We start from the raw sequence: 121,896 nt of genomic DNA, 5'->3' as shown, positions 1-121,896 counted from the left end.
CAGCTTGCACAGGGCACCCAAATGTGAGAAGAATTGCTTCAGGTTTGAATATGATGTAGCAAAGAGCACAGGTAACACTGATATTGAGAAAGTCAAGAGAATTTTATAGCTGGAACCTGAAAAAAAAATTATAGCTGGAATCTGAGCCTATGCATTGTTACCTGGGAAGGACCAAATTTTTCACGTTGAGTTTGGTTTTGGCTACTGTGCTTCATGTGTGGGTAGGTAGAAATAGTCTTGCATTGCTGCTGCTTTTGTCATCTTTTGTCCTTCTGCAAGGAAAACAAGCAGCCACTTTTTGTCATGTTTATTATGCTTCTAGTGTTTCTTTTTCTTCCATCTGTGTACTATCATACAGAAAAAGCTGGGAGGCATCAGATAAAGTAGTCTGCAGAGATTATCTCAACTCACTGCAAACATACAGGGCCTGATTCCAACACCCTCTTTATGCAGCCCCTCCACCGACACTCTACAATACATAAACCACACAAAATGATGAAGAATGAAAATGCGTGTCTCATCATGTCTCAGCTTGATTAGCCAGTTAAAATAGTGAACAGGCAGATTACAGGGGGAAAATTTTGTGATGTGTTTTGTTAGAATGATTAAGAGGGAAACAAGTGCAAGTAAAGGTGCTTTGATCTTCCCTACCAAAAATGTGTGCACATACCCATGCTTTGCTAACCTGAGTGGATTAACTGATGACTTGTAAAATGTAGGCACAAAACCAAGGCTTTAAAAATTTGCACATAGATACTTTTGAGAACAGTAAAAGACTGGTTAGGAATTTGGCATGAGCTATTGATTTCCAGAGTGCTTTTTGTCTTAATATAGAGCTCTTATCTGAGATCAGTGAGTATATGACAATCAGAATTGCTCAAAGGCCATTCAATTATTTTGCTGCATTTTGTTATAATAGCATTGGTTATTAAAAGTCTATTATGCACTTAATGGGAATCATGACATGGTCAAGGGGTAATCATTACTAAGACCATGGGTTCAGACCCCCAGCTTTGAATGTCATGTTTGGCAGTTTTTGAGTTACAAGCTGTCACTCTGCAGACTTGTTTCTACCAGTGTGATACGGATCAAATAGCCACATCCTGAATCTCATTCCATTCACAAATGGAGATAAACTATGGATGTCACTGGTTCCTAATCTGTGAGTCATGGAGGAGGTAATAAAGAGGGAGCAGTGACTAACAAATAAGTTTAATTACAGGAAGTTTTCAGCTGGGTTAGTTTACAGATTGCAGCTGAGACCAGTTAAATTTTAAGGCTGAAAAAGCTGGGGGAGATCTATTAATCCTTGCTTGATCGCCCAGGGCTCCTCTCTGCCTTTACAGACCTGTGAAGGCTAAGAAAGCATTGATAAAGCTCAGATTTCAAGGTGCATAAATTGGTTTTATTATATGGACCTTGGCTGAACTACAGAGACTCAGACCAACTGCTGAAGCTATCTGAATCCTTAGCTGACACAATTTGTCGTTTATAGGTGAGTATGATGAAGAGGCACTCAGCCTGATTCCAGGCTTTTGGATGTACTTGTGAACACGAGCATGGGATGAATTTGAGTTGCTGTGTGTTTTCTGTTGATTCACAAAACCAGCAAACTGAGCCTTATTGAGATAACTTATTACTGTGTTGTATTACTGTAGTCATGTTCTCAGTAGCAGCATGCAAGGTCTGATGTGCAGTCTGACTTAGTTAAGCTTACTTTTCAGAGCTAATTCATCTATTGGTGGCAAATAGAATTTTTCCTGCTTTGACGTGCTTCAAAATACATTTTTCATACACTCTCCCTTAGCTGAAGTAAAGCAGAAAAAGAGAATTGAGATGGAAAGCATTTACCTTCCTTCTCTTTGTCACTAGGATCCTGCAGCAGCTGCCTCATCATTGGAACATTTGTTTCCCATTGAGATTTCTACTGACCTCCACCAAAGCCTTGTTATGGGGAGAGCAGTGAGCTCTTAGTGCTTTATTTGGTTCCACCATAGGGGACAGGTTCTGCAAACAAAGTAGACTGCTTAGGTCTCAGACCTGAGCAGGAAAGGCATTAATGCCAGCACACTGCCAAAAGCTGAAAGCAATGGGATTGTTTGTACTTTGGAAAGATCTCATTTGGTGAATTTACTGCATGGGCTCCCTGTTTATTTTGTTTTCCTTTCTTGTGGTGTTGTAGCATTTTATTTCTCTGTCCAGCTTTCCTTCTCACAGTCCAATTCCTTTGTGAGGATCAGACAACTGCTGTCAGATTTCTCACTTTCTGATTTTTTATTCATTTAGGAACAGGTTTTGAGCAAGGCTGCGTGGTCCAATGGTAGAAAACAGGCAAAGATTGCTCCAAAGTTGTAAGCCTTTGTGATAGGGTTGAGAAGGGTTAGATTGTGACTGAATTGGTTTCACAAAGTACCATTGCTTGTGTTTGCTTTGCAGCAGTTAAAAATTTTATTGTCTTGCCGCAATGTCAGTGAGGTTTACAGGTAAAATATTTTAAATCCAGGCTCTGGATCTAGAGCCTCTGGCTAAAATCAGCTTCAGAGGCAGTGAGAAGTTCTTATTTACACTCCTGGCTGATCAATCAAGCCTGTGGTTCCAACTCTTGAAGCAAATCTGCCCTTCCTCCTCCTCATCCCACCCCACTCTCTCTCCAGGGTGCCACAAAGAGGGCATTGACAGGGTAAGGGAAAGCTGCAGTTGTCAATGGTGGGATGGAAAGGCTCCAGGCTGGAAAACCACAAAGGCTTTGGTAACAGGAACAAATCAGGAGATTCACAGTGTGGTCCCCAGTTCAACATTTTCCCCAGAGACCAGTGAGTGATGCTGGAGTTTTCACTCCACACGCGCATGTCCCCATGTGGAAACCCAGGGCACTGGGAATATTTCTCTGTCTGCTCTGGGGTGTCCTGACTCCCAGGGGAGCACTGACTTTGACCCTCATTCATGGAGAAAGTTTCCTAGGCTTCAAGATGGACTAGAATCTACAAAAGTGTGAAATAAATTATAGAGAGTAGTGTAGGTGTCTCACTTAGGTGAGAAATTTAGGTTTTGGGATTTTTAGTATGTTGTGGATGGAAGCAAGATGGAGGGCACAGGGTGTCGTCCTGAGTTTCTTCTGCATGCTGCTGCTTCTTCAAGGGTTTGGGTGGCATTTTGTAATTGGACAGAAAAGTCCACATTGTGGGATTCCAGGGATCAGTTATTGAGTTATAAGGGAAAATAATCTAGGTGTCCTTTCTTAATTGGATAGTTTAGCCTTAAAAGAGCTTGTAACAAGAGATAGTTAGCCATTTTGTGCCTTGCTAATGAAAAGCTGCCAAACTCATGGTTGTGAGACTGTTTTACTGATAAGAAATAATAAACACCAGAGTCCCAACAGGAACTACTGTCTCCAGTGCCTTCAGTCCAGACCCAGAGAAAGCGATATCCCCTCACACAGTTAATGCCACCCGCACCGTGCCATGTGACACAGGTAGATTCCAGAGGGAAAGCAAGAGTGCTTTACACTTCCTACACTCCATGGAGACAACTGAGCAGGGTAATTTGTGGCTTTAATTGCCGAGGACCTCCAGGGACTGCGAGGAGGCGTCAAAACTGCGCTGCCCGCAGCGCTCCCAGGGGACCAGGGAGCTTGGGAGTGGTTGGAGTGGGAGGATGCTGCGCTAAATGTGTCAACAAACTGTCACAAAGGATAAAATTAGTAGGCGACAAGTGAATGTGATGCGTTGGAAAAGTGCCACGGTGGCTTTTTTCATGGGGACGTAATGCCTCAGAAATGTCCTGACTTTCTCTGGAGCAAAAAAAGCAAACTAGCTGGTGAATCAGGGGATGAGCAGGATAAAATTGAGCGCACTAGGAGCTATTAAAGTAATTAAATTTTCACATGGGAAACCTTCTCATGAATTAACAACTTGTTAGGAAGGAAGGTTTGTTGTACTGCTTCTGACTTCTGTTTTTCTGCTGGTCATCTTTCTCCAGCAATGGTTAGAGGTGGATAATGGGGTGAATGACCAGATTTTGGGTCTAATGTAACTTAGCCATTCTTACGATTTTGGTAGCTGCATCATTTAAAAATTTCCCATATGAAATATTGTCTTATTTTCACTGAAGTGTGATACTTCTATTTTCTGGAAATATTTTTGCCTCAATTGAAGTATTTGGTATAGAGAAAAAGCTGATTTATTGTCTTAAATTGAGTGTGATAAATATCAAAAGCTTAACTTTTATTAAGGAATGCTCTTCCTTAATAATGCTCTTTTGCTGAGAGACTAATTAAGAAATGAAACTTTTGACTGTAGAAACTGAGAATACACGGTAGCAATAATAATTAATAACATGTCAGTAGGAACACCACATTGAAGCAGAAATAATTTAAGACATTTCAGGCATGGTTAATGATTTTCATTCACTGGAATTTTTTTTCTAAGCATCATTGTAACTTTTTGAGGGTAGTTTAAAATAATCTAATGATCTAAATGGTTTACAATCCTGAGGTTTAGCATACATTACCACTGCTGCTTGAAGAGCTTTTCAGAGACATTGTCAGCTCTGTTTCAATGTTATTTCAGTACAAGAGAAATTTCTAATCCCTATTGTTAAGAAATTACTGTTGCGTTTTTTAAATGCCTTGTTAAAGATTTCAGAAGAGGTTAGGAAGTCATCTAAGCTTTCTTGTTTGCCTCTAGAGAGGTTGTAGAAACGTCTAACCCAACTGAAGGGGCTAATGAATTAAAACTGTAAGAGCTGAATGTACCGTGTGGGTGGATGCCTGGTACTCGTGCTGGTGGTAATCCCTGCAGGAACTAATTTATCCTGAAAGTGGCAGGTAGCTAAGGAAGCTGACTTTGACTAGAATTTGTTTCAAGAACTCACTTTTGCTTCCCTTTAATGCATCCTGCCAAATGCTAAAATGGAGTTTGAGAAGCATCAACAGGACCCCACTAACACGAGAGCTCTGTCTGAGCGCGCAGCGGGGTTGTCGATGAAGTGCCACGGTGTTTGCAATGAGAAATATAAGGCAGCCTTAAAGCTGACTGTACTGAGCTTACTGCTGAGTATTTACTGAGCAAATGCAGTGCTGCTGCTGCAGGATGGGCTGGCGTATCTGGTCTCAATTGATCCGAGCGGCGGATCAACTATTTTTCTTAATTATCCAGGCAATTTTGTTTCCAAGGGTAAAGTTCCTGCAGTCAAACATATTAAAAAGTCCCAGTCTGTCTAAAAGTGCTATTTTTTATTATGTTTTTTTTTCCCATGCAGGCTGTTGGAGGGCTCTGAAATAGGTTTTTGAAGACTTAAGAAAGACTTTGAGCTTAAAATTCAGCCTGCAATGTGGAAAAAAAAAGTTTTAATTGGCCCCACTGTAATGGTCAGTGAATGAGGCACCATTTCTCTGTTAAGAGGGAAAGTTCTAAGCTTCATTTTGTAGGTGGTTTCATTTCAGTAGAGCTTCAGCTTCCAGAAGAGTTGACTTTTTCATCCGTGTCTGAATCGAAACCTGTGTGATGGGCCATTGTTAATAACTAGAGGGGAGGCAATCTCATGTGGATAGGTCAGGGAAGCATTTTTTAGCTCTGGATGGCTTTTAAAATTTTTTGCTGCTTTTCAGAGTTGGATTGACTTGCTGTGGATTGACTTCTCTATGGCTGTGGTGGCACCAAATATCTGAAGAGTTTGGTTTGACTCTCTGGAAAGCTGTAATGCCTTTGCTGGCCTGACTCTTTCTTGAGGTGTAGCATTTCACATTGGAGGGTTTTGTTGTGGCAGTCTCTGTCCCTTTGAAGTGATTCTAGAAATTATCTACAAGTGAGGGAGAACTGCAGAAAAACAGGGTTTGACCTCAAGATGAAATCTGGGCTAGCAATGCACTTTGTAATGAACACTCCAAATATCTCTGGTCCAGTGGCCTGAGACTTATCTGGAATACCTGGCTTTGAGAAGGAGATTGCTTATGCAATTTTAATCAAGCTAAATGCTTAGAATTTGCTTTGCCTTGTAGCCGGTATAAAGCAATGACACTGAAGAGTACCAGTTCTGCTGCCATATTTATTTTCCCTGTTGCATCTGCAGGCACTGCACGGCCTGTTTCTGTGGTACTGTTTAGTTCAACTAAATAGAGCTTTCTCAATAGAGCTTGTGGTTAAAGGGATTCAAGATTGCCTTGGATTTTAAAAGCAGCTGGGACCATGCTGGACCCAAAAGCGATGACAATCCTTTTCTCTCGTTCTGTCTTTCTTCCTTCTGACTTCTTATCAAAATATATAGTGAGCCAGACTAAATAATTCCAGTCAATGCCTTTGTGAGGGCCTTGTGTCTGCATAACTACAAGTTGGCTAAGTTTAAGTTTGTCTTAGCAAAGTTTGTGAAGTGCCTTGCTTTATCTGGATGGGTTCAAGTTTGCTTTACTTTGCCTGGGTGCTATTTTAAAATTTGCCAAGCATCACAGTCTACCTTAATGTTCTAAAGTTTGTAAGTAAAAGTTTGTTATTCAGCCCCCTGAGAATTTGGGTGTTTATCCTGTGCATGGCCCAGTGACTCGAATTACCTTCCCCTTGAAGTCACTGAGTGAGCTGGGGCTTAGTGCCCTGGAGGCTGTCTTTAGATCAGTGCAGAAAAGGTTCAGTGGTGGCACTGGAAGTTAGAAAACTGGGGAGGTGCACAGCTGCCATGCCCAGTTCCAGACAGACGGGAATAATGGGGATGAGAAGCCTTCCCACAGCAAGCATTGATCCATAGTCTAACCAGGCATGAAAGACAGATCCATGAGCAACGCATGTCAAGCATCATGTGGGTATTGTTTTAATCAGTTTCTTTTGGTGAATACACAAAAACATCTCCAAATGGCTTGGAGATGGAAAGAACTTTCAAAAACAATTTATTGGGTAATTCACAAATAGTTTAAAGTGCAAAAAGCACTGAAAAACCCTCAGCAGTGGCCATTAAGCAAATTTCTGCAGCTTGGTGTATGGAATAGTAAACGATGTCATCCAGTGTTCCCTGTGCTGGGACTTTTCATTTGTTTGGATGCAGTTCACTTGTTTGCAGTTGTGTTGGAGTAAAGACTAGAAGGGTTTATATTGATATCAGCCTTCTGATTCCTTTAGTCCTGACCATTATATGAGACCCTGTTTTTTTCAGAACAAATGTGAAGTGACACATGGCTATACTGGCACTGCATAATCTATCTTGCAACTACATCTTTACCAGTTTATGAGCAGGAAACTGAAGCCTCAGGTTGTGAGCATGTGCACACCACTAGAGATTTCAGTTTGAATTGTGCTGGCACTTTTAGTAGATCTGGTTTGAAGAGAAAAAAAAAAAAATCAGTGGGTTTTCTTCCCCATATCACATATGATCTCTGTTGCTCCCAGACCACCATTCAGTTCACAGGATTATTTCTAGGTGCAGGAAAACTTCAAAATTTGCATAATGGAAATGCTCCATGGCAGTGATGTCAATGATTCCATGATTCTGTTTCTGAAAGGAATGTTATTTGAAAAAAATCAGAACAAGTGGATTTAGTGCTTGAAAGTATCTGGAGAGAGATGGAAGTGAAAATAGTGAATGAAGTTTGTAATTTACTGAAGAAGAGCAAAGAAAGACAAGTGAGAGGAAGACAATTACATGGGGGGTAGTTTCAGTATGGACATGTAGTAAGTATTTTGAGTGCTTTGTAAGATGGAGATAGCTTTAATCAAAGGGCAGGGAAAAATACCACAGGATGGTAAAAATTGTAGGAAGATCTTATTGCTGCTTGTCAAGCTTTCTGACTTGAAACCCTGCAGTTCCAAAAGAGCCATGAAGGGAGCAGCCATGCAGCTGGAAATGAGGTGTCTGGGTTTAGCCTAATGAGGATAATTAGTGTTTGACAACCGTGTATGGTCATGAATAGAAACTAGAGCAGCCTTGAAGTAAATATTTGGAGGAAAGAAATTGTAACTCTGTGGAAGTTTGGGTGTGAAATTGGAGCCCAGGTTGGTATCTGTGCTTCTGGTGATCTGGATAAAAGCACCAGCAGCAGCCTAATTTAGCAGAATTAAAAGTGAGAAGTGTGATCAAAGTGGGTTTCATTGAGCAGGTGTGTACTGCTTCTCTTCTGGCATGTAATTATGTTCTGATTTTCACAATTCTTTTAGTTTAAAACCTGTCCATGATTTAGGACTTTGAGCACTTCCAGTTTTGTTCTTCAGGGGAGGAAGTCTAACAAACAGTACAGAAGAAAGGTATTAAAAATCAATGTTTTATGCACTTACATATAAGATAACATAGAAATTATGATGAAGTACTTCTCCAAGATATCTGATTTTGAATTCATTCCAAGGCCTTTGGGGGAAGAAAAAAATCCACAGGAAACAAACTGCAAACAGATCTGAAAGCAGCAAAGTACAGAATTTATTAAATGATTATTCTGTCTCCTCCAGGGGGAGGGGAATATGTTTAGAGAAAGGAGATATTAGGTGAACAAGAAGCATTTAAAATACTTTGGCTGATGCAGCAAAGTCATGGTGGAGACAATAACTGCAGGTACTCAGTGGTGCTTTCCATGATGCTCTGGAGTGAGTACAGAAAGAAATCAGGAAATTTGTTTATGGATAAGGCTTGCAAGAAAGGCTTTGAGCTGCTTGGAGATTTTGATTTAATGAGGATGGTGTAAAATTTTAGCAGGGCTGCTTTTTTTAGGCATGGAGGTGTCTTTTATATGCAATATGTTGGAGTGACATGATCTATTTTTGCCCTACCCTCAGTAAATGAGCCCACTATGACAGACAGTGCTGAAGCTGGGGCTGTCTGGGGTTTTCAGCTTCAGATGTCATTATATTCAACAGTGTCATGCAAGCACAGTTTTGAGGAGCAACACAAGAGTGCATTTTACCTTCAAGAGAGCTGACTTTGAGTAAAAGTGAAATGCCCTAGGGATTTTCATTGGAATTCAGTAATGTGTTGGAAGTAAACAAAGAGATAAAGCTAGTTTCAAAAATAGAGTGATAGGTGGGTCTGGAGGAACATTAATAGACTTATTTCAGCACAGGAAGCCAAGCAATATCTAATTGGTGAAAAGCTGAAATGGGCTATACGTAGGTAAAGATTTGATGATTTGCAGCCTTTAGTGTGTTTTTAACCTCCCCTCCCAACAAATAAACTCCAAATAACAACAGACAAAATAAGACACTAAAAAAAACCTCAGTCTGGTAAGTAAGCTGGTGTACTAAAATGCAAAGGAAGTGGGCAGTGCACAAATCAATGAAGATGTCTGTGCTGGATGTTGCTGTCAGCTTTAGCTAATACCATCCTTTCCCACACCTGAAGAATCTGCAACATTGTTCATGGGAATTACTTCAACCTTTAGGAAGGTTGAAGTAATGCATGATTTACTATAATGGGAATTTGAAAATAAGCATTTTAGAAAAGATAGGTTTCTTCAAGCAGTCTTTGCTTTCTGCCTTTCTATGAAGCACAGCAGGAACTCCCTGTTTTGAATACCCAGGGAGAAGTGAAAGTGGTTGATTATAGAAAGGCTTCATGTCCCAAATCAGCTTTCAGAGGTAAAGAAATGTGGATCCTTGCTTAAAACACTTAGTGAAAATTAAGTACTGCTCTGAATTGGCCAACTCCAGGAATGCTGATGTAGCAAATCAGAGAGCTGCGTTGTCAAAATGTGCACAAACCTGCTTTTTTTTCCTTAAGAGTTTGTGAGACTGAGCAATTTAGAGACTGGTTGGCTTCAACCATAATGGCTGTCCCTCTTTTGCTTTTTCTCTTTTTGTCTTCTTTCTCTCTCTCTCTCCTTTTTTTTTTTTCTTTGGTAATTGAAAACCAATTAGTTTTTCAGAAAGCCGATAGTGTGTAGCGTTTTCTAGGAGCTATAGAGAGCTGAAAATTGCTCTGTCAAACTGTTGTAGAATAGTTGGCAATATATTTGTCTTCCTTTGGTCCCCTTTTGAGCATTGCAGGGAAATAGGCTTGGAAGGAAGAGAGGAATCAGCTGGTAGGGGACATTTAAAAGCAGTTCCGGATCCAACATATTGGTTAGCTGATTTTAAAGAGTTTCTGTTAAGGAGCATTTGGGATGATCAGTTAGGGAACTGTTTTTGAACAAGGATTGATCCAGTAGACTGGGAGTGTTGCTTGGACAAGAGAGAACTGAGGCAGAAGTCCCTGAAGTTTATAAAAATCAGGGTTGCCAAGGACAAGACGAAGTGTTGCTGCTTGTGCCTCTTCCAGTCTGAGAACTAGAAGACATTAGGTAGTCAGAGATTTAAAGCTACAAAAGATTCTCCTTCATGAGAAGGTACTGGAGAGGGGGAGCTCCAGACACAGGATGCTGTAGTGTCACTGCTATGTCCCTTTTTTAGAATTTGCTCTTCTTTAGCAAATTCTGCTTTTGTGGGAAACAATATTTTTAGTATCTAAAGGACATCTTCTCAAATTATGTCAATATTACCATGTATAGCTCTCATATTTTTCCATTATATTAAGGAATTTTCCAAATATATTAAGGAATTTGCTTATGTGATCAACTACAAAGAATAATTCTGGTTAGTGGATGGATGGATTGGCATACAAAATGTTGGGAATGTCCAAAATACCTGGAATATGTAAAAAAGAAGGAAGGGGAAAAAAAAATTCACTCACGAATTCATGGGTCTATCCAAGCAAAGGTTTTCCAGACTGGTTGTTGCATTCCTGTAGTGGATTTTGGGTTTAGGTAGTTTTTACTTAAGTGAGAATATCTTCTCAAAGTTCCCCTAAGTAGCTCTGAGAAGATACCTTAGGATGAACATGATTATTGAGCAACTTTGGTCAGAAAAGGTCTAGTTTAGGACATTTTAAATTGTTTTGATTTAGAAGAGCTTTGTCCGTTCCTTATCTATGGTAACACATTTATTGTGCAAAAAGTATGTAAAAATTACTATAGCACTGTAAACCCACTGGTTACATTTTAATGTGAATCCCATGATGGGAACACCGTGCATAATCCACAACTGTTAGTTTTGCCAACTAGATTTCTGCTTGTTGTTGGAGGGGGTTGTTCCTTCCATGCAGATTTTTCCTTGCTTTATCTAAATCAAGAGCAGTGGTGTTCAACTATGCCAAAATAACTGCTAGCAGTAAATATCAAGAAATATGCTTTTCTTTGGATGTTTGGGATGACCTAATTCTTTAAGCAAATGGAAAGTAAAATTGAAGAGCAGCAAACAGGAAATACTAAATGGGGCCACATTTGGCCCCAAAGATTGTTTTTGTGTATCAATGAGTGCCCAAGTTGGATAAATCTTTGTTGGTATAAACTAGAAGGGACGTAATCTCAGCTCTGTGAGCACTGCGTCATAACTGAGGCTTCAACATTGTTTCTTCTGTCTTGTTACAGGAAAATTTGAAGCCAAATTCACAAAGTTTTTAACCATTAAAGATCAGCTTTGATATGTCAGTAAAGTATAAAAAGCTCCTTTGTTAACTAGTCATTGAAAAAAGAGCTATCTAATGCAACTAGAATAAATGATGGAATCCTTGCAACAGATTAATAAATTTATTAGTTATACTAAATTTATGAGAACTTTTTGTTGCCCTGCATTTATGCATTGTGCATTTATTGATGGCATTGAAGACTATTTAGTAGATCACCAACACAAGAACTGTGCTACAACAACTCTGGTGGTTTGTGTCCTGTGGGAGGATGAGTGGGTGATTTGAAGTTGGGCTTCTGAGAGATAAAGCAGGGTGCAGGAGAAGAGACAGAAGAGCTGGTTCTGCTTCCACAGACTGGAGAATGATTTTGGGATGAGCTTTCAAACTGAGCTTTGCATTCCCCCGTGTTTGTCCATTTCAAACACTACTTCAAATCATCTTCTGCTGGGTCAGTGGGTGCAGAGGATGCAATAAGTGTCTAATTCTGTTGTGTGACTCATGTGCAATTTCCCGATTGCTACAACTTTTAGGCATTGCTTGTGATTCCAGGGATGCACTTGGTGACTCAAATGGGGGCAGGTCTCACAGGTTTGCAAGTCCTGACTTATTTATACAAGCATAGGTTTAAAAGCCTCTTTCTCAGTCTCTTGATTGCTTCTGGCAAAGTCAGTGTTTCATAATCAAGGTCTTGTTTTCATGATAGGCTTGGTAGAAAATTGGTAAAGGAACTGGTTCTGTGTATATTAATCTTCATCTGTACAGTTTTCTACCTGGAAGTCCACCTGTCCACCAATCTTCTCCTTTATGTTTCTACAGTTGTATTTAAAGCAGTTTCATCTTGTATCTTTATTAAAATACCAAGCAATGAAAGAGGCTTTGTTCATAAATCTTTTAAAAGTGAAAGGTATTTAACTACTGACACTTTAGATTAAGGATAATGTTCAACTAAAGTTAGAAATTAAGATCCGATTGAAAATCTCAGACTCTACAAAACCAGGTTAAAGTGAAGTTGAAGAGGTTCTGATCTTACATTATTTTATATTGGCTTAGATTAGTTTTCTCAACTCAACAGTTTTAATTACATAGGAGGAAATATGCAGCTATACCCAAGAAGGTAATTGCTAATATATCAAGCAAATCACCTGCAAGCTTTTGGAACAATGAACTGTTAAATAAAGCATGTGATAAAAGTGGGCTGTTACAGAGTTGGGCTTTCACTCCTGGATTAATCCAGTGGCACATAAAAGATTTCTCTGAAAGAAAAATGAAATGTTTCCCAGATGTTCAGCTAAAATGCTATACTATTATAGAAGAGATTCCACCTGCATTTTAGACCCCAGGTTTGACATGACTTCTGTACTGACAATGTTTCTGTCCTTCTGTGTACATTCATGATTTGTAGGAGAGGAGAAAGGGAATGAAGAAGTCAGAACAGAATGGAAGAACAAGTGAGAAATATTTAATATGTGCATACTTAATGGACATAAAAGTGGTAGATACTTACACATTTCCTTACCCCTCTCAGTCACAGTGTGTAGCTTCTTGCCTGTCTCTTTCAGCCACTTGCTGCCTGCCAGAAGGAATTTGAATGTGGCCCGTAGTTAATGACCATTGTCCTTTGTCACAGTCAGTGGTTACTGCCTTGAGAAGTGCAGAATTCCTTTGGGTGTTTACTTACTCTTCCTCTTGAAGCTCCCTGGTCCCTTTCCCATCAGGCTGAGCAGGACTTTTTTTCATTGTGTAATGATGATTTACTGGAGCAATCCCTTGAACATCTGGATTTCAGGCCTGCTGCCCACCTCTGCTTTCACTTTTCCATCCATGTGTGGCAACAAAGCAGGAAGGCTTCTAAGGAACACAAAAATTAATGCAAGTGGGAATGCAGGAAACCTATGGCAAGGTTTCTGATCACATTGCCTGTGCATGGTAATGCAGTGTGAGAGCACAAACTGTTGAAACCAGACTTTTTCCTGGACTCTTAAGACAGAAATCAATTAATTGCAATTGTACAGGTCTCTAACATATATATTTTTCCTTGCTATAAAAAGAGCTTTGTAATAAAGATCAGCACTGTTTTTGGCAAGTTGGAGAAAGTTTGTTAATGCTTGGGAAGTTTGAGTGCCAGGTAAATACTAGTTCCTTTTTCTAAGCATTTGACTGGCTTTACACATTATTTATAAATTTTATTTAATTTCAGCCTGAGTGATGTTTAAAAAAGCCCAAAAAACTCTGCCACTACTAGGGTACTAGCGTGCTCAGGATTTTTATTGGAAAAATGTCTGGTGTACACTGTGATATGATATGCCAATTCCTGGAAATTTGGCATTATCTTAATAATAAATGAGTAAAGAGAATAGTGGTTTGTTCACTTTTTTTTTATTTATTAGAGCAACTGCCATCTAAACTGTGCAGTTGTTTTGATTCTGATTAAGAGTTTAGGGAAAGCAGAAACCAAGAAAAATTGTTACTTCAGAATATGAGGTCCAAGAAGATAATTCTTCTCATTTCCCCATAACATCACACATTTTTACAATCTCTACTTCAGACAGCCTGCTGGTTTGTTTGAAATGAAAAATACTGTTTTTCTCTGCTTCCAAAATATTGTTTGACTTCTTTGCTTATTTTGTTGGGAGATCTTAGGAGAACACAGTTTATGGAAAGACAGGAGGATCTGTAATGAGGCAAAGTGGTTAACGTGCGTCCTTGATTCCCTGTGCTCTGGGAATGTGAACCTGAGGGTGTGCTTGGCTTCTTCTCTTGAGACAGAACTCATTCAGTTAAGATGGGGGTGGTTTGAACTGATTTCTCCCACTTTTTCCTAAGCTCACTTAGACCTTGATTAACATTCTTAAAAAGTAGCGTCTCCTTGCATAATGCAGCAGCTGTCCCTTGTAGCCCTGATCCTTGTGCTGTGTGTTGAGACAGCTGGTCTCATAGCCTATAAACCCAGTGCCAAGCCCTGAACAGTTGTGCAGACTAAAGCAGCCCTAACAACCATCTCCTCGAGGAGCCTCTCCTCTGCTTAGATTGATGGTGGTTGTTGGAGCAGTTCATCGGTGGAGAATGTGAATGAGAGGAAGTTAAAAAAAACAACCAAAAAAATTTCTGCAGAGGACAGAGGTTGCAAAGAATGTGGCAGGAAGAAAGAAAGAGAAGATGAACATTAGGGCAAGTGACTGAAAGACCAGGAACCAATTCAGTCACCTGCTCCTGTCTCCTCATGGTGGGGTGACATATCTGTAAGCAGATCTACGTACACATCCAGTGCACCAAAGCTGGAATTAATTTCATGCAGGAAATTCCACCAAATGACAGCTCTCAGTACGTTGAGAAAGCAAATATGAAGTAGGTAGAGCCTTTTCTATTTAGAAAAATATCTTATTTTCTTGTTCTAGGCATGTTTTTAAAAGTGACACATTTTAAGCAGTGCTTGAGAGGATTTTGAATTCACTACAGTGTCACATATTTAACAACCATCAGCAGGGCTGTATTTACAGGGCCAGTGGTTCATAGAGTTGTTTGTTTAGCTGCCCATGAAGGCACCTCTTCAAAGGCTCTTTACTCATTAAGTAAAGGTGTGAAAACCCAATCTGCCACCAGTTCTGCATGTAATGAAGAGAATGCTATTCCTTCTCCTTGAGGAATATATTCTCCTCTTCTCTAGAAATGAAAGGTTTTACAGAAAATAAAATGTATAGTAAACATCTTGTCGGCAGATGTCTTCTACAGGTAAATAATGAATGTATGTGAACCTGTATATGCATAATATGTATTTGAGAAAGGATGATGGTGGAAGCTAATTCTGCTCATGTGCAATAACTCTGGGCAAATTGCACTTGGAATTCTGCTCTGATCGCCCATATCAAGAAGGAAGAAAAATATTATACCTTGAGATTGTTTTTCTTTTCTTGGTTTATTATTAAATCATGGCAGAATCTTACATAATTTCATCAGCTGTCTGAAATTTGACCATTTTCATTTGGAGCCCCCCCCCCAAATGCTGTGTTTTCCTTGCAAATAAGTACTTATTGATAGCTCTGTCCTTGGGGCTGCTGCCTCCTGGCTAAGTCTGGATGAAATCTGGTTCTCTAAAGTCCTCCAATTACTATTTGCTCCCATAATCCCTTTTGAGGATGTTTTTGTATTTCTGTTGGTGGCACTTTTTGAATCTGTCACCCAGCCACCACTTCTCAGGGTTTTGTTGCTGAATCATGCTTTTGAGAGAGGATAAGCTTTGTGGAAATTTTGTTTGAAGAGCTGAGAAGGAGCTGCTAGGCATCTGTTGTTATTAAGTGTGTTTTGAATCCAAGTGCTTTGTATTCTTGCCTCCGAAATAGGTATGCTTCAAACTATGAAGGGTTTTCTCCCAAAGGTCAGGTGCTGTGTGAGCCAGACTCCAAAACTCTTGGGAAACAGATCCTTTGTATCCAGGGCTGCTGAATTTTTGCACTCCTTAGACATGATCTGAAACTGCACTTTCAGAGGGTTCATACACAAGTATATACCTGCAGCCATAGTATTCACTTTATGTAGTATTTTTTCAAGGATTTTTCAAGATAAATAACTTACCATAACTGACACGAATCAAACGTGCAAAAGCCGCAGTTCAGTCTTCACTCCAGCACTTCAGTTTGAGAGTTTATATTCACTTGAGAAGAAAGTAGTTAGGCATTTGAAAATCTGTCTCACAGCCAAAGTCATGATCTGAAAGTATTTAGTGCCTGAAAAATGATGTCTGCAATCTCTGCAACCACTTTGTATTTAGTTCTTTTGGTTGGACCAGTCCACAATGCAAAAAAAGGATGACAATGACCATATTTCTACTCTGAAGTTGTGTAAGGATATTAAAAATTATACTGTGGAGGAGGAAGCAAGTCAATTGTAATTTTAGGAACAAATGTACTTAGTTAGTAAGGCCTTTGAGGCATCCTGGACAAAAAGTTTTGTTTTGGTGGTGGGATGTGCTTGGTTGGCTGCCAGACACACACTGCTGCTCTGTCCTTGTATCTCCTCAAAAGGAGAGGGACAGAATACAGAATGAAAAAATTGTGGGTCAAGCTAAGAACTGTGAGATCCCTTACCCATTACTACCACAGGAAAAACCTTGTCTTGGGCAAGATTAATTTAACTTGTTGCCAATTAAAAATAGAGTAGGATGATGAAAAATAAAGGGAAAAACCCTCCGTGCACCCCAACACACCTGCCCTACTTCTTAGGCTCAGCTTCAGTTCTCCTTTTCCAGTGTCTCCCTGCCTCAGAATTGTGCAGAGGGATGGAGAAGGATTTTCATTCAGTTCTTAACAGCTCCTCTCCTCATTCCTTCCTCCTCGGGCTTTTTCTCCTGTGGTGTCTTTTAAGATGGTCTGTGTGGTATCAGAGTGGTATCAAACAGCTCCTTGTGCAGCTGCAGAGGTGAGTGGGACAGAACCTCTTCACATGTACAATCATGCCAGACATCTCTGTGCTCCAGATGGAGAAAGTGTTTCTGAAAAACCCATGGTGTCTTCTTTCATATCATTCCTGTTTTCCTGAGGGTCAGTCATACCTGGTAATATTTTAATTTCTTTCTTTAAGAAGAGAGTGCAAAAACCTCATGCATTTCAAGTACTGTTCTTTAGGAATGTTTTCCTGGCACAACATGTGGTCACCTATATGTGGCATAAATTCAGGCTGATTGCGGTTTGAAGGTGGTAAATTCGTGTCACCTGCTTCAGAAGTTTTTTTGCATACTCCGACCAGTTGGTAAGGTTTTTACCAAAAGTACAGGGGTTACTGCAAATTGTGGATTTAGTTTAGCTGAGATCAACGAAGCATTTCTAACCATGAAGATGTTGCTATTAGTGTTTGTAACAATGTACTGATATTGTACTACTGGTGTGCAAATATTTACTGCTTTTGTGGATTTCTTTGAAAGGAAGTTTGTTTGGAGTGAAAGACTGCTTGGTTTGATGCCCCTTTCCTTTTCATAAGATTTGTGCAATACTGCTAAATATGCTTTTGGCTGTGGGAGCCATGTACCCCTCTAGAGAGCTTTGATGCCTTTATCTTTCACCACTCACTCATGAAGTGCCAGGACCAGGACATTTCTTTATTTTTTATCTTTGCATTTGATTGGGTACTGAGTGAGGGGTAAGGAGAAGATTGCTGAGATGTGTAGGAGCCTACTAGAAGCCAATAACTTTAGACACATTAGTGTGGAATGTGGTGTACTGGGGCTGGCTGACTCCAAAAGTCAGCTTCAAAAACTTTGAAGCTGACTTCATTCTAATAAAGTAGACAAATGTATTTAAGGTGGAAGATAAACAGTCTTGGATGATCAGTGTTGAGAAACAGAGCAGTCGTATTTTGTAAGCTCTATTCTGAACATTTGATACCCATATATCCTGTCTCTTGGATGAAGGAGCAGATATTGAACAGAAATTAAAAAATAAAAATTTATTGTCTCCCCTTATGTGGACTTACTATACTACCTCTGGAAGCCCCTGTTCACTGCAGCAGGTGGAAGTGGCTTTACAGCCTGAAGAATTAAGATCAAGAGACAATCCTGCAGCTTCAAATCCCAAACATACTGCAGCAACTTGTCCAAGAGTGAAAAAACTTTAGTTTACAGTGTTTTGTTATAAATAGCAACAATGACAGAAACAAGAACCATAAGCAAAGCGTAGTGCTAAAAAAAAGGGAAGGAAAAGTGTTGGGGTGAGAAGGTCTAGAAATGGAAACACTTCGTAATTTTTGGAACATGCATTTGATTAGAGAATCTTCAACTACCTTAATTATTTATGTGGTGAGTGTCTTGGTACGGGGTTACGGTTCCAGTTCAGGGAAGCTCATGCCCTGATAATCCTGTTTTTTTGAAGATAGATTGCACTTTAACATGCTGTCGGTATGCTTGGAGGAACACATCATGAAATCTCTATAGAATTCATGACTGAATTATCCAGTCACATCCCTGACCTTTGCTCAAAATATTTGATAACCATTGACTCCGTGGCCAGGACTGCCAAATCGTGCAGCCAGAACCAGACCCCAAACTCAGATCTCTCATTTTCCCCGCCTGGGACTGCAGTGTGATGTGGCATCATCCCAGAGCAGCAATGCAGGGTCTGGTGTCATTCAGAGGGACAATTATACATGAGCTGATGACCACAGTAACCCCCAAAGATGTCTACAAACAGCAAGGCGAGTGGAATTCAGTATTCAAAGCCTGTGAACCTCTGTGTTTGTATTTTCTGAGTGTGATATTTTCAGATCTTTTGACTTCCCACCAGTTAATTGCCCAGTCCCCAGACAGTTTTCTCTCTGTGTGAGAGACAGCCTTTGCACATACTTATTCATGTGAGGACAGTTTTATACAATACCTGACTGTGGGCAGGAACACCAGCTGCTGGGCTCCACTGAGGTGTGCAGCACTCATCTGGACTTACTTTGATTACTTTTATTTTACTTTAGACTTGTTAACTCTTCAGAAGCCCTCCCTGATTGTCTCACTGATGCTCAAGTCACCTTGTTCCTTTTCTAGTTTTCAGTCTTTGCTCTTCACTTTGTGGCCAAAGATTTTTCTTCTTCAGCCTGCCCATATTCAAGGACACCATAAAATTAAGGCACTGAGCCTAATTTTTGATAAGAAAATGCCTTTTACTTTCAACTGTTATTTCAGTAGCTATTTGCATCTTTTTCATAACTGTGAAACTTACTGCAAATGAGTTAATGCTGCTCTAAAGCCACAGTATATTCCTGCACCTTGCTGTATGTTTCATGTTATAAGTCACATTGGTATCATAATTTTGGCTAAGAAAGTATGGCCTCATTAAATAATAGGATCTTGCCATGTTTTCCTACCATACTGCTTAGTCCCAATACTTTGGATGTCTCAAGACTTAACTATGTTGCAAAACAAAGGACTGCATTTGATGATCCCTGGGTTGGAGCTAGGTGATGTTTAAATTCCTTTCCAGCCCAAACCATTTTATGATATCTGAATTTTCTTTGCTTCAGTGATTATTGTGTCATAGCTTACGTGTTCAGTATGTGCATGACATTTACTTACTAAATGTATTTGGGAAAGAAGTCTCATTGTACAGCACAGAAACACCTGTAAATATCAAACTATGCTTTGACCTGTTCTCTTAGGGATATGAAACTGGAGGGAGTGGAGAGAGGGCACCTGTGGGTCTCTCTGGGGGAAAATCTCTGTACCAAGTGCAGATAGTAACTTGAAGGGTTTTGACCAACAGACCTGAATTTTATGATGGAGGAGGCCATTGGGAAAGATGGGAAGCTCTGTCTGGGATATTGGATTCTTCTTTTAATAGGTTTGGGTAAATGAAACTAAGTTTAGGAACACAGAAAATCTCCTGGGAGCTTATTTGCTTTGATTGCTAAACCTTTTGAAGTGTGCTTATTGCTGTAAGGAAGGAAATCTGGAAAAGGTCAAGTATGAACTAGGTGAGAAATACAAAAAGGAACTGCTTGAGATGGTCATTAAATAAGACAAAAATGAAATTCAGGAGTAAATAGAACAGTATCACTGTAAAGGTGAAATGTCTCAGCATAAATCAGTGAAAGACAGTGAGACTTCAACAAGTCTATCCAACATGCATTGATTTTGTAGAAGTCCCATCCTCATCTGGTGAAATCAATATTCTGCAGCACTCACCTATCCCAGGCTACTGGTGTTTGTGGAGACCTTGTAAAGATTAAAGGTCAGTCTGTCTGTCTCTGCCCGCTGTGCCCACGTATTTTTAATACAACTGCTGCCACCACAGCTAGGCAGTAGGAGAAATTTTCAATATTATTATCCCTGGTGCAGGGGATAAAGCCCTGCTGCGTTAGGCTCTGTTCAGATTAACTGATACAAAGACAGACCTTGGCAGATCATGGTCTGGTGTTTTGGTCAAGGAGACAGCAATGGGTGAACTATCAGAGAAGCAGGAAACAAAAATATGGAAGTGGCACCTCCTTGCAGCTGGAATAGTTTTAAATGTAGCCACAGGTGGCTGGGAAATGGGTCTCCAAAGTATCCAGAGGTTCCTCTGAAAAGGGTCCTCTTCCTCCTTCATGTCATGGCACTGGGGAGTCTTGAAGAAGCATTTTGGGACCTTTCTGGTGCTCCCTTGCTTTGCTGCCTGCTTTGAATGTGGGAAGACTGAGTTCTGCTGGTCATATGAAGTTATTCACACTCTAAATTAATCCAAACATTAAATGCTGGTGTAATTCTTGGGCTTTCTTATTTGCCCCAATTTTTAAATAAAGTAAAAGGCCACTAATGTGAAGCAGATAATTGCTGTGAAGGGGGCTCTGGGAGTGATCACAGAGATTAAACCAGGGGGGATCAATTAAAAAAAAACCCTGCTCAGCATATTACTTAGGTCCTTGCAATATTTGTCTTTTAAAATGTAGTTTTTGTGGGAGTAATGTTAGTATCAATATTAATATCTGCTGAGATGAACAAAAAGAACAATGTAATGGAAAAAATAAATGTTGGCCTGCACAACAAAGTTTTCAGAAGAGAGTGTGAAAAAGCCAACAAAAATGTGCAAGGACTGATTGAATCTCTGAATTTTAGGCTGGTGTCATTGTTCTACTCAGTCTGTCAGTGCTGCTTGCTTGAACTCCTTTTTAAAGTCTGTTTCTACCCAGTGGCAGCTGAATGTCCTGCAGAGAAAAAACATCTCTAGTTTGTGTCTGCATGAGCATGCATAGCTGGTTGCAGTTCTTAAGGGCTATTATCTTTAACATGTTGCCTGTATTTTTAATAGAAGATACAAGAACTGTGTGTAAAATGTGACTTCTTCCTGCAGGTTTTCTATAATTGCTAATAAAATCTGTTGCTTATTTATTTATTTACTTATGGAATTTTACACTTTCTTGATTGATATTTGAGAACACTTTAAAGTGAAAGCAGCCTTAAGAGTTATTTACAGAAGAAGACAGGAATCATCCTTTTTCTATTTTTCTTTAAAAATATATTTTCTTAAGTTTATTTTTACAGAGGAGATTTATGTTTATGCACACCCTGCAGCTGGGTGAGGGGAGAAAATTCTGTATAGCTCAGTAGTCCATGATGCCATTCTGGGAGCTTTAAACCAGAGACTGGATAACTTTGCAATGTTTGCAGAGAGCTTTGTGAAACAAATGGCTCAGGGGATGTTCTCTCCAGTGACAAATACTCAAGATCTCAGTTAGGAGCATTTTATTCTGTGAAACACAGGGCCAGAAGCAGCAGCTGGTGTAAATCAGCATCGCCTTTCTGAAGGCATTTAGGAGATACCTCTTTGCCTCATCAGCTGCATCTTGACCTGGGTTTTCAAATTAGGATATCATGGATAAACACTGTGAGTTGCTCTCCTCAGTGGTGTGGGAAGCACACATTTTGATCCTACTGACCTGCAATCTGTTAGCAGTTTTCAGCAATTACACACTTCATATAAATGATAAATTACTAATATTACAGAATGCATTCAATTTACACTCTATCACCCCCCTGTAGTTATTTTATTGCAGTAAAACTATCTAGTGATTTTGGGCAAATGAATAAAAACTTTAAAGAAAAGTGAACAAAGACCACAGGGATGGTATGATGCAGCTGTCACCCTCTGTGCACTGCACTCATCCCCTGCAATAGCCTCATAAACGCACCAGGGTGACTCTGTCTTCCATTAATTATCCCAGTCTGAAAGGAGAGGATCTACCTAATCCAGACATCTTGTGAGGGTAATGAATTCTTTTCCGTGAATTCTCCTAACCTGATTTGTGGTTTGTATGGAAGTAAATCCCCCTGCCCTTTCCATTCTTCACACTCTCTGTTGTCCTTTGTGTTCAGTCAGCTGGGGTTTTGTCTTGTCTTAAATGTTGATCTCAGCAGCATGGCCAAATCCTGCCTGGCTCTGGGGCTTTTCACACAGCTTGGCTTAGGAAGAGCACTCCCTATCTGGCCTTCCCACCTCCCTGACTTTGGTGGGCCATTTCTGCTCATGAGCCATCGACTCTGGTAACTGCTCCTCGCTGGGAAAATAGCTCAGGCTTCCCTTTCCTGAAAAAGCACAGTGACTAAGAGTCTTGTCTGGGGGCCAAATCTGGCCGTGGGGCTTCCTGAGACGGCTGCCAGCACAGGTCTTCCCTGATTGCTTCTCTGTAGCAGCATCACGAGAGGAGGCAGCAGGTTCATTGCAGCGTGCTCCAAATGCTGTTATGTTGTTTGCAGTGCTGTAGTTTGCTTCTTTACTGCCATTTTCATCGCCTCCTATAAAGCTTAATTTAATTGTTCCTTAATTACCTCTTTGGCTTGGTGCATATATCTCAGATGGAAGCTGTAAGCAGCACACATAAGGCTATGGATGTCACAAAACATTGCTGCTCTCTATTTTCATGGCCCTGTCTGGGATACAGTGGGCCAAACCTTTCCTGCTGCTCTAAAAGTGTTCAGGAGTGAGAAGAAAGCCTTGTACTCATAAAATTTCATTTTTAGACAACTTTCTGGAGGGAACAGCAAATGTTTACTCCAATTTCTCCAACCAGTTTCTACTAGAACATGTATTATTTCATATTACTTTGGTGTTTTCTCAAATTACATGAAGAGCAGAAATCTCTGATCTACTTAACATATGTGGTATTACCTGAATGCTGCTGGGACCATGGAGGATTTTATTCACAGCCAACTCTCTAAATAAACCACACAGCCTGCTTTGGGAGTGAACCAGAGTAGAAACACTTTTTACATGGGTACTTAAGCTAGCTTTTGTTAAGAGCAGTTGCACTGAGCTCCACCTCTTTGCCCACCTTCCCAGCTCCTGAGAAGTCCTGGGCCTTAGGGAGATTATAACACGCTTTAGTAGCTTGCAAGGTGTTTTTCTCACCTCCCCCTAAGCCAAATGGGTGTGGGAAGGTCTCACATTCATTTTAGACTTTCAACATGAATCTTTAATGTCTTAGTGTATGTTAATTTAAGTGTTTTGCCTTTCAAAGATGATGCAGCTCTACTTTTCGGATAGATTTCTATCTGGAAAGTGTACATTATATATGGAATTAAACACAGAGGAGTATTGATTATAGGTGAAGCTGGCTTCAGCAGATACTATATAGATCATTGCTTACAACTGGATTATTTTCTTCTCTGTGTCTGTCTTTTTATACTTTTATGTGGTTTTGTCTTTTTTTTCCTGCTTACTTTCCTGTCCACATTGTACTCTGTGTGTGCCTTACTTTTCTCCATTTACCTGCAGCTTCCTTCCTCCTACCACTCATAGGGAAAGTAGAAAGCCATTAGTATTAACCTGTTGACTGAAGCTTTTAAAGCCACAATGTTCATAGGAATTCAGAAATGAGCAATATGAACTTCCCAGCTGAATTTCCATTTATAAAAAAACAAATATACTTAACCTTTTGTAGGAGATTTCTGTATTATTTGTGTTGAATGCCTCTGAAAATCCTGTGTATTTGAAGACTGTAAAAGAACCTTATACAGAGATCATGAAATTGTGTTTTTTTTGGTCTTTTTTTTTGATTTTGTTTTTTTATTGCATACAAGACTTGCTTGGTTGGTGACTGGCATGAGCTCTCCATTGGTGCTCTCTCTCTGGCTCATGCAACTGTACATTTAATTTTGCTGTGGTCTGAAGGCCAGACTTCCTGGGACAAGTGAGAAGATTTCAGTAATGAAACATACCTTGAAGTTTTATGTGAGGTTTGAAATGTATATTACAATATCTCAACTTATATTCTTTCTTCTTAAATTACTTACAGTAGAAATTTTGAAATATGATTTATCCTTTCTACTTGTAATCTGGCTTGTGCTTGACATCCATCTACATTTAGCAACCATTTTGTTTCCACTTTCTGACAGGTTCTGGGCAAGTTTCAGTGTCACTTTTTGACATACCAGCAAGGTGCTGGAGTAGCAAACCCAGGGCAGTCTTTTACTTAGTTTAAAATGTGCTTTCCCTTGAAATGACTTCTTCAAACTGTAAGCATCTCGTACTGGCTCAGACACTGCTCTTTTACCTTGCCATAAAACATTTAACTGGGGCTATGTTTCACTTGGTGGTGTCTCTTTAGACACCACACTTTGCCTAAGAAAAGATGGGAAGACAGATGTTGTACTAACCTCTGCTGATTGCTTTTTGATTGCCAGTTTAGTTGTCTGTCTTCAGCCATTTCAGATGGCCATATGGGAAATCAACAGTGATGATCCTTAATACAGTACCAGAAGCGAGGTGCTTCACTTACACTTATTTTCAGGGGAGGGATCTGAACCCAATTAGAAAATTTATGAAACTGCCAGAGCACGCTACTCATTTAAAATTGCTGAGGGCTGCAAAGTGAACTGAAAGCTTGACAGAATATTCACACTTGTTGCAGGTCCTGTATGTCAATTAACCTCAGAAATGGAGAGGGCCACAAACTTCCTACAGTTTGTTTTCTTTTCATGTAAAAATCTGGGCAGTTGCATGTTATTGTGAAATGACAGATGAATTAGTGAGAAAGGCCTTGGAAAGTTCAGTTATAAAAAAGTTATTGGAATTTACTCCCACTGAGTGACAGGATAAGTCAGGATCTGATTTGGTATTTCTGATCCTGCCTGTTATGTTAGGAATTAGATGTTTCTGCTTAACATTTACTTTTCTAACAGTGGGAGCCATGATGATTTAAAACTCCTCAAATGGTACCCAAGTGCTTTGCAGCAGGTGTGGGAAACAAGACAAATTCACTCATTGAGGAGATGATGGTCCTTGGGCTTTTGGCTGGCTCACTGTGGCGTGTTCTTAAGTTAAATGTACAGGCTTCACTTGCAGAAACAGCAGCTTCAGTGGGCTAGAAAGTGAAGTTCTTTATTTATCTGCCCAGTCAGTGCAGCACAGGCTGCCTCTCTGTCTCAGTGCTCTTGAAATCATCTTTACTGTCTCTGTGCCCTCCTGCTGCAGCTGTGGTCTTGTTTGCTACATTTATTTTGGCATTCCTTATTTGTTTCCGCAAAGAGATTTAATAGAATTTGTTACTGGCCCAGATTCTACTTTTTGTGAAGAGAAGGCGCATCTTTCTCTCCCAAGCCACGTTTTACGATTTGTCAGTGGTTTGGTGGAGTTGTACATCATCCCTTGATTAAAAGCAAGTCTTCCACACCACCAACTCCATTTTAGGTCTCCAAATTTGTACCATTTAGATAGGTAGGGTAGTAATTAACCTCTGCAGCTTAATGTGAAATCCAGGTTTTATTCTGCTTTCTGATACTGTTTTTAACAATGCCTGTGCTATGTGGAGCTTCCTGCATGAACATAGTCACCATCTCGGAGGGGCAAAATGTCATTTAGTTGTCAACTTAAGTGTCTTATGTGGTTCCCTGTGGTCAACAGCTGGATGACAAGACATCAAAAGTACATTAGGTAGCTTTCTAATTAAATATTTTCTCTGCATCTAAAACACATGGTAGCACTTCCTTGCTAATAAAAAGAGAGCACACTGCAGTCAGTTTGATTCCAACACTGCAATGCCTCCCTGTGCGAGGCCTCTTGCAGTCTCTTGTAAGAAGAAGATACAACATAATGCATTGTACAGAATAATGCTTAGCTGTGATTTTGCGAAGCATTATCCTGTTTAATTTAAGTGTCATGTAATTATCAATTCATTTACTACCTATTGTAATACCATGAATCATAATGAATGTATTTGCATAATAGGTAGTATCACATGAGCTCAACTATAATTCAGTATTAGCTAAATGTACCATGCAAACAAAATGTTTCCTGTAAAGGTAGGCTGGGTTGATATATAGCCTGTCTTATACCTGGTGTATCACAAATGCTGTTATGGGAAATTTGTGGGCTGGGTCTCAGAGGGAGCTGTTTTGTAGCACAGCCCTGTCATTCACTCATTGTTTGGTCCTGTCTCCAGCCCCTTAGTTTAAATGCTCTTCAGCTCTGTCAACTTTGAAGGTGAGAAACTTCGGAAACCTGTTTTTTTGCTGTTTAGGTGATGTGTGCTCTGCTTGCTGAGGCCATGAGACAATGTCTGCCTAAAGACTGAGCTTGTTTCTCCTGTGATACTCTTCAGACCTGCATACACTGTGCAGGGCGATTAAACCAAGGAGCAGCCACACTGGGGACTTGCCTAGACAGGATTGGCCCTGGGTAGGTTTCTTTAAAAATCTTTGTCTTTTTGGTTGTTACTTCTTTTTAAATAAAAAGACCTCAAAAATTCCCTGTGGTACTTCTTGAAACAGGAGTTGGTTCTGTGTTGCTGGGCTGGGGAAAGGAAAGCTGCCAGCTCCTCAGGAGCATGGTTTGCTGTAGGTATGCTCCATGTCTATGTCGGTGTCTCTGCTCCTCAGTCCTCATCAGCACAGTCAGCAGCACATCAGAGGCCAGGACTACTCCCCAAACCTACCCCTTTGCCATGCCAGAGCTGCTTCTCCTACCCCAAATCCTCTGCAGTGTCCTGTTTCTGCCTTTATTACATGAAAATGTATGCAGGCAGAAATGAACCGCGTAGCACATGTTGCACACAGAATAAGTGGTCCATGCCAGATATGGTTTAATGTGTTTTGAAGACATGATCTTGCCATGGTGGAGTTCCTAGAATAACCCAAATGTGAGCAATATCTAGCTTCTGAGGAAAATCTTAATGACTTGTACCTCTCTTTTGGTTCACTTACAAGTTCAACACATTTTCTGTTGCAGAAGATAGACTTGCTCAGGCAGTAGCTGGAAAATGATCCTTGTGTGAACTGTTGTGTCTGTAACAGATGTGCATAATCCCACTTTCCACTTTTTAAATGAATCCCATTTCCATACAGAATGTAAAATGCTTACTTTCTGGCTAGCACAGTTGATTTTTACTTGTTGCCTGCAAGTTAGATTAAGGACACTGAACTTGCAGAGGATAAAAAGGGAGTTATTTCCAAAAATACAGTGTAGTTACTGGTACCTCAAGGATTATGTAGGCTGATCTACATTCAGGAAACAACATTGCAGTGGCAAAAGGCTAACACAGTTGACAACACTTAATTTGTTTGGACTTATGTCACTGTTGGCTTTCTGATGTGACAGGAGAAATACATCTCAGGAATTGATGAAGTACTGCCACATTTACACAATTCTGCAACTCTCTACAGGCATTTAGACAATTATCCAGAATTTCATGTGCACCCTCACTGGTGTGCAATTAAAGCTGTTATAATTCAGTTTGGCCAGCTAGGAAGCAGGTGGGCAGTGGAAAGGGAGCAATGCCCTTGCTGGAATGGGTAAAATTAGAGTGTATTATAAATATATATTAAAAGGGTTCCATGCCGTATTTGTACAACAGACATTCTTGCCAAAGATGGAATTGATAATCCCCTGGACTGAGACAAGCACGGGGCATGGTAGGATGGAGCTGTCCATGCAAACACACAGAGGATGATACAGCCTGCAGTGGAGTTACTCTCTAGTGGGAGGAGATATTCCTGAGTCTGTGTCTTCACCAGGCCAGCTTGTCAGGGAACAGCATCCACAAAGGTAGTGGCTGTTAGGAATTTGAAAGAAAAAGCTTGTTATTTCATGGAAATATCAACTTATGTTTCCATAATTCTCTTGGACTTGCTGCTAACAAGTGGTAACTTCTGGGCCTTGTGTCTTAATAGGAACTTTGCCAGTAAGGATTAGGAGAAAATGAAAAGCTTAAGTACCCATGAATTTTACAGGGAAACATTCCATGGTGTTTCAATTCACTATATTATCTCAGTTTTCAACATGTATCTTTGAAATGTGCCTTAAATGTGTTTTTTGTTTTGCTCTTGTTTTGCTCCTAATGGCTTTTCATAAGACAGGTGCTTATTCAGGTGGATCACAATTCAGAGGAGCCTGCTGTGTGGGAATCAAATTCCCATGGTGATTGCACTTGCACAGGAGATGTAGTATTAACATGGTCAGAGGCAGGACAAAAAGCACTATAAAATCTGTTTGTGTGACATTTTCTGCAATGTGACCAAACTTACTGCAGTGTTTGTACCAGTTACTGATGATTTTGTGCACTGATTCATCTGCAGTCGTGTGCAGGGACCATCAGCCCTTCCTGGACAAGTTATTAGCTGTCTGTGAGGGATGAGGTTCTTGCTGTCCAGGGTGATAAGAGCTCTCTCTTACCAGCTATCACCTTTCACTGGATTTCCAACAAACCACAAAGTTCAGATTTGTTTATATATATTTGTGTTATTATTATTATTATCATTATTGATATTATTATAATTTTCTTTCCCTTCTTCTTTCCCTTCTTTCTTCCTTCAACAACAGCACTATAGCCTCCAGGAAGGGTAGAGCCTGTAGCATGTTTGAATCCTACCTTCTATGTGTCACGTAAGATTCCTTTCTGATCTAAATTCTGATACAAATCGTCTAGTCCCTAAATAAGAGAAAAAAGAGCAGAACTGCCCTAGGAATGAGACCCAGGGAATTAAAACCTACTTCCTATGTCATGTGATGCTTGGTGTGATTTTTACCACTCCATGAAAGTGAAACTGCAAAAAATGCTTTTTGACCACTGTAATTATTTGTTCCTCACCACCCCCCTGCCTGAATAATCTTTTTAGAATTCTGTAGGGCTGTTAAATGCTTTGACTGAAAGAGAAAATGGTATTTCTTTGCTCTGTACAGATTTTCCACTTGCTTCCAGATAGCATATTTTTACTAAGATCAACCTTCCTTAATTTTCCCTACTGTGATGCAACATTCATAATAGTTCTGAAGTAAAGACTGAAATGGGATATCTCTCTGAAATAATTTGTATCATTGGCCCACTAACACTTTTATATGAAATTTTAAACCTTAGAGAACCTATTAGTGTCTACTCTAATCAAAGCTAGAGAATATCTTATCTCCTCTTCCAGCTTTTATCTTTGCAACATACACTTTCTCAAGCTCACAGCAGAAGTGCATCTGGAAATTTTGGATTAAATAACTTTTTTGTTCCCCAGAGCTGCTTAACCCTGTTTGCATGCTCTGACAGCTAGAGAGCTAAAGGCTGTAGTGTGGTGAGACATTATTGCCAGCTAAGGAGAGGGAGGGCTGCATGAGATTAATTTTTAGTTTCCTGTGCCATTTGTAAGTGGCAGCAAGAATCAAAATGTGGAGAGGGAGCTCTTCTTGCCTTTCTGATGTGGGTTCTTATTCTTGCTCCTGTGGTGATTACAGACATCTATTGTGTTATGTTGGTTTTAAGTCTATGGGTGGCAGTCACTTTCTAAATTTCCTGTGCAATGTTTGCAGGCTCTCCTGCACCAGGCTTCTCAAATTTGCTGTTAGTAACACACATCAACAGGCAATCGATAAAATCAGAGCTAATTACATAATGTGGGCTTTTTAAAAATCTGTCTGCAGCACAAGCAGATGTTAAATGAAAGCTAATAAAGTGTGGCATCGTTTAAACAGGGGTATGCCCCAGGATTTGATACTGGACAAACCCTGCAACACAAAAGGCAATTTCCAGAGCTCTTGCATGCAAGAAAAGAATGAAATAATCATGCAAGCAGTGCATATTTGAGCTAAACCTGAGCAGTCACAACAGATCTCTGCAAAATCTCCTGAGCTTCTTAGAAAATGAGCTACCAGGCAAAGGCAACGAGCAGCACTGCAAGCAGGCTGCTTAATAGAGAAGGTTCACTAGCAAAAGATCTGGCTGTTCCCATAGGTTTGCATATGTGGCCCATGGAAATCCATTGTCTGGCTAAGCAGTGGCTCTTTAGGCATAGAAATAATGGTTGTTTACTTGGCTTTCCTTCAAAAAGGGAGAATTTATACCATGGGCTATTCTGAAAGAACAGCACAGAAGGCATATAAAGTAAAATATTGTTTTAATTTTTTTTTATTTTCTCCATTAATAAACCTCTGTACTGCTACAAGCTATTTTTAGACTTTTGTTTTCTTTCTCTGTATTTTTCAGCAATGCTAGTGGCAGGCAGATCCCAGTGATTTGGAGCTGCATCTCTTTTTGAGATAATAAGTAAGTGGGCACTAAATCTCAAAGCTGGCTGTCAGTGAGAAGAGCCAGGGAGAAATAAAAAGGGAAGAAAATCCTAAATTCCTCCTAAATCTACAGAAAAGGCAGATCTGGTCCTGCCCCACAAATACCAGTAAATGTCATATTGTGAGTTAGGTATTGTGCAGTGCTGTGCATTTGCTGTCTCAAAACTTGATTCCTCTGGACATGGGGCTCTTTCTGCTTGTCACTTGATACAACTGCCACCACTAAATATTTATCTGGTAGACCCTCGGTATCACACAGGGAAGTCACTTGGCTGAAACACTTTTCATTACAATTTGTTTCTGGATTCTTAACAGTTGATATTTTTTTAGCCACTTTCCCTTGAGTCCATACAGACTTAATTTTTAAAAATTTTTTTTTTTTTTTTAAAGAAAAAGCTGTGTATTTCAGGTAGTTATGTTCTGGGCATTTTTAATGAAGTCTCACTTACCAAAGACTCAAAGTAAGCTCTCAGGATATGTTACCATAGGACACTGGAGATTCAAATCAGAAATTGAATCCAGGTCACATTACATTGACTGATAGTCATTTCAGTTGCTTTAAAAATTATTGAGGAATTTAATAGCTAAATTAGGTTGAATGTGAAAACAGATTAATTAGGAGTGCTACAGGGAAGCTTAACAGAGCAAAACCATAAACAGCTGGAATGAAATATTTATCGTGGACTTTCTTTGGTGTGGTGTCTCTAGTTTTGGGACCATTTACCAAGTGATTTCTTCAAAATGAGGTTTTATTTCTGTGTTCCTAACATGCTATTTTTGAGACAAATGAAGGAATGGCCTCTGACTTTGGTGCCAGGAGCATCATAGGAATGAGTCACCTGAAAAATCTCACCCCAAGCCTCTCTACTGCACTTTTTTATTGCTATGGGCTATTAAATGGCCTCAACTCTGTTTGCTGATCCAGTGATAAAAATGATTAAAAAAAGAAAAAGATAAATAGCTGAGGGGAAATAACATGAAAAAAATTTAAAGTTTTGAATAGTCACCACGACTCTTGTGAACAAGGACCAGTGAATATTATCATCACATTAAAAAGAGAAAAATCTTATCTAACTCTTGAACTTCAACGCGCTTTGTAAATTTTTTTTTCATTATTCAGCTGGCTTTATTTTTCCCTCCAGGAGTGGAAATTGGTCCTTCATCCTTATCATCCTATTTTTTTGTGCCATTTGATAACCATTTAAAATGTTATTGGAATGGTTTATCATTCCTGTGTGCTGGGATGATTGTCTTCCCCAATACTGAATCCCCAGTAAACTCTGGAACTATAACTCCTGCAGTGCAGAAGCCTCCAAACATTGCTGTACACTTTGAAAATTTGAAAGTGTGACTTTCAGTTATGGTATCTCAGAACTTTTCTGGGCTAGAAAAGACAAATAGAAAAAAGACCTTCCAGTAAGTCATTATTAATTACCTTTTGTCTGCTGTGAATAGAGCCCCCCTTAAAAAGCTCTGCTGAGTAGGAGTACCCTGGGATGGAAATGTAACCGAAAGGACTTTCAGACAGCTTAGTCAAAACTTCCCTGGTATTTACAGCATGCTTGAGTTCATCATCCATCTTGTCTGGAGGGATTGTGCCCCTTTTCTGACATTCATCACTTATCACCTGAGCTTTTCAATCTTGTTGTCATCAGGCCATGGCTCAGCACAGAGTGGCCTTTTTTGCTTCTGTAACTGGATTACAGAAAGTAAATACATGATATCTACAGTTACCACAAGTGACTTTTTGCAAGGGGACAGAAAACATCAGTGGTATCACAGCACCTTCCTTTGCCTCCCTGCAGCACAGCCAACAGACTGAGTCCTCAGTGTCAGGTGCACTGAAGAAGCCAATACAAAATAAAATAAATATATTTTTGGATACATTTTTTAATCATAGCGTTTTATACTATGGAGTGCTACTACCAGAGATCCTAAAAGGCACTGTTGTGTTAACCTTTCTTTGCTGTTTCCCAGTTGGTTGCCTTTCATCACAATCAAGGCCATCACACATAATAACTAATCAGATTCTGTGAGCAGACAGGATGTGAGGATGCATTTTAATCAGAAATAGTGAAGAATTTCTACATATCTCTCTGTGCTACAGGGTGACATTTTTAAATGCTCAAAGGGCACACAGGTCTCCAGCTCCTGGTGAAACTTCGTGAGAATGTGATGTGCAGCTCTGATTTGTGTTCAGAGCATAAAAAAGCTCTGACTCTCATTTATTTATTTCAGATATGGATTTTAAACTTTCTAGTAAGAAAAAATGCCAGTCATTGCCTCTAAAAAAAATCCCTTCAAGGATCTTCATCAGCATAGCTGAGGGCAAACACCTTCCAATAGTTATGTTGTATTTAAGCAGAGTATACAGACATCTTTTAAGATCCCATTATGATGTGTGGCTAAATAATTGCAGCCACTTCAATTAAATCCCATTTAATTTGGTAATTATATGGGTTTCAGAAATTGCTTCTACCTCTTCTGTATATTCTTTTCATGCATGTTGGAATTATTTAATGCTGCAAATACAAATGTCTGTTGAGAGAACAAGAGAGTATTGAGAAAGCTCAAAAACTCTGAAAAGCCAGCTTGATATTTTCAAGATTATTTTGTGTAAAAGATGTTTTCTGCTTAGTCATTTGAGCATGAGTGTTGGAGAAGGCTGACAGCCAGTCTCTCAAGCTCCTGAAGAAATGTGTGAGTCTGAAAATGATGTGATATACTGGCTCAGGTGAAATAAAACTAGTTATTTTTGTAAAGATTACACTTGATAAATAAGGTTCTGCACACTGAACTTGACTCAGTGTTTAGAAAACCAGGATATGGAGCAGAGGATGTTTCTGATGTGTTCAGACAAGTCAACTTGCTGAGGAGATGACAGCAGTGGTTTGTGCTTTGTAGTCTTAAGATTATATTGTTTTAGACTCTGAGCAAAGGCAAACTTCTTTCCTCACAAATGGGACAAGATGAGTCAAGTAGTTGGGTAAAATCCTGTGTAACTCAATAGGTTTGGAAGTGAGGAGCTACCAAGGCATGTAAGCACTTCTGAAAATGTCACTGTGGATGCTCGCTGTGTATGGCTACTGGATCTTGACTCTCAATTTTTCCCCCTTCACTTCCAGTCTCTTCCAGATGGACCTCACCATTCCTAGAGCTTTCTAATCTACAACAGAAGTGTATATTTGAAGTCTGAGCAATCTAGTTTGCATTGCATGTGGATATAATCCCAAAATTCTCTGTCTAGAACCATACTATTTTTCTCTCCTTCTGCATCCTCTGATCAAAATTGATCAGAAAAGCCAGTATTCTGCTCAAATCAGCTGTGTGCTGGGGAGAGATTTCAGTGTCTTTGATTATCAGATCTCTGAAATAAACCAAAATAAGTGAAAATTGTTGAATCCTGAGGGGCTTTTCCCCTTTCTAAGTTTCTGTTACACTTACTGCAAGTTGGAATAAGTATTTTTGTCTCTCACATTTCGTACTGTTATACTGTGCAAGTAAAATGGTCTAGTTTCTTTAAGCCTGTGAACTCAAATGCAGGAATAATTCTTAAAACAGGAGCTCAAAGACTGAAATATTTTAGGATTGTAACATCACATGCCGTTCATGAAAACACAGATAATATGTCTCCTAGTTAGAAACAAGTGAACAGAAGTGGAGGGAGATGATGGCTCGTTGTCTAGTGACAGGAGCAGTAGGTGAATCTTCACCCTCCACCCACGTGGAACCTATGGCAGGCTGGAGACTGGCTACAAGGGATGCCTCAGAGGGATTTCTTTCAGAACACAGCTGTTACCTGACACTGCTTGACAATCCAAGGCAAAACACTTGTTTATGGAGTGCTTTCCCTTCTTGTACTGCAGAAGGATTTGTCTGTTGTCCTGGTTTCAGCCAGGGAAGAGTTAATTTTTGCAGTGGCTGTGGGTGTGTTTTAGAGGTTATTCCATATCATCTTGTATCATTGCCAGAGGTGGTGGGCAAGGGGTTCTCTGTCTCTGAGTAAAATGGCAAGATGGATGGCATCAGATTCCAGAGGACTTGGTCAACACCACCAGCCAGCAAGAAGGAAACACAGCTTTCCTGGCTGCTGTGGTTTTTTGGAGGATGTATATCCCAGAAGACAGCCAGACTGTAAGCCCTCCCTATCTTGTGGCACAGAAGAAGAATGATTCTAGGTGGTGCCCAGAACAACACAAAGATTTGAACAAATTGAAGACTGCCCATGCAGGAGCTCTTGGGCCAGGCAGGACAGGACAGTATGTAAAAACCGTGCTCTGCTGCTGGGAGGATGGTCCTTCCTGGGGTTGCCAACAAAAGGTCCCTGGAGAGACTCAAGGACAACCCCTGGAGTTCTGGAGTTGGGGACACAAAGACCTCAGTAACTGCTCATTTTTTGCAGAGGTCAACAGTATGGTGCCCCAAGTGAGCCGGTTTCCACATTGAGAAGGTGAAACAAGAAAATATGGACAGCAGGTTTTGGCAAAGTGCGTTAACAAAACAAAAAGGAAAACCAGCTTTCCCAGGAGTCAGCAGTGGTTGTGAGGGGCTGCTGTTATTTTGTGTTCTCTAGTGATGGTGTGATGGACTTAACTGTGATGTATATCTGAGGAGTTGGATATTTCCATGCTGCTTTGCCAGATGATAAATTCAGATTCATTTTCTTAAAAATGTTCTGGACATTCATTTTATTTATTTGTTGGGGTACATATTTCCTGAGCAGCTGGGCTTGTCTGTTCTGCAGTCCTGCACAACTCTTACCTGGTACTGTCAAGCTCCACTGAGGTGCTATTTTTTGAGGACATCAAGTGAGGGGAATTCATGTTTCTGTCTAGTTCTCCCTGTCTCTGGGCTGTGTTGTGTTGCCAGTGCCACTTTTCCACTGGGGCAAATGGACAATGTCTCAGACACGCAATATGATTGTGTGTGCACTTGGCTCAAAAGGCAATAGCAAACAGTAGCCCAAAAGGTGAGCAAAAAACTCTGGTATAGCTCAGGATTTTTGTTTACTTTTAATAACCTTCTTTATTTTATAAGCAAATTTTTTAAGTTCCAGGAGCTGTGTATGTGCTTGGCTGCTTTTTCCTTAGTTTTCATTCCTTCAAGGAGCCCTTTCAAATGAGGTACTGCTTGCAGATGAATTTCTTAATTAATTGTGAATGTGTAGTGTGGTGACAGATGCAGAGGATGTTGCCTTTATCCTGATCACATTAAAATGAGTTGTGTTGAATATTCTGTGATGCTTGGGGAAATTGCTTAATCCTATTACTTCTTGGAGAAGATTGAGTACCTCCTAATGTGAAATACGAAACCTCAGAGCCACACAGTGCAACTGCTGCAGCACAAAATGTATAGGATTTCTTCTAATGTGAGTCAACAATGATTTCTAGGCTTGTTTATCACATAAATGTTATCTGGGAAATTATTGGACAGTTGCTATGGAAACAAAGACCTAGTAGTAGAAGGATTTGTTACCATAAGTAGTTAAGACAATGCTCAGACCTGAATCCCTGCTGCAAACAGTCAACTCCTAAAGATGGAAGTGGCAGATAACAAAACACCTATTTTTAGTGATAACAGAACAATTTAGAAATATTTATCAGCTGGCCTTTACTTTTCCAGCAAATACATAGATATATGAAATAAAGTGCAAAGGTGTGAAAACGCTAGGAGAAAAATATTATTTTATCTTGTTTTATATGGTTCAAAAGGAAAATACAGATGTTGGTATCTGTAGAACATGATGAGTAAGACTCCCTGAACAGGCTTCTCCTGCCATTCTGTACTGTTTCCTGAAAGAAAAGGACAATATATTCCAGCTGCAGGGAATATTAAATGCTGATTGTTGAACTGACTAAAAAGAAAGTTGAGGCATTTGGAAGGGGTGTCTTCCTTCTGATGGAAGGTGTAGCAGGAATTTTTAAAAGGAGAAATACATCCTCTTCATGATGGCTGAAAAGATGAGCCGTGGTTGGATTGTCCCAGATTATCTTCCTTGTGGATCAGCAAAAGGAGCATCTCCACTTTCTGTATTTATCTAGTGAAGAATGGCAGGGTATTGTATTGCAAAGTCTCCAATTTGCACATAGGGTTCAGTGTCCTCAATGCTTATAATCTTCTAAGGGTTTTCATAATATTTTGTTTATTATTGAATTGGACAGTTACCTGAATCTCCCAACTGTCTTGTTGGAAGTTCTAGCCCTTGAATTTTCAGAGAAAAGCCTAGAAGAAAGATGTGAATGCTAAAAGCAAAACCAATTAGCAATTACAGACATGGATGAGGGAGAAGAGTCCTCTGGTGGCAGCCCAGCTGAAATGGGGAGCCAGGTTCCAACAAATGGGCTCTGCTGTGGCTGACACCAGCTGAAGGGATTTCCCAGTGACCTGAGCATATGGGGAAATGAGCAAGAAACACATCTGGGCAGGGAGTTTGTCATCACCTTTATGATGTACGCAAAAAGAACAAAAAGGTGACATTCATAGTGTGATCTTTCCCCCCTCCCTCAGCAGCTATGTGTAGCAACAGAACAGAAGATGAATAGATTATTGATCTAAAAGCAAACAGGGGTGGCTGTTTATTTTAAGTTAGATGCTATGCATGGTCGAATAAATTGCCACAAACTAGTGTTCTAGCACTAAAAGAAAAGGCAGAGGCCCTGGAGGATTAAAAGACTAAAGCAAATTTATAGAGCTGAATTTCTATGTACTGAGCACATATGTTGAATATGTGGGAGAGATAAAATGACTCAACTTGTACTAAGACCAGAAAAAAAAAAAAGACAATAATATCTAACATTGGGTTAAAATTACACCTAATGTTTAACAAGAGAACAAGTTCTTTGGCAGAGAACTAAGCAAATGTGGAGGTATGCTCCAGTGAGTGGAGAGCCCTCAGCAGAATCCTGAATTGAGCTGAAAAAGTTCAACTTTACCACAGAATTAATGCCCTGGGATATATCTTCCTGTCCGAAAAGGAAAGGAATTGCACAGACCCTATTGCTTTGGAAACTGCTGAGCAAATAGAAGAAGCAACAGAATGTGTATATTAATTTATTTTTGGTCTGTGGAAAAACGGAGGACTAAAAAAAATTGCATTCTACCACCTACAAAGGAAGACATTTTTGGAACAGTGAGTGAGTGATGCCAGATATAGCTATAGAAAATCTCTAATATATGTATGTATAGATATATATATATTTTGGAATGAGTGGAGCAGTAGGGTTCTGGCAGCTTTTTTTCTTTTTGTGTGTGTGTGTGTTCAGCTCCTCCTTTGGAGAAACTATTTCCTCCTGCTGCTGTTAGGCTCATGTTTAATGCCTGAGATGTAACATATTTCTGATGGTATAGAGGGCTTTAGGTTTACATAGCCAAAGATTTTATCCAGGGAAAACCAATAGGAGAATGCCCAAAGGCAACCAGACTTTTTGGCAAGGATGAGAATAGTGGCTCCAGCCGAGTAGATATGTGCATTTTGGATAACAGAGGTAAACTACAGGAGAGAAATTAATTGAGCAACATGTGTAGGTAGATCATCACTTACACACCTGATTTGTAGTCAATGAAAAATATGCAGAGATTCCTACTTTTGAATGATGTGGAGGGAATTTGAGCCATGTCTTACAGGCTTTGAGATGTTAGCTCAGAGGGTGAAATTCATGACTTCTGGCATGCTGAGACAGAAGTTTTGAAATTAACTGATGGAAATGCCAGAGAGAGCTTCATTTCTGAAAGAGAGTTCTGTTGTTTTTCTGGGACTAAGAGATGTGTTTGCTGCCTTCAGTTATGTGTAATGTAAAACAGGGATGTTGCAGCCACCACAGGCTTCTGAGAGAAATGACTGGTTTGTTCTTTTAGTTGGATGTGAAGTCAGTGGTGGCTGTGAGACAGTGAGAGCAGCAGGGGACAGAGTAGGGAGCAGGGGTTAAAATCACCTATATATTGCCTGCTATGGGGAAATTGTCTTCACCACCCCATTATGTTTCTCTGGAGATCATCCATCAACATTCCTGTTGAATTTGGACATCAGATTGACAAATACCCAACAAGGAAATTCCAGGGGGATAAAGGAATCAGAAGCACATCTAGGATTAAGGCATGCAGGTTGAGTAGGAGAGACCTGGGGCCTTTGAGTCTCAGCTTCTGAGGGTATTTATGTGATGGTCACTGGGTGAGCAATGCAAAGCAGCTTTCTCTGGTCACATCTGTGAGTGATAGAGGCTGGAATTTCTGTGGGTTTGGTTGAATTCAGTGATTCAGTGTGCTCCAAGTATGTTTTCTGCCTGATGTATCTGGGGTGTGGCTTGGCTCAGGTTACCTGCTTTGCAAATTCTGGACTGCATTGGGCTAAGACCAGCACCTGGAGACAAGGTCTATTATGCAAAGATGAGGATGTCTCTGGGTGGGTTCAAGAGCAGATCTTTGACTGTGTAGGGTTTTGCATAGCAGTGTAAAAACCCACAGCTCTTGTGTAACCTTGTGTATGTGATGGAGATTTGAGATTTAGGTACACAACTCCCTGTCCGTTTGGCATCTGAAATGTTTCAATATTACTTTTGATCTTTCCCTTTGTGCAGCATACAAGTGCTTAAACAATTAAAGCTCTGTGGAAAGATTAATATTTGGGGTGGAGGGAATGTCTTGGTGGAGTTTTGAGAAAATTCTTTGGCAAATGGAGCAGAGTTTATTTATCTATTCAGTACTGTACCAAACTATTGAGCAATTAGGTAAGGATGCAGTAAAGAAGGAAAGAATCACTTTACCTCTATATTCTAATATATGAAGGTGTTTTTAGTAATGTAGGCTGTACTGATTTTAATGCACAAATTAAGGTATAGCACTAATGAATCACTACTGATTTAGGAGAAAATTGCAAAAACAGAGCCAATATAGTGGCAGCAGTAGTATAATATTTGAAATGAGTTACTTATATTTCCTTTTCTTGATTGAATTCTACAAATGTTTCATTCTCCTTGAGATTGTTTTATTTATACTTTATTTTGATTGTAGTGAATTCCTTCCTTCCTGTTTTTGAATAAACAGCAGACTAGATCCAGAGAGAGATCTTTTAATAAAAAAACATGTATTCTGTATGTCATGCAAATTATGTTAAATCTACTACAAGAGTAGCAAAACTGTGATTTTGCATGTTGTCCTAGGAGTGAGTGTCTGTGTGGTATTTAGTTGCCCTGTGTGGTTGAACCACGACACATCCACACATACTTGCATTTGTATTTGCCTACTAGAGGTAAATATAACCAAAAGTATCATCCAGAGAAACGTAGTTTGAAGAACACCTTCTTTTGGACTGTAATGCCACTAACATGCCTCCAATACATAACTCACTTTTGGAAGCAATTTTCTCCTCGTTATTGTAGCATTTTTCTCTTGGTCAAATTCTTCTTAAGCAGTTGAAAACCTGCATCTCCATCATTTTCTTTCTAAAACTGGGGGTTCACATCTCCTTATGCAATAGCTAATGGCATTATAAATTACCTTGAGCAAGGCAGAGAAGTATGAAAAAAGAAAAGAAAGTGCTGTCATTTTCTGCCTAGAGGCCAACAGCTTCACTGAGCCTGATATGGGGGAAGTGGAGCTCAGAATGCAGAGTTTCAGGGAAGAAAATGGATTTTAAACCTTTCCTTGTGTGGAGTCGATTTTAATGTGCAGATAACCACCAGTGACTGTATTGTGTTCATGACTTCAGTCTTAAAATTCTTTTTGCCCATAAGAGATGGAGTTTATCTGTAAAACACATAATCCTTTGAACCAAGCATGTCAGTAAGTGTGCTGCTGTAGATATATGCCTAGGGAAAAACTTTTCTGTGATTTAAGCCTTCGTTTATTTTGCTTAGTGTTTGTATATTCGGGCAAAAGAAAACAATAAAAAAGCTAGCAACACTCTTATTTCTCCCCTTAAGGGTCTTTCTCATTCATTAATTTCCTGTCCTCCACCTCAATCCTAACACTAGGTTGAAATGCATTCACTTTTGTGTTTTATACTAGGGTTTTTTGCAGTTAGGCTCTGAATCTTATAGAGTGGAAAGATGGTGGTAATGCTGGCAAGTAGTATTCTATTTTCTTTTATTCTGTCAGGCAGATGCTCAAAAATTAGGAAATGAAGATCAGCCAGTAATCTTGTCAGACTTGTTAAAATGAGGTTTCCAAGCTGTGGAGTTTAAAATTCAGGAACTCCTTTGGTTTTATTACAAATCAAATCAATCAATTGATAAGGGTGGAGGTCATTAAACATGAGAGTGTCTCTTTCTGATGACCTTTGGCATTCAGCTGAAAGGTGGAGGGAAGGAGAAAGCAGAGACCCTCATGTGGAAATCTCAGAGACAGTGCATTTCTAGAAGTTTTATAAGAATGACCAGCTGGAAAGAGGAGAGCCTACTACTGCCCTCACTAAAAGAAGGTTCCTTCCTGTGAGAATTCAGTCCTTATTAAACCTCAGAAAATCCCCACAAGGGAAAGCCGCAGGAGACACAAATTAGTAAGAGTTCGGTCTTCATTACTTTTATTGGTCATGAAACTACTTCTCTGTGTTTGGCAGGTTCTTGAGCAGACTTCTTTCTAAATAACACTATCTGCTCCTTCAGCTTGAAGGATAAAAATAACAAACCCTGAAAGAAATAGAGGGCAAGAAAATGCATTTCATATGTCAGTAGCAGTGCGTACCTTATTTTTTTTTGGTCAGCTCTTGTGTGATGATTAGATTTTTTAAAATGTGATGGTTTGCCAATAAAGTAAAACATCTGTTTTTAGAAGTTGAGAGGCTGAGACTGTTTTCCAGCCTTCTTTAATTTACTGATTTACCCAAAAACATAATTATTGTGATCATAGATTTGCACACTTAACCACTTCAAGATAATGTTAAAACAGCTTAGATGACTGTGCCAGACTTATGTACTTATTCAGCTGAGTTCCAGTCAGCTCAATTCTGCATATTACATTTTAGAGATAAATTCGATCTTGGCAAGCATGAAGGTCTGGGCCTTTGTGCAAACCACAATTAAAGGTCAATACCACCAAAACATAGCAAACAGAAATCTTGGGATATAAATTGGCTCTGTCAGATGTGCTTCAACTTGATCTAGACTGTAGCCTCCCTAAGTGCAAAATGGAAGGAAAACTGTATGGATTGGTTTAAGTAAAACATTGCAAGTCCTCTGCAAATGAGTGAGAACTGATCACTGGTATTTTGCTCCAGGCTTCTTTCTCTTTTAACTAGCAGGTAGTTCTACATTCTTTGTATGACGGAGAGATGAAGATGTTTAATCTAATATGAATGAGGACTTTTGTGCCGTTACCTTTCTGTAACACAGCAGCAAGGAATTTGCAGCTAAGGTTTGGGTTAAATTCAATTCACGCAGTTTCCCACTGTGTGTGTATCAGGGTAAATATTTCCCTTAAATTGGTGTTAGAAAGAGCAGTGTGTTGGAAGAGATTAATCTCAGCCTTTCTGGTCTGGGTTTCTGGAGTCAGGGCAGGGGTGATAAGCCCCTGATGAGGAAGGCTTGGTCCCTGAAGGGTGTGACCTGTACTTAATGCATCCTCTGACACAGCACAGGAGAGCTCAAGTTGCCACCACATGCCCTGGCACAGAGCTATGCCAGGGCATGGATACTTGGGCAGCTCTCCAGGAGACTGGCAATGGTACTGGGCATTTCCCTGCTTTGTGCATTTTTCAGTGCAGCCTGTGAAGGCAGGAGAGGAAAAAAGTGATTTACACAATTTTTCTTAGCTCATCTGAAAAATCTGTGATCTCTGTGGGTGTGATAATTGCTTGTGGTGCTACTTTCTCTAAAGATGATCGTGTCTGCAAGGCAAGTGTTCATTAAAAACCACTGATTTGTTTAAATCTCTTCAGGTTCTTTTTTCTAGGTTGCCCTTAGAATTTTTACATTTGGAATAAAGCACTAGACCATGAGTTTAATGCCAGACTCCTGTTCTCCTGCAGTACAGCAAAGCTGCCCTTGTAGACAGCAGGTGGGGATAAGCTGGATGCTAAATGCTTGACCAATCACCTGAGGAATTCACAGATAGCTGGGGAAACCAGTGTGATAATAAAGAAACTTTTCTTGAAGAAATTGCATTGGGAAGGAATGCTTAATATATTTGACTTGAGTTGGAAGGAAGTAGGAGTACCCAATTTAATGGTAGCCTCTGTGATGCATTGAAATTTTTATTTTCTGAAATTAAGAAATTCTCTAATTTAGGAAATTAACATCTATTTCAGAGAGAGTTCCTCTTTTAATCATCTCCACTGACATGGTGGTGTGTGTCTGTACACACAAAGATCATGTATTATTGATTACCTGCAAATTAAATAATGAGAGACTTGAAAAGATCCCATGGAACACAGCTGGTGACCCAGCCAGTACAGGAAGGTTAGATTTGTGCTCAGGAGTTCCCCACCATAAACAGAGCAGAGTATTAGACCTTCAACAGGAAAGTGATGTTTCAACACAGGAGTTTGGTTAATTTTCCTGGCTGGATTTTCAACAGAAAATTTTCAGAAAAAAATAATTTATCTGGCAAACCATGATGTGCATGTGTATTCCCACATTGCTGGATTTAGATGGTTATTTTTGTTCACCTTAGAGAAAATTCCGTTGCTGATGCTGTGAGGGTTGTGTGAGGTAGCAGAGCTCTCAGAGGTACCAGCAGAGCCATTCTGCTGCTGGCCTGTTTGCTTGTTAACAAATATTTTAGTCCTGTTTTTTTGAGCTTGCAGCTGGGAGTCTTTGTCTTATCTGCAAAAGGAGAGCACAGGCAGTAGCAGCACCAAATGCTCTGTCCTGCAGCTCTGTTCTCCAGTGGTCATTTCTGGGAGCATCAGAGTCATCCCCATCTTCATTTCTCTGCTGAGACAAAATTGCTCACAAGAAGGCAGCATTTCGTGTCTCCCCAGAACTAGACTTGGGGAGATTAATTTTAGATCATCCTGTGAATGGTTCTCAAGTGGAATTCAAGCATGTTGTCTGTACAGCCAGTTGCCAGTATTTTCTCTGGACATAGAAGTGATGGGAATAGGTTGTTGTTTTCTGTGCTGGGGTTTGCTGAGCTCTAGATGTACCCAGTTTGGTTGGGTGTGGGAGAACTTCCAGTCTCATTACAGTCAAAATAAGCAATTCAAGCAGTCACAGCTGCTCCTGACAGAAATGGGCCCCAGTGGGATCTTCTGGGTAGTCCAGTTACTCTGGGGGGGCTGGAGACTCCCACTCCTCTTCCCCTGCAACTCAGGGAAGAGGAACAAACAGGAGGAGTGAGGGCATCCTGGGCAGCCATTCCCAGGAGAGGGGTCAGGTCTCAGATGTGACATGTTCAGGATTTTGTTGGGTCTTTTCATATACTTCAACACTCTTTTTTGTTCTTTAAGCCATTGAGAAAGCGTTTTGAATGCTGCTGTTTTACATCATGTCTTATGTTACAGAGAGACCTTGATCCATCAGCAGACAGCCTACATCTGTGCGTAAAGATAGTGTAAGAGTTTAATATGTCCACAATATTTTGTAACTGACTATTTTATAGACATCTCTCAATTAACTGGTGTGGTATGAAGAATAAAGAATTGTGCCATTTATTTCCAGTAGATGGGGAGAAGGTTGCTCTGTTGTTTCCTACTGCTTTTTATTTGCACGTTTGAGATTAGCACTGTTCTCAGGAGAACAGCTTCAGGCAGTGGTTTGCACCATGAGCTCCTCTTAATGGCTGCTCTTCCCCTACAGTTCTGGTAATCTGATTTTAGAAAACCTTACTGAATTTCAAAGTCTGCCATGTGAAACACACAGCATGGCATTGAAAATAAACAGAATGGCTGGAGCCAGAAAGAAAAGCACGCTTCTGACATTCCTGGCTTTCCTAGCTGTTGTAGGTGAATATACATGTTTATGTATCTCTCTATATTGTTAGGGAATTAGAGATTATTTAGAAGACTGACAAATTTTCAACTTAAACCCCCCTGTCTACTGAATTTATACCATCACAATGTGGTTCTGCATGTAACTGTTTGTCTCTGTCCCTTTGATGGTCAAGCTGCATATATGCTGTACAAGTTTGGGCCAACACTTGCAAAATTCTTATGTATTGCTGTTGGTTATGCTGTTTTAGTATGCTTATATTTGGATTCTGTACAAGGTAATATTCATTATATCCTGATAGGCACACTTAAAATTTCTAGTTAATTTAGACATCTTGGGCTGCATCAGGAGTGAGGGCGGCAGGGAGGGAGGGATTCTGCCCTGCTCTGCTGAGCCCCCCTGCAGGGCTGCATCCAGCTCTGGGCTCCCAGCATGGGAAGGACATGGATCTGTTGGAGCAGGTCCAGAGGAGGGACACCAAGGTGATCAGAGGAATGGAGCACCTCTCTAATGAGGAAAGGCTGAGAGAATTTGGCTTGTTCAACCTGGAGAAGAGAAGGCTTTGGGGTCACCCAAGCGTGGCCTTCCAGTACCTGCAGGGAGCCTACAGGGAATGGAGAGAGAATATTTACAAGGACATGTAGTGACAGGAAAAGGGGAAATGGCTTCAAACTGAAAGGCATCATATTTAGATTAGTTGTTAGGAAGAAATTATTTCTTGTCAGAGTTTTGAGGTGCTGGAACAGGTTGCCCAGAGAAGCTGAGGATGCCCCATCTCTAGAAGTGTTCAAGGCATGTTGGATGGAGCTCTGAGCGACCTGGTCTAGTGGAAGGTGTCCCTGCCCATGTCAGGAAAGTTAACACTACCTCATCTTTAATATCTCTTCCAACTCAGACTATTCTATGATTCTTCTTTGGCTTAAAATAATTTCTGTCTTCAACCCTGTTTTCAGAACATAACTCACTACTTGTGCCACTACTGACTGGGAGTCCATTTTCTTGAGCTGCCTCTTTTTTTTTCTCCTTCTTTTGCCTTATCTCTTACCTGGCTGAACATTTTGTGCCAGCTGTATGGATGCAGAAGAAGAAATATGATGGCATTACGTGGAGTGGGAAAAATATAATACAGCATTTAGCAATCTGTGCCTTGCCCAAGAGCACAAGTATCATCTTGAAATGTCTAAGTGTAAAAGAAAGTGCCCCTGGCTTTCACATAAGTGATCAGTGTTTGTGTGTTGGTGTCTTAGTGGAAAACACTCAGAATGTTTTCCATTTTTGTCATCAGTATTTCACACCAGCCTTGACTGAGTCGTGATTTTTGGCAAGGGTCAAAGTGAAGGAGAAAAATGAACCTAAGTTCAGATGAAGCTGATTCTGAGGTAAACACCTGGCCAAAACTGATGGCTCTGAATACTTGTGTATGTGTGTGCATGTGGGGAACAAATGTATCTTCCACTCCTCAAAATTTTCATCTTATTGTACTCTTAAAATTTTAGTGTATGTATATATTTTTTTATTACAGTATCATACACTTTAGTTGAACAAAATAGTTATGTTTTCTGTACAGAAAAGGGTCTTGTGGGAGTTGCTGTTTTTTAGTTCCTAAAATAATTTAATAATTTTATGGCTTTTAAAAGATCATAAAAAACCAAAAAGTCACTTTTGGTCCACACTGGTTTATCTGTATTCCAAAACACAAATCCAAACGTTAACATAGTAGTGTGTTATCCCTAGACATTTCACTCTGCTTCAAAGGAAGAAAACAAATAGAGAAGCTTGTTGTATTTTCATAAAGTCATTTGTTGAAGTAGGTCTTAAGGGGGTAGTAGTAAAGAAAAAAATTATAATTTGCAAAATTATTATTTCTATTATTTTAATAGTAGGGGAAAATGAAAATGAAGGCAATTGTTTTTAGGAAGAATGGTATTACCCTTGATTGTGCAACAGCATACAGGGGCTGTTGAAGTGGAAAAGATAAAAGATTATTCTATATGGGACAAATACAGTTAGGGCAACATGATTACAGCTTTATTGAATAATGGGCTGGAGTATGAATACAATAATTTCTAAAGTGATTCTTTAAGCAAAGATTCCTTTAGCCAAAAGGAGCAGTACTGCTTAGGAACTGCTGGAGATGAAGCTTGTGAAAATCAGGATATGTAATACTCACAGGGAGAGAATAACTTAGAGTTGTAAAAGAGTTGAAAAGGAGATAATTTTTTATTCTCCTTTAGGTTTCTCTCTCTCTAATAATGGAAGACTTGTTTTCCCTACACCCTGTGTCTGTATGTGTGGGCCTGTGCACACATGTGATGAGCATGCTGAGAGGTGAACTAATTGATTTAATTGTAATGGTTTGGCCCATTAAGCACCTAGTCATTATCCCAGTCCTTCTTTTGGACATTAATGTTTCTGCAGAAGGAATGACAGAACACAATATAAATTGCTGCCTCAGCTTCTCTTCTTCACAGCCCAGATTATTGATATGTATGCATACTGAAAGCAATGAAATAAAGATAATGGAGGAATTACAGGCAAAATTTTTCTTTTATAAATCAAAAACCCAGAAATTAGACAGAAAATGCTCTTAGAAGAGATTCTTTCCTTCTGACTCTTTAGAGTGATATATATATTCTTCAGTAAATTTTTAAAAAAGCAAAATGATTTTAAAATTTTATTGCAATAAAGCAAATTTATTATTTTGGATCAAAATTCAATTATTTTTTGTATTTTCGGTCCTCCAGGCAGGATCTCTAACAGTGGCACACAGATATATGTGACTGACTTTATGTATCACATCTTTTCCATTTACTTTAATTCACAGCTCTCCTGCCCTAGAGAGAAACAAATTTATATGACTTTCTGGGCTTAGAGCTGAGCCCTAATGTGTAAAATTTACTTGTGTGCTGGTTTTGGCTGGGATAAAGTTAATTTTCTTCAGAGTAGCCGGAATGGGGCTGTGTTTCAGATTTGTGCTGGCAACAGTGTTGGTTATTCAGGGGAGTTTTGGTTATTTCTGAGCAGGGCTAACATGCAATTGAGGCCTTTTCTGCTTCTCACCCCACCCCACCAGCCAGCAGTGGGGTGCACAAGGAGCTGGGAGGGGACACAGCTGGGACAGCTAAATGTCCAAAAAGACATTCCATACCCTATGGCATCACACTCAGCATATTAAGCTGGGGAAGGAACCAAGAGAGTGACGTTCAGAGGGTTATAAATTGTCTTTCCAAATCCCTGTTGCATGTGATGGAGCCCTGCTGTCCTGGGGATGTCTGAACACTTGCCTGCTTTTGGGAAACAGTGAAAGAATGCTCTGTTTTGCTTTGCTTCTGTGGTGACTTTTGCTTTCCCTGGTAAAGTGCTTTGATGTGAGATTGTCAGAGCTTTTCAAATATTTGGTGATAGTCGTAGGCTGGTGTTTATCGTTTTGGAAAATATTTTGAGAGCTCGTTTCACAGTTTATCCATCTGGGCTTAAGAATTGTGACTTAAATGAAGAAAAAAATATCATATTTTTGTAGCTGAAACTGTTTATTATTAATTACTGTTACTATTGTTTGGGCAATGATTCAGACTTAGGAAAGAATTAATAGCAAAATAAATGTTTTAAGCACAGGCTTTTAGACACAGCTATCCAAGCAAAGGGGAGTTGTTCTGCTCCTCTTGCTGCCACTGGCAGACCAAGGTTTTATCTGGTAAAAACGTGGTCTTTCCTGAACCAGACCCTAAATGAGCCCCTGGCTCCCTCTTAACCCATGTCAGAAGTGAACCCTGTCACCCCCTCCTAGGGTAGTGCAAAGCTGTACCCTAAACTGGCTGCAAATGAGTCCCAATATTGGTCCTCACCTTGCCAGTGTCTGTGCTGAAGTAAAATTGACTATTTCAAAATCAGTCTCATGAAAAATAAACCTGAGGAAGCTCTTAAAAAAAAAAAGAATCGTTTCCTGCCCTAGTTGTTGGGTTTTAGAGTGGCTGGTAAGTCTCAAGATGCGTGAAAAAATGCTGCTGATAATGTGTACAGCTCCTTTCTAACAGCACAGACAACACTTGCCCATTTCTTCCTTCCCCCATTCATGCAGTTTTTTCTGGAAAAAGCATGAAAACAGAGTACAGCTTCCTTCACTCACCCCTGGTTCATTGGGAGAATCTGTTTTGACCTTCAAAGGGTGTGTAGTCATGCCCTCTGACAGAGGACAGGGAATGCACAGTTTTAATGTTTCTGTGGAGGATTCACCTGATCCTCCAGCAGGGTTTTGCAGAGCCCAGTTTCACTGGCATTGCAGCAAGGCAGGGCCTTTTTGGGGGATTTGGTTTAACACTGAACACTGGGAATATACATTTTATTGTTCCCTCAAATCCTGTAAATTCTTTTGCAGAAATGATGGTTAAACTGCTTAAGTGAATAGAAATGTGTGTGCAAATGAATCTTGCTGAACACTGCTGCTTGTGTTCCAGACCCTCTGTATTTTTAGTTGTCACAGGAGCAATATATGAGAAATGACAGTATAATATTAATTTAAGCTCCTTTTAGGACCTACATTTTTGATTAAAGATTGATCCTTTGTTGCTGTCAAGCAATAAATCTGGATAGTGCCATGAGAGGAAAGCATTTGCTCACAAGACCAAATCTGTAGCAGCTGTACAGTGCTTTTTAGAAGCTGTGCTTACTTACACTAGGTGAGTATTTGCCCTGTCATATTTATTGCAGCATGAGTATTCTGATCTGAATAAAAGCAGACCCCTGTTCATCTTCAGGAGAGTGAAATAGGCCCTGGGTTGCTATAAACATCTGCAGCACCTCTGGCCTTGACAGCTGTCTCCTGAAATTATGAACATGCCCTCACCTGCCGTTTTTAATGGTGGTGGACAGTACATTTCCATCTGTTATTTCCTTTGTACCTTTTTTATGCTCTTTTTATACTCTTGTGTCGACATACATCCAGATTTATGCTTATTGCCCAGCTGTTATTCCAGGAAAATGCATTTTCTGTGGCTAGAAATGCTTTTGAAGGGCTCCTGTAGTGGTGTCAGGGTCTCTGGCCAGATGCCACCATTGTCAGGGCACCTGGAGCATCCTTTGCCCACCACAAAATTAGTAGGGCTTGTCTAATTTATTTTTTACCCTATTTTTGACAACCCCACTGTCTACTTTTCTCTTTTTGAAGTAGAGAAAGCACATCTGCTAAACATTGGCCTCAGTCCTACAGGATTGGGGAGTGGGTGTAAAATGAAGAGCAGGATGAAGACCAAATAGTTTCTTCCACCCAAGTGAATCCAGAGACAGCAATGAGATGTCTCATTATGTGATTTGTTGTTTAAGGTAGTTATATCTAGGGATGAAATCCTACCTCTGAAATAGGATCTGAAGTAGTTCCATTCATACTGAAAAAGGATGAATTGGATACAGATGCTTTTGTTATATCATCTTATCAATGATTTGGGGCAAACATTAAAAGCCCAAGGTTTATATGCATTTTTTTATCTGAAAAGGAAATCCAAATAAGGGCTAAGAATTATTAGAGCTGATGATTTTTTTAAAAATTATTATTGTCGAGGGTTTGATTAGTTAAGTTTAAATTTAAAATTATTCTACTTATAGAACCAGATCCAGATGTAGTTGTTACCATGGGAGAAGGGAAAGTGCAGCTGCTGATTTCAAGAAAATCCAAGTCAGGGGATAAGATGCATTTTTATTTGGTTTCTTAGTCTTAAAATAACCCACCCTGAAATGAAACAAAATCACTAAAAAAGCACCCCAGCAAAACATCCCCAGCCCTTCTTCCCTGATATAATGTGAAGAATCAATCTTTCTTATGTGGGTTATGTTTCCACTGGGGAAGATAAACCATCCTAAGTCTTTGAGGACTGAATTTGGAATTTTATTGTAAAGACTCACTTTTAGCTTAATCACTTGTTGAAGAGCTTTATAGTCATGTGAAGAATGAAAGAAAAGTGCTGAAATATAAAAAGTCTCTTCCATAAATAGGATCATATTTCCGTAAGAGTATTTTGTAATTTTTTCTATATTATGTGTTTAATACTCATTCTCCCCCTTCTTTGCAGTGCCTGGTATTGTAGGCATGAAAAAGGGGAGGAGGCATCTTGTGTAGTTTGACCTAAGTTTTGTTGGCAAGTTATGGTAAATACCCATTTATTACCATAACATAAAGGCAGAAAACTGATGACCAATTAGTGCTGCCACAGTAAAGGAAATAACTCTCCTTTGTATATGTTACAGATATTTACATGAGCAATAATATTTACCATTACCACTTTCGCATCTTGTAAAATTGTCCTTAGATAATACACAAAACCAAAACCAATAAAAAGGCAGCTCTTACACAAAGAAAATAATTAGCCTCTATCTCTAGTCCTCTATCTGCTAAAATGATTGAAAGCCACAATATCTATATCTGCTCATAGCTGTTAAATCATACCAAAATAAAACCCATAATTGGCTGATGCAAGTTGCAGGATCTGTTCTAGATGATCACACAGACAAAGCATTCTTTGATCCCTTTCCATTTATGTATTCTTAATCCATCTTGTTGTTTTAACCTTTAATCTGCATCATAGTTCCACTGCGTGCTTTATCTCTCTATCCTGTGATGCAAATCAAGTAATCCAGAAATTATTGCAGTAAGTAACCAAATGTTAAGTAACAGGGACTATTTGGGGCTCCCTTTGCTGATGTGGTGGCTGGAGCAGCGTGCCCGTACCTTCCTGTTGGCTTTAGATTTTCCATCATTTTAGATTGCTCTCACTGTAAAGGTACCTTCCCAGAGACGCTCAGGTCTGCAGAACTTTGTTGGTCAGGCTGGAGATAGGGCAGAAGGGCACAGATCTGAGATCAAAGGCCCTCCTCCTTTTAATGTTTGAAAAGTTCAGATCAGTGTTTCAAACTGTGCCTGGTTGGTCTGTGTTGTGTAGCTGAGATTGGATTTGTCCAGGGGGAAATACCTGACAACTCTGAAGCTTATCCAGGTTGCCTCAGTGTACAAAGCTGAGCTAAGAATTCCATGAGCACAGGTTTGCCTGTGAAATTCATGGCCTCTCACCATTTGGGATGTAGAACTGGAAGACAGTTTATCTGAACTTTTTCAGACATTAATTTTTTTTAAATTTTATTTTGGTCTTTAAGTGATGAGAGGTTGAGCAGTGAAGTAATCTGTTTTCATCGTTTTATTCACTTCATTTCCCTCCCACCTCAAAACAGAGGCATAAACCCTGACAAGAAAAGCTGTAGATTTACTGGGAGCAGAATGAGTGGATGTTAATGTGCAAAATCTTGTAATAAATGTATGGATTAATTCAACAACTGCATTATAGAGGAACGTTTTTCATCACAGGGAACAAACAGGCAAGGACAGGTGGCACTTTTAATGTAAGCTGATGATTAATGTGATATAGTATGAGCTGAGACGTGTGCTGATAGCCTGCTAAACCTCCTCCACATGAGTTCTCATGGGAGTCTTTAGAAATGCATTATCTGTCACACAAAATAAACTGGCAAAAGTTTTAGTCGAGATTACTTCTTCTTTCCTGCCTCACTGTTTCTGATTAGACAGGAGTGGCACGCCTGGCTCCAATTCTACTTCAGAGCAAAGTTGTCAGCTGGAAGAAATTGGGACAACTCACTGTACCTGGGAGAGCCAGTGAGATCATCAATTCCATGGAAAGCCAAAAGGTACACAATTTCCAGTCAAGGTGAAAGGCAGGCATTGTGTTTAGTTTAGTTCATTCTTGTTAGTTGTCCTGTTTTAGTGGGACCACAAGTCTCATTTTACAATCTTTCATAACTGCAGTTGTATATCCTCTGTACCCAGATCTAGAAAAGGGAACTTTGAATATGATTTTGTGGGTTTGTTTTGTTTACTTTTTGTTTATTTTTGTTGTTGTTGTTTGATTGTTTGTTTGTTTTGTTGGTTTTTGTTGGTTTATTTGTTCACTTGTTAAAAAAAAGCAAAAGGGAAGGCAAATATTCCAACTATAATGTAAATCCACCCTAGTCCCCCAGATTTTGCTAAAAAGCACAGACTACATTTTCCTAACTCATCTTTCTAAGATATTATCTTTCCCAATTCCAACTGGCTGGGTGCACATGTACTCCCATGAATGGTGATTAATGAAACAACAAATGCAGTGGACACTTCAGTGACTTTCTCATTTCCTACCTGGAACCACTCAGCAGGAGCTGTTGTTATGGATGCTGTATCCATGCTGTCTTTCAGGTGTAAAGAACATTTCCCTCTGTCTAGGTAAATCCTGGTTGGGTGTTTTGTCGCCTGTGTGTCACACTCTCGTGGGCCTAGAGGGTCTCTTGCTTTATGAACATGTTGATTATTTCAACTGTCTTAATTCAAACCAGGTGTTTGCAGCTGTTCCTTAAAGGACTATTAATTTTTAAAACACGGAAAATTTCCGTATTCACTGTTATTTTAGCAAAAAGGAATGAAATGTGCATATTCCATGTAGGCTATTCATTAATTCCCCAGGCAAATGTACCCTTTAGCATTTCACTCAAATTTGCCTGCTTTGTGCAAAGAAAATACATTGAGCTATGATCCTGACAACTGCAGTTATGAAAACATATTTAATGTTGATATTAAAATTAGTCTTAAAATATTACTTTGCAGCTAGTTGGTCAGAATATGCAGAGAAACATATTTTGTTTTGATACACATAGCTGCACAAATAAATTACCTATGCACTTGTAATTCTATCTTTGGCATTTTTCTTGAGGGACATGGGTGAACACTCTTAGTAGTCTAAATCATATTCTTTTCTGCAAAATATTACTGAAAATTAGGTTGTTGATTCTTTAAATAACAATAGCAGAAGGAGCAAATAGAACCAATTAATCTTTATGAGTAGATCGATTTATCATTGTTATCTCTAGATAGATTCATCATGGTTATCTGCTCATACTGCATTCACATCAACCCCTGGAAGTAAATTTAGGGGAGAACCACTGCTCAGCTGACTTCCAGTTTGTTTGATATATCTTGGCAGGTGTTGCCATCTTCATGCCTTACACGATACTGAAACAAAAGAGGAGTGGGGAAGGGTTTATATCATGGTTGCTCAAGCTGGAGACACATGTAAGACTTGGCTTCACAAGAATCTCTCTCCCAAGAGGCTGAGGAACAGCTGCAGCAGGACAGGAACTGAGTATCCTGCAGATTAGGGCTGTTCTTCTAATGAAGGGAGACTTCATTAGCTCATGACTTGTGGAAACTGCTCTGGCTTGGACCTGGTTTAGGTGAGTTCTTGAGGGGGTTGATTTTGGAGCAGCTGGGCTTGCACAATGGCACGTGTTTGTCAGGTACCCCAAGCATGAGATCATTCACTTGGGTCTTCTGATTTCACTGTGCAGCATCCCATGAAAATCAGACTTTATTTAAGAACTCCTTTCTGTGTTCTGGTAAACTGGCTGAGCCAATTGAAACAGGAGCATGGTTTGAAGTTGGCAGAATCTGTATTTAGCTGTGAGCCAAGGCCACTATAATACTGAAGTTTTTTAAACATATACTGGAAGTCAGGCTAAGATGTTTGGAAGCAATTGAGGAGAAAATACACATGAACCCCTTTTTTAAACTATTTTTAAAGTGCACCTTTTGGAGTAGAGTTCAGGAGCACTTGTGAGTGGTACCAAAGGCTGAAGATCTAGGAATTGATGTTGCTCATCCTGGCCCTAAATCAAAATTACAAGTGCTTCAAGTCTTAGCTGAGATATGCTGCTCTTTACAACAAAAACCTCCTGTAACCAGAGCCTTATGTATCTTAGAAGGTGGCAGAAAGAGCCTGTAAAATTAATTTTGTAGAAAATATTTTATTTGATGAGTAGTAATATTTATAGAAAATATCATAACATGTTTATTTTGAAAAGGTTAACTGAAATTCTGAACTCCTAAATGCAAAGGATTTAATTGTCCACTGGCTCCTAAAGCCTTTTCCCTCAGATTTCTGAAAATCTCATTCTAACTCATTACTTTCACAGTAATATAGATTTTTTTGCACATTCATGGTTTAAAATGGATTGAGTTTAACAGGATACTGAGTAGAAGTTTTTTCTTTGTACATTCTAGCAGTGAAAAGTAGCTAAAAAAAGTAGTTCCTTTTATGAAAGCTCTTCAGACATGCTTCACAGTCAATAAATATTTTCTAGAAAGAAAAGAGCTCAAATGCTCTGAACAAATTTACCTACACAAGGTGAATAAAAAAGTACTGATTTTTTAATTAATAAGTTAGGCAATATATAGAAATTACATAAAATAATGTAATAAAAATTTCAGTAGATTTTTTTCTTGGCAATTATGCAATAGGTTGCCTGTGCATGCAACCTTTGCACCAGCAGGGCACACATTCATATTTCCTTGGGATAAAAATGTGGAGTGAGCAACCACTACCAAATGAAGTGTGAATTTACCCCCAGTTTCTGCAATTGTTTTTCCTGGGAACTTCACCAGAAACCTGTTTTGTTTAAATTTACCAGGTACAGTTATATCTTCCCCACATTCAGCGTTGCATAACACTGACTTTTCAAACACTCAGAAATAGTACTCTTGACCTCTAAAAGGGAGGAGAAGATGGGGCTGGTAAAATTTTGAGCCATATGCCATTGGCATAAACCCAGAGAAGGGTCGTGTATGGCTGTGCACTGATGAAGTCTGAAGACTGGTGCAAAGGAACACCATGGACTATTTTGGCTGTATATATTGCTTGGTTTTATCACAACCAATAAAAAATAGTCTTAAAAATGTTGGGCCAATGTGTATCTCTATGTGTTGGTAATACTGCTGAAGTCATACAAGATACACTGAGAAAAGGGAGACATGCAGGGAATTCTTGAATTTCTCCTAAAGTAATAGTGGTGATCCCCTTGAAATCTGAAGTCTGACATATCAAGTTTTGTGCTATTCCCTTATTTTTAAACATAATGGATATATGACATGACATTTCACTTGCTTTTTACTATAATCGTGTCATCTGTGTTGGCATGGACATCATTATTTTGACACAAGTTCCAGATGATTTGCTGTAAGAATTCTGCTGGTTTTAGTTGTAATAGGGAAAATAGATGCCATACAAATCATAGGAGGCTGATTTTATAATTCTCCCTCACCCCAGATCTGTTCATTTAATTAATGGCCGAAAGTGATGACTTTCACTTGTTGTATGTGGAAGGTGAGTTTTAAATACATAGGGATTGCTGGGTGTGAATCTCTGTACTTAGATCTACCTGTAAACCAGAGAGATAAAGTTAACATTTGGTTTATTTATCTATATGTGCCAGTAATGTAATTAATGCTTCCTTGCACTAAAAAGGAAGCAAAATGATGAGAGATGATATACAAGCATTCAAATATATTTGTTCATGTAGCAAACATTCTGCCTGCATTCTCCAAAACTACATTTCTATTTGGTCCTGTATTTTACTCCAACATCATTACTTCTGGACACCATCACCTGCATCAAAAATGGCACAAAGTTACCTCTAGAAATATCAGTTTAAACCAGCAGTTCTCTAAACATCCTTTCTTGTCCTATGTAATGGTTTGACCATCACCAAACCAAAACTGCGACTAGTCTCAGGCACACACTAAGTCTCCAGTCATGCTTCATAAAACTTGGAAGTAATATTAATTGGAATGGGCCAAAAACCATGCAAGGGACTTTTTGACAATGTCATGGTTGTGGTAGTTATGTTCTCCCACCAGGAATCTTCTTTGGATGCATTTTATTTGGCAGTAGATATGCAGCCCCTCATTCCACAATCTGATTCTTCCAGGAGGACTCTCTGTGTCCAGAGTCAGCAGGGTCTGTGCCTGGGTGGCAGACCCCTGTTGCTGGCTGACCTACAAGCCTGGCCCTCAGGGGTTTCAAGAAGAGCCCAGTGCCTGAATAATCCCAGAAACAAGAGCACTCTGCACAGCAGGGCTGCCCCAGGCAGGCATTTGTGACTTTTAGAGTAGTGGGAATTTCTCACCTCTCTCCCAGCTTTCATAGCTTTGTAGATATTTGCAATCACAGGCATTCTGCCTTCATTATTTTGCAAATTCACAGGTCATTCTTAAGAGAAATTTGTGAGAATCTGCATGAAGAGGTGGCATCAACAAACCTGTGACAGTAGCAGAGATGATAAATCCCAGCTAGAAGTGATGAAGAGAAGAAAGGGAAGATGCCTACTGCAAAAGCAAAACTGCTAGCTTGGACAAGACAGGGTTAGAAAGCATCTTCTGTGCATTTCTGTCTTTTTATTATTTGCTTATAAGCAGTTTTAGATCAGGGAACTGTGAGCCTCTCCTTGCTCATCATGAATCAAGAGACTAAAGGTCAACAGGTAAATTTGCAAAACATTTTCACAGGCTGAATTGGTGTGATTAATAGTGGTTAGTGTATGGGAATAGAAAGAGGTTCTAGCAGCAGTTTTCCCACTAAGGAAGGATAGAGAATGAATCCAGGAAAAATACTCAAGATATTTTTTCTTTACTGATATGATGCTCTTTACCTTCCTCTTCATTTTATGGAAATACAAATACTGAATTTTAAAATATTTTGCTAGAAATACATTGAATGTAAGAGGTAAATAAAGACAGAAATGGGAACAGAGTACGGTGGATAAGAAAGACGGAGAACAAGAAACGATATGTAGAAACCTCTCATATAAATGAAAATTTACAAACATGAACTTAGATTCATGGCAGTTTCTATAACTTTAAACAGTAATGTCTATATCATGAGCAATATCTGATCTCTGTAATGCAAACCAAATGATCTTAATATCAAGAGGAATGTTTCTGGACTTCAAACTTTTATGCATTAATTTTGTTTCAGTGCTGCTTCTAACTTGAACAGATGTGATGATGGACTTTGTGCATTTACTAATCCATTATGGTCTAATATCCAAGAATTATATTATTTCAAAATTGCCAAATTCAGCCTAAGAAATGTCAGATTAAATTGTAGAGACTAATCTTGATTCTCTTTCTTGGCCATATTTACCACCAGCATGGAAATTCTGTGAAGCCCATGAAAATATAGGAAGTAAATTATTTTTGATTAACAAATGGGTAGTGTCTTAGTCAAGTCCTAGAAAATGCCCTGAGAGTATTTAAGCAGATGTTAATTACTTTTTGTTTTAGTTGGCTTTTCCTTGGCAGTTCTCATGGTCGCTATTCCCATTATATCATGTGCATTGCAGAAAAAATATTTGCAAAACTGTACAAGTAGGAAGATATCACTACCACACCATTAACGTGCTGTTTTACAGTGTGCATTCCAGAGCCGAGTAGGAATGTCTCTCAGGGGATTTAATCAGAAATTCCTGTAGCCTCCTCTCTGCCACCCTTCTCTGCTCTGATTTGGGCAAAGTCTGGCACAGGCAATCTCCTGCTGTGTTAGGCCGCTAGTCTCAGCATCCTCTTTGGTGCCAGTTTATTTAAGGGGTGATGAATTAGGCACTGTTAATGCCTGTATACCCTAGCAAATTAGAATCCAAGTCTCTATTGCATGATTTTAAGATTGATGCAAGTCAGAAGTATTCACTGTTATATGAATATGTATTTTTTTTCTTACTGTCTGCAAAGCCCTTTTTAAAAACCCTGCTTCGTTTTCATTATTGTTGGGCAGTATTTTCACTTTTTTAGTGTAGCAAAGGATTTCTTTTACTATTTTAATTAGTGTAAAAACTGCCTACTTCCCAAGAAGATACTAGGCCAGAGCTGTATGCCTGGGTGATATATTCCAGATAGACACAAGCTGTGCCATCATTTTAGCCAGTCACTCTATTAGTGAGTCTACATTAAACTTGGTCCTGTACCATTAAGAAAGCTAACTGGATGAAAAATAAATCTGCAAGCCAAAACCAGTTCCAAAAGTTATGAAAGAAAGCAACTGACACTTGCAGCTGATTGCTGTTTATGTTGGTATAACAAGAGGCACAGCAGCACAATCCCAGGGCCTGGCCTGTGAAGATAGGGTAGAAAACACCTCCTCTGATGCAGAGAGTGCACAAAGCAGAAGGTGCAAAAGCATGTGCTGCATAGAAGCAAAAAGCTGACTGTGGGGTTGAGTGTTGTGGGAGTGATGGGAGGAGATCTCCATAAGTGTCCAGGCAGTTTATATGCCACTAATTCCAGCTACCTGTTCTGGGTCCAGAGAAATGGAAAGGGAGTTGGGTGAGAATTTTGTTGTTTCAGGTCCCTCTTCTGAGTCTGATTTTCATTGAGGTTGTGCTTGTTCTTTGCTGCCTGGTGGGCAGGATTTATCAGCACAGCAAGCCAGCAAGGGGAGCATCACCTTTGGTGGCTAGTAGCAGGGCTCCAGGAGTTCCAGTTGGGAATGTTTGCATGGAAGGCCCTCCACCACCTCTTGGGATCTTCCTGCTGAATAACCACTGCATAAAAGTCTCCTGCAGCATCAGTAACCCTGGTTTTATGAGAAGAAAATGAAGTCCTTTTGTACACAGCTGTGCCCTTGCTCAGAGCTGTAGTGCTGCCAGTGGTGCAGACAGCAGGTAGTTACCTGGCAGGAGGAGTTTGAGCACTGGAAACGAGATGGTTCAGATGAAATAATGAGCTACGTATTCCAAAGGGGCCACTGATTTTGGATGCCCTACTTTTTAGGTGTTGAGATGTGTAATCTCTTAGTAAAATTCACAGAGGGGTTAGAAGCTTCCACTGAAGTGAAAATGAGTACTCCTTTCTGCATTGCTTTGCACAAAAGGAAAATAACAGGAGGAGTCTATGGCTATTTGAGAGATGAATGTTTAAAACCAGAAGAACATTTTTACCATAGCAAAAAAGACACATAATCACTGCAGGAGTGCTGAGATTAAAAAGGAAAAAAAAAGGATGGTGAAACATTTGTGGGGAATTAAATATTCTGAGCTAAATCACATTATAGCTAATAAAATTAGTAATTATTAATAAATTATTAATTCTTAAATACTACTGCGACTTACCACTGGAAAAGTCAATTTATGGCTCTGTATTTAGTGAGCCTGTTATGCCCTATAGCAGCAGATAACCACTAATGTATATAGATCATCATCTGTGTATGCTGCAAGCGGTTCTGCAGTTTGGAGAGGTACTGACTGTTTTCCCAAAATGCTCAGTATGGGGCTGAGTTCCACCCATGGCTTTCTCTGTGCGTGCAAGGAGCTGCAATGCAGTCTTTTAGAGCCCAGATTACTCATTTAGGATGCGTGTGTGCTACACGTGCCACTATGCTGACCTTTCCCATCCCTTCTTTCTGTTTCATTTGGCTTAAGCAGAGAATATCCTTGGGGTTTGTCTGCTCTGTCAGTCAAACAAGGGTACAAGGCTGCTTTTACATGTAGATTTGCCCACTTTTCCTGTTGCTTTTTTTCAGAAGTATTGCTTAGGTGCAGCCTGACAGCTGTTCCTGGGGGTATATATAGTTCCATGTATTTTGTTCTGTATTGCAGGCTGTCCTCAGCCCGGATGAGTTGGACATGGACAGAACACAGGAATGTGCTGTCAGAGAGAGCTGTCCTTCCAAGAACAACATGGCCCTGAGTGATGCCCAGAACTCTGAAGCATAATATATTTGTCCAGGATCTTGTTTTTTTTTCTGTTGAGTTTTTTTTCTCAACCTGACATCATGGATGGTGGCAGAAGGTTGCCAGAAATACTTCAAAAAAGGGGATCAGAGCTACAGCTCACTTTTTTTAGGTATCTGTGCTGTAGATATTGAAGAGCTTGCCCCAATCTGCACCACTGCATCTTTGCCTTGGTCCTGCAGCAGGACTCTAATGAAACATTGCATGATTGAGAAGATTAGACATATGTCCAGATAGCTGAACTGCACAAAGATGGATGACAGGTCTAAATATAGTATGTTAATGCACTGCATCACCATTGTGTGTAAAGTATGTGTGTAATACACATGTATAATTAAATTAGCTGATTGCAGAAGCAATACCTTTGACACTCCAGTGCTGTGTGCTTGTCATAGAAACGTGATTTCAATTGCCAGCTCAATGCTTTGTCAGGTGGGTTTTATTTGACAAGCTCTTCTCAGACAACTTATTCTTAATAAATAGCTGAACATGAAAAGAAAGTTTCTTGTTCTCAGCAAGGTGGACCTAAGGAACTTGTTACTCTCCAATGGAATTTCAAAAGGAATTAAATAATACAATACCAGATTTCTGTAAAACTCTTTTATCCACACTCAGGGTGATGAACATCTTTATAGATCAGGATAGCAAAACTTGGGTATAGTGTAGTTAAATTATGGGGTGGCGTTGCTGTAGCCCAGTGTAGCCAGGCTGTAAATGGTGCCTTTTCATCTGATTGGAAGAATTGCTCAGTTTTCTCTACCTGTTGAATCTGCATTGTGTTTGAGAACAGCACTAAGTGCTAACAACTTTTAAATTCTGCAAGGGCTTACACTGAGCCTTTATTTTCCTTCATTGTTTAGGAATGGGTTACTTAGCATTATCTTTTGTATTCTAAACTACTGGTAAGAAAATAAAAGTGTAATCAGAACCTGGAGCTTAGCATTAGGAGTTTAATGTGCATTGATAGCAATGTATTTGTGTCTCATTTAGTGTCCTGCCATTGAAATATGCCCATTTAAAGCTTCCTTTTATTAAGATATCCCCTTGATAATACAGCTAGAGATTACAGGTTATTTGTGACAAATCCTCTGCTAGGTATTGTATATATAGCTATGCCTAAAGTAATTAATATAAAATAGATTTCAAGGGAAAACATTTATGTGTCAACATTTCATTTCATTTCATTTCTTTGCCTTACTGGGAACGGAGAAAGCCATTCTGTTTCTGAAACAAAATACATGTGGTGCATGGATTACCATTTTGGGGAATGCTGAGCAATCCGTAAACCTGGGTACACACACTGTAATTGCTTCCAAAAAAAGAATGACTATGGCATGGAGCTGTATTAAGTAATGGATCAATTAAGCTATTTTTCCTTTTTTCCCCCCCTGATGTTTACTATATATAAGGAGCATACTTTAAAAGTGATTTTTACTTTTCCCTAATTTAAACATGCAGTTGTTGTAGATATAAAAATAAGACCCAAAATATTCCTTTTCTAAAATAGGACTGATACTTCAGTCCCAAAAACATTTTGAGGTGATTAAGGCTCCATGGTAATTTTTGCCTTGATATGTCTTTTATTGACACATAAACATTATTACTCCTGAACACAGTCATTGCGCAAGAATGCTTTACTGGGTTGATTATATTATCTAATTCCTAGAAAGAGTAAATTTTAAATTATTATATCTGCTTAAGCCTAACTTGTACATGGGGGTAAGGAGTTTCTCATATTTTAGGCAGATTTATATTATACCCATATAATCTAGTAAAAAATAATGGGTATAATGCAAAAAAGAATACAAAGCTATGGAAACAATATAAGAAATATTAATCTCACCATCTTCCATTAAGATATGAAATCTACTGTGAGTATCATGGAATGTCATGATCCAAAACCTATGGAGAACAGAAGAGACCAATCAGGTCAAGGCAAATTAGGTACAAGTAGATATTTTTCTTTTTTTCTTTTCTTTTTTTTTTTTTTTGGTATTGATTTTCATTGTTTAAAATGGACTTGCTGAGAGAAGTAAGTTGGTAGTTGTTAATTTCCTGAGTAACAGGTCTACCACAGTTGACACTCATGGAATCTTTTGCTGTTCACAGCTTGGCATCTGTGGAAGGGAGAGAGACATTGCTGTATTTTTTGAACTCCCAGTGACAGCATTTTGAAGCATTGTTTTTGCCTCCATGAATGTTGAGTTCCCACCTTGGTGGGAGAGCAGGGCACTTTGAGAGAAGATGAATCCCTCCAATATGATGTGAAGTTTAGTGCACAGATATCCTATACTTATGGGATCCTACACATGGATATGTTAGTGTGGGAGCATACAATACTTTGGATATTGCTGAAAACAGCAAGCTAAATCTCCACTTACTACATTTACTTTCAGGAGCTGAGAATGTGGTTTTTTGCTTGAGGAATGTAAAAACTCACAAAAGCAGAGGCCACCACAGCTATGTGCACAGGCTCTGTGGGTAATGGCTGTGCTGTGCTGGTTCTGGGCAGGCGTTGGTTTTACCAGAAGCTGAAGATAAAACTCTTGAGTTTCTCTATTAAAATGCAATCAGAGATGAGTCATCAACCTTGTTTTTCTTGTTAGGAGCTATTTACGTTGTGCTTGGTACAGCTGCTCTGTCTACAGTTGATGCCAAGCACAGTGTCAGAGCTGCCAGCTCTGTTGGGTCAGAAAAGGACAAATTACGGACCAGAACAACTGGTTTTGTAAAGCGGAAAATTGGACTTGCAAAAGACCGTTCATTGATCTGGTTTGAGCAGGGAAAGACATTTGATAGAAAGGTCTGAGTGAGGATCTGTCTGTGCTTGGCAAGAGTGTGGAAATGGGTGTATGGTTTCCCACATTCCTCCAAGTAAAGTGGTACTTCTACCCTGTCCGTAACTTGCTCTGGCACCCTCACCACCAACCCCATCTTCCTTCTGGCCATGACCATGGTGTTTGAACTTGTGGGCTTCCAGAAGCTTCCTTCATGAGAATTGTTTTCTTGTAAGCAGTTGCCTGACCTCAAAAAACTGAGAGGAAACTGTGAAATGTTTTACGAGAAACCTCTTATATCTCTTTTACTGAGATGTATGGCTTCAATGCTGAATGTCTTATTTAGTTGACTCAGCATTTCCATTAAACTAAGAAGGATAGGAGCAGCTTCTTAAGAAATATTTGCAAGTTTTTTTGGTTCCATGGGAATTCTGTTGACAGCCATTCTTTTAATTCCTTAAAAAAGGATAAGCCTTTACCAACATCTCCTGTGGCAAAAACTGCCTCAGTCTGGTTGTGTATTGCATCCATGCTTGACTATCCCTTTTAATTTCCCTTCCTTTAGGAGATATTTTTCCCTTGGCAATGCTTAATTGAAACCTCTCAACTCTGCAAGACAAAATTGAAAGTTTATCAGAGTTCTCAAAGTGCTGATGTTATTTTGGACTCTTGTTTATTATGATCAAATAGTTTTGTACTCTTCATAGTTTGCTTTGCTTTACCTGCATAATGCTGTATTGTCTAAGGCAGTTGATAGGTGGTGGCTTGTAAGCAGGTCTAACTGGCCTGAATGCTCCATTTACCTTAATATTCCATGCTACTAAGCTCTTTATCCCTGCTCTGACCTGCCTATTTACAGAAAAAGTTGGGTTGTTTTTGAAAACCCTTCTTGCATTTTAAAAAATGAGCTTGTGGGTTCTTACCTGGTTTAACTTAGAGAATTAGGAAAATAAAAAAGGGTCTGCAAAATAAATCAGGGACAATTATGTCCCTGATTTTTCCATAGGCCTGCCATGGAAAACCAAGGAGCTCTGAAGTGGAATGCTGTGTTATTCCTGATTGTGGAGCTAGTGCAGATTTATATCTGGGGATGTGAGGTTCTTCAAGAAGCAGAGTGGCCTATGGCATGAATTTGTATCCTCATAAACTCTCCCTGTCTTTGGCAGTGAATTTGAAGGCAGCATTTCCACAGTGGGTGAGGGCTACTGAAGCTATTTTCAGCTGTGCAGATATTGCTGCTGCTTTTCTGTGCTACTCTGATGGATGCACAGAACGCTGATTGTGTCCAACAGCATCTGTGTGTACTGGGAGGTGCAGTTTTGCCCTCACCCATGGTGGGAGTAAGAGTACTGATGCTTGTTGGCTTGAACTTGGTTCTTGGATGTTAGATACTATTTAGAAACGTTTCCAGGGGTTTGCTTGTTGAAAACTAGAGCTGAAGGGGGCTGTGGGCACAGATCTGTGATAACAGAAGCTGGGTCTGCTTAAAAATTTACAAGAGGCGAGCGTGTGTCTGTTAGCCTGCACTTCTGTCCTTGGTGCACCATTCTGGAGATGCTGCAAGGCCATATGAGCCATGCAGGAATTAAGCTTTGGTGCAGATTAATTTCCTGTAGTGTCTACTTATTTTTAAAACAAGATCAGCTTGATCTAGAGAACTGTTTCTTACCTTGTGTATAAAGGAGGACTTTGGGGCTAGTTTTGCTTACTTGGCATCCTCCGAGTGCCCAGCTGAGTGCATGCCAGGTGAAGAGACCTCCTCTTGGATGTCTGGAGCAGCAGCCAGGTGGTGGCAGAGGTGCCACTGCAGCCCTCTGCTCTCTCCTGACCTGGCTGTAATCTCCATTCACAGAGCTGGCTGATAGAATGCATACTGGGAGTCCTTGTGATATCCCTGATTCCCACCAGCTCTGCTAAGCAAGCTGTGCAGGCCAAATTATCAGCTCATAAAATCCTAAAGAAGTGGCTCTTCTTAGGTTTTTGAGGGACGGGATGGTCCTACACATCCCAGCTATGTGTATACTACACCAGGAGAGAGGATTTTTTTGCCCCGACCAATAAGGAACTCTGAAAATAATTTCCATCATGCAAACTGGCAAGCTGGAGTACGTTTATATAAGAGAAATTATTAGAGTAATTTATGCTTATATATTTTTTCAAGCAAAGCATCATCATCATCATGTTTTCCCCAATTTACAGGTGAAGTTGAGGCAGTGAGAGGTGAAAAGACTTGCTGCAGGGTCAGAGTCAAATCTGCTTCCTTTGAAGTGCAGTCCAAAAGGAAAAAAAGAGTTTCAGAACTTCCATTTTATATGTTTTTCTCTATTCCTGATTTCTGCAGGATTCACATGCCTCAGTGTTGTGAAAGTTTACTTTTCCTTGAGATGTTAAATGCAGGTTTTTCTGATTAAGGTAGTAGTGTGGCGTGTTAAAGCAACATTCGCAGGGTTTTCCTGCAGCTGCAATTGAGTGTGTCTAAACAAGTCCTGAACCAAATGGTCACCTGTAATTATGTTACAGCATCACTGCTGAACCACCCTTCTAGGCCAGGAAACAAACCCCTCATAGTTCTCTTTTTTTCCTTTCTGGAAGAAAGAAAAACATAATTTTGAATACTGTGCCAGTGGCATGTGAGTCTACAGTGAAAAGTCTTGTGGCTTGTTTTTTTTTCCTTTTTTGGTTCCTTGATGTCATGGATTTCAAGTGGCTTTCCCAGGGGTCAGCTGGTTTCTTCTCAGGGAAGGAGAGGTTGGGATGGAAGGAGGTATAGACTGGAATACTACCCTTGTTCCAGCTCTTTCTGCATCGCTCAGAAAGTAAGATAAAATGACAAAAAGTAGCTATGGTCTACTTGTATTGGTCTAAATTAAAGGTAAATGTGGTTCAGTGTTAGATCTGCTGCTTTGGATTCAGCTTTGATTATAAAGACCAGAATGGCAGGAACAGTGGATTGCATCATGCTAAATACAAGTCAGATAGGTAATGTCAGATAGGTAATGTCAAATATCTCTGCAGTGAAGCTTTTCTGATTAATAATGGAGTAACACTAATTTACAGCAGCTGCAGACTTCTACTCAAAAATTAACCAAAGTGCTTATTCATTGCTGTTGGCTACATATCAAAAATGATGTTGAAAAGGAAACAGATCAGTAGCAGAAAACATAGATAACAATAATACTCTGCAACAGGGAAAAATACAAAAGTAATGAAAATGGTAATAAATGCAGTTCACAGCTCAGAAAATAGCACTGAGGAACTACTGTGTAATTAATAAAATTCACAAGATGTCAATCAAGTAAACAATCTGGTTTGGGGCAGATTGAAAATAAGGGGCTAAATTCTGTCTTTAGCTGCTCATATGTGGTTTTGTCTCCAAGGCAGGATTTGCTTTATAATCTATGCGTGAATAACAACACAAAACAAGAGAAAGGATATTTTAATGATAGCCACAAATGGCAGACATGAGGCAAATCTGCTAGATTTAGCTCCAGCTTTAATTGAGAAGGTTGGTCTTGCATAACAGCAGCAGAGTGAGCTGCCAATCCTTGGACCTATCCTCTAATAAAATATCATTGTTAACTGGTAGCCCTGATGAAAACAGCATCAGTTTCTGGCCAGAGAATCATGAGCAGTTGATTGCCCAGACATAATGGTAACAATTACCACTAATGCTGTGTTGCAGCAGTTTTAGAGGACACAGCAGCATAAGAAAGATGTTCAAATGCCTGTGAAGAAAATATTACATTGGTCTTGCCCATAAAAACTTGATTAGCAAAGAAATCCTTAAAAATGTTGGATTTTTGAAGTAGGTTAAGAAAATGAATGGAGAAATGCTTGTCTAAGTTCATCTCACCCTACGAAAGGCAAGAACATGCCTTTGTCTTCCAAATAGAGTAAATTATAGTGGATGAAGATCATGAGACTGCTTTTCTGAGATCTTTGGTAAGATTAAAATTGCACATCTAAGATGATAATGTCAGTAGTGAAAGTGGTTAATGAAAAGGATGTTACTAAGACAAAGGGCTGCAGGGCCAGATTCTTCCCTCAAGGCATGGCAGTGTAGTTAAGTGTGTGGAGTAGCTTTCATTTGGCATCCTTTGGCCTTGAGAAACTGTGGAGGCCACAATAATTAGAATGTCTTAACAATTTGGGTTTGATACTAGTGGTAAAATTGTCAAAGGACATGACTAAGGCATTGAACCATTAACGTAAGTGGAAAATGGAAACCAGCTTTTGGCCTGCAAGCATCCCTTTGGCAAGAACTCCACAGATGACAGTCTCAGGGTACCCTTTTGTCTCCAAAATCCAGACATCTTGTTTTCTGGGACAAGGAGATCACTACCAAAGCCAGTAAGGGATAGTCAGAGATTTTTTGGGGCAAAAATCCTATTCCCATCTGAAGTGATGCAAACATGACATTTGTTTGTTTTCCTTCAAAATTGTATAAGTTTTGGTTGCTTTCTAAGGAGCTGAGAGTCATTTAGATACAAGATTATGAACATGCAGCCTGGGAAGAGGGCTGAAGTTTCTGTTGCACTGAATTCCACATGTAAAACACAGAAAAATGAGTGTGTACAAAGTTAAGAACAGAAATAGATTTTTGTCCAGAAAATCTGTTACTCTTATTTGTTCTGCTGATTTTGATAGGGATGTCCTGAGCTCCTAGTCCCAGAAAACAAAATGCCTATATATTGGAGAAGAGAGGATCCTGTATGCCAGATGAGTGTGGAGCCTGTGCAAGGACAAACTTCATGGGGATTTATAGTTCAACCACACAGAAATGTAGGGACTTAGTGGCACATCTGTCTTTGCCTGAATCCTCACTGGCAGGTCTATCTTTAAAGCACATTTAAAACTCTTCTGTTGCAGATACCCCACAACCTCCTCACCCATAACTTGTTCTAATGACTTTTTATAGCAAAGGAAATGAGTGTTCTTCTTTAGTCTTCTCTATCAGTTAATTTACTTTGATAAGTCTTGATTTAAATCTCATATTGGTTTTTTTTTTGCCCTTCCATGGCATCTTTACACATGTTTTTTAATACCTTTTGCTAAGTTGTGGTGGAGAAGAGGACAAAGTGCTTCAGTAAGGCTCTTTCTGTACTGAGACAAGGGGAATAACAATGTGTATCTTCTTGTACTCACTATGCTCCTGTTAGTACCTCTCAGAAAGGCACTTGCTGTTTATGGACTAAACGAATAATGCTGTTTTGCTCTTCCATAGAGGAGATACTGTGTCTCCAAAGCCTCACAATAGTCAAAATCCATCATATCTATAGCTTTTCCATGCTCCACAAAGCCAGTTATCCCATAAGAGAAGTTAATGAGGTTGGTCTGATAGGATCTGCTCTTGACAAATCGAAGTTGTCTGTTTCCTTTTGGCTTATTATGCTTCAGGGGATTAAAAACTGATTATTAATCATTTATCCCAGTATCTTTCCAGGTGTCAGTGTAATGCTACCTTGTCTACAAATCTCCAGATTCCTGTTTTCCACTTTTTAAAGCTGCTCACTTTTATTTGTCTCTGCTCAGGCTTCTGGGACATGACTATTCTCAGTGAGTTGTTGAAGACAGTCACTAATAGTATGGAGGTTGTTCTTGCAAGTTGCTTAAGCACTCCAGGATGAGTTTCATCAGGCCCTACTGATTTGAATTAATCTGATTTATTTAAATATCCTGCTCTATCCGTCCTCTCACTTGTGTATCTCCTCTTCCTCAAGCTAATTGTGCTAAGCATTTTCTTCTAAGGTAGAAGCATAGATGGTGTTAAACACTTCATCCTTCTGTGTCTGTCCTTATCTGCCTCCACTTCCTTTCAGTCTTTTATTATTGCCTTTATCTAGAGCTTTTTCCTAAGCCTGAGCAATCTGTGATTCATTTAGTGCTGTAACTTCTCAAGGTTTATTCCAGGCCAACACTTGGCTTGTTTCACACATCTGCTGGTGTGTTTAGCCCATGTCCATTCAGAGAGCAGACTGATTTAAATTGTGTCTCTGGTGCAAATGCACTCACTGAGCAGGCAGTCTAGTGTTTTTCTCTCCTCTGCTGGTGTGCAATTTATACAGTTTGATATACTGGACTTCCTGTGCCTCTTTGAAAATTGTACCCGAGGCCAGTGGATTGTCTAAGACGCAGTTGGTATTTCTGGCTTGGCCTGCTTATTTTCTTTTGTGCACAAAGGCAGCAAGATGGAAATATGGAATGGGAATTCACAGCTGAATACAAGAAGTCTGTAGTTTTCAGAACTGTGTTCAGGCTGCCATATAATAGGGATACTGGGGAATGGCATTATCTTCTCCATCAGCCTGAAATCCAGAAAAGATGAATTCTTCCAGCTGCTACTGGGACAACTTAGAACTCTCTATGAAGGAAAGACTTTTATATAGGAAGGATTGGCCTACTGCTTGTGAAATCTTAAATAGCAACGACCTACAGAGGGATCTCTTTGCACCAAGATTTTTGCAGTTGTAATAGTATAGTAATTTTATGTGTCTTGAAAAGGCTGGGAGATATCTTACAGGATAGCTTATGAAATACTTAAACCTCTGTGGCTGTGCAGTAGAGCTTTGGGAAACTGCATCCCAGTGATGAGAGTTCTGTGGAAGGAGAGGTTCAGTTTGTTATTTGCCAGAAAGGTGAGAGGTGTTCCAAGGCTGTTAGCAGCTTCTGAAAGAACTCAGCCAAGCTGCTGCATCAGGATTTGTTCAGAGGACCATACTGGTCCCTGGGCTTCCTCTGGGTTTTTCCTGAGCTCATTTGCTCTGCTCTGCCTCCCTCTGCTCCAGCCCTGTGGGAATGGCAGAGGAGCTGCTCCTCTGGCACTGGGATGTGACACCACTTTGGACTTGCTCTGACACAATTGCCTTGTGGGATCAGGAATTCCTAGGAGACCTGCTTCTTTTCTGATGTGAGCAACTGCTCACTAGATGAAATGAAATACACATATACACATATGGTATTCCCCCATTGCAGCAGGAGGTGTGCAGGAGTCTTTGATAACAGTAACTTTTGGAGTTGATTTTTTTTTTCCTCCTGGGGTGTTCTAAGCCACCACAGTTCTTGTGGGACCTGCAAGGATTTGACACCCCTGGATACTGGGGCTTTTGCTGTGTAAAATACACAAATATTAATTCAAGAGTTGATTCAAAAGTTGCTCTCTCAGGAAGGAGGCTTTATGGAGGTATTACTGCTTGGGTTTATTTGGTCTGGAAGCATTGCCTGGAGGGCTGGATCAGTGCTCAGGAGTCTGCATGTGTAGGTAACAGCAAGAGACTTCACTGCAGCACAGGAGAGAGAATAAGGCCCATTAAATACAACACATTTCTAACAGCAGTGTTATTATGTACCTGAAGTGTTGACAGTAAAAGAGAATAGAATCCCCTTTTATTTTTAAACCTGCAACAGATTAGGAGACAAATCTATATGCAGCTGTATCAATTTGTTACTTCCATTTTGCTTTGTAAAGGCAATTTTGATTGCAGAGCTGTCCTGTGCCATGCTATAGCCTCCACTGAGACTTCATGTTGCACTGAATCAGCAGGCTGTCAAGCCTTGAGAATCATCCACTCAGACAAGGCTTTCACTAACAGATAACTACTTCGTAGCCAAGAAAATTCTGTTTCTTAGGAATCTGTTAAAGTCATGCATTGAAACTGAGAGAGGGAGTAGCATCTACATGTCTGCCTCACATCAGCAACGCTTGTGCACAAGAAAAATAAAAATTACTGGCTTAGTTATTAAAAAATGTCTCTGTCTTGCAGCAAGTAATTGGGAGACCCAAAAAAAAGCTTAGGAATCAACTGGAAAAATCTTCCAAACTGGAGTGTTTCAGAAAGGACTGCTCAGGCTCCTTGGGTGTTTTGTAGGACACAGGTGTTATTTTCAGGTATCTAGCATGTAAAATTTCATCTCTGGCAAAGGATGCCATGGAAGTCTGAGCTCAGGGAGTGACTCACAATGCAAATTTAAATAAGGATGTCTAGAGCTGAAAGGCAGTGTGTGTAAAGGAAGGTGTGGAAGCTGTGTGAGACCAGAGACATGCTTGTGGGATTCGGCTCCTGCAAGGTCAGAAGTTGCTTAGGTTATACTGAAAAATAGGTAGGGACTGAGTTTTTAAGTCGAAATTGATAAAAAATGAAAAAGTTAATGCAGAGTGCTGCATCAACCATGTGCTGTTGTGGCTTTGTGTCAAATTCAGACCAAATTCAGACCAAATCTCAATTGGAAACTAAATGCTATCTAATATTTGCATTTGAAGCATTGTTTTCTGTTGCCTTATGTCTTCTGGAATGTTTTTTTGTGCATCTGTGATGGACGAATTCTTCAGACCTCAAAAATCTCCCTATACATCACATGACAGGCAGCAAACCACCACAGATGCAGTCTTGCTGCATTGGTGGGGGATTGTTTTTAGGAGGAAGCAGTTTTAGTGAGATAGTCTGGGTATTTTTTGGTTTAAAATGGTAATGGGTGATGCACTCTAGAGAGCATAAATGCATTTTGAACAAGAAAAATGCCTGATCTGCAGAGGGACCTGAGACACTTTCTTCCTTCCCTTCTCTGGAAGCCTCTCTGCTCACACGTGTGGTGGTGAGGGCTCTCTGCACTGCTTTGCAGAGGTCCTGCTGCAGGTGGATGAGATGCAGCTCCTTTAAGGAACTGAGGCATTTAAAAGTTCACTAAATATTTAAGCATCTTGCCACAAAAGCATGAATTTCTACTCCCTAGTTGTACTCTTTGCATGGCATTGGTTGACCTGAGAAAGAGAAGCCTGGAGACCTGGTTCTGTCAAAATCTGTGTTTCTGAGTGAAATGAGCACAGAACCATGGTGATGAGTAGTCTTGCAGGGAATTTCAGCTCTTCCTCCTCCTAAATCTACTTTGGTCCTTGACATTTGGACAGTTGTGGTTTTGTTTTCTTTAAATTCCTAGGCAGGAAAGGACAAGGACAGAGCAAAATATGCAAGCACCCACTTGATTAAACACTTGATTTAGTCTGTGTAAACCTTTTGTCTTAGTAAAACATCTATTTGGAAACTTTGATAGCTTACAATGTGAGAACATGAATTCAGGGCTCTGGATGAGGTTTTGAAAATGGCTGGGGAGATGCACAGGCTGAGAGGTGCATTTCAGACCTGTGAAATGTCTTCCAGCGTCACCCCAAGGGGTGCCAGCTCGCAATTTGTGAGCATCACTAAGGTAGTTTCCCAGCAGTGATGAAGTATGCTCAAGTATATGAATAAGATGGAGTCAGATAAATAATTTAAAGAACCCCGCTTTACCAGTTCACAGCAGTGGTGAAACCATGAAACACAAAGGTATTTTCCATCATATTTCCTAGCATTTTCTTTATTGTTAACACTCCCATACATCTGTGAACAAATATATTAATAAATACAATAGCATTGAAAATTTTGCTCATGTACAATTATATCAGCTGGATATTATATATGCTGGATAGTCAGTATAGTTACAAAGTCCCTACAGAAAGTCTCTACTAGCAGTTAGCACTGTTATCACTTTGTCCCAAGCATGTAATAATTTCCAGCACTAGATTTACAGAATTCTCTTTCCAAGCCAGAAGAAAGTAGTCAGACTAATGAGACAATGTGAAAATGGATGTTGCTCCCCACTGAACCAATGCTGTGGAAACACATGCCTGATGTACTGCTGAAAGGGAAAAAAAATCTCTGGCACTTAAATGAACAGAAGAATTGTTATTTTGGAGCTCTCAGAGCCTTTTGGCTCTGACCTTTCTGAAGGTCTCATTATGCACCTTCAGAAATAAAAGCAGGACTGAAACTGCCATGATTAGAAAACTCTGGATGATTTAAGAGATGATTGGTAATTGCTTGTGTGCGTGTAAAGACGTTTCACACATTTTGTACAAAATTAGATTATTTTTAATAAATTAAGAAGGATGCCTGGCACTGGGAGCCAGGTGCACTGGCTTCATCACTCTGCCTGAAAGAGTGGCTGTAAATCTTACATATCAATTTGTTCCTATAGCATCAGGAGCTGTGCATTTACATCTGTTTGCCCTTTTCCACCTGACAGAAGTAAATCACTGAAGCAACAAGTTTTCTTTGTGTGGTGTTGCTTTAGGATACATGTCTGGAAATCTGTCAGCTGATGGGTTAAATGTTCAGCCATTATTTGATGTATTAATCCATTCTGCAGCTTCCTAAAGGATTGTCTCACTTTTATACTTTAAGGCTTTAGGAACATGTAATAGTTAGGATGGACAGTATTTCAGTAGGTTGTGTAATGCAGTCAGTATGAATTGAAGTTCTATTGTTCCTGATAAATTGCTGTTACTCATTTGGCCGTCTTTCAGGGCACTATTGATCTTTGCCAGCCTCAAAGAATGTGCTGTTCCCAGGTGCATTCCCAGCCTGCCATGCCCACATGGGTCACTGTGGCTTGGAGTGGAGCTGGTGCACACACGGAGCAAAGCTGCAAGCAATTTGGCAAGCCTACACTGGATGCTGTGGACTGTTTGTACTTCCAGTGGTTCAGCTTTAAAGAGAGCAATTCTCTTGTGCAGTCAAGGTTAAAATGAAGGCTATTAATTTCTGAAAAGATCATGGGAACTGGACAAGTGAAGCGAATTGTCCACCGAGGAGTCTATTTTTGTTTTAATAGTGCTCTTTCGGAACAATTTAAACTGAAATCTGAGCAGGCTTGAGGTCTCCATTTTGTAATGGTGAAGGGTAGTGCAGTGCCCTTGGGCTCTGCTCAGCTGCCACCCTTTGTTTTCAATAGTTCCTATCTTTGTGAAAGTGATAACATGGCCCATAATGAGTAAAACTGTCTAAATACTGCCCATGCCCCAAGTAAATGAATACATTGGTCTGGTAGTGGGATCACAGAAGCAAGGGAGTGTCTGAGGCAGGAAGAAACCTCTGGAGATCATCTAGTCTCAAAGCAGCTGACTACAACAGGTTGATTGGAAGGTGTTCAGCTGGGCTTTGAGTATCTCCAGGCATGGAGGCTCCACAGGCTCTCTGGACAACCCGTGCCAGAGTTGATGCTCCAATTCCTTCATTTTTGTGCTGGTCTCTCTCCAGTGTGTCCTTGTCTCTCTGGTCCTGGGAAGCTCAGTCCCTGCTTCCACGCATTGCATGTGACTTTTTTATGTTTTTGTTGGGATCTCCTTGTGCATCCATGTAGACCTTTTGAAAGCTCCTTTTCTTGACTCACTGCAAGGCTGTCCTTGGTTTTGGAAAACATGGTCTTTGAAATTCCCACATGAAAAGTCCCTCATTCCCAGCTGTGAAGCAGAATTTACCTTAGCAGCTTCACCTAATTTGCAAGACTACTATTTCCCCTTGTGCAGGAACCACCTGCATGTTTTGCTGGTATTTTTCAAGAAACCTTAATGAAACAAGGCAGACAACTGACATTGTATTCTAGCTCTGTGGTGACTGGTCTATTCTAAAGGTTTAGAATAAAATATTATTGCCTCATTTTTCCAAAGGCAAAATGAATAGCCTGTTCGATGTCACGACTTTTCACATAGCTAAAAAATTATTAAGGGTTTGGATTCTGCACTTTTTTCCCTGTCAGATACTGGATTATTTTCTCAATTTTTTTTATCAGCCTCTGTTTAAGCTGTATTGGCACAGCAAGCCTCCATTTAAAATTTGTAGTGTGTCCTTTCCACTTAAGTACTCTGCTAAAATTTCCATATCAGTGAGATTCTTCATGGGGATACTACATTTTATGGAGCTGCAGAATAATTTGGGTTGGTTAAAGGCACCTTTAAATCCCACCTAGTCCAACCCCCCTTCAGTGAGCAGGGACATCTTCAACCAGACAAGGTTGCTCAGAGCCCCACAAACCTGACCTTGAATGCTCCCAGGGATTGTGCACCCAGCACCTCTCTGACCAAACTGTTCTGGTGGTTCAGCATCCTCATTGTAACAACATTTCTCCCTTGCATCTTGTCTGAATCTACCCTCTTAATACATAATAAGATGCTGAGAAATAAAGAAAAATTAAAACACCTCTGCAGGGTGTTAGGGTCTTTGAGGGGGTCACTACAGAAGAAGGACTAAGCATTTCTGTTGTGCTCTCTCAGGATCCCAACACAGAGCCAAAATGTGCTATGGATGATGATTAATTGCACTTGCTCACTCCCATTCAAGCTGCCTCCTGCCTATTGAGCTCTGAGAATTTGTTTATATGTTACATTTTCACCATTTGAAAGCAAGCTTTAATAGGTGCTGCTCAGTGCAGTAAAACATCACATTTGGTTTGTAGTTACTTGTCAAAGGTTTGTTTACAAGAGCTTTATAAATCAGTCTGTCACATAATAACCTTTTCATTGGTAAATCCCCTTCTCCCTGTCAGGGAGCAAGGTGAGATGATAAAAGCTTCCGCAGCACAGTGTATGAATAGAGAGTACATATAAATATCCCCATTAATAGAAAGAAATAATATTTAGGAAAAAATTACAAAATCACAGAATAGGTCAGGTTGGAATGGACCACAGTGGGTCACCTGGTCAAACCTCCCTGCTCAAGCTTTCATTGGAGAGCAACACATGGCATGGCGCAGGAGTGCGTCCAGACAGTCCTTGAACATTCCCAGTGAGGGAAATGTCACACCTTCTCTGGGCAATTTGTTCTAGTGCTTGATCACCTGCAGGTAAGGAATCTCTTCTTTATGCTGAGGTGGAACCTCCTGAGCCTCAGCTCCTGCCCGTTGCCTCTTGTCCCACTGCCACTGAGCAGAGCCTGGTCCGTGCCCCGGCCCCTCCCTGCAGGCCCTGGCAGACATGGATGAGGTTCCTCTCGGTGTCTCCGAGCAGGCCCAGCTCCCCCAAACTCTCCTCAGAGCTGAGGTGTTTCTGTCCCCTCATCATCTTTTAATCATCCTCTGATCATTTGCCTTCATGTCACCCAGGGCACTGCTGGTTCATGGACAGCTTGTTGTCCCCCAGGACCCTCAATCCTTCTCCCCAGACTGCTGTCCAGCAGGTTGGTTCCTAGCCTTAAGCTTAAGAATTTAAATAGAAGTGGGGAAAAAGACTGAAATGAAAATCAGAATATAGGGCAGGGGTTGTATGTGTTCAATCCCCATTGGAAGCTGCAGAATATGTGGGCATTAAGTAGTTCTCTCAATGGTGATATCAGCCTGCCTGAATCTGTGTTACAGAAGTGGGATGGGTGTGTAAAGATTGCCTGAAAAAGCTTCACTTCCTTTCTTGTAGAGGGGCTTCAACTTGAGATACACACAACAAACAGTGTTTTTAATATTTTTTCAATGTTTTGAAAACTGTAATCAAGAGATTACCTGAAAAAAGTGGCACGTTCTCTAAATTGCCAGTGCACAAACTATGTGTTTCTGAAACAGAAAATGCATGTTAACAGACAAGAAGTAAATTCACACTAATAAGAACTAAAGCAGAGCTGCATATTCACAAAAAAAATCCACAAAAACCCCTATATAATTTAGTGTCAGTGGGCAAAATGCCTTCAGGATTCAGTATGTGCATCAATGAGATAAGCAAATAGGAAGTTACTGCTCTTCGATTAATAAAATTTTAATACAAAAGATATAAGAATGAAGACAAGTCAGAACTAGTTATGCATTCATCAGATTGCTTCTGGAGAGGACAACAAAATTAACCTCCTCTTTATTTGATGATAAGCAAACACAAATACATAATTTTCCAGTTCGCAAACCTTCTGTATAAAATGCCATTAGAAAAGAATGCACTTTCAGGTGCATTCATTTTCAGAGGTCTTAGAGGGAGTTCTAAGAAAAAGACACCAAAACAAACCAGCCAGAACCCAGCCTGCCCTGTTGTGTCCTCTGCAAAGCCTCAGGACCAGACAGATGGTTTAATGCACCGCTCTGACTCAAAAGCTCAGCAGAGTAATGACGGAACAGGACAGGCTCTGGGTGGGTTGGGGAGATCCCTCATGGTCAAGCTGTGTTTCTGCAGTGAAGGGCACCACGATAGGATGGTGTGGCCGCAGCCAGCAGCTCCTGTGCAGCTCCTCTGCAGTTTGGCCTGCAAGGAAGGCCATTCCTTTGCATTCTCATCCCACCAGGGAGCACACAGCTCACACAGCCTGGGCACCTGCTCTGATGTGTGGATCCATTGCCAAGTGCAAGCCTGTAACCTTTTGAAATTGCAGTCTCAAATAGTCACAGAAGGCAACCGGGAGCGAAAATTATTTCATTATAGTCCTCGTCTGACTGAATCACTACTGAAATCACTCAGCTTCTCGGCACCATTCTCTGTTATTTCCTTGTTAGCACATGCCACTGCCAGAAGAGAGAGATTATTTATTGCCTTTCAGCACTAAAGAAGAAAGCTAACTGCAGCCACACATCATGGAAAAGGGATTATTTATTGTAACATATATCACATCCTTTGCATTCTGTGAAAATCCCAGTATAAATTTGTTCACTCTGCAATTGTTCACTATTTGGATCCTCTGGATCTTTACATAAGTTGGCTTAGTGTTGCTCGTGTTTCAGGAAATGTGCCTGCAGTTTACAGCACAAATGGGGCTGTAGCAGGGTGCCTGCTTTGTGATTGCACTGTGGTGTGGATATTGCTAAATGGACTTTCATCAAGTCTCCTGGTTCCAGCCTGCCCTTCAGAGCCCAGGGCTGAGTGTGCTGACCTTCCACATATTTATTGTGCTGCTGAATTGGGTTTTGCAGCTGGTGGTAATCCTATAACAGCTAGACTGAAGTACAGTCAGATGTCTGGGGGGGCTTAAATTCAAAGATGTCTAGATTTGTCGGGCACCCATAGATAGATAAACATTTAAGGAAATATTTGCAGCTGAAGCTCTATTTAGATAATTATGATTCCAGTTCTGTATTATAATTCTAAATTATTATAGTGTCATAAGACAACCCATGATCTCTCTATGGACTCATAGACAAAAAATGAGTTTTTGTTACAATTTTCCCTGGAGACATTTTGTACAATTGCTAAACTTTCACTTAACCATAATGTAATAGTTCTGCTCTTAGTGTTGACTCCCAGCCATGACACAGAGGTGTGGGACTGTTACTGACACTAAGGCAATGGACTTGGAAGGGCTCAGCTTTTAGGTTCAGGAAGCCTCTCCTTTCCCATGGGCTGGAGACTATTGCAAGGGTTACAGGGCTCACCCTTTCAGTTATTTCACTGTGACTGAGCAGTGGAATGAAATAACTGATGACCATATTGATCAATTTAAGGCTGGCAGGACAGGCATGCAGGGTGCACTGGATATGTTCTCAGCTCTGTCAGTGGCTACACCTGACACACTGACCAAGGCAGGAAACATTTTTCTGCCCCCTTTTACCCACCACTTTGGGGTTTTACCACAGTAAAACTACTTTGGCAAAGCTGAACTCTACAAGACTGCTAAATGTGTTTGGAAACAGTTGAGGACAACGCATAAAACCCTGCTCTGTAAAGCAAGAAATCTGTTAAGCAGCATCTTGGCAGGATTATATTTGCTCCTGTGATTTCTGACGACTTACTGGATTCTGATTTTCAACCTTGTTTTCTTCTTCCATGGCTATACCTCCTTTTGAAGTGAGTTGTTGTGCTTCTTACCTTGGTACTGACTTGGTGATAAAAGAACAGATGAAGGCAATGACCCTGCCTGGGTGTCTCAGACGTGTGCAATAATCCATGGTGATGCTGAGCATGCCTGGAAGAAGGTCTTCCTCATCCTAGCATTCTCCACTCTGAGGATCTCTGGAGTTGTTTCTGTAAATTAGAAAGGTTAGAAAGCCCTTGAGGTCATGGTACTGCACTGCCTTTGCTAGATACACAGTAAAGTTAAAGAAAATAGCAGGTATATTAAACTTGGTAAATTGTCCAACCTGAGCTCACAGAGCTACTCTGCAGAGGGAAGAAATCTACAGGAGGAAATGGGACTGTTTGCAGAGCTTTAAAACTCTCAGTCAAGCTTTAAAAGTCTCTGTACATCTTTTCTGAAGACTGAGTTTGACAGAATTGAAATCAAAAGTCTGACAGGGATCAAAAGGGTAAGGCTCCATCCAGGTCTACAAGATGCTGATCTGGTCAGTAGAATACATATATATTAGGTTTGGTTTTTTTTTACCAACTTCCCTTTTTCTGTTTAAAAATACATACATTTTGGGAGACACATTTTATCAAATTCCAAAGCTGAGACCAATAGAGATCACAAAGCCTGGTGACAAGGCATTCATTTGGGAAGCACAGCTTTGTTTTCCATTCGCTGCTCCAGTAGACACAGGTACCTGTGACCACAATTCCTGATGGATATGGTGGAGGAGGCCATGTTTTGCAGGAGAAGGGACTTTTGCCTCATGCTGGTGCTGCAGTGGATGCAGGTTCAGCACACCCCACTCCTGCCTGCTTCTCCAACTCTTTCCTTGCCATTTGGCAAGATGCAGGTTGTGCCATGTCCGGGCTGTGCGGTGTGGGAGTGCCCTGGATTCGCAGTCAGGGAATTTATTTTCAGTGTCATTGCTTCTCATCCTGAGCTGGCGTTCCACCCTGTGGTTGTCACTGCTGGTGTTAGGAGTTATCCCAGTGTCAGGAGCAGCTGCACCATTTTCTGGATGAGAAAAGCTCCTTGTAAGTGAGTGCCAGTGAGTCCCCACGCTTGGCATTCAGACCCGCTCTGCTGAGAACGCGCAGCAGCAACCAGCAGAGGAGGGCTGGAAAGTCTGAGAGCAGCTGAATTCACAGCAGGTCACTGCTTTCATTTCTGACAACAGCATGCAAGGAATCAGCAGAGATGGCTTACGAAGCTGCATTTACTTAAAAGAAGAAAGACAAAGGGAGTGGGGTTATAGCCTAGGTAATTCAAATTTACTCCACAAAACATAGTTATTTACTATTAGTTAACCCTAGTAACAATTATTTAGCTGTTCTTTCTCTTTGATAATAAAGAGAAGAAAGTTTTAGAAACTAAATTCTGAAACCAGTCAAAAGCAGGAAGATTTAAAATTATTCACCTGAACAGGCAGCAATTTTAGGGCTTTGTGGTGCTTATTTCTCTTTTTGAAAATCTCCTTTCTTTGGTTTGATCTGAATGTGCTTCATCCTGGCCAAATACTACTTTGAGTCTTCCATAACCCCCAGGTCCTTTTTGTCTTTCAATCCTTTATCTTCCTTTTAAAAAATTTCTTTAATGAAAAAGGTGACAAATGAAAATCAGAAGTCATAAATATCTCCTGATGCCTTTGATAAAATTAATCTTAAATGTGAGGGAATAACAGTATGTGCATGTAGGGATTCCTGCCTGCAGGAATTCTGTGAAGCAGAGTGGAGACTCATCTCTGCTCTGGAAGGATCTGTTGTCAGCTTCAAAAACCACCTTACGTCCACAAAGAAAAGTTGGGAATGTGGAAAGGAACTTGGAAACATCCACAATGGAACAGTGTGTGCCTGAGCTGAAGCTAGAACCTGTGGATCCTCTTGCTGTATAGTCATTAATTTTTACACCTTGTGCAGGATCCCTCCAAGTGTTTTGGTTGGGAAAGTCTTTCTATCTTGAACTTCTTCAGTGAAATGTTCAAGAGAAAGAGCATAACACATGGACTTCCACTTCCAACTGAGTTAATCCCTAAGTAGATTTCAGACAGGATTGTTAAGATATGATTGTTGATTCAAAATGTGTGAGTGAATTTCTTTCTTAACATTTCTCATGGTTAATGTACTAAAAATGTGTGTATTGAAGCAAAGAGAGGAATTTGGGTCTGAAAGCTGTACTGAAATCAGGTTTTAATATAATGATAGCCTGGCAAAAAGGTATAATTTGCCATGAATATTGTGTCCTTTAAATATATGAATATATTTCTAAAACCAGTCTTCCTCCAGTGAGTCCAACCAGTCTTCGTTTCACTGAGAGCTTGATATTCAGCAGCACTTCAAAAGTTCACGATTGGATTCCTCTGTCCTTTCTTGTCTCCATTTGTTTTTCCCTTTAACTAAGAGAGGAATCATTTTGCCTACTTAACAGCAGAGCAGTGAAGTACTGCTTCAGTGTGTAGTCTGTGCTGAAGAAAGGGTTGCTATAAAGGCATTCCTGATGATAGCAATTCCTTCTGTTTGCACACTTGGAGTTGGGAAGAGAGTGCCTTTTTTGGTAGACCATATGTTTAGTAAGTAAATGACCTTGATCTTTTGGTTGGGAGAACATCGTTCAAGCTCGTGAGCAGCATGTGACTCATGAGCTGTTGTTTCTCCTCTGAGTTTGACTCCTGGCAAACTCATTGCTGAAGGTCTCCTTGGAATGCCAGACCTCTCCTATGAAATGCCATGCACACTGTAGCAGCCATGGAATGATGATGTGCTCTGACATGCACTCCTCCATCTGAAGTGGTACCTCGATGTTGAAGGTTACCATCAGCAGTTTGTTCTGTATGCTGGTTTTGATCCCTTTGGAGAGACACGAAAATAGCTCCTGCTGAAAACACGTCATGTGATCCTGTGTTAACAGACGCCCTGCAATGTGGTTCCTCAGCACGAGCAGGTTTGGGAATGTGTAATTCTCCAGAAATGCTCCTTTTGGAGTTTAATAGGTCTTGTGTTACACATTGCTGCTAAGAAAAAACCAAGCACCTATTCTTTTGTCATCTGTGTGAGAGGAGGACTCTGTGCTGGTGGAACAGAAACTGGACACAAGCTGGCCATGTGTGCTGGCAGCCCAGAGAGCCAAATGTATTCTGAGCTGCATCAGAAGGAGCTAGGGCAGCAGGGAGGGAGGGGATTCTGCCCCTCTGCCCTGCTGAGGCCCCAGCTGAAGAGCTGCATCTGGCTCTGGGCTCCCAGCATGGGAAGGACCTGTTGGAGCAGGTCCAGAGGAAGCCACCAAGGTGATCAGAGGGCTGAAGCACTTCTTCTGTGAGGAAAGGCTGAGAGAATTAGGCTTTATCAATCTGGAAAAGGGAAGGCTTTGGGCTGACTTTGTGGCCTTCTAGTACCTCAAGGGAGCCTACAAGAAAGCCTGGAGAGGGACTTTGTACAAGGACCTGGAATAACAGGACAAGGGAGAATTGATACAAACTGACAAAAAGTAGGTTTAGTTTAGATATCAGAAAAAACTTTGCTATGAGGGCAGTCAAACACTGGCACAGGTTGCCCAGAGAAGCTGTGGATGTCCCATTCCAAGAAGTCTTGAAGGCCCTGAGAAGCAATCTGGTCTAGTGAAAGGTATCCCTGCCCATGGCAGTGGGGATGGAACCAGATGGGCTTTAAGGTTCCTTCCAAGACAAGCCATTCTATGATTCCATGACGTGTTTTTTAACAGTGCAAACATGATTCTTAAAAGTGAGATAATATCTCTACTATCCAAACAGCATATTCTTAAAGTCTGTGAAGTTCCTTGTGCTGCTAGATATCATATTTGTGGTACTTTGATTTACTTGCCACAAAGTGTGTTTCTTACAGGTATCAATGAAAATATTAATGGATTTTCTCATTTTTTTGAAGTTGTTTGTATGAGATGAACCAACATCAGAAGACAATATGCTTTTACTGGCTCTAGTATTCCTGTAGAAGAAAGTATTTTTATTATGGTTTAGTATATATAATATACTATAGTACAAGTAATATATATAATATTTCAATTTTTATTTATGTTTTTTTTTAATAACTTCCTTTAGGATACTATATAATAGAGAATATGATCCACAGGAATCAATATGATCTACAGGAATATGACTCCAGGATATATTTCCCAGGAAAGTATTAGATTGTTCAGAACATAAATTTGTACAGATAATCTGTATTTTTAAGAACTTGTCAGGGTTTTCCTTTCAATATTCAATCCTTAGAACAAAAATACTACCAAAAAATTCAACTAAGTATGTTGATAAAATATGTCAAATGATGAACCTCAGAGGGTGAATGACTCAACTGATTAAATATTCATTGCACACCTATCTTATCTTGAGAGTTGATGCATGATGCACAAATGCAATTAGATAATGCATTTTTGTTCATATGAGAAAAGCTCTCTTTTTTTTTTCCCTTAAAGTTGAAAATTCAATTACTAAAGGTTCTGTAATATATATTTGAAAGCAGGAGTTTGGAATAGGAGGCTGTTTAGTTAAATGCACGCTAATGAAATCTTTTGGTTTTTTAAAAAAGTTTGCTAAAAGGTTAAAGATTTTTACCTGTCTCATCTTAAAGCAAACTTTCTGGTTTAAAGCATGAATTCCTCCCCTCCACTCCAGCTTGTAATTCGCAGTTACAGACATTGTTGTTAGATTTTCTTGTCTTCTCCTAGTTTTTTAAAAGTACTCCAGAGCTGCCTTTGGTTCTCCAAGAGTAGCACTGCGAATGTCTGATAATCCAATTGTTTCAGTTGGTTACCCAGAGCAGAGACGCTGGGTGCTGAAAATCTAGCCTAAGAAACAGCAAAAGCCCTCTCAAATTATAAATTATTCTGCAGACTTCTCTGGAACCCAGCCTGGGCCCATGTAAGTAAATGACTGCACTTTTCTGTGGGACACCTTAGCAGCCATTATTATAAAATAATGATCTGATATTTCAAAAAATGATATTAAGTATTTGGGGATACACAGTTCCCTCTCATATTGGGAGGTATTCAGTTGCAGGAATTGCAAATTCAAATTCCATGGGATGCACAGTTACTTTTTGTATTTGGCAAATATTATGAACAAAAGTTTTTATTTTTAAAAATCAAAGAAATCTTAATTTAATATCCATGTTTCATTCATTTTCATCTTGAGTCTGAACACTAACAAAAACACTCATGTTCATTAAAATTGACCTTAGATTTGCCAGAAAGGTACAAACACTTTATGTTTTGAATTTGGAAAGGGACATTAAAAAAAGATAATTTTTCTGATTGCAATTTGTCATTGTAACACATTATAAATATGTCACATTACTCAGATGGTGCTTAATTCAGTGTAGGTGGCAGATTACATAACTTCTGTGCTTCTTTTTCAATGTCTTTTTTGATTTTTCAGAAACCAGGATTTCCAGTTTCTGAAAATCATGAAGCCTATCTGATCCAAGGAATATCTCAAATTGAAGACTGGGGGATGTGTTAGGTGTTAGAAATTGGGGTGGAACTTGAGACACACCCATTCTTTAGATTGTGTAGATTCTTACTGCTGCCTGCATACAGTGTTGCTATTATTTATGATTTTATTGTATTATTTCATTTTGCAAATGATCATGATATAAAAGGATGCAGGTTAATTTTCCACCTGGGGGCTGGAAGCAATTTAGTTGCCTTAATGCTGCTTTCTTCTCAGGCTTTCCTGCTTTTCCTTTTGCTTTTTTCATGTGGGAATATTCATAATGTATCCAGTGGTGTAATTTACTGATTGCATGCAAATTGATGTGATTTTTTTTTTTCTTAAAGGACAGGGGGTTTTCTTTTACTTTTCCCTCTTCTCCCCACTTTTGCTTTAAAACATCCACACCAGCTTTTAAATAACAGGAAAGGTGTAACAATCCATAATCTTCCAATTCTCTTGTGGAAAGAATCACAGCTGAGTTACACAAGGAGCTTAAGGAGAAGTCCAGTACCAGTTAATTCCAATTGTCTTGGCATTTAATACAGTGTCTGTGTGCATGGAGTGGTGTGCAGCTGCTTGTGTTCCACTCTTGCAGGCAGCCACACTGTGACAAGTAGAAAATAGGATAAGGGAAGTTGAATGCATTATTCCTTGTGCTTATTTGCAGTCCAGTGACAGAGAGCACAAGGCCTTCCCTGACATTTTGAATGCCTTCAAAATGTGAGTAATCCACTGAGGGCTGTTTGTCTGCCATTGTTTAAAGCATCTCCCTTATGGGACGGTCATTTTAAGATTGTCAGGCCTGGCATCAGCTCAGCTGGCATTGCTCTTGTCCCTGAGTGCTGTTTCCTCCTCTCTGGTGGGTTCCAAACCGGAGCCTCATGGCTGGCTGGTCAATTCCTCTGAGGCTGGAGAAGCAAAACTGTAAGGATCTGAGTGTGCAGATATTGCAAATTCTGTAACAGAAATAGTTTTAGAAAAACAACCTTAAACCCCCTATTCACAACAGGTAACTGCTGTCAAAATTGTTTTCACTGCTTGAGTAGCTCTATATATTATTTAAGGAGACTGTCTTAAAATTATTCAACTTCCCCACCCCATTAAAAAAACAAACAAACAAAAAACCTCCTAGATAAAGGTGTTTATGAATCTTATTCTCCTGTTTGATAAACACTTTTCCTCTGAGTTGAAGAAGGCTGGATGGTATTTGAGGGTTTAATTCTTTATTTTCAACAGCTTCTGTGTATTAAGTCAAGTCCTGTGTGCTTGGAACAGATTCTTATCCAACTTATGCTGCCGTGTTCCATTAAATATGAAAATGAATTCCCTCCCTGCCTCACCGTGCAATTCCTGTTACATTGGATGAGAGGGATGGAAGCGTGTAAATAAACCTGCTTTAGAGAAGTGCATTTCACTCAGAATACGTTGGCAGTTTGTAAATAGCTTAGCAGGGTACTCGAGACAGCAGCAAACCTCATCTGTGTTAAGGCAGCTTAATGATTGTGTAAGAGCACCTGAATGTGCAGGAGGCAGTGCTGGCTCATGCCATGACTGTTGGCACTGCTTGGAAATGTGGTGAAAATCAGGGGGATGGAGGAGGGGAAACTTCTGAAACTGAATAATGGCCATGGCTGGATATGGGCTCTAGAGCTGAAGGTGTTCCCATCGTGTCTGATGCTTTCCCATGAAAACCCTGGACAAATGTAGAACAGCTCCTCTGATCAGACATTATGGGGTATCTACATCCCTACGAGATAACATAAACCTGGCTCCATTTGCACACTGCCTTCAAGTAGTCTCCAGGGTTTAATTCCATACCTGTACCTCTTTAAACTTTTGTCTGGTTTACATTTCGTAAATGGCTATTTACTTTAACTCATGTGTTCTTCTTGTTTGAGCCAAGAATGATTTTGAGGTAATGGTGCCTTCAGTGTGAGAGAATTGTTGATGAACCAAAGTAACATGTAAGGGAAAGCAGAACATGGTCAGGGGAGGCATTAAAAATGAGGAAATGCTGAAGAAGGTTTGAGGGAAGGCAGCCAGACATTTCTCAGAAGTGCAGTACAAAAAATGAGGCATCGCAAGTTGAAACGATGGAAATTCCTATTTTAGATGGAGGAAACTAGATTTCACCATGAAACACCAGAAGAGATTACCCAGAGAGATTGTGGGATCTCTGTTCTTGGAGAGTTTCCAAATTCAGCTGGAGAAGATCCTTAGTCATCTGCTGTTACTTGGAAGTTAATAATCTTTTGGACAGGTGGTTGCTCCAGGTGATCTGGTCCTGGCCAGCCTGAGTGACTCAAGTTCCCTGCAGCAACCATCCCTATTCAGCAAATCTTCACTGCAGCTTAGCCCGGGGCAAGCCTAGTCCTGATGTGCAGATGAATTTAGGATTAGTTTGCATAAAGTTCTAAGGATCTGGGACATCTCTCTTATTTTACTCTCCATTTCTTATAAAACTTAAGGAAGGTGTGCATCCAAGCTTCCCTCTTTTCTATCAGGGAAAAATAGCATATACAGACCTCTTTCTATGTCCTACTGCTAGGCTTGGATTTTCTTTAAATTGATAACATTTCACAAAGGCAAATTTCTCAGTGATGGTGTGGTTAGGAGGCACTCCCAGCTTCTCAGTGCCCATTCTTGCCTGCACATCCTTAGGCAGCCGAGAGCCAGCTCGATTTTCATCTTTCAGAGTCCTGTCTGCTGAACAAGCCTCATGCAGGTTGATTCAGGAGGATTAAAGGACAAAAACTGAGAGAGCAGGAAAATCTCCAGTATAATTAGAAAACACATTTTTTAGTTCCTGCTGTTCTTTCTTATTACTCTTCTTTCCAGTGCATTCACTTAGCTTGCTGCTCTAATTTTGACATTTTTAATTTACCCATTAGCTGTGATTAAGATCATACTGCATTCATGGGGAGTGACTTTTCTTGCCAAGAAGCTTCTCTGAGATAGTGCAGCTCTAACAAGGAGACACACCTCACTGTAGTCAAGTTTAATCTTCCCTAAAATGTTCATTTGGAAAAGCCTGCTTGTTTAATTCCAGCTTTTTCTTTGCTAATTAAATGGCAGTTATGTGTCTATACACATGCAATATAATTATTTAATTACTAGGAACAGGATGCACTAAAAGACTTGCAGTAGGCGAACCCAGGAGGGCAGATTTGATGAACAGTTTCCTGTGTAGTTCTTGATCCCATCATAAAAAAAACCAAAAACTTTACACACTGTTTGATGAGAATGTGATACACAGGGTTTATGAGATGAGTTGAAATTTTCACTCAAAAGGATAAAAAGAAGGGTAATAAATGGTTTGTATATGATTCTCCCTCTGGTGACCAGTGATAGGACATGTGTAAATAGAATGGAGCCACATCAGGGTAGATTCAGATTGAAATTTAGGAAAAGGTTCTTCACTGAGAGGTTGAGCAGTCACTGGAATAAGCTCCCCACAGAAGTGGTCGTGACACCAACCTCTCAGAGTTCAAGGAGTTTCTGGACAATGCTTTTAGTGACATGGCTTAATTTCAGGTAGTCCTGAGGTGATCCATATTCAATTTGAGATATTCTCTGATTATATGATGAAAAGATACTAATAGATAGATAGATAATAAAAAAGCATACCAGGAAGAATCTTTAAAAGGGAATACGTCACACATGTATGGAACAAAAATTTTATTCACAGTTTAATTAATCACAGAATCAAAGAGAATGTTGAGCAGGAAGAGACCCACAAGGATTACTGAGTCCAACTCCAGGGCTTACACAGAACCATCAACAAGAGTTCTAACAGACTCCAATTATCAAATGAACAACGAAGAAACCTCAATTACCCCATCAAAACTGTCACACAGGGACCTCATTTCTCTCTGTGCCTTTTCTCTTGTGCCATGTTCTGGGTGTCCCCCACCTGTGGATCGTCTGTTGGCAGCCTCAGCTTGCCCCCAGCAGCGCAGAAGAGGGGCTGTAAGAAGTCTTGTGCCCCCTCAAGGTCTTCACCAGCAGCTGTTTGATCTTTTTTTCCTCTTCAGCCTCGAGTCTGGATTTGTTTTTTATATGTTTCTCATCATAATTTGCTCCCTTCCTTTGTTTCCTGCTCAAGTTTGGAAGCTGCACTCTCCGTGTGAACTTACATAAAGGGTTATTGTTTTTATGCAGGGACTAGAAGACTTGGTCAGACCTGTACCACATATTACATTTGCAGAATTTAAGATAAAACAGACTAGGGAATTATCACTTCACAGCTGCTAAGATCTGCTAAAGCCAGCTGTGGACAAGGCAATCCCAGGCAACTGCAGAGACCATGCACTGTCAAATTAATGAAAAACTATGCATTTTTATGGCGAAAATTGTGGTTTGCCTGCTGTAAGGAAGGGGACAATGGTTTTATGGGTGGCCATCTGCTCATGTGCAGTGAAGGCTCATTTATTACTCCTTGTGGAGAAAGGAGAACATGAACACACATCCCAGAGTACAAAATTACAGATGTGAACATGTGATATAACACAAGCTGCACTACTTCAGCACAACAGACACCTGAGAGGTCACATGTGATATTCTTGGTGCCACAAAACGCCTCTTGCCAACTTTGGTGGGTCTGGTGAGCAAGGGTAAAAAAAGAGTGGGATCTTTATTATGGAGACTTTAAATTCTTAATTAGGCTGCTTTCTGAACTTGAAATTGTTTGTTTTCCTATTCTTGCCACTGCTCACAGCTTGTGTACTCTGAGTGGGAAGAGAGAATACAGAGATTGTCTGAGCTTTTGTAATAATTCAGAATAGCCAAATGTATTGTGGCATTTGCTGTCTCTTGCACAAAAAACTTGATCACTTACCTTGGACTGTGACTGTGGTGAGAGTTGCCTTGATTGGATAAAAGTATTTCTTAAAATGATGGTGACAGACATTACTGTGACACAGGTGTGCTGTTTGCTCTTATCTCTGCTTTGCCCTGGCCAAGTGCTGCTATTCCCATGACTCTAAGGAAGGCCCCCTGCTTCTTCTGAAATGGAGAGTCATTCCTTCTTGCTTTTTGCAGATCTTGTGTCATTATAGTCACAAACATGATCCTTGAGATCATGTGTCTGTTTGTTATCTACATGTATTGATTATGTCCTAAACTCACAGTCATGATTTTTATCTGTTTTGGGGAGCTTGAACTCACATCTGCTATCAAATGTCTAATGAATTATGGCTCACTAAGCTGAAACCATCAGATCTTCTACCAGGCACTTTCAAGATACACTAATGGGTTTTCTTCTGTCATCAAGGACACACTGAAGAGCTTATTTTGTAGGGATGTAGCTGAACTTCAGCTGCCTCTTAACTTTAGAATACAAATGTCCTCCTCGGCTGTTTCTGTTTGTCTGTTTTGGGAGGGACCAGGAAAGAAATTACATTTTGTTAAAAAATGTTTTGTACATCATAGAGGTCTTCCATCAAATACAAAAAAAACTTTAGCAAGACTTTCTAGTTATATGTTATATTCAATACTGAAAATGATTGTTATCTCTTGTGTTATGTATTTATGCACATTATGTAAATGTTGAATGAAAGTATATAATGTGTGCAAGGCAAATCAGGTGAGTATGAAAGTTAGAGTTGCTTTCAAACCTGCTATTTCTCTGCAACTCTGTGTCTTTGCCTTCCTCTCCAATGTAATTCCTATAGTCTTTGCAAAAAGATGAAATTTTCAATATACTGCACAAAGATCAGATTCATGCTGTTTATAAATGTATTTGGCAGTAAATATTTCTGTCATCTGAAGTAATTTCTTTGCAAGTGTCTAGGTAAATTGCTGAGTTCAGGCTCTTAAACTAACAAAATAAGTGCATAAAAATAGTGCAAATTGTCCTGGTACAATATGCTAAATGCCTTCAGAAAGGGTGGCATGGGGATTTAAAATTAAGCCAAATTTATTCTTTGTTCTCCTCTGTCACCAAGAGGAGCAAACATGATGTGAGAAATGTGGCAGTTAAATTAGGAAAGAATAGTAGATAATGCTTTTTTATACCCTGAGGCTGTAGCTTTGGATGAAGGGGAAGGGTTTGAAGGAAGAAATAATGAGAGGAAATTATTAAGCAAAGTTTAGATTGGATATCAGGGAACTCATCAAGACAGTGAAATCTGTTACAACCTGGAATTATCTCCCAAAAGAAGATGCTGAAATTTAATTGCTTTGGACATTTTTAACAAGTCCTGTCAAGCTGCATGGAAGAAATGTAGAGAACAATCCTGGGCTTGCAGAGGGATACAGTAGGTGATGTGTTTGGCCTTGCCACTTCTTATTGTTCTGATTTTTTAACTGTCACCAGGCATGACAGTGATTACTGTAGCCATTTTTATTGTGGGTGGAGGCCTGTTGTTTAAGAGCTCGGCAGCATTTCTGCTTCAATCTGAATTTGCCTTCAGGTGTGGAAGTTCAGTAGGAACAAACGAATGCTGTGTTTGTGGTGATAGCAGTAAAACCAGCACTTAGTCCACTTGGATAGCAAAACTTCTTTTAGGTGACCACAGGAGTGGTCAGGGAGAAATTTTCTTCAAACTGCATAAAGTGGAATGTGTTTGGGTGCAAAGATGTAGGAGATCTCTGCTGCTTGCTTGTGAGACAACCTGGGGGCTTGGGAGAGAAGGAGGAGGAGGGGAGGATGTCCTCATTTGCCCTGAGGTCCAGTTGGAAACCTGACCCCAAGTGCTTTTATAGCTTTTCTCTTTGCAGCAGGCAATGTTAGAGCAGGAAGGCAATACACAACAGCTCTTGTACAGGACTGTTTAGTGAAATTAATAAACAAATAGCTGTTAAAGTTTAATTATGCTCTTCTCCTATACCAGTCCAGAAAGATATTCAGGATACAGGACTGTAAACACCTGAAAGTAGGAGAACTGCATAATTAAAGAATTTCACATTAGTTGCAGTGTGGATTTTTGCACGGTCACATTTAAATCCTATTAACTGAAATACAGTGTAAACTCATTTGTATTAATTTATGCCACTGTGTAGGCACATGAACATGCCACACAACAGGTATAAGGAACATTGCAATTTCTTGTGGAGATATATGGCACAAGCATCTAAAAAGTGAAGGAGCAGGAATCCAAAACCAAGAGGATAACAGTTGTTTGTCCAGGAAAGGAACCCACTGGGATTTCAGTAATGAACAGTCCTGGTCTTCAATGGGTCTGTGACTAGAGCTCGTTTCTTCTTTAGGCTGTATATTTCTTTGACTAAAAGGTCAGTGTTTCCTCTGTTTGTTTTCTGGTGAAGACTGAATTTTTGATGAAAACACGTGTGGAAAGTGAGGGAAAGAAGAGGGAGAAGGCTCAAATTGTGAAATATCACAAACTACCAGGAGCAAGGTGCCCCAGTGTGTAATTCACCTGTAGATGGGATGGACAAGCAAACTAAAATGTATTTGTACTCACTGGCCCCTTTCTTGCAACATTTCACTGGTGCAAGTCTGCCTGGGGTGCTCTTTTGTGTTCACCCATCTCTGTTCCAGGCAGGGTGGTGGCCTGGGAGGTGCCTGGCAGGTGTGTAGTAGCATCCTCCTGCCAGGTGCAGCTAGGGGCTGCTGTGGTTTGTCCTCCCAGCACGTGCTGCAGGTGAAGAGCCTGTTTGCACACTTCTGCTGAAGGATTATTCACAATATTCCACAGCAGGATGGATTTACCTGTCATCCCATGCTCTGGTCATTGCCATCTGTTTGGCAGACTCATTTGCAGTCTCTCTGTCTTCTCTCTCTCTCTCCAGTTACCATGAGAGGTCTTTGGATCAGGGACCATGATTTTATTATGTGTTTGTAAATCATCTTGCAGGATGGGTATCCAGTTCCATTTTGGGACCAACAGAGAGCATTGCATTTCCAGGCACACCTGTTACTGTTATCCACTGCAAACCAAACCCCTTTCTCACTCTGTGCTGTGGGAGAGATGTTTCTCCTTGTGCTGAATGGGAACAGGGTTCACTCCAGTCCTGCCTGTATTTTCACCAGGTGTACTACTGCAATTTTACCCTTTGGATGTGATGCAGGTATAATGTTCAACCATTTGCTGAGTTAAACATCTGTTATAAACACCTACACACTGACCTGTGGAAAAATTTAGATGTGTCATGGGTCAGATAGATTTCAAAGAGCTTGTAGAAATAGTGACAGAAAGGTGGCAGTGGGTGATATAATAATACATTGAGTAAATTACAACAATCAATTTTAATTAAAAGAGACTCAGATGCATCTTTAGAGGGATAAAATGTTACTCAGAAAATGTGGCAATAAATGTAAATATCTTGCTGTGCTCCTGCCTTTGCTTTTGGAGAGGGTGAAAGGGGTGACACACTTCAAAGATTCTGCATCAGTTCAGCTGCATTATTAGAGATGTGCTTAGTGAAGAAATATTGATCCTAACAGCATATTGAATTAACGATAAGATCTGACAGTATTAACAAGAATAAAGCTTGGTTTCCTCCATCCTAGAAAATAGCATCTTGGGATATTAAAAAAAAGAAAAAAGTTAAATTTATATCGCAACATGTGAAAAATCCAGATCTAGTTTGTGGTGTGATATCCAGATATACAGGTGTGGTGTGTTTTTATTTTTAAATTTTTAATTTCTATCTATAAATTACTCATTTCCAGGAAACTATTTTGAATTTGCAGGGTGTAGCTTTTATTCCATATTGCTGTGGAGCATCTGTCCTCAGTTAACAAGCAAACATAGTTGTAGATTATATAAGGGAACTTTTTATTAAGATTCAGCCACAACTATGCAACCATGGGAAATTTATCCAAATATATATATATAATATTTAAATATATGTACTTCTTATGCAACCACTTGAAACCAGACACAGAGATCTGTGGCATTAGGGTTTTACCTTCCGAAATGGCATGAGCTCCAGGGGAGGTTTCACCAACACCAAGATAAGAATTTCACCAGTTCCCTTGTCTTCTGGATTGCACTACTGTCACTACACAGCAATTCTTGAGGTTTTATTTTTCTTTTACATCATGAGCTGTGTTGACTTGAAGCTTTGAAAAAGGGGATTTGTTTCCAATCTGGAATAGCAGCTCAGTCCTGTGACTGTGCCTGGGTCCTCAGTTGTGTCCCTGCTGGAAGCACAACACCTTTGTCCTGCTGCTCCCTTGAGACTCTCTGCCAGCACCTTTTTAGACCTCATGGGGGTTTGGAACCAGATGATCTTTTAGGTTCCTTCCAATCCAGGCCATTCTATGATTCTGTGATTAGAGATGTTTCTTATCTGGCCACAAAAATGTGATATTTAATAGTTTTGAGAGCTGTTCTCATGAAATTGCCAGACAGAGCTGCACATCATTTGTCTTTTAGCAGGTTTCTGTTATTATTAGAATTGTTATTAGAAGTGTCTTAACAGAGAAGCTGAACACTTGTGTTCTGGAAAACTTCACAGCAAGAGAAAGTAGAAGTGAGGTCTCATAAACAAACAGACAAACAATAATGTTTTATTGACTACTTTGAACTAAGGAGGAACTTTATATTGCATGATGACTCCTGCTGAAATATGGATCCTTTGGAAGGTTTGAAACAAGACGTAGTCTCTAAATAGCAATAGTTATTTATTGCTCAGAGTCTGTGGTCAGCTGAGACAAAAGCAGAGGTCAGATTAATGACATCAGACACAGTGGTAAATGGTTTCAATTCCATGGAAAACTTCCTAAGGAACGAGTTGAAAGAGGAACAGAGAATCTGAGGAAATTTAATTCTAAAAGACCAGCTTCTAAAAATATGTATTTTTTGGGATGGCTAAGAGACACTAATGTGTAGAATTTTTTATTTGTCTGTTTGATGGCTTACAGAAAACTTTAATTAGCATGTAGGTATCTAAGAAATTAATACACATTTTTTGCCTGGTTTAGGAAAATAACAATTAGCCATTCTTTCCTCCAAAATGTGCAAGAACTCTGTTTTAAAGATAGAAAAGTAATGCACCTAGCTTCTAATAATTATGAAGATTTCAAGGCCATAGTAATTGAATATTTTGGGGGGTCATTACTCTTGTAGTTGACTTACACTTATGGTGGTATTGCCCCAAGAACTAACTATTGCAAATTTATAATTTATTGTGTGAGATCTAGAAAAGGGACCTTTTCTAAGTATTTGCTTTAAAGTTTACTCTTCCTGGCTTCTGTTTTGTGTGATATATGATTAATTATACTGTTGAATCTCCAGAAGCCAGATACTGTGTCTGTGGCTTTAGAGATGGGACATTAACTCCCAAGTTACACTTTATGACCCAGTGTCCAAAGCTAATTTTAGCCTGCCTGCAGCTGCAGTGAGCAGCTTGAGGAGCTGCTGGTTGATGCCAGCCAGAGTTCCCTGATAAACTGATGGCATCAAGGCCTGCACTTCAGTATCCTGTTTCCAAACCATCTTCTGATATGTCTGTGTGTCATGGTTACCTGCTGTGGAGTGCAGAGAAGAGACTGGGATTGGTGGCTGGGGTGCTGGCAGCATTAATGTGATGATTTAGTCAATCAGCTGGGTTTGGGGCAGAAAATTTTCTTGCCCCAGTTTCATTATTGGGGGAGTAAAAATAGAGTGTCCAAATGGGAACGGGAAGCTCATGCTGCTTGATGTGAATTTTCACAGGCAACAGACTCTGATGCAAAGATATAATCTGAGTTTGTGGAAGAAATAAAAGGTGGGAGGTGGGAATATTAATATAGGTGTATCTTTTTTTTCTGTAATTGAAGAACTAGTGAAGCAGCATGCCCAAGAGGCCCCTCTGGAACTCCATTTGTATTGCAAGGGACCTGAGAGTCTCTGGCAATATATTGCTGATGTTCCAGTCGATCTCCCAGCCTGGTACTCTGCTTTTAAATCTCCCCTGTAATAAACCTGCTTCAGGCTGATCTGAAGAATACAAGATTATTTCCCCTTTTCCGAGAGGGGAAAGCTCATGGACACTGGTCATGGCACTAAGACTATCTCTGAGTAGTTATGCCTGGAAATTGTGATTTGCCAAAAATTTCCTAACAACATCTTCTCACAAAACTGAGGCTACCAGGTGCCAAGTTAGTGTGGAGACCCTTTGCAAAGGAAATCATGGCTTCTGGCAACTGCTCAATATTGAGCTGGTTTTTTCACTGAGAATATTTTATTATTTGCAGTTGGTTAACTGACTAGCAATACTTATTCTATGCTGAGCATAGATGCCCAAGACTTCACTAAATTGTGCTCTAAGGAAAAAATTGACTTAATGGTGGTTCTGTGAAGATCAGATAAGTTGTTAAATATTGGAGATATCTTTTGATTTTGTGCAGATGATCCATATGCTGAAATGACAACTCATATACAGACTTAGATGCCTGATTTTGGAGATTTGCCCTTCATTTTTAAAATGAGATGGGAGTGGTAAGAGAGGCATGAGGATGTAGAAGAAATGATGAATCATGTGATATTTTGGGTATCTCCTGAAGCTAATTTCAGGGCATAGCTATTTTTAAAAGAAAATGAACATCCCACCATGTGTTAAAATGTCTTTTAGGGAAACCTGATGTTCAAGAATTGAAGCTGATACTATCTTATTGGGAAAAATACGGTGATTATGTATGCAATTTTCAACATACTGTTGGTTCTGGAGCATTCCCATATGGTTGCATTTATCTTGGTCATCTCTGCCTGACTTTTTTGCCTTTCCTGCATCTTCATATTTTATAATTCACGTTATTTTTCTATTATTTTCCATTATTGTGCATCTTTCAATTATCTCTTCCCCACCTGTCTTACTGTTCATGTGTGCAGGGAGAAAAGGGTGGTTTCTAGCCACCTTGAGCATGGGGTTAACTCATGGGGGAATTTCTTACTTCCCTGTTTCAACACAGGAAAAAGAAATGTTCCTGTCTCTGGCAGTCTGGCAGAATGACTCACAAGCAGAGGAAACATATTTCCAAAGCTATATCATGTGTGTAAGAGCTGGGGAGTTTCATTCTTCAATTGATGTAGTGCCAGTCTGATTTGAATGAGATTTATATTCTCTAAAGGAGGGATAGCAGCCCAAACCAAAAAACAGTAGCCAATGGTAAGCATTGAAAACAGTGGGAATCTTTCCATTGCCTTTGCTAGGCATTGGAACTGGTCTTGGTAACCATGAAAACTAGGAGGCAGAGGCTTTTAGCAGTAGCTCTTCTATCACTGCACAGAAAATGACCTGAGAGTGAGCAGTTCTGCACCTATTTACTCATCCTTTTAAAAGACAAAAGAAATCAAAATATTTTACCCAAACACAGAATGGATTTATAAAATTAGAAGTGAAAGAATCACCTAGATTAGAAACACATCTTACAAATCTTTTCAATACCTCCAGGGATGGTGGCTCTGCGTCTTCCCTGGTCAGCCCAATTCAATGCTTTGCAATCCTTTCTGTGAAAACCTGTTACCCTCCAGCAGATCAAGACTCTCACCCAACTTGGTGTTGTCTGCAAACTTGCTGAGAGTGCACTTGATTCCCTCATCCAGGTAATTAATAAAAATGTTAAACACTACTGGTCCTAGTACTAAACCCTGAGAAGCCCCATAATGACTGGCCACTAGCTGGATTAAACTCACCACAATTCTCTGAGCCTGACTGTCCATTCACTTTTTTACCCAAATAGTTCTATCTTTTGAAATCCAAGAATCATTTGTAGAAAAGATTGTGTAGGAATACACAGGAAGATCCCAAAGTAAGTACTTATTCACTGCAGCTGATACGGAAATGAATGTGCACATTGCTGCCCTAATTTATTTTTTAAAACATTAATTATGTTTTCAGTTTCTCATCACAGCTCCATATTTCTATGCATAGCTTAAAGTATTAAACACTCCAAATCCCACTGATGTTTTTGTAATGCATCCTTTTCACTGTTTGCTGACATTGTGGCAGCCAAAGCTTTGTATTTCTGTTGTGGTCTTTGCAGAACTTCCTGTCAAACAACAAAAAGATCCTTATTTCAAAAATACTGCCTTTTGCATGTAGCGACAGCCCTTGGTGGTAAAACCCAAAGTAGCTTCATTTTAGAGATGAGAGGGGCCTAATATTGCAATAGCATTGATTCCTACTGAAGGCAAACTTGAGACAATTCTACCCATTCAAAATCTTCCTGTTGGCCTTTTTTTCTGGCTGTGTGTCCTATGGAAACATGAAGAGCACGTGACATTCATGCACATGTGACAAAAGTGTTTTACAAGAGATAAGATCAGAATCACAAATCACAGAATATTTTGAGTCAGAAGGGACCTATGGGGATCATTGAGTCGAACGAGGTTAAAATTAAAAGTGATATGTACATTTGCCTCAATTCAGAGCAATACTCAGGTTTAGGAATATGTGAGGGTATGTGGGGAAAAAAAAAAAAAGTGTCCAAAAGAGGGCAATGAGATGGTGAAGGGCCTTGAGGGGAAGCCTTGTGAGGAGCAGCTGAGGGCACTTGGTCTGTTCAGCCTGGAGGAGACTGAGGGGAGACCCCACTGCAGTTACAGCTTCCTTGTGAGGGGGAGAGGAGGGGCAGACACTGATCTCTTCTCTCTGGTGACCCTTGGCAGGACCTGAGAGAATGGCCTGAAGCTGAATCAGGGGAGATTTAGGTTGGATATTAGGAAAAGGTTCTTTACCCAGAGAGTGGGTGGAACAGGCTCCCCAGGGCAGTGGTCACAGCACCAAGCCTGACAGAGTCCAAGAAGCATTTGGACAATGCTCTCAGGCACACGGTGTGACTGTTGAGGATGGTCCTGTGCAGGGCCAGGAGTTGGACTCAATGATCCTTGTGGATCCCTTCCAGCTCAGTGTATTCTGTGATTCTGTTAAATTGTTTACAAGTATGAATACTGCTGCAGGGGAGAGGGGAGGGAATAAGCTGTGGCGGAAGGCAAATCTTGCTAGTTGCACCAAGATGGAACTTCATTACATGGTGAACTGTCCATGGATGCAGGAGTTTCTTAGACTTTGCCCCTATCCTCCTGTAACACTTATTATTTAATAAGTGAACATCCCCACCTGCCCACTGGATCTTTATCCTAATTGTGGAAGTTAGGGGAGCATTTCTGGTGGGTGGACTGGATGATCTTCAAAGGTTTCTTCCAAACCAAACTATTTTGTGATTCTGTGAAGCAGACTGATACATTGTACATTTGTACCTTTCTAGACAAGAGGTCTCTCTCTCTGTTCCTGTGGTTGTCCTTTATTCTCTCACAGCTGACCTGTGTTTCTGTAATCTGTAAGACCCCCAAAATGGGTTTTTGTGATGTTCACTCAAAAGTGTCACAGGCAAGTTGTTCAATAAATTGTTCATTTTGCAGTTTAGGGAGCAGGTACTGATGTGCTGTACAGTTGAACACTGCTGTTGTGTATTCCACAACTTGAGTTAAAATTTACTCAATTGCAGCTTAATAGGTGTTGAGTAGACTGTATAAATGCAAGTCATTACTGCCTAAATATTGTGGAGCATTATGGTGAGCAAAGACAAGTGTCAAATAAACCCTTTTATCCCAAGACGGAATAATTCCCTCCTTTAATCCTAAAACAAATGCAATTTGTGAAAAGTCAGACATGAAAGAGACATGTGCTTTGATAGGCTTTATAAGCCAGTATTGGGGTAAATGTGATATCTAGAGAGACAAGTCATGCCTGTGGGTAAGAACAAATTCTGTAAATAATTAGTGGGGTGAAGCTCTGACAAATAAATGGTAGGTGCTTAATCTGAGCTCAGCCTTTGCCTTTGTGGATTGTGATAAGACTATCAGTGCCATATCCATGGTGGTTTTTTGTTTTTGATTTTATATTACATCACTTTTATCCTAAATCTGGTGATAAGATAAACATAGTGTCTGGCTTGTGTCTGGGAAAAGAAAGAGCATTCTCACATTTCAGTTTACCCTTCCTAACATTAAATACATTCCAGGCACACTTTTCATTTATATTCCAGCATCTGACTTTGAGTGGATGTATTTGTAATAGGAATTTTAAGGGGTACATGCTTATTTTGACATCTAGTGTCAAATGCCTTCAATACATACCACAGTATTCAGTTCCATTTTGCATATGCTATGGGTTTGACTTTGAGATTACAGACAATATTCCAGTAGAGACTGAAAGCTCACATATTAACAGCTTTTCTTTTAGATGTCTCATAGGTATTGCATAGCCTTTCTTTTCATAGGAAATATAGAGGTGGATGCTATCACTAATAGTGCTAAAAAGCCTTGCTTGGTGTCTCTCTGTGGACAAAATTCAAGTCCCATTAAGATCAATTAGAAGGTTCTTCCTTCCTGCAAGGAAAGCAGAGCAGGCCTTATGTCTTTGAGCTGCACCGGTTGCAAATGTCTTCAGCACACAAAATGCCTTAGTCATCAGTTTGGAAAAAAACAGTGCTGACAGCACCTGGAATTGTTTTGATGTTCACATAAATACTGCCTCAAAAATAACTCATGAAGGTGCACTTAGCTGCAAACACATTTTAGAGCATTGTTAATTGAGAAAATGTTGAGGTGCTTTCAAAAGTTTTAGGTTTTTTAGTAAATTCAGGAGAGACACAATATTAATAATAGTGAATTTGCCTTGTAGAAATGCACAGCTGCTGTGTCAAAGTTCTTTTGTAGCATTACAACTGTTGTGAGTATAAAAAACCTGTGTGGTTTTGTACTCTGTTTTTTTCTCTCGGAGCAAGGTTCTGCCATCCTGTGTTATTCATCATATGTGATGATAATATCTAATTGATGCTTTTTTTTGCATGCCTGGAAAATACTGCAGGAAATCTGAATAAACATCGGTGGGCAATATGAATATATATTGAGAGTATACATCAAGGGTCAGCTTCCGTAAAAAGGTAATTGCAGTTAGTTTTGGGAATTTTTGTAGGGTTAACTGTAGTGGAGGTGCTACCTGTATCTATCTATTTATCAATCTAATCTATCTACCTCTAGGTGCCTGAAAGCCCAGAATGAGGGATGCCTGGGAGCACTCTCAGAGGTGGAATTGTGACTGAGTGCATGACCATCAGGGATGGAAAGATTTCTGTGAAATTAATTCTCCATAGATTTACAGCCACCTTGACATTTATTAACTCATGGCTTGGCTCCTGCCTGATGATTTACCTTGCTGTGTCACTGGGCCTGATGTAATTCTCTGTCTTAGGCTCCAGTCTGGACTGACTGAGATGCTCCAAGCCCAGGGAAGGTGGTGCCTGGGCTGGCATTTAAATGCTCCCTGTCCTGTCCCTTGTGACTCCCAGGCTTGCTGAGTGGATTGTTTCTGCCAGAACCAGCAGGTTTTCTTTCTTTTTTCGTGCTTGTAGAATCTATGGCTCTGCTGTAGCAGTGGAATACGTGGACAACAGTCCTATCTTACATGTGATCCATGCAGGATATTCAAATTCAGGAAATAATTGCATCATTTATTTTTCATAGAGCAATTTCCTTTTCAATTGTATAGAAATGCAGTGCACAGCCTTGTAATCTGTTTATAAAAATAGATTTCCTTCATACATCTAGTTTTATTGTTGTCATTAGGAAAGAGAGAAAAATAACTGTATATCCAGATAGATTCAGGTACAAGTAGTCCATGAACAACAAAGGCAGATTTGAATCAGCTCTAGAATTGCAAGCCATATTAATGCTTTCTAATATGTGTACATATTAGAAATATGTGTTCACTTTTCTGCTGACATATTTTTCCAGGGGAAATAAACACATTTTCCAAGTTTCCCCATAGCACTCATGCCCTGGCTTTTATTTCATAGTGATGGAGCCAAAAGTCACATAAGGGTTTGCCTGACAGAGATGTGTCTTTCCTTATCTAGCTATTATGAGGCAGTCATCAAAATTAAGTTAGGAGTGAAAGGAAATAAAATCAATGGTAATGAAGCAAACATTCTGATAGATGTTAGCATTTTCCTAAATGACAGTGGTGTTTGGTTATAGCAAAATACTAATTTGTTCTGGAATTACTGTACCAAAAATCCTGTTTTATTAACATTCCATCTTTATTTCTCTGTGGAAGAGTTAACAACTCTATGAGGTGTTATGGAGGCCCACTTACATTTAAAATCTGTGAGGTCCACTGGCTCAAACACTGTCCCAATGCCCAGGAGCCGGGGTACTATACCTGTCTCTGTTGCTGGCCCTAGGGGGATCTGACACAAATTATTTCCTCTGAGGTTTTATTTGCAATTTAGATACAGGGAGATGGGAGGTGCTGGTTTTTTAAAGCCCAGAAAAATATCAATGAATCAGAGGTGGTTTCATTAATAAATTTGATAATGGCAAAAAGTTTTGTTATAATGTTTAACGGTACCAGTCTTTCAACACTCTAAAAGTCTATGTAGGTCTCTTTTGAGGCAATACCTGAGTAAGGAAACAACAAAGACTTCTCTCCAGTCAACTGAGAGGTGCAAGCAATTTTAATAGCTCATTATAAAGCAGTTCTACTTAAAACTCACACATGTATGACAAGTATTACTGGGAACAAGAAGAAAATAATGCTTTGGAGTCATTAGTCCTCACTTTGTTCTTGTATTATACAGATCTGTTCAGAGTTTGAGACACAATTTTAGAATTTCCATGTGTTGTTGAAAATCTACCTAGGATGCAGGCTATAATCTGTAGTCTGTAGCTGTAGCCCCTTTGGGTTTAGGGCTAAAACACATTAACTGCTAGGAGAGAAAGTGAACTTTGCTGTCAGATATCAGTTGTCCAGTCTCTTGAAAGCTTCGGGGTTTATGAGCCAGGATTCCAGTGTTTGTGGCCATGGCAAAAGCAGTGAGATAATCAAATGGCAAATAAAATGCTTAGGCTGGAACACAATCTAAAGGACAATAATTGCAAAATGAAAAGCTTAAAAAAGCCCAGAGGAAGGAGGAAGCTAAAGATGTTGAAACTTGTTACAGAGTCAGGCTTATTGCAGATTTGGCCTTAAATGATCTGTGAATTCTGTTTATGAATCTGGAATTGTATTTAATTTGATATGTAAAGAAAACAAACAAACCAAAATAGTTGGTTATCTGTAGCAGTTGGAGAGGAAATGAAATGAAACTGCAATTGTGGGTCTTCCTATGTTTCCATTTCTGTTACAGCCTTTCATTCTAAGGATCTTTTCCATAGGGAGACTCTCTTTAATAATGGTGCCCTATTTTTTGCCTATGAAATAAAATGCAAGGCAAGTGCAGTAGGTAGCTGTCTGCAAATTTATTCTTACCTTGAAGTGTAGTTACTTTTTAATGAGAACTATGGAAGCTGATTAATTGTGGTTCCTGCATCTATAATTTAGGCAGGACACATTTGCAAACAGACTGCCCATCAAGATGAACTTGGGAAATTCTTCTGTTTACAGTAACAGAAGAGAGCATTTAAGCATTTCTCTGAGTACCAAAATTGTAACACAGAGTCAAGGCTGTGTTGGAGGTGATGAGAAGTTACAGCACCCATGAAAAACCAGTGGGTTGATGGTGCACACCTTGAATTCACCATGAAGGGATTGTTTCTTCTGGCCACTGTTAGCAGGATGGAGCAATGCTGTTTTGCCTGATACACTACATTAGAGGCTGATTTGATAGTTTGGTATTTGTCTCAATAGAAATTATTTTTTTTATGACTTGATATGATTTATAAAGTTTTTCAAGCTATGAATTATAATTCCGTCTAAGGTGGAAACTTGACATATGAAATTTCTGAATGAAGGTCTTGCTAGCATTTTAATGTGCCCTCTGTGGCAATCATGTGTTGTAGCATGCTTGAACAGAGGCAGCTGTTGTAATCTTATGAGCAAATACTGCTTTTTAGTTTCTGTTTTCATCTGAGTTGGAGGGTAAGTATAGTTTCTTAAGTGAAAGGATTGGCATTAAACACATAGTGGTAGTTCTGGAGGTTTTCCACAGCCAAAATACATGCAAACATGCAAGAAAATTATTCCTTTGCCCTAATGGCTTCTATTCAACCATTTATTTTATGGGGTTATTTTGTGCAGCAGCAGTTGTAACCCACTGCTCAGTTTTTCTCTTGGTTTTGTTTAATAGCTGCGTGGGGGTTGCATTAATGCTACAAGCAAATGTAATGTCCTTCCTCTGGAAGGGAAGTGTGGTGCCAAATTGTCAGCCAGGGCAAGGAGGGTCTTGCTGTACAAGATAGGTGAGTGACTCTTCTGCCTTCCAGCTGACTGGGAGGAAGAGTTTAGCACACTGCAGCATCAGGGTGCAAGGTGGGTTTTGATCTGCTTTATGGCTTATTATATGTAATATAATGTTGAACTCCCCAAGAACAAAAGCTGTTTACCCTAAGATGCCTTATTTGGATTTGACAAAAAAAAAAGCAAAAATATGAAAACAGTTACTGTATAATGATGATAATTTGATTCATGGCATATGCTTTTTAGTTCAGTGGGTTTCTTGTATTGATTTTTCAGCTTGAACATTAATGAATTCCATTTTCAAGCAACATGCACCCTCTGGGATGTTCAGGCTTTCTGAATGTCATTGAATTAAGGCTGTGGGATGCTCACATTATGTGTTTTTCCTTGGCTGCTGTTGGAGGTTCCAGCTGAGTTTTTGTTCTGCTACACTGTTTCTGCTTCATGGTTGTTGTCTCTTTTGATTTTTTTGGCACATAATCTAATGGCTTGATAATTTTAATTAAAACATTTGATACATATTCATACTTATTTGTATATGCTTTACAACATTTTTGCTAGTGATCAGCTTCTGTGTTGGGTATTCTCACATGTGGGCTGAAGAGGCATGGTTTTCCATGGATTTGCAACCACAGCTTTCTGTGGTTTGGAGGTTTTTCTATCATCTGTGCAATATTATTTACAACTCAATTCTCTTGAATCATTCACAATCAGCTCTCTTGTATTAGCTCTCAACAACCTCACCAGAAAACACCAGGAGCTGGTTTCTTTACAGAAATACATTTGATGGTATTTCACTCTGAGCTTGCACTCTATTTTGTACACTTGAGAGTATCCCCTCAGCCTTCCTCCCAGATGATGATGACTAAATTTATATCTTGTGCTTCCCCAAAACAATGACATAACATTAAATTACATAAAAACCATAAAATTTAAGAGGAACACATATTTCCTTTGAGTATTTGATCCCATACTCAGTGGTATGGAGAGGAGTTACTCTGGTATGTCATGTACTTATAGGTATTATTCATATTGGCATCCCTCAGTTAGGTAGTTTGAGGCACCAATATGTGATTAAAACATTGTAAAGAAATGCACAGTATTCTTGTTGTAGTGTTCTTATGTTTCATAACAGTAGTGATTATGGAAATGTGATGCTGACACACTGTTTACAGTAACAAAATTAAAAAGTGAGAACTCCACGTTTTGGCTTGGCTGTGGCAGATAAATTTACAGAAACAAAACAATCTTTGAAGAATAATATGAGCAGGAATATGGCCCATGTGTAATTATATATGCACTCTGTATGAATGCAAATGCACTTAAATGCTGCTCAGAATATTGCTTGCAAGAACTGATGTGCAAGTCAGCTGTTTGCTGAGCTGTGAGAAACACAAGGGATGATTCTGGTCTTCTGAGAATTGTGTCACAGTGGATGACACAGCAGCAGGTTAAATGTGTGTGTCACTAAAAGAAACCTCCATGCAGAAAGACAAGACCCTGCTGTCGGATTCTGGAGTAGTTTTTGGGTTGGGAAACTGAGCCATGTGGGGCTTCAGCCTTTTCCCCAAAGGAACCAGTGACAGGATGAGAGGACACATCTTAAGCTGCACCAGGGTAGGCTGAGGTTGGACATTAGGAAGCAATTGCTCACAGAAAGAGTGACTGAGCATTGGAATGGGCTGCCCAGGGAGCTGGTGGAGTCACCATCCCTGGAGGTATTTAAGGAAACACTGGACATTGCACTCAGTGCCATGGTCAGGTTGACAAGGTGGTGTTTGGTCATACATTAGTCCTGATGATCTCAGAAGTCTTTTCCAATTTATCTGTTCCTGAGATTTTGTGTCCTTATGATTGGCATCAATGCATAGATTAACCAAGCTTTTGACTAAGCATGCCAATGTCATTTTGCTGATATCTCTGCTAGCTTTCTTTGTCATAAAATAATGGTCCTTCACACACAGTCATTTGGCACAGAGGCAAAGTTCAAGATTCCTTATCTTTCCTCTCTACCTGCTCACCTTCTGCCTGCAGCAGTGCTACAGGTCTCAAGGAGCTTCCTAATATCCATTAAAAGCAAGGAACTGAAATTGCAACTCAAAAAACTTCCTCATAATTTGGCTGTTGTGCCAGGTTCAGGTAATATCTTTCTCTAGGGCTGCTCTGTGTGTGTGTTCATGACTGTAAGCACACCTGCATCTGGTACTACTTATATACCTAAAGCCATGAACTGGGAAAAATAAAGTATATTGCCAGGCCATACTTGTCGTGAAGTAGATATTTTTCTGTTTCCTGCTTGAAATATCTCAAATTATCAAGACAGTTTTTTTCAAGTGATAGCACTTTCTGGTATAATCACCCACAACTAAGTAATTAGATTCATCAGCTTTTAAATTTATTTTTAAACTTTTACCTTTTCTGGCATTTATGATGAACAATGGCAAGAAAATCGTCCTCATTATCAGTTTTCTTGTCTCTTTGGCAACACTTAGAAATATATTCCAGGACATGCTCTCTAAGTAGCAAATGCTTGTTTATTTTTGTGAATGTCACCTGATCAGTTTTTCAGACCGAAAACCAAGCTCATCAATCATTTGCGAATTGCAAAGTTTCTAACTATATCCATGTCCTAATTTGCAGAACCAACCTCCACTACAGAGCAGACAGCTGGGCCCAGGGATGCCAGCACCCTTCTATAAACTGGGCTTGATTAGCACCACAGGTCAGTCTGAGAGATAATTTAACTGACTGTTGATTGAGCTCCTTAATTTCCAAATCAGTTTGGCACCTTTGGGAAAGGCACCGCAGTCAGTCAGAGCTGAGTAATAAGCAGACACACTGGAAAATCACATAGATAGCATATATTTATCCCAGTGAATAAATGGAGCCATCTGTTATTGAGCCAAATAAAAGCATCTGAGCACCATGTCAGAAATGCTGAAAAAAAAAAATCTTGGCCAAAGTCAAAGACATCAAAAATCATATAATGCCACCAAGTGCAGGGACATGGACCAAAACTTGCCCAACTGATCCCCATTGAAATGGCAAAATTTAGTTTTCCTTCCCAAAAGGAAATTTCATTTCCTTTCTGGAAGGGAAATGAAATCTTGCGACCCAGAAAAGAAAGACTTAAAAACGCTCTGGAAAGGAGATATGACCAAAGGAAATGAAATGGAAGATGAAAAAAAGAGAAAAATTGGGACATTTAACGACTAGAAGAAAATGGACTGTGAGGAAATTAGGTGCTATGCAAAGCACCAAAAGATACCAAAACTAACCTGACAGATGTTGCAAAAGCAGGGGAAAAGATCAAGGAGGAAGACACAACTTTGAGGGTAAGATATGAGTGGCATGGCATGGATACTGGAAAAAAAAAACAAACTGAAATTTAGTGACTACAAGAAAATGGACCAGGATTACATGAGGTGCAGTGCAAAGGGACAAAAGATGCCAAAACTAACCTGACAGGTGTTGCAAAATCAGGAGAAAAAATCAAGGAGGAAGACAGAACTTTGAGGGGAAGATATGAATGGCATGGCATGGATACTGGAAAAAAAAAATCGTCGCCAAAGTCAAAGCCATGAAAAGGCATGGGATGCTGTCAAGTGCAGGGGCATGGACCCAAGATTGCCCAACTGATCCCCATTGAAATCTTGCGACCCAGAAAAGAAAGATTTGCAAACGCTCTGGAAAGGAGATACAATCAAATGAAGTGCCACTGGAAAAAAACCAAAAACCCCAGAAAACTGGGACTTTCAGTGACTAGAAAAAATGGACCAGGATTAAATGAGGTGCTGTGCAGAGGGCCAAATGATGCCAAAACTAACCTGACAGGTGTTGCAAAATCAGGGGAAAAAAATCAAGGAGGAAGGGAGAACTTTGAGGGGAAGATATGAGTGATATGGGTTGGGTACTGAAAAAAAAAAAATCGTTGCCCAAGTCAAAGCCATGAAAAGGTATGGGATGCCACCAAGAGCAGGGTCATGGACCAAAACTTTCCAAAACTGATTCCCATTGATGTCCTGGAAACGGAAAGGAGGATTTACAAACAGTTTGTTAAGGAGACTTGACCAAATGAGATGCATTTGAAAAAAACCTATGAAACCTGACAATTGGGACATTTAGTGACTGCAAGAAAATCGACTGAGAATACATATCTTGCATTGCAATGAACCAAGAGATTCCAAAACTAACCTCACTGATGTTGTAAAATCAGTGGTAAAAAATCAAGGAGGAAGACAGAACTTTGAAGGTAAAGTATGAGAGACATGGCACGAATATTTAGAAAAAAAAAAAATCTTGACCAAAATGAAAGGCATCAAATTCATGGGTGACATCAAATGCAGGGACATGGACCAAAACTTTCCCAATTGATCCCCACTGAAATCCTGGAAACAGAAAAAAAACTTACAAAAACTTTGGATAGGAGATATTATAAATGGAATTTCAAGTGGAAAAATCCCTAAAAACCTGAAAATTTGGACAGTTAGTGACTACAAGAAAATCGTCTGGGAGGAAGTGAGGTGTAGTGCAAAGGACCCAAACATGCCAAATCTAACCTTACAGATGTTATGAATTCGGGGGAAAAATGAAGGAGGAAGACACGACTTTGAAAGGTAGATATGAGAGTCATGGTATGGAGTGTCAGCAATTCAACTGAGTCTTCTTTTGTTGTAATAAATTCTGTCTTAAAATGATGTTGCTTCTTTAATGCAAGCTGTTCTGGTGTTATCTGACAGCTGCCAAGGTAGAAGTGGTTTATTCAGTTCAAACTTCATTGCTGTATAGTAATTTTCTCATTAAGAGAAAACTCCTGACTTTGATAAGCCTATCCAACAAGAATTTTGTAAGGAACTGCCTTTTCTTCTGACTCTGACTGTTTTCTGAGAACATAATCTGTTGTACAAGTCTGTGCCTCTCAGAGGCAATTTATAATTAATATCCTTGCTTAATGGCACATTTCCCTTGACCATAGCATGCCAGGCTGCCCAAACATCCTCTTATACTCCAGTGCCCTGCTGAAAGGACTGTGGCACCTGTCAAACAGGAGTGTTTAAAGATGCTTCCAGCAAATATTTAGTCCAGCATCCCTACAGCAGGTCAGTAATACCACCACACTGCTCCAAATCTCATATTCTGCTCATGTGTGAATTGATAATATGTGGTCTACTGCCACTGCACAAAACATGTGTTTGCTCAGGAGCTATACCTTTAAATTATATGAATTCTAAAAATTGCTTTAAACTCCACACAGCCCACCTGGGTTGCTGAGGGATTGGTAAAAAAACACATAACCTGCTGTTGCTATGCAAATAATGTGTCCTGGCATAAAGGTCATTTTTCTGGGAAGAAACCTTTACTGAGTTTTGGGGTGGCATCCCTTTCAAAGACAAGAGGACCCAAATGAATTGAAAAATGAGTGAAAGCTCCTTGTTAGAACTTCAGCACAGTTGTTGTTTTGTTTATAAAATAATCATGTTTCAATTTTCTCACCTCTCGTGTGCTTTGCTCTGTTGTAATTAAAAGGCTATTGAAAGAGCTTCGTAAAGCTTCTATTTTCCTGGTAGATTATTTATAGCTTTTAGATTATATGAAGTTATCTGCAAATTAAACTGAGCTTAGTGTCCATTTTTGTATCACATACACACACGCAAGGTGTCAAAAATAAAAGGAGGGAGAACAAACACAAAGATTAAAAAAACCAAGTAAAATAGAAAAAATCATGTTAAAAATGAAGTAATTTTTTTAAATTATGTGGATTTGAAAAAAAATTCACTGACCTCAAATAAATTACAAAGCAAATTGGTATAAACTCTTCCATTTGAGTCAAAGTACTCTGGGGAGAGAGAGAAGTAGAAGTACCAGGAGGGAAAAGCATTCCCATTTTCAGCTGACCAGAAGTTGTGACTTGATTTTCAAACCATAATTTAATTTACTAAATCAAGGGTAGTGTTTCAATAATTCCAAGCTGAAAGTATGAAAAATACTGTTAGAAATAAAAGGCTGGATGGTATTAATCTGCTGTCTTGGAGGTGATACTTAAGATTCAAACCTGGAATAAAGCATGCTCTGGCATCTGTGGAGGCATAAACAGACAGCCTGTTGAAAAGTGAGGTTTGGAACGCACAAATTGAGCTATAATTTGTTTGGGGCTTGGTTTACTACTCTTGGGATAGGGCTAAATCACCCTTAGTTTTGTTTTACATGCTCTTAGGATGGAACAAAATGAATTTCAGCTGCTGTTGTGATATACACACAAAGATGTAGCTAAATCTGTTTCAGGGTTTGTGTTCTGTTTTTATAGCTCTTTAGAATGGACCACATTATGTTGCTGGGACTTCATTCTTCATGTGTGGTTGGGTTAATTGGCTTAAAGTCAAAAGGCAATTCAGTGCTCACCTCTGCAGCAGCGCAGAATAGTCTAAGTACTTCTGGGATTTCAATATATGTTCTTAAGTCATATAAGTGCTTCAGCTTTCTCATTTTTACATTAGACATAGGGGGAAACAAGATTGTGCATCAGCCAGAAATGGTAGTTTTCTTATATTTCTCAGTTCATTGAAATAAATATGTAATAAAAAATCCATCACAATCAGCACTTTCCATTTTCAAGCCAAGGGACTAGCTAAAATGCAAACCTACTTGTGCTTATTCCATAAACTGAAATAATGGTCTTGGTATAATTTTACTTGTCAATAGTGTAATAGACAACAAAAGTGTTTACTGTATTTTATTACCCTAAAGCTGTTGTCACTACTTTTCAAACCAAACAAATCTATAAATCTAACCCTTGTCACAGTCTGCAAAGGGCTTATTTTCTCCTGTTAGTTTCCAAGCTTTCCTGTGGTATTGTGAAACCAGTTTAACATCTGACCTTTTAGCCAGCAGACTGGAGAGCTGCCCTGCTGCGTTTGTGGAGAGGACTTGATTGCTCTGCTGTGTAGTGCAGTATTTTGGATATGCAGATGTTACTGACCGAAGTGTATTATCCATCTTGAACACCATTTGAATTTATGCTGAAGCTTTCAAGTTCTATTCTTTGAATAGGTCCCACAGTAATTGAATTCTCATATTGCGCACAAAAAGAAGTCATACCTTATGTGCAGAGCTGAGAACTCCAGTGATTTTTAAGAATTGGCATGAGAAGGCTTTCAAATAAAAGGACGTCCAACACCTGCAGCAATATTCTAGCTTCAGGTTCTGCTGGTTTCATACAGAAATTGATTTCTATTACTGACCTAGGAATGACAGGAAAGATGACAATGTGCTGAGCATTGTTATTGCACCTCCTGGAGATTAGCTGAAATTTTCAGTCCTTCATTCCTCTTACCTGCCAGAGCTGTCTTCCAGGGCTCAGCTCTTTTTGTGGAATTGGTTAAGTTCCTGTGAGCATGCTGCTAAATGAAAGGAGGCTCTCAAAGGGAAGATGTGGGACCAAAGAGTCAGACAAGGTTACTTAGTATGAGAACAAAGTAAAGAAATATTTCTTCAGATGTTAGTTCAGACCATACCTAAGAAAGACCTTCAACCTTAAAATACTGAGCCTGGAGATTCTGGTGGACTTTCCCCATACGTTTTGCAATCACTTCTATAGGAAAGGCAGGAATACTCAATTTTCTATGAGTTTACTGGGGAGAAATTGCCCCTATATCCTGGCAAAACACAAATGATTGATTTTTCCCACAATAGGAAAGTGAGGCCTCAGGGACAAACCGAGACTGAAGAATATGAGTTTACAACAGCCAAGGTGAAATAACAAACATTATTTTGAAGCAACCAAGGTCTTTGCAGAGTAGTAACAATAACAATTCAGTTCTGGATATCAGCTTAAAGTTAAGAGCGACTTGAACTGAGGTCTTGCTTTGTTGAATCCCATTCAGCTGAGGAGGACTGGTGGGAAAATTTTGGTATTTCTCTTTTAGTTGAACAGCCATGGGAGTTTTGTGTCCCTTTTCAGAGTGCAGTAATTGGCTCAAATGCTGCTGTCAGTGAAGCAGCTGCTGTTGACTTAATGGGAATCTATATTGAGCTCACAAGAGCACACAGGTCAAGGTTGAGCAGTCACCATTATGGCAGAACTGGGGACTGATTAAAAATATTAAGAAGGTGGAAAGAAAAAAAACAACCTTGTTTGATCATGAACCCCATTTTCTATGGACTATGTTTAATAGAAAAACAAACTAAAATAGAAAAACTAACTAAAATCCTTGATTGTCTTGCTGTCAGATGCTGAGAGCCACAACTCCACGTGGAAGGCAGGTAAGGCCTGGAGTTGCTTGGGTCTTCTGTCTTTGTGTCTGACAAAAAGGGGTTTTACTCAATGAATATAATGTAGTTGAAGATGTGGTCTAGATTATTTGATTCTAATAATAGTTAAAATGTTCATCAGTAATAAACCATTTCTCCATCTAACACCTTAAAAAATATTCATCCTGAGTACTTACAGGAAGTCACGTAATCTTGTTTATATCTAATTGCAACGTTTGCAAAAGGGTATAATTTTCTAATTGTTATTGATGCTCAGTCACCATCCCCTGCATGTGTCTTTCCATCCATAGTTAGAAACCTATTTTATCCCCATGCACTTCTGTTATCCCAATCTTTGTTGGAGTTTTTAACTTTAAGAAATATTACTCACAAAGTTTTGCAGTCATGCAGAATTTACCCTGCAAAAGCAATCCTGTCATCAGGGAGCACTCCTACCTCCTAAGGTCTGACTGCCAGAAACATGTTTTCTGATTGAGTTCTGCCAGTGGTGTTTGTGTATGACAAATAGGACATCGAAAGAGAAGAGTTTCAGGCAAGACAGTGTGATAAATTCTTCTGCAGAAACATAAATGATTTATTATATTAGTATGAATTATTAATAATATTTCATCAGATGGACTTGAAAAGCTTCAGCACATTATTGTAAACACTGTACTATTTTGAGTGACTCCAGGTAGGATTAAAGGAAAAAGCAAGATAGGAATCAGAGCTGAGTGTAGGAGCTCAAAGTCTCTGAGGGTCACAGTGGGAAAGAGCTTTCATCAGCGTTATGAGATGAGCAAAAAAACCCATCAGAAATTCTTTTTGCAAGTATAAAATGCTGTAAAATTACAAATACTAGAAAATAAATGTTTTCATTAGAATAAAAGTTACCAGTTACGGTGTCAGATACAGGAAATATTTCACAGTAAACTTAGTAATGGTAAACTAAGGACAGACTGGCAACCCTTTGAGTTGTCTGAAGCACTGCAGTGACTGGAATTCAGGAAGCTCTCCCTTTTCCTCTTCAAAATCTCAATGGGGATCTCCCACTACGAAACCATGATAGTTCACATCACACACTACATAAAATTCCAGCTGTTGCTTGAAGTGTCTACCTCTGCCTTTGAGGCAAAGGCCAGAACTCCCTGAAAGGTGTTACCCCAACTTGGCAAAACAGAGTTTCTCCCTCTCTACCCAGAGTTTGCAACAAGCCTCACTTCACTGCTCTTTACTAGTCTGTCTTCAGTGTATATCTTCATCTAAAAATGTGGTAAAAATTTAGCCTTTTTTACTATAAGAGTTTGTCATCTGTTTGGGGAGAACCTTCACAGGGACTTGCATTTTCTTCAGAGTCCTTGGCATCATCAGGTGACACACAGCATCCTCCTCATGCATGTTGGACTACATAACATAGCTAATGTTTCCCAAACTTCTTAACTGAAAAGATTTGCTTATTTTGTGAATTCCTTTCCAATTTTCCTTCATGTTGATAACATCTTCTTCCCGTACTTTCCTAACCCTCCGTGTCATTTTCCTCTAACCTTTCTCTCACTTAATGCTTTGATATAACGCATATTTTCCTTTATTTCATGCCTTGAATAAACAGTTAATGCTTTCAAAGATGCATGGGTCAGCCTATTGTGAAGATAAACATTTCAAGGTCTTTGGGGACTTGAAAGCATCACAGATAACAGTTTGTTTTTCTTAGGGGAGGTTTCCCCAAGTCTAAAGTAGTTTTTCTTCTCTGCTGAAAGCTGAGACACTCGAGGACAGATCAAAAGTTTCCCACTTCCCTCTTAAGCTATTTCTTTGTCATATTTTTGTTACAACAAAAGCCTGTTGCTTTTTGAAAGGGTTAGAATTATTAGAGGTGTATGTTGGCTGGAGCATAAATTCAATATTCTGCTTGGTTCTTTGATGAATTCCTGATGGTCAGGTGCAGCATAAAATGATGATTTTTCAATTAAAACTTATGTTGCTATTTTTTCTTTCTAGGTTTTTATTGTTGGGTGAGGTGTTGGGCAGATTCCCAGTGGTAGAAGAATAATTTGGTGCATGAAAACTGTCACAGAGCTTTCAGTCATGAACTTCAAAATATATTTTTATGCTTTGAAATATTTTTTCCTATACTTTTTAGGTTTTGGAGCAGGGCACGACTCTGCTCTTTTTAAAATTTCAAGAATATGGAAAGGCACTACAGGAAGTGATATTTGTGGAGGAAGCATGATGGTGTGAGTCACTGGCTTATGTACCCTGGGGAATGTTTGTATGCTGACAAAGATGCATTGGCTTAGAGGCTTTCAGTGTAAAAGCTCAAAAGCCTTGGGTGAAATGGGTGTTTTTCTTATGTAGATTCTAAAAACAATAAAAAGAAATGTAAGAGAAGTCACAGATATTTACAAACAAAGAGCATGGATTTATAGTTCCATGTAGTGAGTTGGCACAAAATTTGGAAGAAAAGAACTTATGTCCTTGTTAAATTTGCTTTTGGGCAGGTGGGCGTGTATTAAACTTTGTGTTTTGACCTCTTAGGGAGCAAAAGCTAAGAGCTAAAAAATCAACTATGCCTCTCTGGGTGGATATGCAAGGCTAGGCTACGCTGTTAACTGATCAAGATCAAAATAAAGGTAAGCATTCTGTCTGAAATATTAAACCCTTAAAGAGGTAATTTGACATTTGAATTGATTATCAAATTTTCTGGTTTTATTGTTCAAATACTATTCATCAGTGATTCCTATTTTCAGTGTTGTTTTGTCCATTCTATGGAATTTATATAATGCATAATGCCACAGGAAAGAAAGTTGTTCCATCATTAGGAAGATTTTTAAAAGTCCAAATACAAAAAGTATTCTTAAAAATGTCCCCCCAAATTACCTGGCAGCACAAAGGACACGGACATTATAGCTCAGCTGTAAACTAAAATAATTTAAAATAATTTGGACAGACCTGAAAATAATATTTTTACTGTAGACTGATACTTGCGTATAGTCAAACAAAATAAATATTTTTTTTCCTCTTTAAGTCCAGTTTTATATATTTTAAAACTGTAGATAGTTCCACAACTAGGAGTATTTTGGAATAATATGTTGAAATATTCCTTTTACACATGACCATAAAACATTGTGTCGTCTAAAGATGACAGCCCATTTAAACTTTTCTAAAATCACTTTCTCTTTTTTCCAAACCATTTCATGAATTGCAAGCAAATACATGACCAGTTCAGTATCTTCCAAGTCATACTTTCATTTTCTCCAGACTTATGGGTTTTGATGAACTTTCTGTCTGTGAAATAGTTTTGATCAGCTCTGCTTCCTATCCAAGATGGTCATGATTTTATCATGGATCAAAATGAGATTTCAGTCAGGTTCCAGTGCTGTAACCATTGAACAACAGTTTTCTAAATCATCTAGTAAGTTTCTTTCCCACTAAAATAAGTTATTTTAGATGTACCAGCCAAAAGAAATAAGGGAATCTTCAAACATCAAATCTGAACTGCTTCCTTAGGTATTCGATGATTTTTTTTATGTATTTTAAATACCCACCTTAGAAAAAGTCATGGAACAGAATAATACATATTACTCTCTTCATTTTCTGTAGTGTTGGGTTCTTTTTTGATACATCACATCAATGTGTTTCAATGCCAAACCAGAACTTAGCTATTAAAAATGCTTTTATTTTTTTGTTTTTGAATAGGATTATTAGCCTGCTTTAATACTCTTTATGGCTATAATGGCTTCTTGGACAAATTTTAGTGCAAATTAAAATCAAGATGAATCTACCAATATTCTTTTCAGTACTCATATAAATGCGTCTGTGAGCTGTACTTTGTTGATTTTTCAACACAACCCTGTTTTTCTATGGACAGTTTCTTCTCCTGGGTTTGATGATAATGTAATAAGCTATTAATAAAAGTTTATGCACTGGGCCTGATTCTACAGTCCTACAATTTTATACTTTTGTAAAACTAAGTTTTTTGATTATTATTTTACAATTTCATGAATTAACTTATATTTTCTTATATTTTTTCTGCTTGTTTTGGGGAAGAAGAATAATAGATAAAAACTCAGATAAATAAAATAGTAAATACATTTGTACACTTTTGAATATTGCTGTTTCTGAAAAGCTTTTCTTCTTTTAGGCATTCTGAGACATTACACCCCCTGGGGACAGGGCTTACAAGAAAGCTGATGTTGTACATGAGAAGTATTACAAAATTTAATATAGAATAATTTCAGCTGGTACATATTTATGGTCAAATTAGCCCAATTTTTTTTTTGGTATGTGTTGAGTGGAAAGCTTGGACTGAACTCAGATCCTGAACAGAAATGAGATCTTGAAATGGAGTAAATACATTTCAGGTGGCAATTTCTACTACTGATCCCATGGAAAATATCTTCAATTAAAAATTGTTTAAAAGTTGGGATTCTAATCTGTGTGGGTGTTCTTAGATTAATTTCTAGGAAAATATTAATAATCTTCTAAAAGTAGAAAGCTCCAATCTTTCATACCAGAAGAACACAGGCACCTGATGATGCCAATGAAGTTGCCTGTTCAGCTCTTAGTAAGAATCCACCAGTGTTTTCTGTAGGCCCTTTTTTGCCCTTTTCATAAATAGTTTGTTTTGATCTTCCTTTCCTATTCCCTTGGAAACCCTGTAGTTTTCCAGTAGAGTATTTTTATGTGGTGAGGGAATTCCAGTGTGGAGCATTCCTCTGAACTGCAACTTCCTGACAAAAGCTGCGAGAGCTTGGTCTGACTCTTCAAAGTGTAGGACATAGGAAATGTTTACTGAAATCCACAGAATTTCTCGATGCAGCCTGAGTTCATAGCGAGCACACTCTGTGTGTGGCCTCTTTTGCCCACCATTATCAGAGTAAAATGACCTGGGTTGCTCTAGGTTTCCTGTGATACGTGGATGTTGGAGAGTGAAGCTGCACTGCAAGACTGGAAGATTCTATCTTATTGTTAGGTAACTGCTTCACGGCTTCATGGCATTTTTAATAACATTAGGGCATAGCTGTGTTAGCTGAGATTGCCTAAATACCAAGAAAAACACTGTTGAAATGGCACTGCAGAAAAGGAAGTGCTATTTCTAGGAATATGGTAACACATAAGTTGTTACAATATCCTGATGAATAGTAGAAGTGGATGAACTGAGTCATAAATTTGGTGAAAATCTGTGCTCTTTCCTCAACAATATTCATCTCCTGGGAGGCATCAGCAGATTCCAGGCTGGCCTGTGACCATCCAGATCCTCCAGAAGCAATAGACCAAGCAGACAAGAGAAGCCTCAGTCTGTTCCAGACTGTATTCATCTGCTGTTTCCCTGTCCATCCTTCCAAAGAAGTGAGGATTCAGGAAACAATCAAGCAGCTTGCAAATCTTCCCATGCTTTTTATATGCCATGTGTTGGAGAGGTAAAGATTTCTTGCTGCCTTTCCCCCAGATGTAAACCAGAGAAGACCAACTTCTGCTTCATCTTTATGGGGACATAAAACATTTCAAAGGCTCGCACCACATAGAAGGATAAAAAAGATAATATGCCAGTGTAAATCAAGAAGTGAAGCAGAAAGATTGCATTTGAGCAAAACTGTAGAAGTTTCCAGCCAAAGCCTGACAGTGGACTACTGGGTAGTCTCCATACCCAAAAGAAGACATTTTAATTTAATTTTTAATTTATTTTTTGCAAATGGAAATGAGAAAGTGCTGGACCTGGTGACTGCATAATTAAAAGATTCATAATGGAAGAATAAAATTGAACAGTAGATTTTTATATTACTTTAGTATCAAAGTATTACTTGATATCCCACAGAGATGCATCTGAAATATTGATAACTGAGCTAGCTGTGCAGAACAGATGCAATCTACATCTTTGATAAGTGGAACCAAAACAACATCAGAAGTAGTTATTTTCTACTAAGAGTGAAAAAGTCACTTCTGCTGCCAGCAATTTGACCCAAATACCTATTTTAACCTAGTGGCCAGGTTCCTGCACTGCCAGCTCCTCAGACTATCAGAATGAAACAATTAAAATGAATTGAACAAAAAATGAATAATTTCATTGGTTGGTTTTCCTGCCCTGAAAATAAGATTAAGTATTGCTCAGTACCTGAGCTTGGTGACTCCCATCTCTGAGTGCTGTACTTCTGTCTGGTGGTGGCAGTGACAGAAGGATGTGTGGTCTCAGAAGAGAGTGCTGGCTTTGGTCTCTGTTAGCATCCCATTCCTGCAGAGCTCCATGCCCATTCCACAGGCAAACCTGCCCATGGTGTATGTCTCCGTCTGCAGCAATTTTTGTTTCTAGCCCTCCAGCTCCTGGCTTTAGCTGGCATTTTGTCTTGCACTTCCTGTGTTGTCCCTGTACATCACACACCAACCCCCAGCTGTGGAGCTGCAAGCATTCCTTGGAGGACAGGAAAATTAATGGGAGTTTGCTTCAGAGGTTTCTTGCTGCTGCGTCCATGCACTTGGCAGACAAAAGGCCATTTTCTCCAGCCTCATTAGATGCACATCTTGCTTTGAGATGCTGGTAGGGAGTCTGTGGTTTGCCTACTCTATTTCCCTGGTTTTTTCTTTCCTTGGTGCAAATCCTCCAGTTTTCAGGTCTAATTTGGATCTTTTTATGTCCACTGACTGACACCTATCCCATTCCTTTTACAAAGAGGAGATTTTCTTGTCTTCCATATGGCAAACTTCCTGAGATCGCTCCTATTTTTTCTTTTTTTTTTTTTTCTTAATTTGTTTTCTTTTTGCGTCTGTGGGAAAGGGATAATTCCTTCCCTGATTCTGTATTAGAAAATGATATAATCTGGGCATGATACCACTATGTCTCAGGAACTTGTTCCTGTTGTGCTATAAATGTGAATGCAATTTAGGGTGTAATCCTGTCTGACCATAGTTCTGGTTGTAGCTGGTAGCTGGTAACTTTTCAGAAAATCTTATTAGCTTGCTGTGGATAGGAAGCTTAATAGATCACAGATGACATATAATTTTAGAGTGTGCTGTGTGAATTCCCTAGCAGTGAATTGTGTGTGTGAGAAAGAGATATCCTTGTTACTGCAGTGCATAGTGCTGCTTTGCTTCAGTGTGTCCAGAACATTTTAGGACAGAAACACATTTTAGCAGATCTGTGGACCAACCTATTCAGAGAATATAAGAAATGAACCTTGAAAGTGCAAAGACTGGATCCAGCCTTTACTCTCAGTTGCTCCAGTCCATCCCTGAAGGTAATCATTCCCAAATTGATGTGTTCATTTTCTTTCTCAAATCTAATAGACTTTCCCACTCACATAGTTGTTTTGCTCATGACAGCTTCTCCCAGCAAATAGCCACTTCCTTCCATCTCCATCTGAGAGGCTCCTTCCCTTGTGCTGGAATTGTCTCCAGGCAGTTTCTCCATCTGCTTTTTCCTCCCTGTAAAGGTTTGCTGGAGGTAACAGAGGTGCTGCAGGGCAGATGCAGTGTAGCCTTTCTTGTTCTATTCTCTTACAGTTTGAAGCAGAAGTCTTTGGGATTTATTTCTATATTGTATTAAAAAAAAAAACAAAACCAAAAACAACCAAACAAACAAACTAGGCTAGGACTCCTCAAAGGGAAAAAATAAAATTAATAGTGCCATGCTGAATCTGATTTTCTATTTCTAGGATATATCCAGGGCATATTGAATGTTAATAATGTTTAACATTGAATCTTCATAGTTTCTAGATTTATGTAGTAAGATAATATGTATTGTGTAACAGCCTTGTCAATTATTGTAGTAAATAAATTTTAAGTAGTGGAAGACACATTTGTGGATTGAGTTTGTTTTTAAATTGTTTGCTTAAGCAGGTGAGTTGTCTCCACATTTTCAATCCCAGGAAGAATAATATATTGCAAGCTTTAAAGGCTTTGTCAGCTCAAGGTTAGGTAAGAGTCTGTTTATCATGTTTTATCAGGAACAGGAAGAGTACCCAGGGGATGGGGAAATGGAGCCTGTTATACAGTTTCAACATAAAACGTGAGGGGAGCACCAGTCAGTCATGAGATAGGAGTGAATGAACAGGTATGGAATAAATTGTCCAGCTGGTGCAACTAGCAGAATTTCTAAATCCCGGATCAACTATATTTGACATTGGTGATCCTGGCTAATAACCAGCAGTAAGCTGTTCCTCAATATGTGCAGGAGGCTTTTGAAAGCACTGTTGCAGAAAGGTCAGATCCCAACTTCTCTTCCTCCTTTGGAAAAATTCTGCTCCAGAGCCCAGGTCTGAGCCCCTTCTCTCCAGCACATCAAGCCTGTCACTGGGCAGAATCACAACTTTCATCTTGTTGCAGGATGTTCTCCTAGTAGACATGAGGGCTTTGATGTCCTCTTGTGTCCTCAAAAAAGGAAAATGTGCAGGGTACAGGTGGTGGTGTTTTAGGAGGCCAATGGATGCAAATGAAGACAGGCATTTTTGCATTATTAACTTGGAAAATGAGTCCTTTTTTGGTGGGCAGAGGATCTTTAATGAATAAGGAAGAATGTTACAGTCAGGAAGAAATACAAGCTCTTCTTTCGTCTTTATCCCCTTTGGAAAGTGGAAAAGCCACTGACGGGTTTTGCTGTAGCTCTGGATCCTCTCCACATTTTTCAGAGTGATTTAGAGCAAGAAAGTAAAGGTTGAATGTAAATGTGTTGTGACTGTAATCATGAGTCAGAACTTTCCTTGGATGCCATCAGGCTTTATCACCTCTTCCATCTGTTTGAAGACAGATGAAATAATCAAATGCTTTTTAAAACCTCCAATAAGGTCGTGGACCTGCATTGAATGTGGAGGATCTGCTGGCTCACTGGAGAAACAATAATAAATACAACCCCCTGTTTCTCTCATAATGAGGTGACTTCAGCAAGGCCCATAATGAATTCAGCTTTGGGCACGTGGATGTCTCACTGAGGTGTCAACCCTGTGTGCCAACCAGGGACTCACTGCTTTGGGTCCTGGAGGACCAAAGTGTTCACCATAAAGGTTTTGAGAAGAATTACAGGATGAGCCATGCAGACAGCATGCCAGCTCTTCTGAAGCCTGCAATGTCTTTTCCCAAGAGGGTTAGGGATCATCTGGTATCCCCAGGCAGGAGTAAGCCTCTCCCTCTCCAGGCACAAAGGAGAGGAATATGATCTGCAATGCGCCTATGTGAGAGAAAGGAGCTGCCAAGCAACATGTGAACTCCAAAACTGGGCTGAATGTTTGTAATTTTCCAAGCTTTTGTATAAAAACTATTCACTGAAGTCCATAGTAAGAAACTCACAGACTTTAGTGAGTCTTGGAATGAGTCCTTACTTCCCTTCTGTATTTTATTTATTTATTTTTAAATTCTGTAATATTTATTCCAAAGATGCTCAACCAAAACACCAAAGTTTAATAGCAACATTTTGTTTCATATGGGCAATTCCACCTGGAGCTCAGTAAATATGATTACTGCTTGCAGCAAGAAACGAAAAAGGAAGCAACTTGCTGACTTTCCTACGTATTTGTGCTTTTAGAAAAGTAAATATTTTCTGCTTCACAAACATGCTGAATGAAATGCATGTCTCATTTATCACTTAAATAGTAATAACAGTGCCTGCTGCATGCTGCAGGCTGGGTTCTGACAGAGGTGGATTGACAGTGTTTGCTCAGCGGAAGCAATAAACAGATCAATAACTGAACGTAGCCTGTGGGGCTGGAGGTGTGACAAGTCAACCATGATTTCACAGTCTTGCTGGGACCCTTATTAAACTCATTTGTACATCTGAAAACAACTGTTGCCTCGTTGGGTTAAAGGTGGCTGTGAGTATTGTTCTGAAGCAGGCTTGAATCTTCTCTGTGCCCCAGAGGAACGTGGCTGCTCTTTTGGAAGTCCAAACAGCAGTGAAATCTAAAATGTAATTAAGAAAAAAAGACAATGTTTTGTTTGGTTTTTGTTTCATTCGCTGTAACTGTTTATTTGTTAGTGATGATCTGCACTTTGTGAGAGAGGAAAGAAAGAAGATCACAGGATACTCTGAGTTGAAAGGGATGTTTACCTACTCTTCCCTCCTCCTTCTCTCCTGTTACTCCCCACTAAGGGATGGCAATGGACCTCCTGGGGGAAGGAAATAGCTTGTTCCTTCTCCTTGCTTTGCTGGAAGAAGTGATAATGAAAGCTTGCCTTGCCTTCTTGCCAGCTGAATGCAGGAGCTGGCTGTCAGGAGAAAAAGTTCACTCTTTTTGGAAGCAATGAGTCAGGTTCCCACTTTTTCCCTGTTTAGGGCTGCACAGGAGGTGACCACGCTCATGCCACGCATGCTGTGCTTTGGCAAGAAGTGTCCCTAAAATCACAGGCAGATCTTATGAATGTTTTCCTTCTCTTCCAGGCTAGAGAAGGAGGAGTGTCACCCATCTGGAGGTCAGACAAGGCGACAGACTTCCAGGCTTGAGCACCAGGTGCGCGTTCTCCTTTTCCATCAGACTGTGGGGGCAGGGCCGAGGCCGCTGGCAGGGAAAGAGCCACGTTTCAGGGGAGCTGCCACAGGCTCTGTGTGGGCAGGGTGTGTCTGACTCTCATGCTTTTTGGATGGAAATGCCTCGTCCTTCTGGAAGGGCTGCTGTTGTGTCTGGCACCCAGCGTGCTGGAATGAAACACGGGCTGCTCCCAAGTGCCTCCTTCCAGCAGGCAGACCAGAAAGTGTGCTGACCTCACTTCCACAGGCTTCTTTTTGGTAATGACTTTTTTTGAAAAGTAACAAGTGACTCTAAGGAAATATTTTGCCAATACTCAGTATTAGCTCCTTGCTCTATCTCTAGTTAGGCATTGCTTCAGTAAGGATCATTATGGGTAGGGTAGAGACTCATGGGGAGTAAGGCCTTTAGTATCAATTACATCTTCCAATTTAAG

The 121,896-nt window shown here is 39.7% G+C and overlaps 1 long non-coding RNA gene across 1 annotated transcript; it reads left to right on the top strand.

Moving 5' to 3' along the window:
- Positions 1–1,271: 1,271 nt before the first annotated feature.
- LOC135297528 (uncharacterized) lies at positions 1,272–60,997 on the top strand. Its single transcript, XR_010359495.1, has 2 exons — positions 1,272–1,495; positions 59,708–60,997. It is a non-coding gene; the product is annotated as an uncharacterized LOC135297528 (long non-coding RNA).
- Positions 60,998–121,896: the final 60,899 nt, after the last annotated feature.

The sequence above is a fragment of the Passer domesticus genome, chromosome 3, assembly GCF_036417665.1.
Source record: "Passer domesticus isolate bPasDom1 chromosome 3, bPasDom1.hap1, whole genome shotgun sequence".
NCBI lineage: Eukaryota > Metazoa > Chordata > Aves > Passeriformes > Passeridae > Passer > Passer domesticus.
Note: the sequence above shows the minus strand (reverse complement) of the source record. Positions and strands in the feature narration are given on the sequence as shown.